The sequence below is a fragment of the Indicator indicator genome, chromosome 1, assembly GCF_027791375.1.
Source record: "Indicator indicator isolate 239-I01 chromosome 1, UM_Iind_1.1, whole genome shotgun sequence".
NCBI lineage: Eukaryota > Metazoa > Chordata > Aves > Piciformes > Indicatoridae > Indicator > Indicator indicator.
Window position 1 is genome coordinate 94209765 of NC_072010.1, and position 144179 is coordinate 94353943.

A 144179-nucleotide genomic window follows, 5' to 3' on the forward strand; every position below is an offset into this window, starting at 1 on the left:
GCAGCACAGGCTTACTGGTGTCCTAACCAGCCTACTGATCCCTCTCATAGATAAGTGGTGCAAGAGGTCTGTAAACAAGTATTTCATGTCTAACTTCAAGGCCTGTGCTTGGGACAAAGGATGAAAGATTGAGAATCTGGTGTGCTAAGGGCCCTAAACTAAACAGCCAGGATAACAGCATGTTCCCAATAAAGACGTTGCAGAATTTCCCAGACTTGAGCAGCAGTGTTATGGGAGCAAACGGATAGCATCTGAGGAAAATCAGTTGTCCTGAGACACCATCTTTCTTAAGAAAGAGAAAAATGCTCCCAGTTCTTGGGAATAAAAGGAATGTTAAAACTGGAAGTCTGCTACTTTTTTCCAAACCGCCCACTCCAGATGAAGAGTTCCTCATATCCCAACTCATGGAGTTAAGAACAACTGAAGCTGATGAGCTCAAACTCCACCTTTTGCACAAGACCATAACTCAAATGCTGGTCATCTTCCACCACGTGATGCATGGACAGCTGAGCTAATTAAGTGGAAGAGCCACTTCATCTTACTGAGGCCAGAAGCCACAGAGCACACAGCACCGGTGCTAAACCAGGATATTTAATAAACTTCTCCAGTCACCAAGATACACTAATTCCCTTGGGATGCTGGTAAGATTCCCAAGGCAGCACTAGATCTCTAGGGCATTCTTGTTTCTGATTAATAAAATACACTAAGAAGAAAAGACCAGGAGGCTTAATTTCTAATCCTGGGAAAACACTAGGTGTGAAACTAAAGGCATCAATGGTGCATGGAAATCATTCACTAGACTCCATATTTCTGGCTTTTCCCTATTTTTTTTTTTTGGTTTGTTTGTTTGTTTTAATTTCAAAGCATAAGAAATTTTTATTTTTCTACAGAATGCACAGAGTTGTACAGAAAGGAAGGGAAATGAACACTGTCAGGAAGATGACAGTGAAGTTTACACCAGGCTAATCAAATCAGTCTGTCTTCTTTCCATGGGGTGCTAATGGCTGCCCGAAAATCTGGTGGTATTTCTAAGATTGGGATGTAGTATTCATCTCACACACAGTTCATGAAGTCATTTTGAAATGCTGATTTTCCACAGACCTGCTCTCGCTGATGACCAGTGGCAATGGACTGTCCTAGGCAACCCTCATCTATACCTCTTCTCCTTTAGGCTTTGGAGGTAATGAAAGAACATTCGGAACACTGCCTTGAGAAGGACAGCCCCTATTCCACCTCTTGCACAACACTGACAAGCTAGTGAGTGTCTCCACTCTAGTATCTGAGATATGTTTGATTCATAGATTCACAGAATGGTTTAGGTTGAAAGGGACCTTAAAGATCACGTAGTTATAACCCCTCTGCCATGGACAGGGACACCTTCCACTAGACGAGGTCACTAAAGGCCTTATCCAACCTGGTGTTGAATACCCCAAGGTGTGGGCACTCATAACCTCCCTGGACAAACTGTTCCAGTGTCTCACCACCCTCACTGTAAAAAATCTCTTCCTAATATCTAGTCTAAATAATTGATTCTAGACACCATTCCAGACTATGCTTACTGTTTGCACAGATGGCAACTTCTCTTCATGTAACTGTGGAGCTCACGTAACTGTGGAGCTGTTTACTTGGAAAACAGCACTAGCAATCTGTATAGTTTAAAACCTGAGTAACATCCTGCATTATGTCCTACTCCAATAAGGAAGAAACAAACCTTTACAAGCTTGCAGACCACTGCTTTCTGGTCCTGTATAAGTAATTTTAAGAAGTAGAAGCTCTAGTCAATAAAAACAGCAGTACAGTAACAAAATAAAGAGAGTCAACAAAAGCCAGAATAGAAACAAGCTACACAGTTATGTATTTCTAAGTTACTTTAAACCAGAAATGAAGCCACCTCTGTAACCATGATGGTGAAAGCTATGTCAGTAGGTCAGCCCCCTGGTTTTGCAGTAAGAACACACATAGTTGTAGCTGTGACTGGATGAAATGGCACAAGGTATGCACCATTTTATGAGCTGCTAAAGGAACACAGCCCTCCATCTATCAGCTGAAGATCTATTTTTCATCATCACAGGAACAACAGCCTTGACTTTCAATGATCGGGTCAGCAAAAAAGGTTTCCTCTCCTGCTACCCACTCTGATTTTAAAAGATTTCTGACTCTGTACATTAACTTGGATTAAGAGAAACATGAAGTTTATCCTTAAAAAAAAACTTGCAAAGAGATTCACACACTGCATTCAGTTGGAATAGACTCTCAAAGGTCATCTTGTTCAACCACCCTGCAGTGAGCAGGCTGCCCACGGCTGCATCAAGTCTGATCTTGAATGACTCCAGGGACGGGGTCTCAACCGCATCCCTGGCAACCTGTTCCAGTATTTTACCGCTCTCACTGTTAAAGAACTTCTTCCTTAAGGTCCAACCTAAACCAGCCCTGCTCCAGTTTAAAACCACAGCCCCTCATCGTATCTACAAGCCCTTCTACACAGTGATTCCCCAGCCTTCCTGTATGTCCCCTTCAGATATTGCAATGTAGCTACAAGGTCTCCTCAGAGCCTTCTCCAGGCTGAACAGCCCCAATTCTTTCAGCCTGTCTGTGTAGAAGAGGCATTCCAGCCTTCTGATTATCTTTGTAGTCCTCCTCTGGACCCAATCCAGAAGGTCCAGGTCTCACCACAGCAGAGCAGAGCAAAGTGGATGAGGTCCTTCCAACCCTGACAATTCTGTGATTTTCAAGCAAGTGTGATGAGCCCAACTATATTCACTACTTCCAAGCAGTGGGAAAGACTCAGCAGACAGACAAGCCACTTGTAGGAGACCTAGACTCAGGGCAGGGTCATCAGTTGTGCTTTTTTTTTCAAATACCTTTACTTGCAGAAATAAAAGTTTGAACCAGGCAGAGCGGCAGGATCACCTCTTTCAATCTGCTGGCCACACCCATTTAAAGAGTCTTGAGTGCCTATACACTACAGAAGTCAACAACACACACCTCTTTCTATTTCTCCAAAGGAAATAAGCACATGCTTGAGAGGATTTCAGGAAGACCAAGTACAAGGTCCTGCATTTGGACTGGGGCAATCCCAAGCACTGATATAGGCTGGGCAGTGACTGGATTGAGAACAGCCCTGAAGAAAAGGACTTAGGGGTACTGGTGGATGAGAAGCTCAACATGAGCCAGCAGTGTGCACTTGCAGCCTGGAAAGCCAATTGTACCCTGGGCTGTATCAAGAGAAGTGCTGCCAGCAGGTTGAGGGAGGTGATTCTCCCCCTCTACTCCGCTCTGGTGAGACCCCACCTGGAGTACTGCATCCAGTTCTGGAGCCCCTATTACAGGAAGGATCTGGATGTGCTGGAACATGTCCAGAGAAGGGCCATGAGCAACCTGATCTAGTGTGAAATGTCCCTGCCCATGGCAGGAAGGTTGGAAGTGGATGAGGTCCTTCCAACCCTGACAATTCTGTGATTTTCAAGCAAGTGTGATGAGCCCACCTATATTCACTACTTCCAAGCAGTGGCTCAGCAGACGGGCAAGCCACTTGTAGGAGACCTAGACTCAGGGCAGGGTCATCAGTTGTGCTTTTTTTTCAAATGCCTTTACTTGCAGAAATAAAAGTTTGAACCAGGCAAAGGATGAAATTCTGGTATTTGTGGGGTCCATTATTTGATTCACATATGATAGCAAGCAACCTAGTAATTTTGTGACTGCCTTCATGGTAAAGTTGAAGCAGGACTCAATTGCAGCCTAAGCATGATCCCAGAATCGAGAGGGGTCCCCAAATAGACATTTTTCTTGCCTTTGTCTAGTACAGCGCACTGCTCATCTCAATGCCATTTACATACCATCACAAACCATCCCACTTCACAGACAGATCACAAGTAATTAAAGAGTAGCAAAGCCATTTTCTCCTTCCCCAAAGCATGACATGCAATTCCAGTTACTCACCTTCATGTTCCACTAAGTTCAACAGCAAGAGTCAAACAGCCTCTGATCCATGTGATTTGCCATCTACTGTAAGAGACATCCCTCTGCGCTCAGAGCAAACTAAATGAGAGTAATTCAACTTCTTAATACAACCCTTTGTAGACAAGCTGCAAATGCCCAAAGAAAGGATGTTTGAGATTTAGAAGTCTTCTTATGGGATCAGAAGTTTTTCCTATACAGATTTGTATAGATCTGCTTATTTGGCCTTATATTCAAATGAAAAATAGTGCTGTGTTGAGGTTGGAAGGGTTTTTTTAACATTTTTTTTCATAACAAACGTGAAGCTGGGCTGCTGCTGCAAAAAAAAAAAAACAAACAAACCCCATCTGCATATGTAACACATCCATTTCACAGGTCATTCTTCACAGCATCTGCTTAAGTGAAGAAGTTTTCTCATGACAGCTGAGCAAACATCTGGATGGATAAAGGAGGACAGTGATTAATTCTCATTACAGTCTCTAGTTTCTGCAGAAATACAATACAAGCTCAAATTTCAAGAGTATTGACACCAACTCTACACACACTGGCAGAAGTTTCTACCACACAAAGGCATAAAAGGAGAATTTCTCCCCAGAGTTCCACACCCAAACCCTGTAGAGAACAAATATTTTAGACACCTTTATTAGAGAGGTCAGGATTCGAGTACCAACTTTGAAAGCAAAATCGACTGTACTCAACACCTCATTAGTGGATGACCTCCTGTGGAAATCAGGTTACTGGCAACTGAGCCCACAGTTCTGAGCAGTATTTGCTTTCCATTATGAGGATAAACAATTATAATAATTTAACAGTTGAAGAAAAAACATGTTTTTTGCTTTTAGAATTGCAGCTAAACAATGAGAACAATCAGAGAGTGATAGAAGCACTCCAACTAAAGTTCTGCTTAGAGCAGTTGCAGTACCTTGGTGAAAAAAGAGGTGAAAAGAAAAAGTTTAGAATGTCCATACTTCAAGACCTCAAATATATATCTGCCTCACTCTAAAAAACAAACAAAAAGTGAGACTAAATGATCATGTTGCCTAAAAATAAAGGTCACCACGTAGTTAAAGTCTCCACTGGATGAACAACTATAAACCAGAGGATGCTGTGCAGATTTTTGCCAGATTCCATTTACATTCCTTCACTTTCACTCCCCACATACAGACAGATTTTAGTGATGTGAGAGTATAAACTCTGTTTCAGAGCTGTTACTGAATTCCAAACTATTTGCAGGATGGGGCCTGTACCTTTAAGGCTCTGTTCAAGTTCAGAGGTTCTCAAAGACAAAGTTTTAAGACTTAGTCTTAAGACTATTACTAAGTAATAAGTAATATTACTAAGTAATAAGTAATATTACTAAGCTGGCAACCAAGCAGACCTTGTAATTCATAAACCAATTAAGCCTTTGAAAAAAAATCAAGGTATAATTACAGCAATTCAGCTTTCCTCATATTTATCCACTTTTAAATGCTCCATTACTGAAAAGGTGTTGCATTAAAGCTTTCTAAATACAACACTAGGACCAGAATTGACAGGATCAGGTATACACAGCTACTTTCTCCATTCAAAGGCAATTTGCCTATAGAATTAATTTTAAAGGTTCAGACGGAGGGACAAAACAGGGTCACTGGACAGTTAATGGTCTCAATCTCATATGAGATGTATTTTCATCTCAAACCTGAAGTGGTTTTAAACTGACACCAAGTTCCCTATTTAGAGAAAAAAAAAAAATCCATAATTTGGTTGCCACAGACCAAAGGACAGAATGCAATAGATGCTACTTGTGGGAACAACAGCAAACCTGCACCCACACACAACCCTGAAACAATGCTGCTCATGTTGAGTAGTTCAGAACAATGCTGGCAGCTTCTGACTTTCAGGGATGCTGAACCTACATTTGCAATTTTGATTTCTTTTCAGATTTCAGATGATTATCTGCACAAACGTACCACGTTCACTGATAGTTTAGCAAGTTAGTTAGCAGTTCAGGGAGAGCCTTGTCCTCCCTGCTCTTTGCTGGTTTTTACTGTTTCTTCCCCTGCAGGACTGCTGAAGCTGTACAAGTTCAAGAAAGATGCCAGTTTCACATTCCATTTGAAAATTATTTTAATACTATAAAACTCATTTGTTTCACGTAGTTTGTACAAAAGATGAGTTGTTTTCTCTTGATTACAGGAAAATCATTTCAAACTTGAGGTTTCAGCTAAGTAGGTCCAAAACACAACAAGACTGGGTTCTACTGGTTCTGGAGGGTCTCAATACAGCTCACCCAAGACCTCTTTCCAGTTTGGCTCTCATGGTTATGGACCACCTTGATGGAAAATACCCCACATCATTGACTCTTCGGAGGCTTGTAGTGAATTCGGCAACGCTCATTAAATACCTGAGACACCAAAACAGAAGAGCAAAAGTGGATGAGCCCTCCTCTAGGAGACAAGCAGAACTTCAGACCTAGTTCACGTATCTATCTCTTCATGTAGCACCCATCTCAAGCTGCCCAGCCCTGCTGTACCAATAAATGGTACTTACCAAGGCACCTGTCTCCATTCACCTTCTTTCCTGGTTTTAGTGAATCCAAAGAACTAAAGCCTGGCACTGGGGGACTGCACACCACTATGTGTGTTCTCCCTCAGATAAGGCAGCTCAGTCCTGGTAGTCTGCCATCATCATAGGTGCTGATGCTTTTTTTTTTTTTTTTTTCTTTAATAAAGAGGGAGGGAAATTATCAGTGAAAGGCTCCTGAACAGCTGCGTTGTGTTAAACACAATCTGACATTCAAATTTGGACACTGTATTCTTCTCTTTCCTAAGCAAACACATTTGACATTGTTGTGACAGCTAAAAAGAGGTGCTAGGGCCCTTGGAAGCCATGTTCCTGTTTTTTAGTTATCTGACTGCAGGTGCAGATTCTGCCAGACCTCCTACTGCAAAGGGCACACTGCTCTCCCCTCACTTTCCTCTGGCACCCACTCTGGGTAAAATTTAGCACATGGAACTCGAGACTGAAGCAGGCTGGGGCCCTCACTACAAGACAGACATAGAAGTGCTGGAGTGGGTCAGAAAAGGGCAACAAAACTGGTGAAGGGTCTGGAGAATGGGTCACATGAGAAGCAGCTGAGGGAACTGGGGCTGTTCAGCCTGGGGAAAAGGAGGCTGAGGGGAAACCTTCTCATTCTCCACAACTAACTGAAAGGAGGCTGGAGCCAGGTGAGGTTGATCTCTTATGCCTAGTAACAAGTGATAAGAGAGGAAATGGCCTCAAGTTGCATCAGGGGAGGTTTAGGTTTGATATTAGAAGAAATGGTCACTGAAAACAGTTCCCAAAGGAGGTGGTTGAAGTCCTATCCCTAGAGGTGTTCAGAAGATGTAGAGAAGTGATGCTGAGGGACATGGTTTAGCATCAGACTTTGTAGAGTTAGATGATGGTTAGACTCAGTAGTCTCAGAGGTCTTTTTCAACTGAAATGATTATATGATTCTATGACTGCTTACCCTAAGAGGGTCAATAAATATGATTAATGTCAGGCAGTCTGAATCAAAAGCACAACATGCAGGGTCACATCAAAGTTACAAGTAGCCTTACAAGCAATACAGCTATTTAACATTTTGGCTCCAAACTTTGTCCTGAAGAGCAGCATGAGCACCACCTAGTACAAAGTTGAGGCAGTGCCAGTTCTGAGTTTCTTGTAAGATCACATTCTGCCAAGCTCTGTTCAGAGACTTTTCAGATTCAAATGCTTGTGATCCTTCAGGATGTCAGGTTTCATGAACTGACTGACCCATTGGCTTCACATGCAGATGAGTGGTCTGGTAATTTTTGGGAAGTTATGCATTACTTTTTACATAACTGTGTTCTTTTAAGCGGTATGGTCCTAGAATTTTCTATAGCCTGTGGCAACTTCAGAGAAAATAATGTCTGCAGCATGTTTCAGCATTGCTTCTTAACAATTTTTGAGTAATCTTCCACTCATTTTCAGATTTAATTTACTTTAAGAAACAGACACCTATTAGAAACTGCTTCATATAAGGGAATAGAGAAGTTGTCACAGAGTATCATTCTCACAGGCAGCCTGTCCCACATCACCAGTAATGCAATGGACACTTCTGAAAGAGTTAAGAGTATGTAAAGGTCTGAGAGCAGACTGAAGGAAAGTGTAGTAACAAAGAGCCAAAGAATTCTCAGAAACACTTTAATACTAAGTAAACTGTACCAGTTTTGTCTACTGTCAAAGATATTTTAAGGGCTTATATCACAGAATGGTCACAGAATCACAGACTGGTAGGGGTTAGAAGGGACCTCCAGAGACCATCTAGTCCAAGCCCACTGCTAAAGCAGGGTCTCCCAGAGTGGGTTGCACAGGAACATGTCCAAGTGGGCTTTGAAAGTCTCCACAGAAGCAGACTCCGTAACCTCTCAGGGTAGCCTGTTCCAGTGTTCTACCACCTTCACAGGAAGGAAGGTTTTTCTTTAAGTGAAACCTCTTGTGTTCTAGTTTGTTTCCACTGCTCCTTGTCCTGACACTGGGCAACACTGAAAAGAGCCCAAACCCATCCCCTTGACTTCCACTCTTCAGGGTTCTTTGAACTGAGCAGCACAGAACTGGACCCAGTGCTGCAGGTGAGGCTTCCCTAGAGCAAAACAGAGTGGGAGAACAATCTCCCTCAACCTGCTGGCCTCAACCTCTTCTGAATGCACCCCACAATAGCGTTGGCCTTCTTGGAGCTTACTGTCCACCAGCACTCCCAGCTCCTTCTCCACAAAGCTGCTTTCCAGCAGGTCAAGCCCTTCAGCTGTACTGGTGCGCTGTGTTGTAACTCCCCAGGTGCAGGACTCTACACTTGCCCTTGTTGAACTTCATCAGGTTTCTCCCCTCTGCCCAGCTCCCCAGCCTGTATAGGTCTCACTGAATGCAGCACAGCCTGACTGGGTGTCAGGCACCCCTCCCAGTTCTGTACCATCAGTAAATCTGCCTTGAGTACACTCTGCCCCTTCATCCAGGTAAGATGAAGATACTGAACAAGACTGGACTTTCCAGGGAACACTACTAGCTACAGGCCTCCAACTAGAACCTGCATCACTGATCACAACCCTGAGTTGTGTCCTTCAGCCAATTCTCAATCCACCTCACTGTCTGCTCATCTAATTCCCACTTCCCAAGTTTACCTACAACAATGTTACAGAAGATGGTGTCAAAAGGCTTGCTGAAGTTGAGGTCAACAACATATGTCTTAAAGGATACTGAAAATACACTCTAAGGGGCTTTTGCATTGAACATATCAAAAGACCTGCAGCTCCCAGCTTACTATGGTGCAGTCCTTAACAGCATCTTTAACAGTACCTCTGCAGCCTACAGAAGGAAGACCAATACTTCAGTCTTACTTCCTGCCTCCTATTTTTAGGATCATTGAGCCACAGTATGTTACTCAGGCCAACTAACTCCACTGGGCCACATGTGAAGTGCTGTTCTCATTCTTCAGACTGGAAAAACAGAGTCTAAGGAATCTCAACATTCATGCCACTGTGCAGAGGTGGATTTTGCTGTATTTTAGGTATTAGGCAAACACACAACAGACTTCAGTGTGGAGCTGCTGTGGAGAGGCTAATGCAAGGGTCTTGTTTTGGAAGTCAGTTCCTTGTCTGGTATCGACCTTCAGTGATGTACTTTTACAGACAGCTAAATGAGATATTTATGCCTATACTCAGTGTAGCAGAGCTGGAGATAAACCTCAGAAGTACTTTTCAAGCCCTACACTAAACACTAGCAGGCTAAAATATCCCTGTACCATGCATTCCCTGCTGTTTATAAACTCTCCAACCAGGAAAACTTCCACATTACCATCACTCCCCAAAGCTTAATGCAGATATAGGGAATCACTGGATCAGTGCTCAGATTGATGCCAGACACTGACCTGGACAGGCTGGATCAATAGACCAAGGCCAATGGTATGAGATTCAACAAGGCCAAGTGCCGGGTCTGGCACCCGAGTCACAACCACCCCATGGATGCCCCAGGTTTGCAGCAGAGTGCTGGCAAGCTGCTCTGCAAAAAGAACCTGGGGGTATCGGTCAACGGCTGGCTGAACATGGGCCAGTGTGTGTCCAACATCATCCTGGCCTGTATCAGGAATAGTGTGACATGCAGGACCAGGGCAGTGATTGTCGCCCTGGACTCAGCACTGGTGAGGCCACGCCTTGAGTCCTGGATTCAGTTTTGGGACCCTCACTACAAGAAAAATATTTTGGTGCTGGACAAAGTCCAGGAAAGGGCAACGAAGCTGGTGAATGGCCTGGGGAACAAGTTTTGTGAGGACTGATTGAGGAAACTGGAGTTGTTTAGTCTGGAGGAAAGGAGACTGAAAGGAGACCTTCTCACTTTCTACAATTACCTGAATGGAGGTTGGAGCCAGGTGAGGGTCAATCTCTTCTCCCTAGTAACAAGTGATAGGACAAGAAGAAATGGCTTCAAGTTGCAACCAACTTGAACTTCCCTCACAGGGGAAGTTTAGGTTGGATATTAGAAGAAACTCTGTCACTGAAAGGGATCATGCTCAAACATGGGAACAGGCTCCCTAGGGTGGCGGTTGAAGTCCCATCCCAGGAGATGTTTCAAAGGTGAAGAGATGCAGTGCTGAGGGACATGGTTTAGCACCAGACTTGCTAGACTTAGATAATGGTTGGACTTAATGACCTTAAAGGTCTTTTCCAAGCAAATGATTCTATGATTCTAACTCTGATCTTCAGAATGATGATGAGGGCAGGGGCTGTCCTCCTATAGCAGAGTTGTCATAAACTATTTGCAACTGGTGACCTGAGGGTGTTGCTTAGTTGTATCAGCTGTTTTAAAATTAATTAAGCTTAAGGGCATGATTAGATCTTTCAGACAGCACTAGGTGTAGTTTCTGAAAAAAGTTCTGAAAAGCAACAATAAACAAGGATGCTAGACATGAAATGCTGCAGTGACAGAATTAGCCACCTCAGAATTTAAGCTCAGTGTTAAGATCACTGTGTAACACCAATTTGGGCCTGTCAGTCCAGAGGGTGATCTGCCTTCTGCTGACCCAGGAGAACAATGAAAAGCCTTCTCTTCGCATCAGGGAGCATCAGACCCAGCCTGCAGAAGCTCCATTAGGAAAAGGTTCAAATTCTACAGCCTCACCTACCTCTGGCCTCTACCAAGAAGTGTGATCAGTACCAAACAGCCAATTCTGAAAGACTTATCCCTACAACACTGTTAGAGGCCCAGCTTTTCAGACAGGGCCATCACAGATTGTCCTTAGACACAAAGACAAAGGGAGTACTCCACAGTCCTTCCTCTCCCCTATATCAGACACTTTTCTTTCCTTTGCAGTGTAACTGAAAAGCTTTGATCTTTCAATCCAGAACAGGAAAAATGACCAACCTGAAACATTTTTCCCAGCATTACAGATTCAGTGATTCACAGATTGTATCAGGTTAGAAGGGACACTCAAAGGTCACCTTGTCCAAACCCCCAGCAGTGAGCAGGGACACCTCCAACTAGATCTGGGCCACATCAAGTCTGATCTTGAATGTCTCCAGGGACAGAGCCTATTACCCTCACCTATTTCTAGTTAATCTGCCTCATCAGGTACCAGCTCTACACTTCCAGCACAGAACTGTTTGTTGGGACAGAACATTGTGGCTACTTTAAGTGAGTACCTTCCAGCTTCTGTCGTTTACCACTTCTTCAACATTCAGCTCCGACTGCATCAATTTCAACTGCAGAAGCAACAGATAAAGAGGTTATTGGCAAACAGGCATCTCTGCAGCCTATCTACTACCATTGCGTCCTTCTAGATCACAGCCCTGAGTTGTCATTCTTCCACATGTGCTTTGTTAGAGTCATACAGGGAACTAGCAGCAAAGCCAGGATTTAAGACAGATCTGAGATTCTGGATTTAGGATTGAGATTATAAACAGATCTTCTCCACTTCCTTTCATGCCTACTCTGAGCACTGACCAGAAAAGGGTCTATAAGAACAGTTCACATATGTTTGTGCTATCTGACCCAGTTAATATCACAGAAGGACAAATCAGGTTCACACAAATGGAAAAGCTGAGGCAAGAACTACCATAATACACAGCTCTTGAGTACTTGCTTGACCCATCAGAAATATCAGAATCTCTCTGTTAGAAATTCCAGGGACAAGTGTGATTGCTGTTTTCAGGTGACCTGCTGTAATTTGACCCTGTCATATTGCCCTGAAGCAACATTAGGAGATGCAAGAACCATCCGCCATTTTTGCCTATATTTAGGACACATTTTTGTGGTTGGAGTCTTTAACACAACAGACTAAGGATCAAAGTTTATCTGTTTTAAATATATGGTTCCAGAGTTGGTAAACAAGTACAAGCCAGGACAGTAATCCCACCAAAACTCTTTCAAGGTGTCCCAACACACACAGAGCTAATGCAGATGCTGGATGGACTTTTCCTTACTCAATGGGATTTCAAACTGTTAGAAATTACAATCCAGCATCCATAGCGTGACTAGATGACCAGGATTAGTCTCTATAAAATCCTCACTGAAAAGATCATCAGCAGTTACAGAATCACAGAATGGTAGGGATCGGAAGGGACCTCTGGAGATCATCTAGTCCAACCCTCCTATTAAAGGAGGTTCATCTAGAGTAAATCACATAGGAACACATCCAGATGGGTTTTGAACATCTCCAAAGAAGGAGACTCCACAACTCCTTTGGGCAGCCTATTCTAGCACTCTGTCATCATCCACATAAGGTTTTCCTTATGTCAAAGCGAAACCTCCTGTGTTTTAATTTGTGCCTGTTGCCCCTTGGTCCTATCGCTGGGCACCACTGAGAAGATCCTGGCCCCATCCTCTTGACTCCACTCTTTAGACATTTATGAGCACTGAAAAGAGCACCTCTCAGTCTTCTTTTTTTCCAGCAGTTCCCTATCTTTCCAGACTGGACCCAGTATTCTAGATGTGGCCTCATAAGGACAGAGTATAGGGAGACAAGATCTTCCCTTGACCTTGCTGAATGTACCCCAGAATACCGTTGGCCCTCTCGGCCACAAGGGCACATTACTGGCTCATGTGGAATTTGTTGTCCACCAGCACTCCCAAGTCCTTCTTCACAGAGATGTTCTCCATCAGCTCAACCTCTAACCTATAGTAGGGCAGGGGGTTACTCCTCCCCATGTGCAAGACTCTACACTTGTTGAACTTCTGCCCAACTCTGCAGCCTATAGAGGTCTCACTGAATGGCAGCATGGCCTGCCAGGGTGCCAGCCACTTCTCCCAGTTTTGTTCCATCAGCAAACTTGCCTTGAGTACACTTTGTCCCTTCATCCAGGTCATTGATGAAGACATTGAACAAGCCCAGACCCCGTACTGACTCCTGGGGAACACTAGCTGCAGGCCTCCAACTAGAACCAGCCCCACTGACCACAAGCCTTTGTGCTCTGTCCTTCAGCCAGTTCTCAATCCACCTCACTATCCACTCATCTAACCCACACTTCCTAAGCTTACCTATGAGAATGCTATGGGAGACAATGTCAAAAGACTTGGCAAGGTCAAGGTAGACAACATCTATCTCATGCTTTCCCCTCATCTACCCAGCTGGTCACACCATTGCAGAAGGCTGCTGAATTGGATCTTCTCTTTGTGAATCCGTGCTTCTGGTAATTTGAAAAAAGGGTCCTGCTCGATGATGTGAGTAGGTTTACAGCCATCTGAACTTTTACATTAATTGCTTTTGACTCCAAAGCTAAGCAAAAGTACTGGTTTAGCCTTTTCCTTAAAACTGCAGTCAGGAACAGCAACATAATGTCAATCAGCACAGTGGAGTTTGTTGTGGTTGTTGTTTTTAAAACATACTCTGACATTTTAACAAGCTTGATAAAGCTAATACTCATTATGCTGTCTGTTCTGGATTTTCAAGACGATAACAAATTAATACAATAATCAAACGACGTTTTACTCTAAATAGATTAAATGAACTGGCTGCTAGACTGACACTACTCCAAGTTTTCTTATTCAGTGACCCAGAAGTAATAATCTTTGGCTAAAGTTCTCCAAATTGTAGCATTTAGCAGGCTGACAAAAATCACAAATGACAAAAGAGATCTGTATTGTAACTGAGTGAATATACATTTGAAACAGATCTTAAATGTAGGATGTGTTCTGTAAAAAGAGTATATTTGAGCTGTAGAAAAATACAACTGTCACAGAGAATCAAAAAAACCCAACCAAACCCAAAAAGAGATGGACTACACCTCATGAAGTCCAGGTGCAAATCTGAGGTCCTCTCATCAAAAGAACTCTGAGATGTTTCCAAATCATTAATTTCTTTTAACATTTTAAATCACCTCATTAATTAAATATTATTAGTGATTATTACCATTGCCATGACCCTCTTCATGGATCCAGGTACTGTTTTGGGGCTCAGTAATTAAAATGATTGAAAAAAAACAGCTCTGCAAACAAAATGTGTAGAAAATAACAAACTACCACTCTAGTTTTCCAAAAGATGGATGTTTGTTAACTGTTCCTTAAGTGAGGCTTTAAGAATGCTACCACATGCCTGATTATTTAAATCTGTGCTCAAGACAGACCACTTCTCTGGAGAGCACAGAAACAAACAGTTCACTCAATGCCTGGGAAAAATCAGATGCTTGAGCTCAAATCATCCCCTGAGGAAGGCTCCTTCACTACAACTGCATCAGCACCCAATCACTCTTTGAAACACTGGCTACAACAGGCTCCTCTTGAAAGCACTGGGACGAGTATCAGGAGGATGGAGCCAGACTCTTCACAGTGGTGTCCAGTGACAGGACAAGGGGCAACGGACACAAATTGGAACACAGGAGGTTTCATGTAAACATCAGGAAAAAAAAATCTTCCCTTTGAAGGTGGCAGAGCACTGGACCAGGCTGTCCAAAAATGGTGCTGAGTCTCTGTCTCTGGAGGCATTCCAAACCTGACTGGATGTCTTCCTGTGTGATTTACTCTAGGTGATCCTGCTCTAGCAGGAGGTTGGACTAGATGATCTTCAGACATCCCTACCATTCTGTGATTCTGTGAAGTGCATTGTGAAGCAGTTCAGTAAATGCAAAATTTCAAGACCCATCTCTTCAAGTCTTATAATATTATAGCAGACAAAACTGTACCCAGGATATAGGGCCATGTCTATGTATGTATGTGATTGTGGGATGTCTGGCTGTTACAAGAACACCACATCATTACACTGGAAACTCAAAAAAGTACCATTTTAGAAACCTTAGTTAAGGCAGGGCTCAACAGAGTTAGGCTCATGAAACTGCTGAACACAACAGACAACTAGTCAGTGTATGCAAAAAAGCAATAGGCAAGCAGTCTTATTTGGTATATGCTGCAAGCATATGATGTGGAAAAATAATTTAAAGTGAACACAAGACGTTCAGAACAGGTCCGGAAGAGAAATGAATGGAACATTTCACACATCCCTGCTCACCTCCATTCCTAAAGCTATATATGCAATGTCCTTCTCCCTGTAAAGGGAACCCTGGAATAGGGAGAAGAACTTCAGCAGTGGTCTCTTCTCCACTTCTGATACTCCTGTCTAGACCACCTCTGTTCACCTCTGGTAAAGTGCTCTATCCTTGCAGAGGCCAGAAAGTTGAAAAGGCATCCGCACATGAGAATTCCTTATGCAAACCCAGAAGTTTCTCTCACACCATCACAAGGTGCAAAGAAAAAAAAAATTACCTGAGGCACACTAAATAATAAAAAAGTTGCTTACATGGAATTCAAGATTGACTGGCAGCTTCTTGTAGAGGACAAAACCTCAAATTAATGCACTGAACAAGAGTGATGCTTCTGAGAGTAATGATGAAAAGTGACAGCTTTAAGGCCTTACAACTATGAGGTGCAAGAGACATGCACGAAAGTCCTATTTCATTACTTTATGGTGTTTCCATATTAGCAACCATACTAGCTGTTTGCACATACACTATTTTTACAAGATCTCAGAAAGGCAAAATGAACCATCACACCTTCTGAAGGCATTAAGCAAGCCCCAGGTGAGTTGTATGGTAAACGGTATTAGTCAGTGAAGGCTAGAGTCCACCACGGGGAAGTACATGTTTTTATACAGCCTTTGTGTAGTAGGGCCTCTTAAAAAATGCTTCACTTGCAGGGTAAAAGCAACTCTCTCCTGAGGGGTTGGAGAAATGGTTCTCACAAATCCAGCCAACAAGAACCTCGGAGAAGATTGCCTCAGTCAGGATCCACTTCACGTTCTCTCCATCACACTGGTCTTTCTGTTTGGGAAAGATACACTCTTGGTTCTCTCTTAGTGAGCTCTGGCAAGCCCCACCACTCACCTTTGTTTGCTCTTTCCTGAGTTGCTTTAATAATGCTACATCATCCTGAGCTTTTTCTCTCTCTTCTCTGAGAGTCTTCACTACACTGGATGTCTGAGCAATGCAGTTTTTGATGATTCTCTCTCTGCTGGTGTGAGCATCCATCAACTAAGTGGGGAGAGGAAAAAAGTCATAACTCAGTAGAGAATAAAAACCTTTGAGTTACAAGGTAAAAGGGAGACTTTCTAAGGTATTGCTTTGCCTACAGAAATTCCAATCATTCCATAATCCGCACGTTAGAAGCAATGCCTGCTGGGAACCACAGATATCAACCTGATCAAAAGTCAAAGACATATCTGAGCAAGGGGTTTACAACACAGCACAAAAAATCATGGTAGCACCCATTTTTAAAAGCAAAGTGGACTGAGCTAATGCCATCCACTGCAGTCTGAAGGGCATCTTGAAGGATTGGTATTGCACAACAAGTAAGTTCCCTGTGTGTTTTTAAAGCGGGGTAGCTGTAACATGCATGTGGTTTAGCCACATGGAGAAGTTGAATGTGCCAGTTACAGATACATAAAGCATGACATATGAATGCAGTGGCTTCCTTAAAAACTGAGGATGCTTTACTGGCCACTGTACCTAATAAAACACAGGAAGTGAGTTGAAAGCTGAAGGAGTGCATACTCACAGACTGATAGAGCTCTTTGCATGTCTGGCCGGCATCAATTTTCCCCACAAAAGAAGCTGTTGGGATTGTAGTGTTTAATTCGTGGACGATTCTGTCATCAATTGTCCTCATCACCCTGAGCAACTCCTGTATTAAAAGAGAAAAGTAAGAAAATTGCATAGATCTCTGTGAAGAATGTACTACAAAAATATTAATATGATTCTTTTAATGGAAAACTAAGCAGATTGCTTACTAACAGCAAAAAAAACCCAACCAAAACAAAACACAAAAACCTGCACCAAACATACAGTTTTGAGTACGTGCTACAAATCAGCAGCAAAGGTTTGAGGGGGGGTAGGGGGCAGCACTGGGGACCCTCGAAGCACCCTCCAGCCCTACCTGCCCCAGCAGCCGGGCCCTGCTAGCACTGGTTTCCCTCAGAAAAGCCTACCGTGCTACCCACAGGCCGGCGTGCCCCCTGGAAAAGGCCCCAGTAACGCTTCCAGGCGGGAAAATTCGGCACAACCTGCACTAAAGGTTTATTTCGATTAAAAAAAACCAAACAAAAATCACCTTTTGCAGGGTAAAGAAAAAAGAAACAAACCAGATTCCACCACCTCTGTCGATCCGCGCGTTTGCTTACGCCCGCTGGTCCTTCCCGCTCCATTAAACGACCTGAGGGCACTCACGGAGACTTACACACCGCGGGCTCTCCCCGTCCGAGAAGGGATCCCCCTGCCCTGCTCCCTGCCAGAGGGCACCATGGCTGCGGATGAAGCGAATGCCGGACCTCTCCCCTTTCCTTTCACCATCCCGATCGCTGTAGGAAGGGGTGACTTCCCTCGCCCGCCCTACACGGCTTACCTGGAACTCGGCGAAGTCCTCACAGCTCGCCGCCGTGCTGGGCGCCGCCATATTGGAGAGGCCGAGGGCAGTGGCGGTGGCCAATGCAGCGAGGCGGCGGGATGACGAGCGGGGCTGTGACCCCGCCAGCGTGGGGCCGTTTCCAGTTAAGGGGCGGGCTCTGGGGCCGGCACCGCCTTTGGGCGGTCCCCGGCGTCAGCGTGGCGGTCGTGGGCCCTGGCGCTGAGCGGTGACATTGAGGGGAATCTGTCAGGGCTGAGGTCGAGCTTGCCATGTGGGGCCGCGCTGGTGAGTGACTGCTCTGAGAAGGGGCCAAGAGGAAGGGGCTGGCTCGCCGGCCGGTGCAGCCTTTCCCCACCCTGAAGCGGCGTTGCTAGCCCCGGGACCCTGGCAGGTGGCGGGCCCGGTGAGGCGGAGAGCGCAGAGCGGGAGCCCTCTCCGGCAGCCCTGGCCTAGTTGTGGGTCGTGCGAACGCGTGAAGGAGCAGTTACTGTTCGTATTTGATGGGCACTAAAGCTTGAAGCCTCATGGCCTCCAAGCTGCTTTTGAAAACGGCTATGTTTGTGCCCTTTCTGCCTTCTCTGAAGACCTTGGAAAAGATGTGGTTTTGTTGAAGGGACATCATCCATAAGCGATAATACTGCTTTATTTATTATGACTGGAGTGTAAAAGGCAACTAACTTGTTCCTTATAGGAAAGATATTTTCAATCAGCTTAAAGGAGAAAAAATATTTATATTTACATTGTAAAAATTGCCCTTTACCTTTCAGAATTTGGGGATTTCCTTTCAGTTGTGGGTTTTCTTTTTGGTTTTGGTTGTTTTTTTTTTTTTTATCACTCTTGTCAAGGCTGTGTCTTGCTTTGTGGGATGTGACAAGATTGGTAGAATACTGGTGTGTGGTCCTGGAAATAGCACTGTCCAAAGTACGTCTGAAATATGTAAATAGATAAGTTCCTTGAAACTGTGATGTACATAATGGTTTAGAAATTGCTTGTAGCTGTAATATTGCATTCCTATTTTTCTAAATAAGGCTAATGGGTAAGATCAAGCCACAGTTTACAGACAAGATTTAATTTCTTTGGTGGACTTGATTACAACTAAGTTTGGTGTTTTTTGCATGTTAGATTTGTACCTATTGTCTTACCTAATGTGTTCAAAAAAAATCCAAACCAAATACTTTAATTTAAAAGCTACTATTCTCATCTTATACTATTCTGAGTTAGATTTGGCCCCTTTGTTTCCTCTGCTTTTTTTTCCAGGTGGGGGTGTTAAACTGCTGGGAAGAAATATTCCCTCAGTACTGAGGATGACTAAAGAAGTAGATCTGAAGATAAGCAGAAGGCTTTGCATTAAGCCCCAGGAAGAAAGTAATCTTCAGCCAAGAAGTAAGAGTTTTGATAATGCATACTGTGTTTTATGCTACAAAATACTTAAATCTAGGTTGCAATCATCTGAATAGGGATTTGGCTGACATACATGCTAATATCCATGATTTTGTGAGTGGGAATTCTGACCTTTAAACTGAAAAACTGACCATTAAATTTAGCAACAAAACCTTGGATTTTTAGCAAAGCCAGGGGTAACTTCTCTCATGACGGTTACACAGCTTTTGCCTTGTAACAGATCACTAGTTTCTTACCTGATGTGCAGTCCTATTTTGAGGCTCTTCAGCTGTGCCTTGAAGCCCACAGTTTAACCCCAAGTGTGAACTACTAATGTTTAGGAATGTCATGAGTTAAAATAGTTCTGCAGCTTTTCGGAGTACAACCACCTCCAGCTGTTCCCAAAACTAAACATGCCCTGTAAGAGTCAGCTTCCTAGTTGCCTCCCTACATCCTCTGACAACAGTCTTACACTCCTCCCAAGTGGCCAGCTCCTCCTTCCATGATCTGTAGACTCTCTTCTTCCACTTGAGTTTGCTCAGCAGTTCCCTACCATGCAGGTCTCCTGGCTCTCTTTCTCAGTTTCCTACTTGTTGGAATGGTCTGATCTTGAGCTTGGAAAAAGCAGTACTTGAATATTAACCAACTATCATGGGCCCCTTTGCCTTCTAGTTCCCTGTCCCATGAGATTTCCCCTAGCAATTGATTGACAAGGCCAAAGTTTGCCCCGCTGAAGTCCGAGATTGTGATCCTGCTTGATATTCTGTTCCCTCCACAACCTTTCTGGGCAGCCAGTTCCAGTGTTCTGCCATTCTGAAAAGGGAAAAAAAAAATTCTGATGTTTACATGAAACCAGTTTGTGTTCATTGCCCCTTGTCTTGTTTCTGGACACCACTGAGAGGAGTCTATGCCTGTTCTATTTCAGCTGTTCCTGTGAGAAAGGATCTGTGCTTTTCAAAATGCTGGAGTCACAGTTTTCTACAATGACACTTTTGTGCTAGTCTGTGTTCCTAATCATTGCTAGCAATGCTGTTTCTCTTTGTGACTTATTACTGTTTTGTCAAAAGCTCAGTGAAACCCCAAGGACTTAGACCTTGTCAATAATGGTTCGGTTAGAGTCTGTCATTTGTACAGGAAGTGGAATTGCTTCCTAGTTATATACACAGGCTTTCACTGGCCGGCTCATTAACTCAGGATTCTGAAGCCTGTGGCTTTTCATGCTTAGCCTTCTTCATGTTTTTGGTTTTTGAGTAATCTAGTGTTGTCAGCAAACTGTGTATCCACCTGACTTCTGGCTGTATAAATTCTGCTATTAGAAGAAACTTCTTTGCAGGAGGAGTTATCAAGCACTGGAACTTGCTCCCCAGGGAGGTGGTTGAACCCCCATCCCTGGAGCTGTTTAAAAGATGCAGAGATGGGGTGCTGATGTTTGCCACCTGACTTTGTAGAGACAGTAGAGTTAGGTAATGGATGGACTTGATGATCTTGAAGGTCTCTTCCAGCTGAAACAATTCCATTAATCTGTGATTCTGCTTCCACATGGCAGCACATATCCATACAGGATGCTTCCCATTGTGCTAGGTTGTAGTGGCACATTAAATATGGAAACCTTCCTATTACATACAGAAAATTTTGCATGTGGAGCTTGAAAGTCTGAGCTGAAAATGAAGGGTCTAATTTTTGCCTGTGGTCATTGGCTTACTTATACTTCCAGATAGGACAAAATCTTACCCTGCCTGAAAAAGGTAGCATTCTAAGATGTAATGGTGCAGCACATTGGTTTTTCTGTAGCAGTTGCATTTGATTTATTTTTATTTTTTTATACCACCAATTTAAACATAGTAGGAAGACCATACTATCACAGCATTTTAGGAAGCTTAGATGCTGGAGCAGGTTCTGCAAATTTAGAGCTAAATTTGTGACTCTAAAGTATTTGAATCACCCATCACTGAGGTGTTTAAAAGATGCAGATGTGGTAGTGAGGGAAGTGGTTTAGTATCAAACTTGATAAGATTTCGGTAATGGTTAGACTTGACAATCTTAAAAGTTTTTTCCATCCAAAACAATTCCGTAATTCTGCATAGAGCACATGACCACAAAAATGCTGAGCTTGGGCTTTTCCAAGCCCTGCTGGTGTCTCTGAGCACAAACTACAAAGTGGGATTAAAACCCTCCTGATATTCTAACCCCCCCTGATGATTGAAAATGCCACTGGCACTTTTTCCACTAGTTAGGATTGGTTTTTTTCACTTACACTGAGTAGTGTTGTTCTCTCGGTCTCAATTCGTCCAACAGTTCAATATTTGTCTCTGTCCTGACCAGAATGATTCCCTGATTCTATTCTATGATAAAATGCTGCATTGCTCACCCAAACCAGATTCATTCCAGCTGTGGTTTTTGGTGTTTGTGCTTTTTTTTTTTTTTTTTTTTTTTTTTTCTTCAGGTGGGTCTACTTTGAGGGTGCCTGGACACAAGCCGACAGACTGGGAGAAAAGATTTTTGTTGTGGGCAGGCAGTTTCAAAAAGCCAGAGGATATACCAGAGACAGTCTCGTAAGTGCCAGTTTTGAAGCTGTAAAAGAGATGTTGCCTGCACAGGATTAAGTTACTTGAATGCAACTCCAGTATAACTGCTCTTAAATGAGTTTTCATTCATAGCTGAAAAACTTTACACTGCGTTGTCTGTTGTCTTGTAGATGAGATGGCCCCAGCAGTTTTGTATTGCTGAGATATCTCTTTGAATTCTATGAGAGAAATGACCCTCTGAAACCCTTGTTTCATTCTAAAAACACCACTAATCAGTTAATTTTTGCTCTTATCCCCCACTCCAAAACCCTTCTTCTAGAAATCTTAAGTGTAAGGCTTTTTTAGTCTTTTTCTTCAGGTGCTGGTTTCCCATTCTGTGAAACTCGCCTGATATAGCTACAAAATAACTGCAACTCCTTTAAAATATTTATTAATGAATGTCTAGAAGGTGTGGGCCAACTTTCTTTACTCCTGGAATCTGAAGTAACAAACAGTGGAAAGCTCCCTGAAAAAAATTATATATTATATTATATATGTTCTAGTTTGCCTGTCTAAAAATCAAGATCAAATATAAGAACAACAGGCAATTACTAGTTTAGAAAACATTACTAGGTGTAGTATAGTTACCTTTTAAAACATGTTTGTAATGCTTTTAACTGTATGTATTTATTTGAATTAAAAAGATACAGTAAGTCTTGCACTACTTGGGTAAGCAAACTACAGACCTGATCTCTAAAGATATTCTATGAGAAGAAGCTGGTGAAGGGTCTGGAGCACAGGTCTTGTGAGGAACAGCTGAGGGAACTGGGGTTGTTTAATCTGGAGAAGAGGCAGAGGGGAGCCCTTGCTCTCTACAGCTTCCTGAATAGAGGCTGGAGCTAGGTGGAGATCAGTCTCTTCTCCCTAGTCACAAGAAAGAGAACGAGAAGAAATGGACTCAAGTTGCACCAGGGAAGGTTTAGGTTGGATACCAGAAGAAACTTCTTTACTGAAAGGGTTCTCAAACAGTGGAATAGGAGTGGAATAGGCTCCCCAGGGAGGTGGTTCAATCCCCATCCCTGGAGGTTCTTAAAAGGCAGAGATGGGGTGTTGAGGGACATGGTTTAGCACCACCCTTGGTAGAGTTAGAGAATGGTTGGACTTGATTATCTTAAAGGTCTTTTCCAACCACAGCGATTCTATGATTCTATTTGTTTGGATGCAGCAGATTGGAACTGAAAATCTTGTTCTGTATCTTTTTATTCTATCACAAGGTTACATTTGAAATCCACAAACGTGTAAATTATTAACACTTGCTAAATTGTCAGTTCGTATCTTTTGCATACCAAGCATTTGTTATGAGTGTTTTTAAGAAAACTGAACAGAGTGATTGATGTCAATGGCTCATTGAAAAGATAAAACCAACTTCTGGTAAAACTTGATTTGCCAGTGAAAAAAGCAGTTTTGCCAGTGCACAGGGCATTTTTGATTTTAATTAGGCAAGTAGTTCAGACAAAGCTGAGAAGATGATTAGGAACTAGAAAAGCACAAAAGTTTGTTTGCCTGTTCTGAGTTGAATTAAAGGTGGCTGGTAAGGGCTTTTGATAGAACTAAGCAATGTTGCAAGATGTGATGATCAGAAATAACTCATGTATTAAATAAATGTGAATTCTGTGCACTGAATTTATTTAAAGTGCAGATTGTGTCCTCTTGAATATTCTAACACATCTACAGTACTTCAAAAATGTACTAATAAAGTTTTAAACCCTTTGTTTTTAAAAACCCCAAAAGTTTTAAGAACTCTGCCTTTCAGCTTAACTGTATCCTGTGTCCAAGTTGTTTATCCCAGCTTATTAGCCCAAAACCAAACCAAAACAAACCACCAAAAAAAAACCCCCAAAACCCTGGAAGCTAAATTTATCTGGGAAACCTGGAAGAGCATGGAAACAAAGTTTCATGGTAGACAGGGCATGTTCCCTACCATCAAAACTCAAGTTCTTGGATCAATACAGTAATCAAAGCACCCTCTTCTTCAAAACGAAGAGCATAACTCTCCTCACTTCTCAAGTCCTGTGTGATTTACTACATTGAACTATTGTGGATCCTTCAGCATCATTTTTCCTTGAAGTATAAGGGTCAAAAAGTTGTAGAAGATTCTATATTTGTGCATGGATAATGTCTCAGTTCCATTTTTTCCAGTATCCATGTTATTACCTCGTTCAACACATCAGTTCTCTCATCTCATCTCATGATGTTGGTGCTTTTCTAGTTATTTATTTTCTGTAATTTTATAATGTGTCAGATTTAATCAGTGAGAATATTACACCTACTTAAGGGAGTCAACCGCTCTAAATTCTTCAAGGAGTGTTAAATACGTAGGGTATAGGTCTCTCTGTTGTTGATTGCACATCTAAAGCGTTATGCTTCATTGGCCCTTCTTACATCAGTGTCTCCAATGTGAACTTTTAATTTTGCTGTAACAGATACCTTTTGGGTTGAATCATCTGCAGAGTTCAACCCAGCTAAATTATTTTGTTTTAACTGAGCAAATGTACAGTTGGAAGGATTTAATAACTGATACTCTTCTTGTGGAAGATTTCTGGGTTTTAAAAGGTAACAGTGACCAGACAACAGGTTTCCCAAAGTCATACTAAAGCTACTGGTGGGGCTAGATAAGCCTCCTAAAAAAAAAAAAAAAAGATTTTAATGAGTCCCCTGTCTGAAGCTGATGTTGCTTACAATCCTCCATGCCTCCTTGGAAAACCAGATTACTTTAAGACTATTCGCCCCAGCAGGAGGTAAGTGGTAACCACTGGTCTTTTACCAAGCCCTGTTCAGAATTTCAGAGGAGCGTTACAGCCAGCTGCCAGTTTGTATTCTACAGCACTATGGAATCCTGCAGTAGAAGAAGCCTTCTTCCTAGAAAACAGATTGTGTCATAAATGAAACTGTCCTGAAGTTGAGGCAGAAAGAATTGCTAAGCTGTGACAGTGCTCCCCTCTGCCCAAGAAACTCCCACAGGATCACAGGGTGTTAGGCCTTGGAAGGGACCTCTGGAGATCTTCGAGTCCAACCCCCCTGTCAGAGCAGGACCATATAATCTAGTGCAGGTCACACAGGAACGCATCCAGACAGCTCTTGAAAGTCTCCAGAGAAGGAGACTCCACAACCTCTTTTGTTCCTGCTGACAAACAGTTTCTGCTATTGAGGGAAAACGCCTCTTTTGCAACGTGAAATAAACCACAGTTCTAATGTCAATGGAGTGCTGCCTGGCTTTGCAGACACTGGAAGGTGGTAGTGACTGCAGTGGGAGATAACATGAAGAGAAACATCCCATTAATAGAAACATTTCTTTTTCCTGAACTTTCCATAATGAACGTACTGCAGCCTTCCTCCTTTGTGTTGCAGTCAAGTGGTCTGGGAATGCAAGTCACAGAATCATGCAATTGTTTTGGTTGAAAAAGATCTTTAAGATCATCAAGTCCAACCATTATTGTCTCTTAACAATCAAATCACTGAAGTTTAAAAAGTTACTTTGTTTCCACCATTGAGAGGAACCACCTTTGTGACAAAGTAGGGCCTCAGCTGAGGATCAGCCTTCCCCATTCTTTCCAAACCTTTTTTTGAGCAGAGGCAAGCATTGTTGGTGTTAGATAAAACTACATAGATAGCATGCTAGGATAAATTAAACAATTAGCCAAATGACTGATTGGGGTCTCTGATAATAAATTTGTTCTTTTATTTCTTGAGGATTGAAACAATCAGAGCAGCGAAGACCACACTGCGGGTGAAGTTCAGCTACGTAATGATTGCCGTGACAATATTGGGATGCGTAGTCATGGTGATCAGAGGGAAGCAGGTAAGTGCAGATTTTTGGCTGGTAAGTGCAAATCCATCTTAATATAAACTCATCAGTTCCTCCTGTGGGCTGTCAGTACTGTCATGCTTGGGGTTTGGTTTTGTTTTTTCATTTTATCTCTGAGCAAAATCCCTTTTTGATTTATTCCCAAGCCAGAAAAGGGTGATGTCACTGCTGGTTGCCTCTGCCTCCTTTAAAAAGGAAAAATAAAATAGTTTTTCTCAATGCAATACTTCATTTTAGCTTATCCTGGTTTAACTCGTTAATTTTGATGATGGGGTGTGAGATGTTGAAAGGAAAACCCATCTTCTGTATGTGGCAGGCAGGTAAATGCTCTATGGGGCAGCAGGGCCCATATAGTGACTGCATGGAGTGATTACAAATCCTCCACCACGCTGCATCACTCACAGAATCAATACAATTGGAACAGATTTGTAGGTTTCTCCAGACAGACTTAATCATGGAATGAGAATAATTTTGTTTGGAAAAAACCTTTAAAAACATCAAGTCTGACCACCAACACACCACCACCAGGCCCACTAAACCATGCCCTAAAGTGCCATGTCTAGACATTTTTTGAAAACCTCCAGGGATCAGGATTCTACCACTTCTTTGGGGAGCCTGGTCCAATGCCTGAGCATTATTTTAGTAATTTTTCCTAATGTCCAAACTAAACCTCCCTGGCACAATTTCAGACTGTTTCTTCTTTTTCTATCACCTGATACTAGGGAGAAGAGACCAACACCCACCTCCCTCTAATCTCCTTACAAGCAGTTAGAGAGAGCAAGAAGGTCTCCACTCAACCTTCTTCAGACTAAACAAAGCCAGTTCCCTCAGCTGCTCCACAAAATACTTGCTCTCCAGACCCTTCAACAGCTTCCTTGCCCTTCTCTGGACATGCTCCAACACCTCAATGTCTTTCTTACAGTGAGGGCTCCAAAACTGAACCCACGACTCAAGATGCAGCCTCACCAGTGCTGGGTCCAGGAGAACAGTCCCTTCCCTGGTCCTGCTGGTCACACTGTTCCTGATACAGGCCAGGATGCTGTTGGCCTTCTTGACTACCTGGGCACACTGCTAGCTCATCTTTAGCTAGCTGTCAGTCAACACCCCCTGCTTTTTCTCTGTTGGGCAGCTTTCCTGCCACTCTTCCCCAAGTGTGGAGCTTGAGATTGTTGTGACTCAAGTGCAGGACCCGGCATTTGGTCTTGTTGAATCTCATACAGCTGGCCTTGGTCCACTGATCCAGCCTGTCATGGTTCCTTTGCAGAGCCTATCTCCCACAGATCAACATTCCCTTACAGCTTAGTGTCATCTGCAGAGTTTCTGGGGGAAGCACTTGGAGCACTCATCCAGAGTGCTCCATTTCACAGAATCACAGAATTGTTGAGGCTAGAATAGACCTCTGACATCATCAAATCCAGCCTATGACCCAACACCACCACACTGACTAGACCATGTCACTAAGTACCACATCCAATCTTCTCTTAAACACCTCCAGGGATGGCTACTCTACCACCTCCCTGGGCACTCCATTCCAGTGTCTAATTACCCTTTCCATGAGGAAGTGCTTCCTAACATTCAACCTAAACCTCCCCTGGTGCAGCTTCAGGCCATGCCCTCTTGTCACAAGTCACCTGGGAGAAGAGCCCGACCCCCACCTCACTACTACTTCCCTTCAGGTAGTTGTAGAGTGTGATAAGGTCCCCCCTGAGTCTCCTCCAGGCTAAACAACCCCAGCTCCCTCAGCCTCTCCTCATAAGACTTTCCCTCCATTCCTTCACCAGTCTCATCACTCTCTGGACCTGCTCCAGCACCTCAATATCTTTCTTGAAGTGAGGGTCCAGAACTGCACACAGTACTCAAGGTGAGGTCTCACCAGTGCCATGTACAGGGGCAGAATGACAAGCCTAGTCCTGCTGGCCACACTATTCCTGATGCAGGCTAAGATGCCATTGACCTTCCATGCCACCTGGGCACACTGCTGCCTCATGTTCAGCCACCAGCACTCCCAGGTCCCTCTCTGCCAGGCTGCTCTCCAGCCACTCATCCCCCAGTCTGTAGCGCTGCATGGGGTTATTGTGGCCAAAGTGCAGGACCCTGCACTTGAAGATATGAAACAAGACTGGCCTCCAAAACAGTGGAACACCACTTGTGACCATTCTCAATTCTTCAAACAGTGAGGAGATGGTCAGTAATACTTCATTACTCTTTAAGTGCATTAGAAAACAGTCTCTCTCTAGTGTAGATGTAAGAAATTTCATTGTTGAATCAGACAACTATTTTGTAGGAAAGCTCTTTCACTTGTCTAGAATTTGGCAAGGCAGCAAAGTGCAGCATGTGGCAGAATTAGGGCTGTGATTTGTATCATACGAAGAGACCAAGTGCAAAGTTCTAAGATTCCACGTGCAGCAAGTTTAGTCGTCCTTTAATCAAATGTGGTTTTTAACATTGTTGATTAACTATTAACTATGAGGTAAGGAAGCAAGGAGTGCATTTTTATGTGCTGAAGCCTCTCATTGCAGCATTGAAGTCAAGGAATGTGAATACAATCTGTGCAGTGGATTGTGATGTTACTTTGGATGGAAATTAGAGTAGTAACAGAAACACGGTTCACTATATTCTTCTAAGGATGACTGGAAGCAGAAAACCCTAAGCTTAAAGCACCTGCAGGAGCAGAACCTTATGCTACCTTTCTGCCAAGCAGTTCTGAGACCAATGTTCAGGTCTCATTCTATACAGTACTTTGTGTTCTAGAAAAACCTTAAAACGGTATTAGAAGTGTCACATGACATTTCTGTCAGCATTTGACTATCAAAATGAACTTGGCACTCAAAATCAAACTTAAATTTCAGAAATTAATCAAAATGAATCTCAAAATGAATTTCATCCCTCTGAAATCAAACAGTGGAAAGGTTTTTCCCTGTCTTTTAGCAAGAGAGACCAAACACTGACAATTCCCAGGATATGTTTTCCTCTTACACTGGAGTAGTATATATGCAAACACTAGAAAGAGGTGGACAGCTGCTTCATGACCATTGTTTTCACAGCAGCTGCAAGCTATTATCACAGAATCACAGACTGGTAGGGGTTAGAAAGGACCTCTGGAGATCATCTAGTCCAACTCTTTGCTAAGGCAGATTCACCTAGAGCAGGCTGCACAGGAATGCATCCAGGCAGGTTTTGAGTCTCCAGAGACCAAGACTCCACAACCTCTCTGGACACCCTCACCCTCAAAGGAAAGAATTTTTTCAGTAAGTTCTAGTGAAACACCCTGGGTTCCAGTTTGTGCCCATTGTCCCTTGTCTATCACTGGGCACCACTGAAAAGTGCCTGGCTACATCCTTTTGTCTTATCACAGAATATGTCTGGTTGGAGGAAACCTCAAAGATCATCCAGTCCAACCCTCAACCCAGCACTGAAGTGTCAACACCAAACCATGTCCCTAAGCACCAGGTCCACAAGCCACTTGAACACCCCCAGGGATGGTAACTCCACCACTGCTCTGGGCAGACCATTCCAGTGTTTGATAATCCTTTCAGTGAGGAAGTATTTCCTAATATCCAGCCTTTACCTTCCCTTGTGCAGCTTGTAACCATGTCCTTATATTTTACTTCATTTTTTTCCCAGTACCTGCCTTGTGAAGACCGATTAGTGATAAATATTGACCAGAAGCGCAGAATATTTCTTCCTAGTACCCTAAAAAAAGGGTTTAATTTATTCCCAGAAAAGTAATCAGTTTAAGCCAGTCACTGGATGTTTTATATTAACTCACTCTCTCTTCCTGGCATTAAAGCTTACAGAACTGTGCTTTGGTAAGGATAGACCAGATATGCTGATTATAGTTTCATCTCTCTGGTGCTTTGGGTGATCCTTGGCTTTCTCATTCTGTTGCAGGCTATGAAAAGGCACGAAACTCTTACCAGCATAAACTTGGAGAAGAAAGCTCACTGGAGAGAGGAAGTTACTGAGAGTACATCTGCTAAATGAAGAGATCAAGGACTGGGGAAGAAAAGCTGAGTCATCTTCAGGCTGGGAGGAGGATATAGTCACATCTTTTCTGTATGCCTGGTACCTTCTTGTTCAAGAGAAGAAAAAAAAAATGCAGATTTTCCTGTAATCAATAAAAGCAGAAATACCTATTTTCTTTTCCTAACAACCTCCCCTTTCCTCCAAACTCTCCTCTTCATGGTTAGTGGAACAGGACAAATGAGCAAACTAGACAGACACAATAGTTGTTTCCCACATGTGCTATGCACTAGACTAAGCATGTTTTAAATGAACGCAGTATCTGTACCTGTATTTTTGTTGCCAGTCTCCTTTATGAAGCCTTATGCTCTTACTTGCACTTAAAAAGGAGGCAGATCAACAGAGAAATGTCATTCCAGAGAACCACTGTGTTGCAGATGACAACCCTGTGGGTTTTCTTTTACCAGAGCTGGTAGTGAGATGAATGTCCAAGCTAAAGGAACAGAAATGACTAGAGGAATACTGAACAATTGCTTTCAACTATGTGATCACATTTGTTAGAGGCACACAAGTAGAAAAAAGTCTTATCAGGTGTGTCTGCTCTCTGCTGCTCAGCAATTTCTTCCAAACTAAGAACCTTAGAATCATTTTAGTTGGAAAAGACCTTTAAGATAGAGTCCAACTATTATCTAACAAGTCTGGTGCTAAACCATGTCCCTCAGCACCACATCTCTGCATCTTTCAAATGCCTGTGCAGGGATGGGGATTCAACCACCTCCGTGGAGAGCCTGTTCCAATGGTCGAGAACCCAATTCAGTGAACAAGTTTCTTCTAATAGCCAACCTAACCACTCCCTCCCCACCTGGTGCAATTTTATTGGTTTGACAGATTAATTTTTTAACTTCCTGAGAGTGGCAGGCAGATTCTCTTCCTGATTTTTTACCCTTTTGTTGTACTAGTAAAAACAAGCACTATTGCTGAATAAATTAAAAGCCCTACAAAAAACACAGGGTGTATCTTGTCTTTATGCCTAGAAAAGCAATGAGATACCCAATGCAGTCCACACTTCAGTGTTTCAGGTTATCATGAAGAGAAACTTGTGATTCAGTCTGTGCTTGGTGATGACAGAGCTTAAAACTATGTGTTTGGAAAGCATCCCCCTTTCACAGAATCACAGAATCAATAAGGTTGGAAACAAACAAGCAACTCTGGACTGTGAGCAAAAACTGGCAGGTACCTCATCTAGTTTTGGTATCACACAATAGTCGGGGTTAGAAAGCAACTCTGAAGATCATCTAGTCCAATATCCCTGCTAGAGCAGCATCACTCAGAGTAAAACACACAGGAACACATTCAGGCAGGTTTGGAATGCCTACAGAGAAGGAAACTCCACAACCTCTCTGGGCACAGCCTGGTCCAGTGTTCTGCCACCCTCAAGGTAAAAGTTTTTCCTTACCGTTTCAGGGAACTTCTGGGTTTGTGCCTGCTGCCCCTTGTCCTGTCCCTGGAAACCATTGAGAAGAGTCTGGCTCTATCCTCCTGACACTCACCCTTTGGATACTGATAATCATTAAGGGGATCTTAGTCTCCTCCAGAGTCCGCAGGTCTCTTACCCTTTCCTCATAACACAGATGTTCCAGTTCCTTCAGCAAGCGTTTTGGTTACTCTCTGCTCGACTCTCTCCAGTAGTTTTTTGAATTGAGGAACCCAGAACTGGACACAGCACTCCAGATGAGGCCTCAGCAGGTCAAAGTAGAGGGGGAAGGCAACCTCCCTTGACCTGCTGGTCATACTCTTCATAATGCATCCCAGGATGTCATTGGCCATCTTGGCCACAAGGGCACACTGCTGGATCCTGGGGCAACTTATTGTCCACCAGCACTCCTAGGTCCTCCACAGAGCTACTCTCCATCAGATCCACCTCTAACCTGTACTGGTGCAGGGGCTTATTCCTCCCCAGGTGCAGGACTCTACACTTGCCCTTGTTGAATTCCGCAAGTTTTCCCGCTGCCCAATTCTCCAGCCTATCTAGGTCTTCCTGAATGGCAGCACTGCCTGAGGGTGTGTCAGCCACTCCTCCCAGTTTTGTATCATAATGGATGAGGGTACACTCTGTCCCTTTGTCCAGGTCAGTCATTAATATCTTCAACAGGACTAGACCCAGTACTGACCCCTAGGGGACACCACTAGCCATGGGCCTACAACTAGATTACACCCCACTGATCACAACCTTCAGAGTTCTGTCCTTCAGCCAGCTTTCAATCCACCTCACTGGAAATAAAACTATTTCACAGAATCACAAAAACATTCCAGTTGGACATGACCCTCGGGATCACCAAGTCCAACCAATAACCCTACTCTACAAGGTTCACCCCTAAACCATATCCCCAAGTACCACATCCAAATGACTTTTAAACACATCCAGGGTTGGTGACTCAACCACCTCCCTGGACAGCACATTGACCACTCCTGCTGTGAACATTTTTTTCCTAATGTCCAGTCAGGACATTTTTTTCCCAATGTCAGTCGTAGCTTGAGGCCATCCCCTCTTGTTCTATCACCTGTGACAAGAGATCAGCACCAGCCTCTCCACAATGTCCTTTCAGGTAGTTGTAGACAGCAATGAGGACTTCCCTCAGCCTCCTCTTTTTCACACTAACCAGCCCCAACTCCTTCAGTCACTGTCCGTAAGATTTATTCTCCAGGCTCTTCACCAGCTTCATTGCCCTCCTCTGCGCTCCCTCCAGCACCTCCACATCTCTCTTTTATTGAGGTGCCCAAAACTGGACACAATATTTGAGGTGTGGCCTCACCAGCACCAAGCATAAGGGGACAATCACCTCCCTACTCCTGCTGGACACAGCACTTTGAATACAAGCCAGGATGCCATTGGCTTTCTTGCCCACCTGGGCACGCTGCTTGCTCATATTCAGTTGCTTGTTGATTAGAACCCCCAGGTCCCTTTCTGCCAGGGGCATTTGCCCTTGTTGAAGCTCATCCCATTAATGTTGGCCCATCGATCCAATCTATCCAAGACCCTCTACAGGGCCTCCCTACCCTCTGCAAACTTACTGATGACACACTCAATGTCTTCATCAATAAAGACATTAAACAGAAGTGGTCCCAACACTGAACCATGAGGAACACCACTTGTGACCCGCTGCCAGTTGGATTTAACTCCATTGACCACCACTCTTTGGGCCCTTTCACCCAGCCAGTGCTTTCTCCAGCAGAGTGTGTGCTCATCCAAGCCGTAAGCAGCCAGTTTGTCCACGAGAATTCTGTGGAAAACAGTGTCAAAAGCTTTTTGAAAAATCTAGGTAGACAATACCTACAGCCTTTCCCTCATCCAACAGTCAGGTCATCTCGTTATAGGAGATCGTTTGTCAGGACCTGCCCTTCATAAACCCATGCTGACTGGGCCCGATCCCCTGGTTGTCCTTTATATGGCATGTAACAGTGCATGAGATGACCTGCTCCATGACCTTCCCTGGTACCAAGGTCACACTGACGTGTCTATAGTTTCCCAGATCCTCCTTTCTTCCAAGACTGTTCTCTCCCTGCTGTATTGTATTTCCAGCAGACATCCGGGAAGTTGAAGTCTCCCACAAGAACAAGGGGTAGCAATTGTGAAACTTCTCTCAACTGCTTATAAAAAAAATTCATCTACCTCTCCATCCTGGTTGGGCAGTCTGTAACAGATTCCCACCTCAGTATCACTCTTGCTGGCCTTACTCCTGATTCTTACCTATAAGGACTCAACCCTATCGTCACCTTCATTAATTTGCATGGTTACGTATGTCTCTCTAACATATTTGGATTATTGCAGCTATTTAAAATAAAAATATGTAGAATACCACTTAGAAAGCAACACCTCAGAGCAGCAGTGGTCACCAGCACTTCATTTTACTTACATTTCTAGAAGCTTTATGTCCTTTACTCAGTAATTGAACTCTCGTCCTGCAGTTTGACAAAAGCTCTGTGGAGAAGTCACATATCCTTTCCTTCTGTCACTTTGGTATCTCCATTTCAGCATCTACTATCAAAACTGTGCATCACTACACACTTTTGTGCTTTCTTTCAGCTTCCATGTAGGCTTCAGGGTCACCAATAAAAGCCTGAGTCATTGGGCTTTGTGCTGTCTCCAGCTTGCTCCCAACCACTGCCCCATTTTCTTTGCAAGTAGCTGGTACTAGAAAAATAATGTAGATCTTTCTCAAAAGGAGCCATGAAAGGAACCACCTCATTCCTGGTGTGATGGCTGCCAAAAAAGCACTTTTAAACACAGGCAGTTGTTAAAAAAGAACTGGCCTAAGCAGTCAGTTGAGCTGACTGGAAAACTTAATATATGTAGGATCATCTGAGTAGCTCACAGCTTTAGCCTGCACCTGCAGCCTTTTATCAGTGCCTGAAGGAGAGAAACACAGAATCATAGAATCATTTTGGATGAGAAGGATGTTCAAGATCATTGAGTCCAACCACTAACTCTACCAAGCCCAGTGCTAAACCAGGTCCCTCAGACACCATATCTCTGCCTCTTCGAAATACCTCCAGCGACTGGGCTTCAATCACCTTCCCGGGGAGCCTGTTTCTGTATTCAAGAACCCTTTCAGTGAATAAGTTTCTTCTAATATCCAACCTAAGCCTCCCCTGGAGCAACTTGAGGCCATTTCCTGTTGTCCTCTCACTTGTTTCTAGGGTGAAGAGACTGACCCCACGTTGTTCCAACCTCCTTTAACGTAGCTGTAGAGAGCAAGAAGGTCTCCCCGTGTAATGATCCTCACACTCCTTTAGCATCACAAAACAGAGTCCTTCACCCATGGCCTGAATGTTATTTATTAGATGGGCAACGCTACACCACACGTTTGGCCGTTAAAATGCAAACGGTTCCCTCGCCCTTGTCTTACCAGGTTACCTCTGACCAGTCTGTGTCAGCGAGCTCTTCCTTCCATAATTCACAAGTCCGGTCTCCCTTCCGTACTTGTGTAACACGCAGCCATGGTTAGATTGAGTTTCTTTTCAACCTGTTAGTAAGGCTTAAAGGAAAGAGCAAGGCCAAAAACTGGTGGTTGGAAGATCCTGATGGAAATACACTCAACTAAGCACCATTTAAAATTAAACTGAGACCTATGAGTTAGCCACGATTTAATCCATTTAATGTGTGCCATGGTGATTTTTTCTTGTACTGTTTTAGTTTTCAGTCAAAGTATTACGCAGTATCAGTCAAATGCTTTACACAGCTTAAGGATATACGACAACAATATCACCCTGTGCCAACCTGTCACTTCAAACAAAGATACCGAGTGTAAAGATCTATACTTATCTGCTCTGAATTCACATTTCCACAGCAAAAGTAACAAACACTGGCCAGGCTCCTTACACAGGAAGGCACACCAGTCAGCTGAAATGGACTTGGGTTTTAATTCACTTATTTCGAGGCAACTGTCATTATTTTTCTTAAGGGGGGGGTGGAGGTGGGGGGCAGGGGAAGGAAATGCCAATGCACCACATTGTTTTCACTAGCCTGGAAGAGAAAACACATATATAGAGAGAGATATATAGATATATAGATATGTATATATATACACACACACACTTATGTGTGTGTATATATATAGGTGTGTGTGTGTATATATGTATATATACACCCTGGTGCATATATACACAGAATATACATATATGAATATACAGAATATATGCACACACACACTCCTGTCCAGATTTGTTTACAAAATATGTCGCCCTTTTTTTTTTATACCATTCAATAAGAGGTACGTGATGATTTTAAACAAATCTTATAGAAATGACATGTTATTGGAAATTTACATGTTAAAAAAAAAAAAAACCAAAAAAAACCCAAACCAAAAAGCACAAAAAAAAAAAAGGAAAAAAAAATTCCAAAAGCTAAACTAAGGTTTTGCTACTCATCAGTGCTTCTATCACCCTTCAAGAAAAAGAGAAACACAGTTATTTATATGTGATGTAAAGGCAACATTGAGGGGTGGGGGGTTTTTTGCCTTTTTTTTCCTTTTTCCTTTTTTTTAAATTAACCATCAAATTTAACCCCCTAAAATTACAAAGAATCAAAGTCCATTTACAGATCAAGTGCAGTAAACTAAATGTTCCTTCAGCACAAAGCAGCACTAGAGAAAATAACTGGGAGAGGGAAGGTGGAGGCCAGCTGGCTTAGCTAGGGAAGCAGCAGGTGGCTTTTGCAGTGGCCACGCAGGTCAGAGTCTCCATCCTGAAGCACGGACAGCACTGAAGACGGTTTCAGTAGCAGTCGCACAGAGCTGATGGTCAGGCCTTTGCCTAGCTTCTTCCAGCAGTCTGACAAGTGATTCCTGTATTTTTATGCTTTTGTACCCCATGGGCTGGTTTTGCTTTTGCAGTGGCTTGTCTCTGAGAGGAGTTGCAAAGAGGATCCTAAGTGCCATTAACACTTCCCACAGGTGTGTGACACTGTAGCGATCAGTGGCGATTTTGAAATGCTTACACGGGACAAATGTGTGTTCCAAACTTCCAAAGTGGCTGGAAAGAAAGTAGCCCGATGTGGGGGGAGTGGGCAGCCTGGAGAACCCAACGTGTTCACAGAAATGGAACTGCCACTTCCCATCACGTGGCACCTCCACAGTCATGTGAAGCGTTTGGTGTCGAACTCAGCTGAACTCGTCCAAGGAGTGGCTGGCCTTTGCATCAGACACCTGTGATCCAAGCGGGTTACAGAGCCAAGAACATGCTGCTAGCAGAAGAGCAGTCTACAGCTGCAGCTGACAGCTGTCATGCAGTCAGCAAGGCCTTACAGATGTCACCTGTAGGAACCATGCTTTCCATGCTAATTCACCTGAAGTCCCAATAATAGCAAAAAAGGAAGAATGAAATGGAAGGGCCGGGTGTTAATATTCCTATCCTTTGAACGTAGTGTCACTTTAATTGTTAAATAAGGAGCTTGACCAGCTTGACCATTTTATCAGGTGAGCTGGAGTGGAAGCTTTTGTCTGGTGAAAATAAAAAGGAGACCCAATGATCCTTGTGCTAACTTTTACAAATTATGATTTCTGTATTCAGAAGGGAATTTTTCCAGAAGACAAATCCATTTAAGTCACACTGCGTAAAAATGTAAAGAGGCAGAGAGGAAGTTTTCAGCCATAACTGTAATACCAAGGGACCAGACTTTGGAGAATGAAGCCAGAAAGGCCTTGATTTTCAAGGAAGGTCCAGTTGGATCACACTCTGCTGGCAAGCAGAAGTAGGGATAGTTTCTCCATTCTAGAAGCCGGTTTGGAAAGTCGTTTCTGGGGACGCAGGAAGAGTAACCGATTCCCAGGATTTTGTTTATATTGATGGATGGACAGGAAAGCCTGGGAAGGTTATACAAATCTCCACAGTGGTCTGCAATCCTGCTTGGGAGCTTGGTGTTGAGAAGGGATGGGGCCAGATGTGTTCAGTATTCTTAAGAACCAGAAAATATGTCCTTTGCAGCTTGTTGTTGCAGGGGACAGAGAACTTATTCCATTATTTGTAACATGTCCTGTATGCCAATAACTCCAGCTGGTGCATACAGCAAAGTGGATACGTTGCATGTGAAGATTTAACCCATCTCAAAGAGCCATCTGAAGAGGCATCCAGGGAAGGAAATGGGGACTGAATTCAGCTACGTTCTCACAAAGTCTGAATGTCTCCCTGGACTGCAGGTACACGCTGCAGCAAAGACAAGAGAAAGGCAGCCTCATCTTGGATGCCTGGAGTGTGGGGGATAGCAGAGGAGGGATTATTTTCCTCTAACAGGAACAGGGAATATCTCAAAGTATAGAAAGGTGTCTCAGCTCCACAAAGGTATCGGTGGAGAGGTTCAGAAGCTAGAGGAGAAGGGTGATTCTGGTGACCCTTTGCTAAGGAGGGGCATCCTGCCACGGAGAGCCAAAAGTTTTCCAGACGTATGTAAGAGCATGTGCACAAGGCAAGCAAATGAGCGCAAACAGGGTTATGGAAAACATTGAGAGAATCACTCCACAGGTGGCTTGTGGCTCGACAACAGGATTGGCTAGGTAGAGGAGCACACAGCAAAGAGGTATTTCAGAGCTGGAAGCCTTCCATGGGAGCCTCACACTGCTGGAAGATGTACTGTTGCTGGCTGAGATCCACCTGTGGGGCAATGCTGCTGTCTTCATCTTCTGTTCCAAAGTAGTGCTCAATCAGATCAAAGGCCTTCTGATAAATCTCTTGATTTTCATGGCTCTGCAGGAATTCAATCTTGTCCAGGCCTGCAGAGAAAAGAATACACAGAAATTACAACATGGTAAAAGCATATGATCATTTTCAGTCTGTTCTATCTCCCACCTTCCAAAAGAAAAGGTCCCTCATGGAGACCCTTACCCAACACATTCTCCACAACCAATGAAAATCAGGCTGAACTACAGATTTCCTTGTAATTGTGTGATGTGTTTCAATACTTTGTTTGACTCAACCATTTCACCCAAAAATTCAAAGCAACAAGACCAAATGTAAAACGAACATGCCCTCAAAGACTTTTTCCAAAGAGACTTTTAGGACTTTTCTTTAAACTGCCTTCACAGTGCTTCATTTAGAAGGACCATGACTACAAAAGCATGTAATTGCAAGTTGGAGAAGACTTTTGGTAATCTTGTAGTCTAACCCACAACCCAGCTCAGCACTACAACCAACACCAAATTACAGCAGCGTGTCTACACAACTCTTCAAAACTCCCAAGGATGTCGACTCCATTACCTAATCTGTATTGTGTATACATAAATTCATGCAACCATGTGGGTTTTTTTGGCAGACATTAAGCAGATGAGCCCGTATTAAGAAACCAGTGAAAATAATATGGGCAAGTGAAGCTATCTTTGATACCTAGGAATATAATAAAATGCAAGTCTTAGCCAATCTAGTAAATCTTTAATATTGGGAATTGAAGTGGCTTTCTTGTCTGCTTCTTTTACTATGTATGAAGACAATTCTCTGATGCTCTACAGACATTTCTGCATCACTGAGATGAAAAGGGAAGTTAAAACCTAGAACCAGGCAAGAAAGAAAATCCTCTTCTTATATAACTCTTCCCTAAAAGCCAAGGGAACCACGAAGGGAACCATGAATATTCAAGCAATCATGTTCAGTGACACCCTCAGTTAAGTCTGAAGATGACACTAAGCTAGGAGAGAGTGTTGATAACCTTAAGGGTACGAAGGCTCTACAGAGGGACCTGGACAAGCTGGATCAATAGGCTGAGGTCAGTTGTATAAGATTTAACAATGCTAAGTTCTGGGTCCTGAACGTGGGGTCACAACAACCCCATGAACACTCCAGGCTTGGGGAGGAGTGCCTGGAAACTGCCCAGCACAGAAAGCCCCAGGAGAGTTCATCAACAGATGGCTGAAGATGAGCCAGCATGTGCCCAGGTGGCCAAGAAAGCAAACAGCATCATGGCCTGCATCAGGAACAGTGTGACCAGCAGGACCAGGGAAGGGATTGTCCTCCTGGGCTCAGCACTGTTGAGGCCACGTTGAGTGGTGGTTCAGTCTTGGGGCCCTCACTACAAGAAAAAACATTGAGGTGCTGGAGCATGTCCAGAGAAGGGCAATGAAACTGGTCAAAGGTCTGGAGCACAGATCTAATTAAGAGTGCCTGAGCAAACTTGGGTTGTTTAATCTGGAGAAAAGGAAGCTGCTGGGAGACCTTTTCACTCTCTCTAACTCCCTGAAAGGAGGTTGGAGCAAGGTCTCTTCTGCACAGTAACAAGGATGAGAGGAAATGGCCTAAAGTTAGGCAAGGGGAGGCTTAGGTTGGCTACTAGAAGAAACTTCTTGATGGAAAGGTTCTCAAAGACTGGAACAGGCTCCCCAGAGCAGTGGCTGAATCCCCATGCCTGGAGATGTTAAAAAGTCACCGAGATGTGGTGCTGAGGGACATGGTTTAACAGCAGACTTGATAGAGTTAGAGAATGTTTGGACTCGATGATCATACAGGTCTTTTCCAACTGAAATGATCCTATGATTCTATTCTCTACTGCTCTTGATAACCATTTTAATTTTTCTTAGTAGATATTTGTCTATTGACAAGGAAACAAACCTTAAAAGCAGCAATACCTCAGGACCGGGATGAAATTGTGTCAGTACATGCAAGAACCTCAGCACAGCAAATACAAACAAGGAGATTGCTAGTTCTGCCATAATTCTGCAAGGCAGCAGAAAGGGAAAGATGTGAAATCTGAGTGAGACAGCAGCACACTTGAAATTTCATCTGCTGTGGAGGGAAGAGACTAAGTCTGAATGACACCCAGAAGGATCTCTCAGTGTCAAAAGAAATTAAGAGAGTATCTACAAACACTGTGTCATATCTACATGCAGATAATGTAAAAAATGGGAGTATACTGGTAAATGGAGACTTGTCAAAGAACAGCTGATTTTCAGATAATAGTGATGAATAAATTAATAGAATTTGGTCTACTGAAACTCTAAAGGGTTTGGTTTGTAATCACTGCTGTAACTCCTGACAACCACAGATGTTTTGCTCATACCATAGGCCTCTTCAATAAGAGCGCAGTAAGGATTAATGCCAGTGCCGCTGCGTTTGGACTCCTGCTCTCCAAGCCTCAGGATGTTCTCCAGCCCATTCAGTGCTACTTGCACAATCTTTGAGTCCATTACTGTAAGGAGGTCACAGAGTGGTTTGATGCATCCCAGTTCTACTAAATACCTGAAAAACACCACATGGAACCCAGTAAACCGACTGCAAAATTATCATGGCAGTAGACATTTAAGCACTTGGCATGAATGGCTAAGAACAAAACCAATCATATAAAATATCAACTTGACTGGAGAATCTGAAGAAATTATAGACATCTATTTGTATTCAGTAATTTCTGCTGAAGCAAAGAAAACATTGTTAACATACTTCTTCTCTTGGTACAATAACATAATTTTGTAACATATATTTTTATTTTATAAAATTCTATTAATAAAAATCTGTATTAATTTAACAATCTTATTATTTTATACAAAATTTGTTACAAGCATAATGTGTGCAAGTTAAACAGGAAAAACAATGCACACAAATGCCCTCGTCTGAGGGGCTGAGCTGTAACTCCCTAAACTGCAATGTGCTTTGTTACACTTTAGAGCAACCACTGAGAAATTAGTTGAAAAGTTGCATTTAGTTTTTTCAGAGAAGAGAAACAGTTCAATTAATTAAGTATTAAAGTTTAAATAGTTCTGTGATTTCTCCCTGGAGGAAAGACTAGTTCATTCACAGCTCTACACAAAGACATGGTCCCTCTGGATACAATGCTGGAAGCACAGAGAAATGTTTTCCAGTTTCTAGGTTATCTGCTTGGTTTCTTGCACAAACACTAATTCATCACTCAGTTGCATGGAAAGATTTAAACTATTTCATACTTGATCTGTTCAGCAGAGCCTCCAGATGTTGCATTTGTGATTGCCCAAGCAGCTTCCTTCCTTGTTCGAAACTCAGCGGTTTGTAAAATATTTATAAGAGCCGGAAAGATGTGGGCATCTATGACTGTCTGCAAAAACAAATTACACGGCAGGTTATGACAAAAATTAAAAATAATTTCGTCCTCCTGAGCTAGTTAGTGCCTAAAGCTCAGCACAACACATTAAACTGTGAAATGTCATTATCACAGAATCACATAGAACAGTAGGAGTTGGAAGGGACCCCTGAAGATCATCTAGTCCAATCCCCTGCTAGAGCATCATCTTCTATAGTAAGTAACACAGGAACATGCCCAGGGTTTGGAATGCCTCCAGAGATGGAGATTAAGGGGCTAAACACCAGTTTTCAGTTTTACATTCAAAACTCTATTTATCACCAGGATCTATGCTTATCCCAAAAGAATTCAAAACACATTAGGACTGCAGTGATTGCCACAGCTCTTACTTAATCACACTTTGACAGTGGAAGAATGACACACTTTCCTTATTTTTCTAAGTAGTGACCCACTCAGCTATTAAATCAGTAAACCACCACTTCATTATGATCTCCTTAAGAAAAAATAAATAAATTCTGAAACCTGTATGTCACACTACATTTCCACTCAGTAACACAGCAAAGAAAGAATGTATTGTAAACACTCCTCAAAACAAGCAAGCACCAATATATTCTTTCCTGTTAAAAGGACAAAGCAACAGATGGTTCAGTAGCACAGTTAACTGCTTAGCTCACTAAAATGAAGTAAATCAAATGAGTCAGCAACTCAAAGTTTCTACTAACTTTCTCTGTACAGAGCCTTTTGCAACAAGACACAAAGAAAACCAGTTCAGTTACACACATATGATATGGACCTGAAATGCTGTCAAAAAGATCATCTGAAGAAAGCAAGAGCTCAGGATTACATTTTTTTAATGACATTTTGCAAATACATGTCGTCTCAGAAACGATAAAGGCAAATTCAAAGAAAGCCAAAGAGATACATCTCTGCAGAAGAAAACAGATTACATACAGCTGGCTAAAAGTGAGGCAGCATGTACTCCTCCTCTGGAAACTATCAAAACCCACCTGGACATGCTCCTGTGTCATTTATTCTAGGTGAACCTGCTTTATCAGGGGTTTGGACTACACAGTCTCTGGAGGTCCGTTGCAGTCCCTACCATTCTGTGACTTAATGAAAAAAGGATCTTTGACATGAGCCCTGGCAATGGGAGTATCATGCCAGGTATGACCACTGTTGATCTTCAAGCATCAGAACAACTACTGAGCTGGAAAAATAATCCTGTCAGAAAACACCAGATAGCAAATAAGGTGTGGGTCAGATAGGAAGTTGTGTCTACTGCTCTAGATGAGAATCACAGAATTGCTTCAGTTGGAAAAGACCTTTAAGATCATTGGGTCTGTCTGTTGACCCAACATCACCATGCCCAGTGCTCTTAATTGACTTAGAGTATTCACTTGACAAAAAACTTGCATCCCCAAAGAGGGCAGTGAGTCACTATTTACAACAGTGGATAAGGGAAATACAGTGGTTCTCTAGGAACTGTCCAGAGCCCATTACTAAAATTCCAGCAGGGCCTTGGGGAGCTTGCATAAGTTTTGTAACAGGCGAGTGGAAATGTCTGCAATCAGTGGTAAAATAACTGAGGGACCCGGATGCAAAATCCAGACACCACAAAGTGCAACAAGAGGGAGTTGATGGAATCACAAACGAGTGCCCCACTGCAAAAATCACGTTATGTCTTGTGGGGGAAGAAGGTTAATCTATGCCCAGCTAAGAGTTGGTGCCACAGGTATCCCTGTACTGTGGTTATCCATGGGGGTTCCCTGTCTCTTGGAAACATTCTATTCTTCTTATTTATTTTAATCAATCTTCACTATATAGTATTTGATTTTTAAAGAGTGAATTTTCCGTGTTGTATTACATCTGTGCTGATGTTGAATATAGATACACTGTAGTCACTGTTAGGGAGCAGATCTTCAGCAGCAGTATTTTAAATTAGTATTTTGAGCTGGTAAATAGCAAGTGAATTTGCAAATCCTTCTTTCGGTTCCCACCATAAAAATAAATAAATACATCAGCTGTGGTGTGCAAAGATACACATACACATTTGCTATTGGCACCACGCCTCCACATGACTCATCACACAAATGCGAAAGCAACCAAGTCTTACAGCATGAGTGTTTTTCTGCTCCTGCAAGCTCTTTCATTATCTTTAACAAATCAAGATTACAGCCACCACCTCAGCTGGCAGCTGTGAATACAGCCCTGCTGCTAAGATCTCCTCCTCCTGGCTGAAAATTTCAGTTTAGAGGCACCCCAGTAGTTGTGTTCCAGTTACATTGTTCATTGATTCACTTTACAACTGCTTTTTAAATAATAAAGCATATATTTCTAAGTCAAAGCTACTTAACATGATGACAGGCACTGTCATCCAAGAGCAAGGAAAGCTTCAGATCATAGTTCTAATCGACTTTTATGTTGTTGACACGGACACCTAACTCTACATACTCTGATTTGTGAATAAACTTCCAGCACTTTATACAAGGTTGCTACTGCTTCCAGGAAGAACCTGCACCATAATGAACAGAAACTTTCAGATATCTCCAGTTTTCGAGGTCTGCCCTATAAAGAAGACACCAAGATAGAATTCTATTATAGAATTGGTTCAGTCAGAAAAGACTTTTGAGTCCAACCATTCTCTAATTCTACCAAATCTGGTGCTAAACCATGTCCCTCAGTACCATATCTCTGCATCTTTTAAACACCTCCAGAGATGAGGATTCAACCACCTCCCTGGGGAACCTATTCCAGTGTTTCAATTACTCAGTAAAAGTTTCTTCTAACAGCCAACCTAAACTTGTAGCAGTGCAACTTGAAGCCATTTCTCCTTGTCCTATCACTTGCTACTAGGGAGAAGAGACTGACTCTCAGCTCACAGAATGGTAGGGGTTGGAAGAGATCTCTGGAGATCATTTAGTCCAACTCCCCTGTTAGAGCAGGATCACCTAGAGTAAATCACACAGAAGCACATCTGTTTGGAATGCCTTCAGAGAAGGAGACTCCACAACCTCTCTGGGCAGCCTGGTCCAGTGCTCTGCCACCCTCAAAGGAAAGAAGCATTTCCTTACATAGAAGCTCCTGTGTTCCAGTTTTTCCCTTTTGCCCCTTGTCGGGTCACTGGGCACCACTGAGACGAGTCTGGCTCTATCCTCCTGACACTTGCCCTTTAGATATTGATAAGCATTAATAAGATTCCCCCTCAGTCTGCTCTTCTGCATGATAAAAAGTCCCAGCTCTTTCAGCCTCTCCTTGTCTGGTAGATGTTCCAGTCCCCTTAGCATCTCTGTGGTTCACTGCTGAGGTTTTTCACAGAAAAAGTGGTCAGGCATTGGAATGGACTGCCCAGGGAGGTGGTTGACTCACCAACTCTGGATGTGTTTAAAGGTCGTTTGGATGTAGTGCTTGGGGATATGGTTTAGGGGTAAACCTTGTAGAGTAGGGTTATTGGTTGGACTTGGTGATGTTGAGGGTCTTTTCCAACCTAAATGCTTCTGTGATTCTGTTTTCAGGAACATAAAATGCATTCTAGCTCTGGTGCCCTCAGCGTGGCATGATGTACAAGATGTTCAACATGCAGAAGTCTGAAAACAGATTCTGCACTTGAACACAAACTTATAACCTGAAAGAGATTAATACTTGACTGTTACTGGTCCTCAAACAAATATGACCTTGCCAGCAATACTATTTTGCGCCTAATTGAGATATTTTTGAAGTCTTGCCACCATAAACATCATGGAAAGATTTTAGACCTCAAGCAAATTACAGCATAAAGCAAACTCACTTCTATTTAAGTAATCTTATCCACAGTTGGTCTGTGTAAACCATAACAGTGAGAATCATGTCAATCCTTTCCCATATTCCCAGCATTACTGTGGGTTTTTTGGAGATCAGCTTCTGACAATTTTCAGCTTATATCTTTCCCACGATTCATAAGAATGTATTTCAATCCAGGGTTTTTAAAACTGACAGGCAATCTATCATTTGCTGCACTTGCCCATATTATATTTCAGCAAGGATAGGAAACCCTAAAGGAGGAAAAACATGACACGGATCCTTTTGCTACCATGCCTAGCCGTACTCAGGTTTCCAGATGTTCTTAAGGTATATTAGAAAAGAAGCGATAAGTTTCTTAACCTGTCAACAGGAGAGAACTCCTATGATGTCTTCACTGTCAGACATGGAAGAGTGTGTCTGATGCACTGCCTTTCATAGCTTTTCAACGGCTTGCGATGAGAAGTTAGACACACAACATGTTCTGAGGTATGTGATTGCCTTTCATACCCTTCAGAAGGGTCGACAGTCAGGATTTAGCTCCAGTTGTGCAGTTCTCCTTCTGACTCCCAGGAAGATGTAGTTCCCCTTCTCCCTGACTGGGGAAGCTATCCACTGAAGTACAGCAAAGCTGTATACAAACTAGGAATTAACAAACAGAAACTATACTTAGTGACAATCACGACTGCATCAGGATATACACATCCAACCCACATCTTAAAAGCACAGAAAAAAAGAGGGGAAGACTACTGGTTCCACCACACTTTTCTATTGCCTAGGCACTGCTGAGAACACACTCTGAAAGGCTTTCATTTCCACCTTTGGTAGGGGGAAAGAAAAATCCCCAAACCTCCTGTGCTTTAATAGGAGCTACATAAGAAAATTCAGCTCTGACTTTCACACATATTACACGTTAAAATAGTGTCTTAACAGTAGAGTAGACTTGGTTGTGTTTGAGTGCAATTCTAACGGTGATAGACAGGCTGCTGCCTTATGTTTTAGGAAGGGCAGAGAAAGCCTTTGGAGTGTGCTATCAAACAGCATTGCAGGCAGTATGAAAGTGGAAATGAACAGAGAAGTCCTTCCCGCTAACTTTACATTTCTATACTTAAGAGTGGGTGGATGGAGCGAGTGTAACCCAATGCAATCTTTGACAACACTAAATATAGCTCTGTCTGTTAATATTGGTTAGGCAAAATACCTCTTCAATTCACCAAAATACTTCATTTTCTTCTTGGTGTGCAGAAGGAATTGCTAGATTATGGTTTGAACACTACCCAAGCCCATGAGTACTGTGTTCAACTTTTGGGCCCTCATTACAAGAAAGACATTGAGGTGCTGGAGCACATCCAGAGAAGAGTAATGAAGCTGGTGAAGTGTCTGAAGAACAGGTCTTGTGAGGAGTGGCTGAGGGAACTGGGGTTGTTTAGTTTAGAGAAGAGGAGGCTAAGGGGAGACCTTCTTGCTCTCCACAGCTCCCTAAAAGGAGGCTGGAGCTAGGTGGGAGTAGCTCTCTTCTCACTAGTAGCAAGTGATTGGATGAGAGGGAATGGCCTCAAGCTGCACCAGGGGAGTTTAGGTTGCATATTAGAAGAAACTTCTTGTCTGAAAGGTTCTCAAACACTGGAACAGGCTCCCCAGGGAGGTAGCTGAATCCCCCTCCCTGGAGGTGTTTCAAAGATGCAGAGATGTGGTGCTGAGGGACATGGTTTTGCACCAGACTTGGTGGAGTTAGGTAACAGACCTTAAAGGTCTTTTCCAACTGAAACAATTCTATGATTCTATACTATTGTAGCATCCCAACTGCTCTGGAACAACAACTCACTAGTTAGACCAGCTGCTAACCTGCAGTAACGTTTTTATTATGCCAGGCAGACATCTGCTTTCCAGCTAAAGATTGTGCATGTTGAAAATCCAGTTAATATCACAAAGACTAGCATAGATCTTGCTACAGTCTGTGGCCTCTAGAAGGAATTACTGTGTAGCTTTGAGGGACTGGGAAGAAAGGAAAAACAATATACTTTAGAACTGCATCTAGTACTTAAGAGAAACAAAAAACTGAAACCCTTCAATTCACAGATGAATTAAGTTCATACATGAACTTAGATAAAACAGATATTTCTCCCAGATGGGAGTTATCCTTGGTCCTCAGAGCAGGTTGTTTTGTTTTTTTTTTTTCCCCTCAATTTCAGCATATGACCATCTTCACGAAAAACTTTACCAAACAGCATTTTCCAACTTCAAGCATTATTTTAAGGTGTTTTCCAGCTCAAACATTTACAATGATTTTTGACACTGAGTAGAGTCAACTGAAGTAACACCTCAGAGAAGGCATTTTCTGAGAAAGCAGACCTATCAGCTCTGGAGCTGAAAGGAGGTTTCATCACACCTTGTATCTCGTGACATTCTCTAGGTTGAGATTAGAAACTAAAGAATTAGAGCATTTCTGAAATTTGTTAAATGCGTAATGAGACTTTCCTATCAATGTGAGATAATCATTGCAACTAACACCTGCAATTGACAATTTTACTTCCAAGAAACGATTGCTTTGAGATCTCTCATCAAGCAGACTGTAAATATTCTCCAATGTACTTTACACCACAACTTTCCTCTAAAGAGCCTCCTTCTGTGGTTCTAAGCCTCATGACAGACACAATTTGCAAAATGTCATTAGCTGGATAGTTAACTCCTGCTCAGAATCAGAAACACGATTTTTTAAATCTCATTTTTGTAACTCCCAGTGCACGTTAAACTGGACATGCATTTAGGGCAGTCTGTGTTTCACTATGTAGCATGTGTATGCTCCGAGTTTGAAGGCAGCTCACTTACTATGAACAGGGCCTGATTCTTAAAGGAACTAGAGCTGTCACTTTTGAGAAGCTACTTCTCACATTTTTTTCCTTTGACTTGAGTAATGTATCAACACGCTTCCAACTTTGTCTGTGACATAGCATGAGGCAGCTGCCTTAAGCTGGATTCTTTTACTGCAAATATTTTGGTGGTTTGGTTGACACTGTTTTCTTCCTGGAGCAGAAATCCTGAGAAAGCAAGCTTCTACCCACTCAAACACAAGTATTTTTCCATGTTGTTTTTTGTACTTCTAAAGAATCACCTGCTAGAACTGAAGGTGCGATATTAATGGATCATAGCATTAATTTCCCTCTCCCTGCATTCTCACTTCACCTCTCCATATCACAAAGCAATTCTGAGCTGTTCTCAGTAGAATGGTAGTTGATCTAAAACTGGTGAAAAGACACTCCAAAATCTTTAAAAACTATTAAACACACATATGAGTTTATGTACCTAATGATTTTGTTTAGCTACAGTAGGCAAATTCTGCTTTAACAAAGGAGAGATTATTTTATCCTTGTTTTCAAATAAAGATGTGACAACCATCTAGAGGACAGAGGAATAGCAAGGATACCGTTGTAACTGTGCACCTAAGGCCTTTTCCATGTCTGTGTAGTGGCTATCAGGTGCAAGAACACTCTACAAACAAGGATAGATACTCCTTCACTTAACAGGACAACAAGGCACAGTGACCACCTATGCAGAAGTCACAGAAGTGAATACATTATTGAAATAGCTTTAGGTGTACTAGAGTTTAAGTTACCTCTAGGACTTCTGACAATAGTATCTTCAGTAGGTCAAGATATGAAAATAGAGACCCTGAAGTTTTGAAAAAGTACTCTAATAAATTTTACTTTCCGTTGTCACTTCTGATCATTATTTCTTTATAGAATGACTTTTAGGGATATCTGATTTTCTCAAGCTCTTATCTTTCTTAAGTCTGCAACACTCCTGTACATCCTGAAGCAACTCCGTGACAGACATGGTGAAAACTAACAAAGTTAAGAAAATGAGTTGGGCTGAATTGTTCCCCAGAAAGTAAGTTTGGGACTTCCCAGGAAATGCAGCAATGGCTTTCTGGAAAGAAAATACTGCTCATCCCTGTAGTAGCAGCATGGATAAAGCACCCAAAAGATTCCTCAAGGCAAGAAAAACAAAGGCAAAACCATTTTTACCTTAGTACAAAGCAGCAGGAACTCTCTCTGCTACATTGCTAACTGTAAATCAATTACACTCGCTGATGCAGGAAAATCAGTGGTACAGTGCTGGTTTTACACACCACTTTGTTCAAAATTCACATAATCCACCAGTTGAACACACAAGCCACAACATAAAGGTGGAATCAAAATTCTCAAAGCTCTACCAAGGTTAGATAAAGTAACTGTATCTTTCACTGTATCAGACACAAAGCTGATCTTCAGTGATAAAAGTAAAATACTGATGGAGAAGGCCAGAGCAAATATAACTGGAGAAAGTTTTTTTGATAGCAGCTACACTTCTAACTTAGTTGTATCCTTACACCTGACAGGAAGGTGTAAGGATACAACTTTCCACCTTTGGAGCCTTTTTACAAGCTCCTTCAATCTTTCTGCTGAAAGAAAAGTAATTCCAGTCCTTGGGGCAAGAGTGTTGACCACTTCAGGGTAGTTCTGATCATACAGAAGGAATAATCCAGAGAATTAAGATTTAATACTAGCAAGTACCAGGCTGCCCTCCAAGAAGAAAGGTATGGAAGAAAAGATGTATTACAGCATTTGGTCTACTTTCTTTGAGGCATTGTTTCTGCCTCATTACTAATGTCTAACATCTCTGCTATTTAGACAGATACTTTTGCTATTGCTTAAAGAACATGTATCTCCAATATCTTCCATGCATCCTTTGCCATCTCACAACATTCTGTATCTGGTGAGGGAGAAATATAACTTCAGAAGAACAACATTCTCATCTGTCTTAGTGACTGTCAAAGGCATGAAGCAAATTATTAAAGACAACTTTTTGTGAACTTGGGCTCATTTTGTCATTCTCTAGTATGACCACCTCCCTCCCCTTATAATCTACAGATGACTATAAAATCAAAGAGTTAGAATATGAGACTTGGCCACTGAAACATTCTAATTACACATAGAATCTATGACAAACTTCTGCTGATATATAATTATGTATCTGTAAATATGTATACATACAAATATGTCCTTTATCCACAAAACCCACTGTACCTCTGATTTATATTTCTTCTAGTTTGCAAGATACAGATTTGTATCACAGTTGAAAAGGTTACCTGGATCTGTGCTCTATTTCCAGCTGTTATGTTTGATATTGTCCAGCACGCTTCCTTTTTGATAGATTCTTTTGGGCTGCTTAGCAAGTGCAGTAAACTCTGCAGGGCTGAACAGTTCAGAATTACCTGAATACGAAAGAAAAAAAAAAAATCAAAAAACCATACAACCAAACAACCCCCAAAAACCGACAAACAATACACAAAAAAACCCCAAACAACTGAAAACCCAAAGAAACCACATCTTAGAGGAAATTTAGGATAAAGTATCACAGGAACAAGGAATATAATGTCTTCAGAAGCTAAAAAGCAGAACAGAATCCCTACAGTTGGAAAACACCTTGGTGATCATTGAGTCCAACCATTATCCAACTCTACCAAATCTGGTGTTAAACCAAGTCCCATTTCTCTGCCTCTTCTAAGCATCTCCACGAATGGGGATTCAACCACCTACCTGGACAGTCTATTCCAGTCTTTGAGAACTTTTCAGTCACAAAGTTTCTTCTAACAGCCAACCTAAACCTCCCCTGGCAAAATTTGAGGTCACTCCCTCTCATCCCACCATTTATTACTAGGGAGAAAATACCAGTTCCCACCTGGCTCCAAGCTCCTTTCAGGGAAGTGTACAGAGTGAGGTGGTCTCCCCTCAGCCTCCTTTTCTCCAGATTAAACACTCCTCACAAGACCTGCTCTCCAGACCCTTCACCAGCTTTGTTGCCTTTCTCTGGACAAGCTCCAGCACCTCAATGTCTTTCTTGTAGTAAGCGGCCCAAAACTGAACACATTACTCAAGGCGTGGCCTCACAGGTGCTGAGTCCAAGGGGACAATCACCTCCCTGGTCCTGCAGGTCACACTATTGCTGATACAGGCCAGTATGATGTTGGCTTTCTATGCAGTCCAAGCGTCAGTGAAGTTTTCAAAGCAGTAGACTTTTCTGTACTTTTCTTCTTCCTATTACCAACTGATCTTCACAAAATGTTATCAGAATACACAAAGAAGTTGGAAAAAATTTTGACATAAGGTACAACAGTCTGTAACTGGAGCTTCTGCTCTACATGTAAAAAGAGATTCCCACCAGCCAGTAGATTATAAGTAACACACTTATCCAAGGTATGGAATCTCTGCTCCAAGATTTTAAAATTCAGAGGCAACTGCTGTCTCTTGAAAATCTACTAAGCAGAAGGGCCTCGGGGTGGTAACTAATCCCCATCCCAGGAGGTGTTTCAAAGACGCAGAAATGTGGCACTGAGGGACATGGTTTAGCACCAGACTTGGTAGAGGTACTGCAGAGCTATATACAAATCCGAGATACAGCAGTTCACCAGCAGTTCAGGACTGAACAGTAGAACTATGAAAACACCTACATGTTTTGAGCCAACTGATGTCATCAACTCTTTACTTTCAAACATCGTAAGAACAAGAGGAGGTGCTTGAGAATAGGTTACCACAGCTAACTGAAAGATGAAGTACAGCCCAACACAAGAGAAAATGAATCCATACCTGGGTCTGAACATCATCGCCTGTGACAATGTTCCCAACAGCTCGTAAGGCAGGAGATACAACTTTGTAGTCATTGTGCCTAAAATTAACAAGGAAAGGCCTAAGTTTTAACCATCTTGAAGCACCTTCATCTTCACATCCTCAAGAGAGGAACATCCCTCAGCCAGTGGACAACTTCCCTGCTAAACCTGACTTATCTGAATCAAAGCTCTCTTTGCTTTTAAACTAATGGTGAGTCTTTCAAGGGTTTCTAAATATTTATGCCTTCAGAGAGCATTCATGAGCATAAAAATAAAATACAAGATTAAAAAAATATAAGTACTTCAGAATATAGATATAATTGGGAGGGAAAATTAATCAGCTTTAACTATGGAACATGCTACTTCAGGTAGCAGGCACAAAGAGATTGAGCCAAAGGTGTACAGACTGGAACTGTGTGTTAACCTCAAATTAAAATACTGCCTTAATAGCCTTTTTTTTTTTTTTTTTTAATTTACATCACTGAAAAACATTATTTGTTCTACTTAGGTAACTGAATGCTCCACATTGTTCCTTTAGACTTGAAGAAACGTTTCTAAAAAAGGCCAGTCCCCCTGACCCCAACTCCCACAGCTACACTTTACTGCCCAAAGTACTCTTTTACAGTCCATGTACTATCAATTTCACTATTTACCAAACTTTACAATTTCTTACATTTCTATCTTCGGTAACCTTCAATGATTTCATTGTTAGGTAATTATAACATTGACTTCAATGGCACAGAGAAAATTAAAAACAGCATGGTTTGGGTTGGAAGGTACCTTAAAAGTCATCTACTTCGATTTCCAACACATCCCCTCCTCCCCCACAGGGACGGTTCTACCTTCCACTACATCAGGTTGCTCAAAGCTCCCTGCAACCTGGCCTCAAACACTTCAAGGAGCACAGCATTCATAACCTCTCTGGGCAACCTGCTATGGTTTTCTAATTCTACCCTCTTTAAATTTGAAGCCATCATCTCTTGTCCTATCATTACATGCCATCAAAGAAGTCCCTCTCCAGCTTCCCTGTAGCCTCCTTCAAATACCAGAAGGCTGCTATGAGGTGTTCCTGGATCCTTCTTCTCTCCAGGCTGGACAACCCCAACTCTCTCAGCCTATGTTCATAAGAGTGGTGCTCCAGCTGTCTGATTATGGCCCTCCTCTGGACTTGCTTCAACAGTCTCATACCCTTCTTATGTTGAGGGCCCCAGAGCTGAATGCAGTACTCTAGGTGGGGTCTCACAGGAGTGGAGAAGAGAGGGAGAATCACCTCCCCCGATCTGTTGGACATCCTTCTTTTGATGCAGCTCAGGATGTGGTTGGCTCTCTGGGCTCCAAGCATACACTCTCAATTCATGCTGAGCTTCTTGCCAGCCAGCAACCCAAATCTTTCTCCTCAGGACTGCTCTCAATCCACTCACTGCCCAGCATGTGTTTGTGCTTAGGATTGCCCTGACCTCTGCCTTTGCCTTCTACAGCTTGGGCAGGTTGGCTGGATCACTTGATGGCAAACCCTGAGGCAAAAAAGTCATGGAGTACCTTAGTCTTCTCCATGTTCTAGGTAATTGGTCTTCCTGTTTTCTTCCAGAGAGGTCCCACCCTTTCTCTAGTCTTCCTTTTATAGCTAGTATTCTATAGGTATAGAAACTTTCTTTGCTGCCCTTGGCATGGCTGGCCAGATCTGATACTATCAGGGCTCTAGCTTTCCTAAGTCAATCTCTGGATGCTTGGACAATTCCTCTGTATTCCTCTCAGGCTATCTGTCCTCACTTTTACCCTCTGGAGGCTTCCTTTTTGTGTGACTTTTGTCCAGAAGCTCCTTGTTCATCCATGCAGGCCTCCTGATTTGGAAGTGGTGATCCTTGAACATTAATCAGCTTTCATAGGCCTCTCTTCCCTCCAGAGCTTTATCCCATGGTACTCTAACAAGCACATCCCTGAAGAGGCCAAAGTCAGCTTTCCTGAAGTCTAGGGTAGTGAGCTTGCCGTGCATGGTATATGTGTGTGTGTATGTATATATATATATATATATGTGTGTATATATATATACACACACACACATATATATACACACACACCCCACACACATAATATATACTACACATAACATATGTTGGAACATATATTATGGATTTTATAATAAAGCAGATGTTAGGTGCAGGAAAAAAATTTCTTAAGAAATGGCAAAACTGGAAGAAGAAAAATTCCATTGTTTCTGTTACCCATGGCAAACAGAGAAGACTGACCACAAACAGGTAACATTAAAACTCAAATCCTGTTTTTTTGGAAATTACTACATTTCAAGACATATCTAACTAAATTTCATATTGCTGGAACCTTGATTTTACAGAAAACAGTAAGCTTGCTCAGGAAGCATTTCTTACATCAGTAATTCCACAAGTCTTCTGCAGACTCCTGCATCAATCACAGCCTGGATTTTATCATTGGGGCCATCAGACAAATAGGACAAAGCCCAGCAGGCATCAGCTAATACATCTGTGTCATTGACAAAAAGCAGCCAGGAAAGCACATTTAAACAAGGTGAAACCTGTAAGACATTAAGAGAAGATACACACATTGTATGATTAAAAGAGCCAGAAGATCTATTAACATGTCAGTTAATTTTGTTATGTGACATTATAGGACTAGGCAATAACAAGGATTAGACAAAACATCTCACAAGTTGAATACTCAGAAAACTTAAGACCTAGGTAGAACTTCTGTGCAGGGCTCTGTAGCTATACAAGAGGAGCACATCAGCAGAAGAGCACTGAGAGAAGTCTTCAGCCTCTACAGTACAATGCCTGGCAACTTGAAGTCATACTTGTCTGCTAAGATGTGCCACACTTTGCACTACAGCAGCCAAAATGTGCAGAGCTTTGTTCTGCTGCAAGACTGTCATCTTCAGTACAAGAAAAGCAACAAAACTGGAGAGCAGCCATGTTAAAACGGCGGTTGTGGATCCCTGCCTGAAGAACTAAATACATTCAAAACCTTCACCTGTAAAAAGCCCATATGATGTTTCAGAAAAAAATCTGAATTATTTCTGCTATTTAATTTAAGCTTCACCCCTCTTACTGCTTATTCATCTACTATCACATTTCCTTCCCAACATCTCTTACCTTGGCAAAATCTGGAGGAGGATTTTTCCCTCTGCAGAGGTTGGATAGAGCCCATACAGCGTTTCGGGTCATAGTGAGACGGTTCTGTTTTGAAAGCAATCTAAAACAACAAACAAAACATTTCCAACTTTTGCTTTTGAAAAATTTCTACTCCATAAGACATAGGCAGCCTAATGATACGATGAAGTGTAATAGTGACACCTTCATGAGATCTGCATACCAAAACTGCCCTCTCGTATTGGCATTATCACACCAACTAAAGCTGTGTCAGCTGTGGGATCAATCCTAGCACTGGCAAAGTTGTCTGTGCAGTTGGTTAATTAAGTCAAACACAATGTGGAGCCTCTAAACAAAGCTTTTTTTCTGACAACTTAGAAATCACAGACTGGTAGGAGTTGGAAGGGACCTCTGAAGACCACTGAGTCCAACCCCTCTGTAAAAGCAAGTTCACCTAGATAAGGCTGCATAGAAACATGTCTAGACTGGTTTTGAAAGTCTCCACAAAAGAAAACTCCACAACCTTTCTGGGCAGCCTGTTCCAGGGCTGCAGCACACTCATAGGAATAAAGCTTCTCCTTAAGTTCAAATGACACATCCTGTGTTGTAGTTTGTGCCTGTTGCCCATTACCCTATCACTGGACACCACTGAAAATAGCTTGGTCCCATCCTCTTGGTCTCCACCCTTTATATATTGATAAGCATAAAGAAGATCCCCTCTCATTCTGCTCTTCTCCAGGCTAAAGAACTCCAGATCTCTCAGCTTCTCCTCATGCTCCAGTCCCCTGAGCATCTTCGTGGTCCTCCATTGGACTCTCCAGTAGTTCTCAGTTTCTCTTGAACTGGGGAGCCCAGAACTGGACACAGTACTCTCGATGTGGTCTCAGCTGTGCAGAGCAGCAGGGGAGGAGAACCTGTCAGCTTAGACAGTGTCAAAAGCCTTGCTGAAGCTGAGGCAGACAACATCTATTGCTCTTTCCTCATCTACCCACACCATCATAGAAGGCTATCGGATTGGTCAGACATGATTTCCCCTTCGTGAATCCACGCTGACTACTCCTCATAATCTAGGACTAGCCTAGACTAGGCCTTGGAGGAATGCAGTACAGTACAACATCTCTAACAACTCAGTTTCTTTTTCTCACAGCCACCCCACACACTCTGACAATGTTTTTTCAGAGCACTGAAGAACTTAATTGCTGCCAGCAGTTTGTGAAGGACAGACTAACTAATCCTAATTTGGATATGACAGATGGTGTCACTGTTTCAGCAATAATGGTCCTTCAGCAGAGGACCATCAAGATCATTAGCAGACTAGAGAAATGACACACAATGGGAGAATTAGAGACATGGATTTGCTCAGCCTTAGAAGGAGACTATGTAAAGGGAGACAAAACTACTGTCTACAACAGTTTAATAGGTGGCTATAGAAAAGAGAAAGCCAGATCTTTCTCAAACATATGTAGTAACAGGATAAGAAGCAATTGTCACAAGGTAAAACACAGAAAATACTGACTAGGTATTAGAACGCTGTATTTCACCATGCTAGGGTCAAATACTGCAACAGGTTGCACCAGGTGGTTACAGCAACCTCTGATGCTCCAAATTTGACTGTTTAAGTAGTTGAGCAATCTAATCTGACCTTACCTGCTATGAAGAAAGGCTTTGGCTAGATGACCTCCAGAGGTGCCTTTCAACTTAAATTATTCTATGACTCTATAATAGGCCCAGACAACCACCCACTTTGAGGAATAAAATAGTTCAGCTTAGCAGCTCCTAAAACACGTTTCCATTTTAGCTTCAGCACAAAAGTAGTTCAGGAGCTCCCATGAAAATGTCCGATTAGTCCGCAATAAAACAAACAAAATCACTGTTACTCTTCAATGCAGGAAAACTTTGGTTTTACCATAAACTCAAGTAAAATTCTGTAAAACACATTAAAATCAGACTTACTGCAATAAAGGGGGCAGGATATTACAGTCCAATACATAGTCTCTGCACATAGTGCTGTCTCCAGCAATGTTGCCAAGAGCCCATACTGCCTGCAATGAAAAAGAGGAGAATGGCAATAGCTTTTATTCTCACAACTGACCCAGTTTAGCCTGTGTAATAGAGTGTGAGATACCCTCTTCTCACTGTCAGGTACCAGACAACATACAGAAGGGGAACGCATTCTGGTTGAGTATTACATTTGTACACTCAAAATCAATGTATGGTTCAGGAATACTTACACAGCCTCAAACGGAATACCAAAAGAGCCAAGAAGTATGTCTCCAAAGACTGCAGGCAGACATAACCTTACTCTGTCCACAATATAAGAGATGAGCTTATCTCCTCAGCCTTAGTAACATGCTAATACTGCTCTCCTTGTCACAACTAGTTCAAGTCTAGATGTTCAAAAGCAAGTTTTCACCTAGCCCAAAAGGTTTGTGTGGAACAGCCTATAATAGTGTTTCCCAAGAAGCCATAAAAGCATGTGTTGTTCACATAGTTGTATAAAGAAAGCTGATGCCAAATAAAATGAAAATGAGAATCTATAGGCAACATAATTCTTTATTCAAATCAAAGAGTTCAGAAGGACAATGGAATACATTCTTTAAGAGAAACTATAGGAGGACAACCAATAGTAGTGCAAGGACAGATATTTTCTCACTTGGACATATACAACTACTGTAACCTTCTGTTTTGAGAACGAAAGATCCAAAAATGGCCAAAGATAATTAAAGAAATGTGAAATCCATCTTCTGTAATAGGATGGCAATAGAAGAATTATTTATTTATTGGTTTGTGTCAAGTGATGTTTTTGAGATCCCTGGCCAATGGTCTGACAGCTATAACTGAAAAAAATAGAAGTAGCCTATATGAAGTACAACAGCTATTTTATGAATTCCAGGTGATTTACAGAGAATAAAGCATATGAAGCTTATTTGGCAGCCACTGGAAATATTTCCAAGTAATACACACAGGACAAAAGAAATAACAGAATCACAGAAAAGCAGGGGTTGGAAGAGACCTCCAGAGATCATCTAGTCCAACCCCTTCTGCTAAAGCAGGTTCACATAGAGCAGGTTGCACAAGAACGCATGCAGGTGGGTTTTGAAATCTACAGAGGAGATTCCACAATCTTTCTGGGCAACCTGGTCCAGTGCTCAGGCACCCTCACTTCCAAGAAGGTTTTGCTTATGTTTGAGTGAAACCTCCTGTGTTCTGCTTTGTGTCTGTTGGCCCTTGTCCTATCACCAGCTAGCAATGAAGGAGGTATGGCCCCATCCTGTTCACCTCAGGCCTTTAGCTTTTGATAAGCATTGATAAGATCCCCTCTCAGTTTGTTCTTCTCCAAGCTAAACAGCCCCAGGTCTTTCAGCATCTCCTTAAAAGAGAGATGGCTCCAGTTCCCTCAGGAGCTTCATGGTCCTCCACTGGACTCTCTCCAGTAGTTCACTGTCACTCTTGAACTGGAGAGCCCAGAACTGGACACAATACTCCAAGTGAGGCCTCAGCAGGGCTAGTAGAGGGGAAGGAGGACTTCCCTCAACCTTTTGGTTACAGTCGTCTTAATGCATCCCCGAATACTGCTCACTGAATGGCAGCACAGCCTGACGGGGTACCAGTCACTCCTCCCAGCTTTGTATCTGGATTTGTCTTCAGTTGAAGACTATGTATTTATTTGCAGAACAACGTGTTATAACTATTCCTCTAACTGAACGTAAATAAGTTCCCCACACAAAAAAACCATAGAAACATAAAATCTTTTTTGGTTGGAAAACAAGCCCAACAATTATCCAGCATGTTTTTCTTTCTGTATCTCTCCTTGAAATAAATTACTTCTGTAGAAGAAAAAAAAATTGACAGAATAAGCCAAGTTAGTTTAAGGAAATTCTCAGATAATTGGAAATGAACTTCCTTGTTCACTATTGATGTGTCAATTGATTTCTTGCATTAGATTTCTGCTGTAACATTTTTAAAAAGTGACAGGATGCTACTTTAAAATCTAGAGGACCAAAACCACTAGAAAATCCTGCAGAATTAGTAGGAGCTAAACTCAGATGTGTATACAAAATGTAGCTACAGCTGTCAGCTAGCTGGATATAAAATAAAAACGCTCCTCTTCTTTACCAGTAACACCATAAATAGATCGACCGGAAGTCTCTAAACTGCAAGTTGTTAAAGAGACTAAAATACTATTCCGGGGAAAGATTTTTTTCCCTCCTGATTTCCAGGCTTCTGCTACCAGACACAGTCAGGACAGGGCAGCAGGCTGCACTGATATTTGCTGTGAAACAGCACAGCCATTACTATGTGATATTTACCCCCAAAACTGATCTTAAGCATGAAAACTTATTTTTCATTCCAGCTCTTTATTATTTTATCACTGTTGCGACAACAGTCTGCCTGAAATAAATGCATTGGGTCTGGCAGCCTCATGGACTCAGAAATGAGAAGACAGCTACTGGAAAAGTTTAGCTGAAGAGACTGAACACCTCCTACAAAATGCCATTTGTGTTGTAAGTGGAAGAAGCCACACTCCTTGCTCATTGCCTGAGAAAGGAACCAAAGATTTCAGATGGTTCTAAGTAAAGTTGTGGATTTAAAAAAATATGTCTAGAGGTAAAAAAGGTCAGAATTTGCAATAATGTTCTTTGAACATGGGCATACCTTTGTCTGAAGATACAAACTCCCTGTCTGGACGTTCTTGCACACATTAAAACATCCCTGGAAGCCATATTTAACTTGTCTGCGGACTTAGCTCCTGCCATTACAGCAGTATCTATTTTTAGAGTTGACAACAATGATAATCACTTAATCCAAGAACCCATTCTGACCCTGAATGACTGGCTGGTTTTGCAACAGCAAATCTCAGAAAGTCTGACCAGAGAAGTCCAACAGCACATCTATATTGCTATTCCCACTCTTTGATTTCTTACAGCAAAAGGAGTCTGTCAGAGCACTCTAACATCACAGAACCTTGTAGGAGAGGATGCTGCAAGAAATCCTTGCAATGCTAATGAATGATAACACATGAGGTGCAAAGATGCTGAAATATTGTTAGCAAAATATGCAAGAAAGACATCTTCCCTTAAGCAATTACCTTAGCTTTTCAGTGAAGAACATGAGTCAAGCTTATTTAAGCTCTGCTCATCAGATATTGCTATAAATACAAAGCTCTGTCATGGTTCCCACAGATGACACATGAACAATGACAGGTGTCTTCAGGGTCTGTTTGTCTGAATAATGCCCAATGATTTACATTGCTTTTTTTAAGCACTCCTCAAGATGTAAATGGCTTGCTTATCCTTTTAGCTTCATTCTACATATCATAAATGTTTTATGTTCTTTTCTGGATAGGTGAAAAGGCAAAAGGATATTTAATTCCATTAAATTTCAGTTTATTACATCCAAAAAATATATGGCTTTAAAAAAAAAATCCATTTCAGTACTTTCCAGTATCTCCATCCAGTCCTGAAGGTAAAAACCTGTAAATTTTAAGAATGTTAGTCTAATAGTCAGTAGGAACTGCCACAGGTCTCCTGTTTATTTTACTCATTATTACGCTCCAGTGTTTTTTCATGCTGTTCTATACAACTACAGTATTCAATAACAATAAAGTGCAAGTTTTGTAAAGTACTGTTGAGCCATACCATGTCTTCTGTGAATAACCCACATGCATTCTGACAACTCTTCACTTATCCCTGGATTCTGAGGGCTCTCAGCCATTACTTCATTAGGCTTGTGGACACTACAACCAAGTTCTAAACCAATCACCAACAGTGTATAGAGTCTGTGCCATTTAATGAAGAAATACTATACAGCAGGAATCAATGGTTTCTCTACTTTTGGCTGCTGACTTGGGAAATGGACCTAAGGCAGGGATGAAGACAGTGAGGATTAGCTTGCGTACCAGTGTGACTGGGTAAGTGGACACAAGAAGACCAAATTCCTAGGAGATGACTTCTACTTATGCTCTAGTACACAAAATACTTTTCCTTCAGTGGCTGGAGTACCTTATTTCTCACATCTCATTCACCTAAATAGAGAAAGTAGCTCATACCCATGTCTCAAGTGTTTTTCCTGATTTTGGTTACTAAAACCTAATTAATAGGACCTCTAATACAAAGGCCAAACAAAGCTTGGACACCAGACACACAGGTTATGACCTCTGCCAAACAATGGTGTACCAAAAGAAACAGCAATACAAGTAGAAATGGTAAAATAAAAAAACATAGTGGTTGCTTTAGCTGAAAACACAGACATCCCCAAAGGAGAACAGGACAGCTAGGGATGCTCCCTCCACTGACTGTCCAGTGGAGAATGATGATATATTTTTGTCAATGCGAGGCAATCACAGTCATCCCAAGACAGGGAGTGTAACGCCTTCCATAGTTTTGGAAGGAAAGTCAATGTTCATCAAGGAAACCCAAGTTGACATCTGGGATTTAAATACCTCAGCAAAGGAACTCAGGAAAAGAACCGCAGCTAAAACCCTGCTGAAGCTAGATCGTCCTTAAGCATGTCAAAGCAGCTTTGATAGAGTTCTTCAATTAAAATAATTTCAGGCTGGCAATCCTAAATTTCTATATGCCCTGTGGATAAAAAGAAATCTGGTAACCGGAAGAAGACTAGGATATATGCTACTGACAAAACCAAAGAATCAGCACACCAAAAATGAAACAAAGAGAGGTGGGGAGATACAGCCACAATGTTTTTAATAAATAATGGAGATAGAATTATTCTGGTTGGAAAAGACCTTTAAGATCGAGTTCAACTGTCAACCTAACACATCCATGGCCATTAAACCATGTCCCAAAGTACCATGTCTACATGTTTTTTGAACACTTCCAAGGACAGTGACTCCACCACTTCCTGAGCAGCCTGTTCCAATGCCTGGCCACCTTTTCAGTAAATACATTTTTCATAATATCCAGTCTAAACCTCCCCTGTTGCAAACTAAGGGCATTTCCTCTCCTCCTAGCACTTGATACTAGGGAGAAGAGACCAACACCTACCTCACTACAACCTCTTTTCACAGAGTTGTGGAGAGCAATGAGGTCTCCCTTCAGCTCCTGTCCTTCAGACTCAACAATCCCAGTGCCCTCTGCTGCTCCTCATAAGACCTGTTCTCTAGACCCTTCACCAGCTGTACTGCCCTTCTTTGGACACACTCCAGCAACAAAATGTTCTTGTAGTAAGGGGCCTAAAACTGAGCACAGTATTCGAGGTGTAGCCTCATCAGTGCTGAGTACAGGGGCACAATCACTTCCCTGCTCTTGATGGAACCTTCCTCAACCTGCTGGCCACAGTCTTAGTGCAGCCCAAGGTGCCACTGGCCTTCTTGGCCACGAGGGCACATTGCTGGCTCATGGGAAGCTTGTCCACCAACACTCTCGGGTCCTTCTCCACAAAGAGGGTCAACCTCTAACCCGTACTGGTGCACAAGGTTATTCCTTCCCCAGGTGCAGGACTTTACACTTGCCCTTTTTGAACTTCATGAGGTTCCCCTCTGCCCAACTCTCCAGTCCATCCATGTCTCCCCAAATGGCAGCACAGCCTGAGGGTGTGTAGGCACTTCTCCCAGTTTTGCTAACAATGTAAGACTGGGACGAGTGGTTGACACACCCTCAGGCTATGCTGTCATTCAAGAAGACCTGGACAGACTGGAGTGCTACGCAGAAGAGAATCTTAAGTACAGGTGGTACGCTGAGCTAGCTTAAGAAAGAAAGGCAAGTTACACAAAGCAATTCAACAGCCAAAAGCAAGGACAGACATCTAAGAACAGAGAGGAGAGGTCCCAGTTACAGGATGGACAACTGCACCCTGGAAGTCAATGACTCTGAAAAGATCATGTTGGACAATCAGCATATCCTGAGCTTGTAGCCAGCTTCTGTGGCAAAGAGATTCTAAGGGCATCTTGGAATTTACACATTAAAGTATCAAGGAGAAACTAAAATTAGGTACTATCTCTGCAAACAGCCTTGCTGGAAGAGTGATACTGGAATACTCAATCCTTTTAATTTCACCACCACAAAAAGATATTGAAACAAAGAAACGTTCAGAAAAGGGTCACCAAAAACCCAAACCAACCATCACAGAAGTACTCTCATAATGAGAATTTAGAGCTTATTTTCATTTTCTCTAGGAAAGCTTAAGCTATGGCCTGTTAAGTAGCTAAAGGAAAAAAAACAAGAGAGCTTGCTGAGTAAACAGTGAAACAAAAGCAAATACCTAGAGCAAAAGCTAGTCAAATTTGTACAGTAAAGGTACATACTTTTTAGTTAAGTATTAAGGCTAACTGAAACTCTGTTTGTTAGCACAATTAATATTTCATCACCTCAAGTCTTCAAAGCAAAATTATATGCCTGAAATACATCATTGTTTAAACAAGTTATGGACCCCATGAGAATTTCCGAGTCAACTGTTTGATCTGTGCTTTACACTGATCCCTTTGGGCCTTGAAGAACATTCACCTGCTCTGTAAGGAACATTGAGAACAAAATATAATCTTCTCTGTAGAGAATAAACTCTAATTTACACTCATGTTTTATCTGCAGGAGAAACAAGCATGAACTTTCCGTCTCTCAAGCAATTTTTTTAACAAGGCCAATACAATGTAGAGAAAAACATTGACCCAGCATTACCCCATCAGATGTGGTTAAATATATTAATTTACAGAAACCTGCCTGGATATCTTAACATGTATTAGGTGGAAAAACCTGTTGTGCAAAACTGTCAAACACTGTATTATCAGCTTTCTTACATGATAGCCTTGTTCCTAGCTAGGGAAGTTAAAAAAAAAAAAAAAACAAAAACAACTCACAGCAAACCAAAACAAACTAATCCAAACAATCCTTAAAACCTCAACCCCAAAACCAACACAAACACAAAAAACCCAACACCATTCTTAATCTTTACCTGTTCCTGTACATCTTCAAACTCTGAACTAAGCAGCTCTATGAAGATGGGGACAGCTCCTGCTTGGATCACTATTCGAGTCTGAAGGGAATTTCCAGAGGCAATGTTTGTCAGCACCCACGCAGCTTCAAACTGGAAAAGAAAATGCAAAAACAGTTTAGTAGGGAACTTTCTCTGCCACACCAAAAGAGAAGAAAAAATGTCTTTTAGAGGCAGAAATAACCAGTGTAGGGAAAGTGTGAAATATCACTAACTAATGTAGATGATTTACAAAGTAAGAATCATACTCACAGAACTAAAAATTATCAACATCACATGAAATTAAAATTTGCAGAAGTTCCTTATGAGAACAAGATCCACATAGGTGTTTAAAAGACACAGAGATGGGGTGCTGAGGGACAAGATTTAGCACCAGGGTTGGCAGACTTACATAACAGTTGGACTTGATGATCTTAAAGGTCTTTTGCAAATAAAATGATTCTGTGATTATGTAAGCTCAGGCCTGCTGTTGCTTCTTAATTATTATTTTTTGCTATGCAGTTGGACTACCTTTGGTCTGTCCCCCTGCTTTTCCTTACTGGCTAAGAACCTACACACACAAAACCCAAGTCTTCCTGCAAGGCATCTGATACCTGCATTGACTGAACAACGATTTTATTGAAGACGTGAAGGAAAACTGAGGTAATGAGTTAACACTTTGCATATTTTGATGCAATTTATTTTTATTAATGCGATTTATTTTTATTTTAATCTCAACTCACAAAAGCATTAACCTTTTATGCTGAAATACAAATTTTAACACTGCTTGATACAGATCTCAGATTCTAGACATCTAGATTTTGCTAGACTTCTGCATGTTTTCCAGTCCCAAAATAATGACATTATACTAGAAAATTTTAATCCTATTAGATATGTTTCAAATCTAGATAGCTAAAAAAGTGCTACAAGTTGAATGAAAAGACAAAAATCAATGAGCAATAAAAATGGAAAGTTGTATGCTATACATTACTCATTTCAACATTACTCATTTCAACATTACTCATTTATTAAACTCCCTCAGTATTCCAGGAAAAATCCTGACAGACTGTCTAATATTAGCTGTCTCTGGATTAGCAGCAAGAATTTACAAATAAGATTTAATCATAAAAGATGAAAAGGAGACACAGAGAATCTTGAAGTGGGCCTAGGCTTGCAAGGCTTCTAATGTTTGTTATTAAGAAAGACTTCAGTTTAAAAAAACCACAGCTAATCCTGCCCTCATGACCAACTGAACAAGAAATTATCTTGTGATGTGATCAGAATAAACAATTCCAAAATACACTGTTGTAATACACAAAGGATCTGGCCTGCAGTAAAGCAGAAAAACACGCCAGAACTGCAAGACTCACCATTAATGAACTAGAAGCAAAATGGTCAGGACTGAGCTTAAGACCAACAGATCACATAATTGCTTTCCTGTCACACTACTTTCTTTGAAGTGGGACATCTAGTGTTCTGTGACACAGCGTTACAGGATTACTAATCATCTTTCAACCACAGAAGTCTCTTACTCATAATTTAGAACTTGACCTCTGGCTTCCTAATGGATGCCTCAAAGACTCACACTCTCTCCAGTCATATAACGAGTAAGAAACAGTACAGAATAATCAAGACCAAACAGCAGGAACTTCTTGCTCAAATCTGTACTTCAAATATTTAAAAAATAACTTTCGATTATAAGCTAATCATAATCAATCCCTACTTTTTGCGGAAAGAATTTCTGTTCTAGCAGGGGAGGTTGGACTAGGTGATATTCAGAGGTCCCCCCCCTTCAACCCTTACTATTATGTGATTCTGAAAACTGAGCTCTTCCCAGCATGTAACAAGAATCAAGGGTGACTTAGACGACGCCATTGTGTGAACGTCACTTAACATTTCAGAAGATCTAAGTTACAGCAAGTTTAGCTGACAGTTTCTCTCCTCCCTATATGCTGTGGATATTGATGCCCTAGGAAGTATAAATTATGGAAAAGCCACATGCAAATTGCAAAAGAGAGAAACCCAAAATATTTTATGATAATTAGAGTTAATTTCCAGGGAGAAAAATCTCATCCAAGGGATGATCTTGGTACCTGTGTGGTTCTTGGATTTGATAAGATTTCTCTTGCATCGCAGTAAGATTTTGCACATAAGATAAATGTACTTGTTCACATAAGGATCAACTGATCATGGAGAAGAGGGAAGCTTTTGTAAGTCTTGAAATTGCTTGAGTGAAAACTGGAGAGAGGAATTCCAAACAAATTCAGCTTTCCTACCACCAATAACAGAAGCATCATTTTTACTAGATATGCCACTGGCAACACAGAAGAAGAAAGGAGCATAAAATCATAGAGTTCCATGTTCATCAACATGGAAGAGCTTACATATTCTATACAAGAGACAATGGATGAATCATACAATAGAATCATAGAATCATTTTGGTTGAAAAGTATCTTTAAGATCATCCAGTCCATCTACATCTACCAAGTCTGGTTCTAAACCATGTCCATCAGCACCACAACTTTTAAACACCTAGAGATAGGGATTCAACCACCTTCCCTTTCAGTGAAGAGGTTTGTACTAATAGCTAACCTAAACCTCCCATGTTTCTTCTTGAAGCCATTTCTTCTCATCCTCTTAGTTATTCCTAGGGAGAAGAGACCAACACCCACCTGGCTGCAACCTCCTTTCAGGGAGCAAGAAGGTCTCCCCTCAGCCTCCTCCTCTCCGGGCTAAACGATCCCAGTTTCCTCAGCTGTTCTCACAAGACCTGTTCTCCAGACCCTTCACCAGCTTTGCTGCTGCCTTTGGACCCACTGCAGCACCTCAATGTCTTTCTGCTTGTGAGGGCCCCAAATCTGAACCCAAAACTCTGGGTATGCTTTTGCAAACATTGACAGATTAAACCAAATATTAAACAGTGAGATGAAGAGGAATTTCCTAACTGATCACAGCAAAACATTCAGCCTGTAGACTCTGAACTGCCAAAGAGGCAGAAAGAATTTGCAAAATGAAGGAAAATTAACCATCTGAAATGGAATATCAAGAGCAATGTGCTCAGGTTTGTATTTTCAATGTTTTGTTACACACTCTCTTGGACAAGCTCAGAAGTTTCATCTTTAACCAATTTTTGTTCTTTCAGTGTACAAATCAATACAATACATGTTACACCAGTAAGATCCTGAGAATTTTACTCTACCACTACTTTTGAAGCTTTTTAACATAGAAACATAAATGCATTTGATGAAGTGTCCACTACTCTTAATTCCCCTTTTCTATTCAAACATGTCCTTCAAATATTAGGAGTTTGCTTCCCTTTATCCTGCTTGTCTCAGCTTCCATGCTAGAGCCCTGTAAGGCATTATTTTTTATTTTTCTTTTCTAGTAGATCACTTGCAAACTTTAAAATGGAGTTGTAAATGAACTGGCTTACATCTGATACATACTCTTAGTAACTACCCACAGATTCCTCAAAGGTAGTTTACAGACCTTTGGAATTTTGTGGACATGAAACTGAAAAGTAATCATATAGAGAATATATATTCTTTTCTCTAATGTGCAAGGAAAAACATGTCCAATTTTTGCCACTCTCCACCTACCAAAATTTGGATTTCACATGGTGTTAACAAACTGGTTGCCATATGCATTCTGACAGAATACTGATTCTTTATATGTGTATATATATATATATAAATATCTTGTATATAATGGTTACTTGTTAACAATTTTTTTCTTTTACCAGATGATTTAGGGTTTTTTTATTTTCTACTAGTCCAGAGAATGAACTTTGACCAGAAAAAAGGACATCTGGCAACGAGATATTTCCAGGAAGGAAGTCCAAGACAAATTAACCACCACTGTAGCAGATACAATTTAGTTTTTTGAACCAAAGCAAGTACATTGCAATGTTTCTATGTTTACCATCATGGATTGAAATTCTAAATTATTTTAATCAAAAAATTAAATTGTGATCCTAAAAACTTTAAATTGTCTACAATTAGTACAAAAAACCCATCCCAAACCATTAACAGATTTTCATTTCTTGAGGTCCAAATTTCAAACTCTGTTTTTGTTACATGACAAAGTGTAAAAATGTCATCATAGCAGTTATATAATGAAACTCAAAACATCTCTCTCTCCTGTCCCCAGAGGTTTAGCTAGAAATCCTAAAGATAAAATGGCTTTTTTAAACCTAGTGAATTAAATAAATCACTAATTATTTTATCCTACCTAAGTTGTATCATCACATGCCTTCACACTTTAGGAAGATAGATATATTGATATTTGCATACCTGTAATGTGCAGTTTTCTTTCCGTTTGAGGAACTCCACAAACCTGGCCACCACTCCTGGTGTGCTTATGACTTCATCTATTGGAGGATTTGGTTCTAATGAAAAGCAAAGTTAAGATACATTAATTTCTTTTTAGGGAAATCTGCAAGTTACTGCATCCTATGATAGAATGACTCCTCTTTTCTGTATATTCTTTTTCTACAATACTGCTTTACCTTTACCAAAAGGCAATAATTCCTATTCACCACCACAACAAGGCTCCAGCCTGAATGTTGTGGTAATGAGATACCCTGATTTGAGCCAGCAATATGCCCTCATGGCTAAAAAGGCCAACAATATTCTGGGGTGCATTCAGAAGAATGTGGCTAGCATGTCAAGGGGAGGTTCTCTTTCACCTCTACTCCACTCTCCTGACGCCACACCTGCAATATTGTGTCCAGTTCTGGGCTCCCCAGTTTGAGACAGCGAACTACTACAGAGAATCCAATGGAGTGCCACAAAGATGCTGAGAGGACTGGAACAGCTCTCTTACAAGGAGAGGCTGAGAATCCTGTGACTGTTTAGACTGTAGAAGAGCTGACTGAGGGGATGTTCTCAATGTTTACAAATGTCTAAAGGGAGGAGGTCAAGAGAATGGGGCTAGGCTCTTCTCAGTGGTGCCCAGTGATAGGACAAGGGGCAACAAGCAGAAACTAGAACACAGAAGGTTTCACTTACATGATTCAAAACATCAATGCACTCAGTAGTTTAGGCAGACCAACCTCACAGTAGCAGTTCTATGAAGTCACTCTGGCATGCACACATGCAGAGAAACTTTAGCAGATCAGCATATATGAGCCATAGAGACATTGCCTACAATATTTGAACTTGCACTCAAGAGTTGACATCACAACTGCATCACTTAGTAGTTGTCACACAGATTTCTAAAAATAAGTGACTATTAAATACATCTAGCTGATATTTTGCAAAATAAGATCTACATCCAGATGTTTCTGTATGAAACTCAATCTTCATTGCTATCATACCAAAACTGTACGTCAGGGATGCTTCTACACTTTTCTCCTTGTCATTTCAGCCCTTACCTTTAGAAAGAAGCTTTCGGAACTTCTGGGTTGCTGAAAGCTGCTGTTCTGGACTATTGGAGAAAATCATCTCAATCATATCAGAGGTGATGACTGCACTCTAGATTCAGGCATGGTTGAAAGGAAAAGAAAAAACATAATTAGTGGTAAACTGATATCAAGTTTATCTCTTATTGAATAAGAACCAAGATAAGACCATTATGGTCAACAAATGAGTCACCATATGTGTGCATCTGCGTAAGCAGGATCATTCTTAAGTGTAGCTTTTCTTTTCTGAAAGCCAAAATTCAGATTTTACTTAAGATGTGGCAAGAAAATCCCTCTTCAGAATCTCTTATTGGTATGCTCTCCCTTTCTTGTCTATCTCACCTACTCTGAAATAAACACAAAACTGCCAGTTTCAAAACAAGGTAGTTTAAATTGGAATAGCAATTAATTGGGCAAGATCACCACCTTAATGATGCTACTGTTTAGGTTTCTGTAACATGTACATTTTGATTCATTCTCTTAAATCTAATGCTTGTCTTCATCATCAAGCCTGATTTCTATGAAAACATCATTTGCACGCTCTGAATACAGACACAAGTGTGAAGATCAGTGGTCAGAGTTAAGCGAAGACTGCACTTTCCTTAAACCTCTCAGTTACAGCCTGAATCCCTTACCAGTCTTCTCTCCAGGGAGAGGACTCTGGTAAAAGAAACAGGGAGGAAGCAGAAAAGTCTGTTTCCACTACAAATTTTATTTCTGTAGGATGATACTCTAGCATGAAAAGGAATTAAGGACACATGTAGATAGGTAAGTTCTAGCTGTTTTCTCAACACCCTGGTTGCCACAAGTCAGGAACGAAGGATTTCAACTAGCCCATTTTTGCTTTGCAACTGCAGTAACACATAGTCTGCTTTCCATTTTCATGTTGCAAGAATTACGAAATTTCAGATTAAAAAAATCCAACAACTCCAGCCAACAGCTGATAGAATTGTGATAAAAATCAAAGCCAGGAACCAGTCAGCTTGCCTGGAACAATGACAATTTATTTACTTTTCTGGAAAGCATCTCCACCGAGCAACTAGTCACTCTATCACATAACACTTTTCTCTCACGTCATCTGTTTCAGGGCAGTTCACTGACACAGTTGCTTAAGAGCTGCTCACAAGCTCTTCAAATACCATTTTTCACATCCTTCTGGAATTTCATTCCCCTCAGGTTACTGCACAATAGACTTGTTCAGTTTCAACAAACACCGTTCCTTTCAATTCACTTACAGAAGTCATCTCCATGTTGTTCATCTGAGCCTCATGGAAGCCACCATCAGACATGACTTCTTCCTCCGCTTCTTCCTCAGCTGTTGCAACATTTCGGCGCTTAAACAACTGAAAAGAGAAAGAATTTAATATATCCTGTATAGCAAATATATACATAGGCTACAATAAAAATTACATGTTATCACCTGAAATAAGCGATTATACTGGCTACAGAACTCCTCCTGACAGTGAAAGGAGAAAATTTAGTCCTGGAGTAAATTAAAACAGTGATACATTAAAATAATGGTTCCTAACATTTCTGAAAAATTCTCACTGATACTCCTTTCTCTTCACTGTCCTTCTCTATCTACAAGCTATCTCCAGCTTCCAAGTAATTGATTTCTTGAAAAGAAAGCTGGGGCTCAAAGACCTGAAAGATTAATGTCTATAGCAATTTGGACCTTCAGGAAAAGACATTAAGGTTCTGGAGCAAGCCCAGAGAAGGGCAATGAAGCTCATGAAGGGTCTGGAGAACAGGTCTTGCGAGAAGTGGGTGAGGGAACTGGGGTTGTTTATTCTGGAGAAAAGGAGGCTGTAGTGGGCTGTAGTGAGGTGGGTGTTGGTCTCTTCTCCCTAGGAGAAACTAAGAGGATGAGAGGAAAGTACTTCAAGTTGCAACAGGAGAGGTTCATGTTGGCTGTCAGAAGAAACTTCTTCACTGAAAGAGTTCTCAAACACTGGAACAGGTTCCCCAAGGAGGTTGTTGAATCCCCATTCCTGGAGGTGTTTATAAGTGATGGAGATATGGTGCTGAATGCCATGGTTTAAGGGGCTTGCTAGAATTAGGTAACGGTTGGACAAACAAAATGATTCTTTGTAGAACACCTGCAGAAGCTAGGATAAATGAGTTACAACGGCAAAGAGGTTTTGGAGGATGATCACATGGGATTGAAATCATACTGGGATGAACTGAATTTGGTTGCTACCATTTAGAAAAGGTTCCCAGTTTGAGATGCCGTAAGTAGAGCCAGAGAGGCTGCAGAACCTCTCCTTAATATAGGTGTCTCATTGGAAGAAACACCAGCAATGCCAAGGTGACTTCAAGGGTGTCGCTCAGCCTGGTTCTGTTCAGGAGGCATGACTCCAACACTACAGACATGCAAGACAGAGCCCAGACACAGACCTGTTGCTACTCTTTGCTCCACGGATTGAGAGGAAACAAAACTTCTAAGTCAATAGCAACCCTAGGCTGCATCCTTACAGAATGCTATTCCTTCTAAGATACTGCAGGATGTACTCACTCAAGCTCAACTACAATCTTAAACCAAAATTTATACTTTGCCATGCTATTTGAAAATTCAAGAAGTGAGGTGATGTAGTTAATCTTAAGAAAACTAAACAAACAACGAACACACAAAACACAAAACCCCAAAACTGGACAATTTAAACAAACTTCAACGAGCTATGAAAAGTAGCTGTACAAGGTCTGAAACTGTAGAGAAGCAGAATCTGTGTGCCACTCCACTTCTGCTCTACTGTTAGGCCAGTTAGGACTAACTATTTCTCATAACAGAAGGAAATACTGCCACACATCAGCTTATCTGTGGTAGTGAGGCCAAAGGGTGCTCAAAGACACAGGTAAGACAGAAGATGGCACCTTCTTTTCCTGATTTAGTAATGGTTTTACAAATACAACAGATGGCGTTCTGCTACCAGTAGTCTGAGAAAGCTACCTGCAAATACTGAGCAAATGAAAAAATACTGCAATTCCCTTTCAGAACTCTCCCCTGCCTTTCCTTGAAGCATCTGGTATTGACTCTGACTCTACAGACTTGACCTACCATTCCAAACAGAAGAATATTACTGTTTTCATTCTAACTCAAGAAACCTCAAGGCTGATGAAAGCTTCATAATAACTTTGTTTGAAATTGAATCAGTCCCTTAATGCTTCCAATGAACATAACGAAGAACAAAAGGAAAAACTGCTCAGTGCTGTTTTTATCAGATGATGTTTTTTCTTACGTCTTGTCACTGCTGCTCTTTCTTGAGTAAACCTGCAGAGCACCTGCCACCTTGCAACGCAAACCTACTAAGAACTAGCAAGACAAGAGCAGGTAGAGCAGCTTTGTTTCCTAGCTTTTATCCCAAATCATTTTACTTATAAAATATACTAAATCTACTACTCAAGGTACCTGCCTTAGAGGCATAAACATAGCATGAACTTCTCTAAATTCATAAATGAACTGAAACTTAAGGACAGAAAATTAAGAAGAATCAGGCCAAAAAAATCATTTCTTCCCTCAAGAAAATCATTATGGAAACATAGAAGGACTTGATCAGAGTTTCTCCTCCTCCTGTTCTAGCTGCAATTTTTCTTTTCATTTCACCCCAGCTTCCCAGTCTTTGAACAGACACTAGAGCCACCATAAATCAGATAGCAAAAAATCCCAGTTCAAACCATAAACACAAAAAAAACAGGTTGCCTTCAGTGCAAGGTCAGACAGTATTTTTAAAAGTTCTTTAAGCTGCTCTGGCAAATCTTACAGTCAAGTCAATGAGTAGCACTCATTAAGTTTTGCAGAGACTACAGAAAAGGAAGCAAAGCCTGCAAGTGACTCTGATTTCACACTGTGTATGAATATGGCAGGGCACAAACAACTAAGAAGGGGCTTGGGAGTAGCAAAGAACCAGAAACAGTGCAAGACAAGACTTTTCAAGGAGAGGTTTACAGTTATTACAACCGTAGTACAGTACCTGTTCCTCTCTCTTTTGCTTCCGGAGCTGAAGACCCTCTTCCTCCCGTCTGCGACGCATCTCATCAGGGTTTAGAGACTTGTTCTTGTAGCTCTTCAGTCGGAAATTCTCTTTTCCTGAGGTCGTCATGATTCCTTCATAATGCAATGAAAAACAGAAGTTGGAAAGTAATTACTCTGCAACAACACATCATTCCACAGTCTGTCTCCATCTCCTAATCTCTGTAGCCATGCACTTCCTGCCATGCCAACACATAACTTCCACTAACAGAAGGTGGAAAGCAAAATTTCACAGAATTGTCACTTCAGTGTGCAGGGCCAGCCCAACAAACTTTTATTTTACTCTCTGAGGTCACAAGGCATGAAATAAGTGAAATATTTTACTAATAAAGAACTGATATCTGTAAGCAGAGCATAGAGCCTAGGCTAAAATGAAAATTGCACTAAGCAATACTGACTTTTCTCCACACAGAGAATTAGCCCAGCTAATTATATTCCCTTATATTCAGTCGAAGATGAAAGAGTCTTAGCTGTTTTTTAGCTTAATTCACTCTGCAAGTCAGTAGAGGATCTTTCTCACACTACAGATCCACACTTTAAGTTAACTCAACACAACTCTTGTGTTTTCTATCCAGACAAAGCCTACAGGAAAAATGGAAAGGATAAAGAAGTCGTAAGTGAGGAAGGTTTAACCACGGAAAATGCTCACTCCTGCAAAGAAAGCAGTGCTGTTCTTTCCCTTCTTCCTATGCCCAGCCTCTAATGCTGACATTCTTCATGGAGAAGGACCTTTTCCAGTCTCTGATTTTGAGGTATTGCCCTGCCTTATGTAATGCCTTGGATCAGCACTTAAGAGCTATCCATGATTGTCATATAAACGATGTTGCACTTTAGTGTTACTTAGCACAAAATAAAGGCTATGAAACATGTGGAAAGGCCACCCCCCCCTTACATCAATGCTCTGTGGATCTACTCTTAGCACTCTATTCTGCTGCTTCTTCCCATACCTCCCCTGCTTTAAATACAAAACAGGTTGGAAACCAAATTCTAAACATAATTGCATTTCCATGCATCTTCATACAGATGCAGAATCACAGAATAGTTCTGGTCATTGAGTTCAACCATTATCTAACTCTACCAAGGCTGGTGCTAAACCATGCCCCTCAGCACCACATCTCTGTCTCTTAAACACCTACAGAGAAAAGGATTTAACCACCTGCCTGGGGAACTTATTCCACAGTTTGAGAGCCCTTTCAATGAAGAAGTTTCTTCAAATATCTAAAATCTAAACCTCCTCTGGTCCAACTTGAAGCCATTTCCTCTCATCCCTTGTTTCTAGGGAAAAGAGACCAACATCCACTTTACTACAACTGCCTTTCAGAGAGTTGGAGAGAGCAAGGTATGTGTTCAGCCTCCTCCTCTCCATGCTAATCACAGAATCGCAGAATCAATAAGGTTGGAAAAGATCTCAAGGATCATCGAAGTCCAACCTGTCACCCAAGACCTCATGACTACTAAACCATGGCACCAAGTGCCATGTCCAACCCCCTCTTGAACACCTCCAGGGATGGTGACTCCACCACCTCCCTGGGCAGCACATTCCAATGGCTAAAAACTCTCTCTGTGAAGAACTTTCTCCTCACCTCCAGCCTAAACTTGCCCTGGCACAGCTTGAGACTGTGTCCTCTTGTTCTGGTGCTGGTTGCCTGGGAGAAGAGACCAACTCCCTCCTGGCTACAACCTCCCTTCAGGTAGTTGTAGACAGCAATGAGGTCACCCCTGAGCTTCCTCTTCTCCAGGCTAAACAATCCCAGCTCCCTCAGCCGCTCCTTGTAGGGTTTGTGTTCGAGGCCTCTCCCCAGCCTCACTGCCCTTCTCTGGACACGTTCAAGTATCTCAATGTCCTTCTTAAATTGAGGAGCCCCGAACTGGACACAGTACTCGAGGTGTGGCCTAACTAGTGCTGAGTACAGGGGCACGATGACTTCCCTGTTCCTGCTGGCCACACTATTCACACATTGGCCTTCTTGGCCACCTGGGCACACTTCTGGCTCATGTTCAGCTGGCTGTCAATCAGTACCCCCAGGTCCCTTTCTCTCTGGCTGCTCTCCAGCCACTCCGACCTGAGCCTGTAGCTCTGCATGGGGTTGTTGTGGCCAAAGTGCAGCACCCGGCACTTGGACTTGTTGAATGCCATCATGTTGGACTCTGCCCATCTGTAATCAACCCCAGTTCCCTCACATGCTCCTCACAAGACCTGTTCTCCAGACTTCACCAGCTTCACTGCCTTTCTCTGGACATGCTCCAGCACCTCAATGCTTTTCTGATAGTGAGGGCCCCAAAACTGAACACAGGACTCAAAGTGTGGCCTCACAAGTGCTGACTACAGGGGGACAATCACTTCTCTGGCTCTGCTGGTCACACCATTCCTGACATATGCCAGGATGCTTTTGGCCTTCTTGGCCACCCAGGCACACAATGGCTCATCTTAAGTCAGCTGTTGATCAACACCCCCACAGCTGTCTCTGCTGAGCAGCTTTCCAGCCACTCTGCCCCAAGCCTGAAGCATAGATGAGGTTGTTGTGAACCCTGCAGGTGCAGGCCTTGTCAAATCTCATCTCACTGGCCTTGGCCCATTAACCCAGCCTTTCCATGTCCCTCTGCAGAGCCTTCCTACCTTCAAGCAGTGCAACACTCCCTCCCACCTTAGTGTCACCTGCAATTCCCAACAGGTTGCAAATATCTGCAACTTTGTAATACAAAATCTAGAAACCTAAGGCACATAAAGAGTAACACTATAGAGCTTCTAAAGGTCTCTTTCAAATGCCCTAATGTTTTTTATTAAATATGCTACCTACCTCAATTCCATAAGCACAGAGTCATAAGGTGATAAATGATCTCCTGGGCACTTTAAAATGGAGCAACATGAGTGTATACAGTCTCTCTAGAGCTTAAGTTTCCTATTTAAAATACATCAAAAGTATAACTGAGTCTACTCTAACCTTGTCGTCTTTCAGTTAGCACAAAGAGTTTAAAGATACTAAAAAAATCAAAAGGATACCCAAATGTGATTCTTACTAGAGCCTCTTTTAAGTTGCTGCCACCTGACAACCATGTAAGAATTCTGATGAGCTAAACTCACTTTCACAGAAGACATTTCAGTCATCACTTCAAGTGTTATTGTGTTGTCCCAGATGAAATTAAAAAAATTAAGAGACATAAAGCTACTGTATTCAATACCAGCTGATCACAGATTGCAGTGAATGCAACTACAACAACAAAACCCCTGAGCATGTAGGTTAAGTAATTCAGCAGTTTAATTCTGCTGAAAAGGCTCTTCCTGAAACGGCTTTTTAAAAATAAAGGCTCTACAAAAAGAGCTTGGAATGCCAGAAGATTATTCTTAACAGTTTAGAGACCTCTTTTGTCCTGTGTTTAGGTGTCTGAAGCGTTCATGTTTCTTGCAACACGCTTGGCAATAACATTTTCTTCCGCTTTTTAGAGTAATTGACTACTACCTGTGTACTAAACATATAATCCAGGGCTGCCCCAAACAGTTTGCAACACATCTCTGCATCTCTCCAACACCTCCAGGGATGGGAATGCAACCACCTCCTCGGGGAGCCTATTCAATGGTTGAGAACCCTTTCAGAGAAGAGGTTTCTTCTAACAGTCAACCTAAACCTCCACTGGTGGAACCTGAAGCCATTTCCTCTCATCAACATAGCTCATCTTGCTGACTAACCCCTTATTCTATTTTCTGAATAATCTGTACAGCCAAAACCTCTGTGTGTCTACTGCGTTTTACCTGGGAGTAAAGCCTTCCTACAAATTCCTACTGCTAAATGAATGGGAAGCAGTTTCTTCTATTAAAGGTGAAAAAACAAGCTCCCTTCACCACTCAGAAATTACCAAATGAACAAGTAATGAGTTCAACAATTTATTTCATAGTAGTCCCCCACTGGTAGTAAAAAAGTAAATCCCAATGCATAGCCACATATCCATTGTAAAAGACCTGCCTGTAAAGACCTGCCTACCTAACCCGTGTAACTACTACCAAAGTTATTTTCTAAAAGTAGCTTTTGCAGTATCATCAGAAGCTCATAAAATCAATTCTTCCTTCATCGTTCTTTTACTAGATCCCAAATTACTTCTGACTATTATCAAAACTATGATGAAAACTAGGACTTCATATAGCCTGAACCTACTGCTAGCATCTTTAGATTTATTCAGTGTGGGCAAACTATTTATTTAGGATTGGAAACATAACAATCCTATGCTAGTTGTTCCAGTCATCCAAGGATTGTTTGCTATAAATTTCAGAGAATGGTAAGGGTTAGAATGGACCTCTGATGATCTATCTAGCCCATCCTCTCTGATAAGAGATGGATCGCCTAGAATAAATCACACAGGAACACATCCAGGCAGGGTTGAAATGTCTCCAGAGACAGAGACTCCATAAACTCTCAAGGAAGCCTGGTCCAGTGCTCTGCCACCTTCAAAAGGAAGAAGTTTTTTTCTTCATATTTAGGTGGAACATCCCTGTGTTCCAGTTTGTCTGTTTCCCCATGATGGTCACTGGGCATCACTGAGAAGAATCTGGCTCCACCCTCCTGACATTCACCCTTTCGATACTGATAAGCATTAATGAGACACCCCCTCAGTCTGTTCTTCTCCAGGCTAAGCAGGTCCAGCTCTCAGCCCTTCCTAATAAGGTAGATGCTCCAGCCCCCTTATCTTAGTGATTTCCACTGGACTCTCTTCAGTAGTTCCTTCTCCTGGGGAGCCCAAAACTGGACACTACCCCATGTGTGGCCTCAGGAGAGCAGAGAAGGGGAGGAGAACCTCCCTCAACCTGTTTGCCACACTCTTATGAATGTATCCCAGGATGCCATTGGCCTTCTTGGCTGCAAGGGCACATTGTGGGCTGATGGTCAACCTGTTGTCCACCAGAATTCCCAGGTCCTCTTCCCCAGAACTGCTCTTTAGCAGGTCAGACCCAAACCTGTACTGATACCTGGGACACACATTCTTCCCTAGGTGCAGGATGCTACACTTGCTGTTATTGAAGTCCGTGAGGTTCCCCTGTGCCCAACTCCCCAGACTGCCCAGGTCTCACTGAATGGCAGCACGGCCTGACAGCGTGTCAGCCACTCCTCCCAGTTTTGCATCATCAGCAGACTTGCTTTGAGCACACTGTTCCTTCATCCAGGTTATTGATGAGGATGCCAAAGAAGCCTGGATCCAGTACTGATCCCTGGGGAACACCAGTAGCGAAGGGCCTCCAACTAGACTCTACCCCACTGACCACAACTCTATGAGCTCTGTCATTCAGAAAGTTTCCAATTCACCTCACTGTCTAATCATCCAATTCACACTTCTTAAACTGGGCTGTGATCTCCTCTCTCATTTTTCAAGATGCAGCCTTTTCCCTAGACAAAGCCACACAGGCAAAACAAGTCTGAATTGCCTCACTCATCTTCAGTAACTTGGTTGTGGCTTAACTGAAAATCTTTCAACAGTCACTTTAAATTCCCCATTGCAATTTCTTCAAAGCAAACAGCGAACTCTGGATCTTCTCCACACTATCAAAATTAATGATAAAACCCGGTGATGGTTGTCATGGAAACACTCTACCCATTTTTTCTTTCCTAAAGATAGCATAGTATTTTCTACATTTTTGGCACACTTCCATCTACAGATAAAACATGCTGGCAAGAATTTTTCATGGTGTAGCCTTTGCTATTTAGTGCAGCACAACTCAAAACTCTATACAGCACTTTCCCCTCACTTTGGCTGCCATGAAAAAAATTATTTTTAGAAAAATAAAACCAATGCCTACTCCTTAATGTTTGCCCTTCCCTAAGGAAATTACGATGCTCCTGATTTTCACTGATCAAGACAAGCACACTACAAATGAGGGGATGTTCTAAGCATACATTTCTAGGAGAAAAGGACTGTATTTATCCTTGCTCATCAAGCCAAAGAAATTCAGAGCCTTTGAGAAACTGAGACAGTTACTACAATGGCCTACCTCTTCCCAAGCAATCATCAAAAATTAACTCTTTGCCATCTTAAATCAGATATAATAGACTTAAGGGCTTTTCCAGAAGGAATGCCATGTGGCTAATACTCTTGGATATTCCATCCATCAGATGTATCCAGATGTAAAAATAAAGGCCTTACAAATCAAGACCTGCAGAGTGGTGTACGTACCACCACGTACGTACCAATGTAGATGACTGACACTAAGATTACCAGGCATACCGCTGAGACTAAGGACTGTCAGAGACAAATTTCCCTTCTTTGGAATTAGGGGTGGCAGTTAAAAAAAAGAAGCAGATCGCTACAATATATTATAACAGGAAGATTTGAAAATGAAAGCAGACAAGGGGGCTGAAGAGGAAAAAAGTTATCTTGAAGATTCATGATCTGACATACAACTAGTTTACGATTCCTAAGTAACAGAGGCAGTTGTCAGAAGGAAAGTACTCACTAAGGACATACTTTCGAGTTCACTTGTACTGTCAAACTGCTGTCTTTCCTGACAGAGAGACATTGAGAAGATACAAGAGGCACTGTCAGCCCTGAGAGGACAATTCATGTTGAAAACACTGTCAAGATGAACTCCAAGCAGTGAGAGAAGCTGGAATTAGATGAGAAATGGTTCAGCTCTGCTACAAAACCTTTACTTCCATGAAGAGTTTTGTTTACTGGCTCTGCCATAAATGGAATCTGGACCTTCTAGAGAATTAAAGTTCCCTCACAATCATGCTTCTTGACATTAAGCCAAATACCTCCAGAATAGCCTGGACAGATGTTTAAGCAATTCACTGATTACAGGATCCATCATCTTCAGATACTCTTAGTGAGAAATGAGAAAACCTATAGATTGAAGGACTACCCTGAAAGCAGCACCTGGTCATTCAATTACTCTCATCAACACACACCCTACAAATTCCACATTTTGGTCAGAAATCTGTGGGGCTGTTTTTTCTCCCCGTGAACTATAGATTTTGTAAAGCCTTTCTAATTTGCTTTTTGGCAATTCTAATGCAATGGGTTTGGGATGCCAACAGACGTATTTAAATCTGGTGGAAGTAAACAGTCAGCTTTCTTGGAGGTAACAGATAACATAAGTTCTTCATGATAAAACCATGAATAGTATAGGGCACAGAATAATTATAATTATCACCTGTGATTAATGTTCTTCCCTGGAAAAACCTCTAGAGAAACACGCTACATTTGTCATGGTCCTAGAGAGATGAAACTACATCCACCAAGTGTCTATGCTGTTGCCAACATTATCTGAGGAGAAAACACAATATAAAGGAAGTCAGCAGACTGATTTCTCTCTTCACTGTCACCTCCTGTTGTTTGAAAAACTGGCTCAATCAGATAAACATTTTGATGAGGCTTTATAAGCTTCTTTTGCAAAAGCACTTGAGAAAGCATATTGGATTACAGGGGTCTATGGGAATGTCTGTCGGCAGAAACATCCATATCATCTGAAGTGAAAGTGAAGGTGTCTTCAGACTTTTGTGAAGTTCAGGCTCTCTAGATGAAAGGATATGTATTCAACTACAAAAAGTTATTGGTTAACACAGCCAATTTCTAAATACCTTGCTTAACTTTCTCAGGTTGTAAAATGGTATTGGGACATGTCTCATAGGCGCTATAAAATTAATTTACAGTAAAGATTTGCAAAGTAAGTTTTGCCTATGACATATCAAAACTTAGCACTAACTAGGAAACGGAATGATTATGAGAATTTCATTCCCTATGGCTTTAGAAAGCCACAGTATCAGGTATGAATGCTGGTCACCACCAGCAGGGATGACTGACCTCAGTTTATGCAGAGGAGCAGGGATCCACACTCCTAGGGTAACCAACACACACAAAGATGAAAGAGAAATAGACCCACAACCTTATGCTATCCAAAAGGTCAGAAGATACAATCATAGAAACATTCCAGTTGGAAAAAACTTCTAAGATCGAGCCCAACCATTATCTTACTCTACCAAGACTGGTGCTAAACCACCTCCGTCAGTACCACATCCCTGCAGCTTTTAAACACCTCCACAGATGGGGATTCAACCACCTCCTTGGGAAGACTATTCCAGGGTTTGAGAGCTCTTTCAGTGAAGTTTCTTCTAACAGCCAAGCTAAACCACCCCTGGAGCAACTTGAAGCCATTTACTCCCATTCTCTCAGTTATTCCTAGGGAGAAGAAACCCATCTCACTACAACCTCCTTTTAGGGAGTTGTTGAGATCAAGAAGGTCTCCCACCAGCCTCCTTTTCTCCAGACTAAACAACCCCAGTTCCTTTAGATGCTCCTCACTACACCTGTTTCCAGACCCTTCACCAGCTTCAATGCCTTTCTCTGGACCTGCCAATTTTCAATCTACACCCCCAGGGCTTTCTCTGCTGGGCAGCTTTCCAGACACTCTTCCCCAGTCCTGGAGCACCCATTGGATTACTGTAACCAAAGTACAGGACCTGGCACTCGGCCTTGTAGAAACTCATAAATTGGCCTTAGCCCATTGACCCAGCCTGTCCAGGTCACTCCGTAGAGCATTCCTACCCTCAAGCAGATCAACACTCCCTCCTACCTTAATGTCAACTGCAAACTTACTCAATCCCATTACCCAGTTCATTGATAAAGATATTAAAGGGAACTGTCCCCAGTAGTGGGCCCTGGGGAATACTACTTGTAACCAGCTGCCAACTGGGTTTAAGTCCCTTCACCACCACTCTTTGTGTCCAGCCATCCAGCTATGTGATGTGTCCACACCCAAGCCAAGATTAATGTATCTTCAAATACAATGTTAGAGTTATAGCTAAACATGGGCAGACTATATAGCCTTAAAAGCAGGGTTGAGACTTTCAGGACTTTCTGCCAAAAACTGGAATAAGAAGGTGACTTCTTAGTGGGGTTGCTGCACACCTCCATATTGCTGCAAACCTGTCTTATTTCACTGGCTTCCCTATCCTACTAGGTTTTCTCCGTGTCCAGTAGTAGGCCTTAATTCACAATTGTTTCTGTTCCAGCATCTTTATAAACCTGTAAAATAGGAAACCAAGTAGGAATCCATCCAATCCCTGGAAAATTTTTGTTCTAGTTGCAGGCATGTTCTAGTTCTAGGCCACTTGGCAAGTTGGACTGGTACTTGTTTAACAATGAGAAAAATCAATTAATGCAAGGCCTGCAAAAACAGACAACAGAAACTCTTCCAGTATTGACTGTTGCTCAAAAACAAACAAAAAAGAGAAAGGAAAATACTGTTATCTGAACAATGATGAGGACACCTGATGTCAAGTTTGTAAGGACACTACATTTGAACAATGTGATTTCCTCATCCTCCACAAAATGGAAGGAAGTTAAAAAGATGGTTAAAATAAAAATAATCATAAAATAAACACAAAATGACAGATCTTGAAGGGTCAGTTGTGTATACCCCCATGGAACATTCAGAAAGATCTTCTGTGCTTAAAAAAAAAAAGGGGATTTTTAAGAGACATGCCTCAAAGCAGGTCAACAGCAGTTTGCAAGGCCCCTGATCTTCCCTTTTTTACCCTGAAAAACACACAGAAAGAAACAAAATATCACGGAAGCATGTTTCTGTTTGCAGTAAAAAACCACTAACAGAATTACTTGACATTTGGTAGAGTCTCAGAAACTGATCTGACACACCAGCCTCTACTGCTAGTTAAGTGCACTGACAGCCTCACAAGTGGGCACTTTAGAAAATTTTTAAAACTTTAAGGCTTCTGTATTTTTGTTGTTGTTTTGGGTTTTGTTTGTTTTTTTAAGAGGTTAAGTAGTCACGCATTTACACGGTTTATTGAAAAAGTTATACCGAGGGGCAGGGTCATTATATGCAGTGTATCTAGCATTTCACTATACATGTACTACCATAGAGATATTTTCAAGACATTTGAAGTTCCATGTTTTTAAAAGGTCCATTTTGACCTAACAAGGCAGCATTTACGGCTTTCAAAGTTGCAAAAAGCTTTTACCTTGAGTAAGAGGGCAAAACACCTGACTCTCAAAGTCAGGTTAAACTAAAAGGAAAACATCTTTAAATCTTTTTACCAAACCTTTCTGATTTGAGTTGCAAACACAAAATTCCTTTATTCCAAAGTCATTGCGGTGTGGTAAACCTGTTCAAACAAACAAACAAAACCAGCCCTCACCCTGATTTCTATAACCCCACAGTTTATAATTAACCTGAAACCAAAAAAGTTCCCACAAATCATAAAACAAAGCAGCTAGTGATGGGGAATTAAACTTTCCAGTTGACCAGGATTATACTAACATTTAAAAAAATAACTTCATGTTAATATGCCCATCTACACAAAACAACAGACGTGATTATCTGTGTGCCAAACTAAAACGTAATCTGATTTTCTTTTGAATCACAGATTCCTTTGTATTTCGACTAAGTTTACAGAACAGCCTCCCTGCACTTACAGAACAAGCTGATGCACAATGTATTTTCTGAAATACATTGAAAAAAAAAAGACTGTTGGAAAAACAAGTCATATCTATCTTTTAACAGTCAACAACCATCAGAAAAAAAAAATATAATTTTAACATTTCTAACACTGTAACATGCCCTACACATTATTTATAAGGGAATAAAAGCACACTTTTCAATATTTCTTATCATTAAGAAATCCCAGACATTAACCTAACAAATTACGTTACAAATAAACCAAAATATTAATTAAGTTGATTTTGTAGTTTCAAGCAACTATTTGCGATTGTCAGTATCAGAGGGCATTGAACCCAAACCTACCGCACACTTTCCAAAGAATGACAAATGTACCTTCAACAAACTAATTGGTTGCTATGACTCAGCATTATGGAAGATATTGTGCAAAAGCACAAAACAACAGTACATCAAAATTCTAATGGTTTCACTAGCTTTGGCTATCAGCAACTAACAGAATTGTATAAAACAAGTGTATTGGCTGCATCAGGCTGAAACCGACAAGAACTTTAAAGCTTGATGACACTCATTCTGCCTCCATCAACTCCTTTACACCTAGCACCCTACTCCTTCCAAAAGCTCTGGAATCCAACATACAGCACATTAACTGAGACATCTCTTTTCCTCTCCGATCATTTCTCAGTATAAGACAAGGTAAACCAAGAACACATAGGCAGTTAAAGAGGTGATCGCCTAACTCTACGAAGTCTGGGGTGCCTCAGCACCACATCTCTGCGTCTTTAAAACACTCAAGATGGGGGATTCAACCACCTGTCTGAGAAGCCTATTCCAGGGTTTGAGAACCCTTTCAGTGAAGAAGCTTATTTTAACAGTCAACCTTCCTCCAGTGCAACTTAAGGCGATTTCCTCTCATTCTATTACAACAATCTAACACTACTCACAAGGTTATTACTTGACTTTACTTAAAGGTTAAGTTGTGGTTTGTGTGTCACCAAAAGTTGGCTTCTTTGCCAAAACAATCTTTTCATACATCAACAGGTCAATTTGCTTTGAAGTATAACCTTAGCACTAGATTTGGAAGGTTTGCAATGCCTTTTTTTGGAGATAAGTACATTGAGGCTATTTAGCCAGACAGCATCTATTTCTAAAATCAGCTCTATACAGAGATTATACACTTCTGTATAATCTCAACTTTATGCCTGGACTGTAAAAACAAACAAACAAACAAAAAATACTGTGTGCCTGTCAGACCAGTTAGTTTCTCACAGAATGCAGGCTCTTCCTGAGCCTGGCAAGTAGTGTGAACTATGAAATCAAAACAGAAGAAGGTAAAATAATTACTCTTGATCATAAGGAAGCTTTCAGCAGCTGGTGACCAGCTACATCTTAAGTCTTACTCTTAAAACTCAGTCTACTATTCTATATATCCAAAAACACATCTGTCACTGAACTCCATTTACTCCTGTCTTACACGAATGGATCAAAGAAGTGACAATGCAATGTCCAATGTACCATGATGTTCTACCACTTTTTCAGACCCTCCTAGTACTAACGCCCTCTTAAATCAGTTCTGATAAAATGAAATTTACTGTCATCTGCCTTAGATGACCTCTACCTTTCATCCTCAAAATGAATTATAAAGCCTGCACAGCATTTAATGTGGTTCAAGACATTCATGAGGTGGCATAATAGAATTTCCAATCTTACTTTTGTACAGAGTTTATATTTAGCAGAGGTTTGCAGTGACTGTTTCGTTTAACCTTACCTCTGCTCTTTTTTCTAGAGTTTCGCTATTTCTTCAAAATAATTTAAAATGTACAGGTATTTCTACAGTTCTTGCATCCTTCTGCTGGCATTTTGTATCTTCAAAACCCCACACTGAATTTTGGAAATAATATAGAGCAATTTAAGCCATTACTTGCTTCATAGATCCCAGAAACTGTGTCGGTGTGAGCTGAAATTCCCCCCCCCCCCCAACAATAACCAGGCTAGCTCAGTCTGGAAGCAAATGAAAAGCTGTATTTACAAGCAGAGAAATGCAATGAATATGTAGAAAAACACAAAATTCACAACATTTACAAATATATACAATCAACAGAAAAGCACAACCGATCTCCCTTTGCTTTCCCCCAAGGGGACCCTCCCAAAGGGGCCTCTCTCTCTCTCCCAGGAGCTTCCCCCAGACCCCCCTGGACAGAGAAGCAGAGTTAGTTAAGCAGAAAGTTGTTAACTTAGCTGCCAAGGTCAGTGTGTGTTATCTTCAGCCAGAAGAGAAGAAGAAACAGCAGCCAGACAGCTCAGCAACTGCCCCCACTGCAGAACACAGAATGTGCAGAGTGCCTACTTTGTTTTGGGTAATAGTTCTTAAACATTTCTATCTATCCAATGGAAGTGTTTAGAACAATCGTTATTTTGCTTTCTTACACCCAATAGTGACTTATTTACACTCTTTCACTTTCTCTGTTCTGAACTTTGCAAGGAAAAATTAAAAAGACAGTTTCAAACCATCACAGAAACTAGCAAAGAATCGATTTTTTTCCTTCAGAGCAGGAAAAACTGAGCTCCTATCACATCCCATATCTCTGTGATTTACATCAGTATTTTTTCATTTAGCATTATTATATTATTTAATCATGAATTCCATACAGCTTTAGCCCCTTAATCTGAAGTAGGACAACTTTCATATCAGTTCAGCTTTCACTCTTTTATTGTCTGAGGATTTAAAAAAAAAAAAGTAACCTTTTTTCTTCTTTTTAAACATGCAATGTTTTATTCTTTTTCACAGAGACTTGATTTTATTTTTTTCCTGGATGACACTGTATTACATCCATTAACCTCTCACCTCTTGTACAAGGTTAAATTTTCCAACCTAACTAATTCTTTATTGCTATTTTTGAGTTTTATGAGTTAAACACCACCAGTCTGCCCCCTCCAGGGCTTGTGAAACATCAAAAGAAAAAATTCCACAATCTTGTGGCGAGACAAACCAAAAGCTATCAGAGCAAGCCTGCCAGATACAGGACAGTCTAAACAAAACATACATTCTGTTCACTTCAGCTTATTCAACAGAAGGGAATGGTGGGCTACAGTGGGGGGAAGAAGAAAATAAAAGAACACTGTATTGAAACACTGAAGTTGAAATAAGACTATCAAAAAATCTGGTTAAATAAACATTTACACTTAAAAGTCTCTATAAAGAACCTTTCAGAAACTGCTATGTCTGACTGTAGTACTTTCACTTCTCAAAGTATCCTGCTGCGCTGTTGCTGCCTTTCCATTTCTAACTGGACTAAACTGTGACTTATTTAGGAACTAGCACTCAGTTGAATATACAGGACCACATAAACAAGCCAGGTCTGAAGACATCAACACACAGAATGTAGCATCAGGGGAAAAAATAATCAGCGGATGGCACACTGACAGCAAAAGGTAAACACTCTGGTACAGTGCTGGAATCAGAGACAGCGTGTAATAAAATGACTCTGTGTAGTTTTATTAAAGGGAGAAGTGAAAGCAATGTGAGCCAGCAATGTGCCCTTGTGGCCAAGGTGGCAAATTATATTCTCAAGTATATCAAGAAGAGTGTGGCCAAATGGGTCAGGGGAGGTTCCCCTGCCCCTCTAACAGGGGCCACACCTGGAATACTGTGTCCAGTTCTGGGCTCCTCAGTTCAAGAGAGATTCAGAACTACTGGAGAGAATCCAATGGAAGGCCACAAAGACAATGACAGGACTGTACCATCTTTACTATGAAGAGAGGCTGAGGAACCCAGGGTCTTTAGCCTGCATAAGACTGAGAGAAGATCTTATCAGTGTTGGAGGTCAAGAGGATGGTGCTGTGCTCTTTTCAGTGGCCCCCAGTGACAGCGCAAGGGGCAACAGGTGCCAACTTGAACAGAGGAGGTTCCGCTTAAACATAAGGAAAAACTTCTCTCCTGTGAGGGTGCTGGAGCACTGGACCAGGCTGCCCAGAGAGGCTGGAGTGTCTCAGTCTTGAAGTCATTCAAAACCCACCCAGACACACTCCTGTGTGATTTACTGCAGGTGATACTGCTCTAGCAGGGCGGGTGAACTAGATGATCTCCAGAAGTCCCTTCCAACCCCTACATTTCTGTGAGCTTCTGTAAAATTTCAAGCCCCGAAACAACTATGTTTCTTGCAAGTGAAGTGTCATTGCACCGGTGTGACAGGTTATGACAAGGTAATTCATTCTGAGGAAAACCTCTACCTTGCATGTCATCTTATGTTACCATGCCTCAAGCTACTACTCTTCATTCTCCCTGTGCCTTTGGGTACGTTTGAAGGATAATTAAAAGGTCACAGTTTAAGTAGAAAAAAAGCTTGTTTTGAACAAGCATGTTCACATGTCAATGCACATGGTCACGTTGCAGGGAGAACAATATAATGAAGTTACAATAAAAACAAAGACAGATACACCAAGGATTACTTTGATTCAAACTATTAATTTACACAGTGTTCTGTTAACTATGCTATTCTAATTATTAATTGCCACAGTTAAATGCATAATAGCTTTAATACAAACAGTTTGTGAAGATCCCACTTCCAAATAGCTAATAAATATACCTCTACTTTATTAAATTTTACACTAACATGAAGTACTTGGAACAGAAAATACACCAATAAACAACAAAGAAAATCCAGAGAAACAGCAGCTTGAATAATGGATAAAGAGATTATTACACATAACCACTCAGCACTAGTTGGGAATTCTGCAAAAATAGCAGCACGGTATTTTCACAGCTCAGGCCACAACTTTTCCGCCTGGAGTTTCACTTTTCATGAAACGCCCTCATGAGGCAAAGCTCAGTATCATCACTCCATGTACGAGCAATACAAATTTCAAGATTAGAAACGAGACGAGTTTCTGCTACTTATGAGGCCTCCAGAGACACGACAATTTGAAATGCCCATAAAGAAGATGCAAACCCTTCATCACATATAGGTAGGTGCTTGAATTTAAGGAAAAACGTCTTGCCAAAGCACTGGACCAGGCTGCCCAGAGAGGCTGTGGAGTCTCCTTCTCTGGAGACTTTCAAAACCTGCCTGGACATTTTCTTGTACAACCTGCTCTTGGTGACCCTGTTTTAGCAGGGTGAGTGGACTAGATGATCTCCAGAGGTCCTTTCCAACCCCTACCATCCTGTGATTCTGCATTAGATATCCCATGGTGGTTGGAATAATGTGGGAATATGAAATGGTGCTTGCGGGGATAAGGTATAGCGCTTGTAAGAGCAGCGAAGTTCAACGGGGCAGGGAGAGGGCGGGAAGCGTACAAGCTTGACAGACCCAGGAGAAAGTTTCCCTTTCCTCCTCGTCTACCAGAGCCACTGCCTCTCATATACAGAATCATGTAATCTTTTCGGTTGGAAAAGATCTTTAAGATCATCTCATCCAAACATTATCTAAAACTTAACAATACCCACGCCCCGTCCCGTCCCGTCCCAAGACAGCACGGCTGGCCGCGCGGCGTGCAGCAACACCGGAACAGCCCGTCCTTGCGGCACCGAGTTCTCCGACCTCCCCGCAGCACCCCGGAGGATTCCCAAAGCCAGAGCGCGGCACTTCCGTGGTCCACCACCGGCACAAGCCCCGCCGCCCCACCAACCACGCGGGAGCGCGAGGGCAAGATCAGCCCAGCCCCGCGCTCTCTCGCTCCCCGGGAGCACTCCTTCCTCCCGCTCCCCAGGATGGCGGCGAAGAGCCGGCGGAATGCGAGCGGCCCCAGCCCCCGCTCGCAGCTCCCGCCGCGCCGGCTGGCCCCGCCCCGTCCCTTACCGCGCCTGTTGCACGCGTATAGGCCGGGGTGGCGGGGTCTCCCACAACCAGCCACACTCCCCAAGTCTCTCATGCACCATTCCATCCCGGGCCTGACGTGCCCCAACACTGACCCTCCGTGGGGGACCTGTCCCTCTTCCCGCGCACGGTGGCCCGCCTGCAGTTATCCACCCCAAAGCCGCCTCGTTACGACGCGGACCCGAGACTGAGGCTCTCCCCGCTTCCGACGGCGCGGTCTCGGCGGCATCCTCCCCACTCGGCTTCCCTCCTCCCCGGTACCTGCTGCCGGAGCGGCCCGGCCCCGTCGCTCCCTTCCCTCCGTACCCGCCTGCCCAGTGCTGGCTTGGCGACGGCAGCGCGCACGCGCCCCAGTCAGCTGGGTCACTTCCGCTTCGCACCGCAGGGCCCTCTGGGAGGGAGAGCGCTTCCGGTAGAACCCAGCCCCGCGAGAAGAATCCGGCGGAGGAAGAGAAGAAAGCGGCGGTGGCAACCCCTCGCCAAGTAGCGAGCGCCCTCCTCAGGATAGCGAACACTGGATGGAGGCAGCGGTCCCGGTGAAGACTACAACTCCCAGCATGCAGCAGGACCCAAAGCTCCCCCGGACTGCCAGGAGCGCCGCGGCCGGGAGTGTCTGAGGTGGTTGCAGCGGGAGGGCAGGCAGGCGTCTCATAGACCTGGAGACGGAGGAGATGGCGACCGGGCGCTGCCCCTCAGGAACTCGGCGGCGGCAATGGCTCAGGGCGGTGATAGGTCGCTGGTGCGTACCCTGACGCCTGTCAGCGTGCCGCTGCCTTCTGTTCTGCCCTGCTGAAGCCGCACCCGGAATACTGCGTCTAATTCTGGGCTCCCCAGTAAAAGAAGGTCAAGGAACTACTGGAGAGAGTCCAGCAGAAAGCCACTAAGTTGATGAAGGGACTGGAACATCTGCCTTACGAGGAAAGGCTAAAATACCTGGGGCTGTTTTGCCTGGAGGAGACTGAGGGGAGATCTCATTAATGCTCATCAATATCTAAAGGACAAGGATGGAGCCAGACATTTATCAGGGGTGTCCAGTGACACGACAGGGGGAAATGGACACAAACTGGAGCAGAGGAGGTTCTACATAAACAGAAGGGGGAAAGTTTTCCCTTTGGGGATGGCAGGCATTGGAGTAGGCTTTCCAGAGAAGTTGTGGAGTCTCCCTCTTTGGAGGCATTCCAAACCCATCTGCGCATATTCCTGTGTGATTTACTATGGGCAACCTTGCTCTAGCAGGGGTTTGGACTAGATGATCTGCAGAGTTCCCTTCCAGCCCCCACACTTCTGCAACTCTGTGTGAACCATGTCACTGCAAGTGAAGCACAGCACCTTCTGTGTATGCCGTGGAGCACAGGTGAAAAGATATGTCATTTCTCAGTTTCACTGGCAATAGGTAGTACAGTACCAAGATTACCAATACAGTACCAAGACTGAATGCAGCAGAGCAGCAAAGTAGGTAAAGCAGTAGCTCTGGGTGTATAGCTAGCAGGAAAAGCCACAACAGAATAGAATCATAGATTGTTTTGCTTGGAAAAGAGCTTTGAGATCATTGAGTCTAACCATTCTCTAACTACACATAGTCTGGTGCTAAACCATGCTTCACCCTAGCTTTTCCTCTTTGAAACACCTCCCTGCCGAGCCTGGTCAGAGAAGAACTTTCCTCTAATAGTCAACCTAAACCTCCCCTGGGGCAACTTGAGCCCATTTACTCTTGTCCTATCACTTGTTACTAGGGAAAAGAGACCAATGCCCACCTTCCTCCAACCTCCTTTCAGGGACTTACAGAGAGTGAGAAGGTCTCAGCTTCCTTTTCTCCAGGCTAAACAACCGCAGTTTTCTCAGATGCTCCTCACTAGACCTGTTTCCAGACCCTTCACCAGATTGGTTGCCTTTCTCAGGACATGCTCCAGCACATCAATGTCTTTCCTGTAGTGAGGGGCCTGAAACTGAATCCAGTACTCAAGATGTGGCCTCACCAGTGCTGAGTCCAGGGGGAAAATCACTTCCCTGGTCCTGCTGGTCACACTATTCCTGATACAGGCCTGATGCTGTTGGCCTTCTTGGCCACCTGGACACATGGTGGCTCATGTTCAGCCAGCTATTGATCAGCACCCACGGGTCTTTCTCTGTTGGGCCGCTTTCCAGACATTTTTCCCCAAGCCTGGTGTATTCACAGGGCTGTTGTGACTTAAGTGCAGAATCCAGCAGTTGTCCTTGTTGAATTTCATATCATTGGCCTTGGCCCATCAAGTCCAGCCTGTCCAGGTCCTTCTGTAGAACATTTGTACCCTCAAGCAGATCAACATTCTCTCCCAACTTAGTGTCATCTGCAAACTTACTGAGAGAGCACTTGATCCCATTGCCCAGATCATTGATAAAGGTTAAAGAGAAGTGGCAGCACTTCTGGCCAGCCACCAACTGGATTTAACAGCATTCAGTACCGCTTTCTGGGCCAGGCCAGTCAGCCAGTTTTTCACCCAGTGAATATACACTTGGTATATTCACTGGGTATATTTCATAGGGTTCCTTTATAGCATAGCACCTCTGTCAAATAATTGAGGGAAGAGGTTAAAGCAGAGAGGCAACAGCTTTCTCCTGAAGCACGAAAAAAAATAAGGAACAGTCACACTTCTCTATCAGAGATTTCACCTTCTTCATACGCTACCAGTAAGCACATCTGTACTGGAGCTAGACATCTGGTTAGGGTATTGTCTGGCATTCCTGAAATACTTTCAGTCAAATGTGCACAGGTAGGGATGGAGGAAGAGATCTTCAAGTTCTGGTTTTGCCTAGAATCTGATTTCAGGTGCAGCCGAGCTAACACAATGGTGTGCTGCAGGTACAAGGATGAGTTACCATTTCCCATCACCTTTGCTCTTCTGCTTCCTTCTCTTCATTACATACACATTTTCAGGCATGATGAAGTGTGTTCATTCTGCACATCTTGTCATACCTTGCCCTGAAACGCCACCACAGATTATTCTTTTTAAGAGTGCAGCCATCACCTTCAGGCAAGGATTTGCACAATTTAGGGGCTTGTGTTACATGAGGCTGGGAGACAGAGCACTGAATATAGTGAGGCAGGCCCAGGGCAGGTCTGTGTCATCACTGAGCAACACAGTAAAAAGCACCACCAGACTTCAGACTGTCTAGAAACATGGAGATCTGAAATTAGGCTGACATCAGGTGCTGTTAAAATTAAGACAGAAGGTAGCTTCAGTTCTGACAACAGCTATTTCTCAAGTGCTAAGTATTTTAGAAGCTTAATTCAGCTGAAGGAAGTTTAACCCTAAGCTGCTAATACAGAATTTTGAACATAATTTTTCACTTCATGTAAAAGTGATGGAGGCAAGCATCATATTTTTAAACAGAGTCTAAAAAGACAACAACAGTGAATGACCCTGAGCTGGGGAAGTGAGTGGTGGAAGTGGATGAACTGAACATATCATGTTGCAATTGTGTGAAATCTGGGTTTAGGTGTGTTACCACTGGCCCCCACTTTCCCCAGTGCAATGGGATGACAGAAAATGGTATCACAATAGTACAGCCCTTTCTAAAAAAGGCCATGGAGCCTGACTGCTAACCATATTTAGCACGACTAAATTACAATTGGCAACAGCAAGCCTTGGTTGTCACTTACTGACATTTTGTCCAGCCCTAAAAATGAAAACACAATTGTCTGTACTGTTTCAAATGAGGAAAGTCACTGTGGCCTTGCAGTTAGAGAAAGAGAAAGATAAAGAAACAAGTTCATCAAGATTTAGGATGTCAGAGCTGCCATTGCCACAGCCAAAACATGTTGTGATGTGTTCCCAAGGTGGTGAAAAGTGGTCATGCACGATGGCAGGGTCACAAGAGGTGTCTTTGCAGTCAGATGGGGTGAGCACCCACCAAGGAGAAGCAGCATGTGCCCTATCTGCACCCCTGACCCTCACTGATAGAGGACTGCCTGTATATCTGTATTCACCATGAATATGACATACTCACCATGAAAATCAGCAAATCAGGTTTTCTCCCAGTGGCTGGTAGGACCCTTTTGATGTGCAGTGAAGGGGCTGGAGCTGGGCTGTCTTCTGGGAGTCACTGGGAAGAGCGCAGGAAGATCTGCCCAACTGCTCATCTCTGGGCCGTTCCGTCTATCTGCCCTCTCCTGCCCAGGCAGATCAGAAACCCATTGCAGTCTGCATCAGCTCCACCATTGTTGGTGACAATGGAAGCCAGGGGCACAGTGACCATTCCATCATGAGAAACCACAAAATGGTGTGGGTTAAGTCATAAAGGGCAAATCTCCATCGGAGAACAGCAGGGTGTTAATACAGGACTCTGGGCAGGGTTTTCCTGTAATTCAGAGGGCACAGAGTATTACTGGTTCTGCCTGTCTCATCTTCTTTGTGGAGTATCACTCCAGAAATGACAGTGTTAACAAATACAGTGGAAGAGACTGCTCTGTAAGCTGAGCTACATGGTCACATGCACGGGTTTTATTTTTAACATCCCTAAACTACTTGATGTTTCTGTCTGGGCTTGCTCTGTGTCCTCCCATTCTCTCCTGTTTCTTTCCTTGCAGTCCTCCCTTACCTCATTTCAAGCCAGTTGAGCACAAACAGCAGAGCAAGCATTTGGCACATGAACAGGGACTCTATGATTAAGGTAAGGCTTTGCAAATAGAACTGGAGTTTGTCTAAACTTTTGCAGTGTAATGGTTGCTGTATCAAGCTGTGAAAATCAAAACATCTTCAAAACGTCCTTAGTAATCTTGTGGAAAAAATGCCAAGATGTAGATTCAGACTGAAAACTTTATGTTGCTAATGCAGGTTGAGTGAATGATTATGAAGTAAGAATTACAAGGGTTACAGATACTACTGTACAATTTATAGCTGTGGCTGTGTAGCAGTTTTTATTCAGGAATCTTATCTGTTTTGGGTTTTATGGTTTAGTCCTTAACTGATAGCTCTGAAATTGTCTATACTGGGCACCTGCCTTGGGCTAGATTTCTTTTGCTTTGCTCACAACCATTCACTTGATCATCTCAAGAAGTTTTCTGAAAAGTATGTTAATGAGATTGTTACTACAGCATAAAATATAACATGGCCCCAAAGAGAAAAAAAAAAAACAAACAATTTGAACTATTTTTTTACTCAAACTGCAACTGCACTGAAACTTACAGCACTTGCTGAACTCATACCAAAATCAAAACCATTTCCTAGTTATCAATGCAAAGTGAGACGTTGTGTCTCTACCAAGGGACCCCTCACATGGCACTTTACTGCCTGTGTGCAGCACAGATTTACCAGGCAAGGAGAAGTGTGATAGCTTCTCTTGAGATCCATGGTCCTGCATGGCATGTTTAGGGAGCTGAAGAGAAGATGATGTGCTGCTGTGAGAACCTGAGCAGCAGCTGTGCTCTGGAAGAAAAGCAAGGAAGGTGGATTGAAGCCTTTGCCAGGCTGATGCACTATACCGTGGACATACTCAACCTCTGTCATTTCAAAGCTTTATTTTATTTTTCAGTGTAAAACAATTCCAACCTGTTCAGTGACTGACTTGTGATTATTGGCATGTAGCACCACAGTCTCGGCCAACTGATTCCCAGCTAGAAAATACAGGGACTAGCTCCTTAATTGTCACAGCATCATCCTTCAAGCTGTGTGGTTATCTAAGAGGTGCCACAGAAAACCTTTTCACTTTGTAATGTCTTACACTGAGGATTTGAGGTTCACCAGAAGGATTGTCCTGGAATCAAAGTGCCCCTATAAAATCCATATGAACTTTTTCAGGGTCTGAGCCTCACAGAAACTGTATCTTGCACATGCTCAGTCGAAAGTTTTTAGTTTAATTGATTAATTGATGATTGATCTTTATCTTTTATTTTCCCTTTCCACCCGCCTTGAGCGTACCATGTTTTCTGCCTGACTCACTTAAAGCTTGGCTGGCAACGAACATGCAAGCTCAGTCTGAATGGCTACTGCAGAGCAGGTGTGCCATAAAGGACAGTAACCTGCTATGCTATGTAATACAATCAGTCACATAGGTCTTCTGAGGAGTGGCTGAGCGTGGTTGTTTAACCTGGAGAAAAGGAGGCCCTCTACAACCTGAAAGGAGGTCTCTTGGGGGGGTTGGTCTCTTCTCACTAGTAACGAGTGACAGAACAAGAGGAAATGGCCTCAAGCTGTCCCAGGGGAGGCTGAGGTTCAATATTAGAAGAAGCTACATCACTGAAAACATTCTCAAACACTGGAACAGGCTTCTCAAGAAGGTGGTTGAATCCCTGTCCCTGGACATGTTTCAAAGACACAGAGATGTGGTGCTGAGAGGGATGGTTTAGCACCAGCCTTAGTAGAGTTAGAGAATGGTTGGAGTCAATGATCTTAAATATCTTTTCCAACAGAAACAGTTTTACAATTCTACAGTATAGCAAATACCAAATAAGAAAACAGTTGTATTGTTTTAGCTCATTGACTGCAACTGAATTAAATATATATTTACTGAAACTATTTGATTTACAAACTGCAAGTTACTGTCACTGGACAGATCTTCTCCAGACACAGACATATCTGCAGTTAAAATAGCAGCTGTGTATTTTTAAACCTTGCTTGATTTGCTGTCATGACAGTCTAAAAATAATAATTTACCAAAGTGGACAGACTGTGGACTGTAATTTTCATCCTTTCTTTCCACAGTAACTTGAATATGATTCAGAGAAGATTTGACTTTTGTTTTCTAATCCAGCTCTTAGGAAGCTTTGCAAGTTTCAGGGACACAAGAAGGCTTAGAGAAGTGGTTCATCACCTGTCTTACCTCTGTGTCACCTGCCTCTGGAGGTTACGTATCCAAGGCAAGAATTTATAAACTTTCTGCTCAGGGTTTTGAAAGTTGTTATTTGTGTCCTGACAGTAATACCACCAACTAAACCACAGAGCTAACTAGATCATCAGTTAAAACACAGAGCTCCTGACATGTTAGATTAGGAGAACCATTCAAACCATGATGAACAGCAGAAAAAATCTCTATTCTATATTCTTCCTCTCCTCTAGCTTCACACATTTGTCAATGAGAAGACAGGCAGAATAACCATTTGTCTGAAAAGAACAGCATAGACAAGTTAGAGATGTGGTAAACTCAACTGAAAAATGCCTGAATAATGATGAAGACTCTGGCTCTGAATGCTCCACTATGGTCACTTTTAATAAACAAAACATTCTCTGCATGTGCTTCAGAGGGCATTCATTTCACTATAGAGCAGTGTGAAAGCAGACTCCTCTCCAGAAACTTTGCAGTCATTCCTTTCTGTGTTTTGGAGAACCATGGGGCCTGTGTCTCTGATATATTTGTATTTATCAGTTATTTCTTCCTTAGTGATACTTTTGGAGTGGAAAGTATTGTTCACATCTTCATGTTTTTATTGCAGTGTAATGTACCCAGCCTTCCTCTGACCTTATGCAAGTCATAGCTGGGACTATTTTTAGACATTATATTTGCAGCAAAATGTTTTAAGAATGAGAGCAGCAAGGATACTGCCAATGTGAAATAAACCCATCTGTATCTCTGAGCCACGTAAGAGCAAATGCAACTGAACAGCTTAAAGCAGGAGAGACGCCACCCTAAACCACATGTATTTAAGGGCTGGCTGGGGCCAGACTGGCCAGTATTCTGGTGTCACCCCTGTGCAGAAGTCAAAAACAAGATAGGGTATGTAATAACAGGCAATAACGAAATACTCTTTTTCTGCATTGCTGTCTCAAGCTCTTTCAATGCAAACAAAGCAGAATGTATTTGAGATTTATTCATCAGTGGTAAGTTTGTCCATGGGTAAACGGACCATCAAGGATGTATTCCTTTACTCTGCAAGACCAAGTGGGGAATGGCATTAATTGACTGGGAGGTGTAAACAGGTATTGGTCAGCACTGGAAGTTGCAAAGGATGGAACAAAGATGTAGTGAGCATAACAACCTGAAAGGAGGTTGTAATGAGGTGGGGGTCGGTCTCTTCTCCCAAGTAACTAGCAATAAGACAAGAGGAAATGGCCTCAAATTGCACCAGAGGAGGTTTAGATTGAATAATAGGAAAAATTTATTTATGAAAAGACAGGTCAGGGATTGGAACAGGCTCCCCGGGGAGGTAGTGCAGTCACCATTCCTGGAGATGTTCAAAAAACATGTAGACATGGCACCTGGGGGCATGGTTTACTGGGCATGGTGTTGAGTTGATGGTTGGACTTGATGATCTTAGAGGTCTTTTCAAACCTTAACGATGCTATGATTCTATAATTAATGCAAATCAGATTCAGACATGAGTGTGTGGTCTTTAGTGATGATAGGAACCCACAAGCATTGCCTTTCCCAACATTTTTCTTTCTCCAGTGTTGTTTGTGACTTCCAACACTGGCGTTGTAAAAGCGCTTACACTTAGATTAATGTCACTCCTGTGTTTTCTTTAACCTTAGCAGGAAAAAAAAACATTATTTTACTAACAATGTCTATTTTTTTCTGAGAGACAAACAAGTGTCTTCTGGTCCTATGATAGTCCCTGCTGCAAAAAAATGTGATAGGATGACTTGCCAGAAATATTTTTCTCATTTTTGCAGACACATACACCTCCCCAGAAAAAAAAAGAAAAAAGTTCCCTGGGTCCTGTTTGGAAACAGAGCTCCAGTTCCTTTCAAAGAGAAGGCTCTAGGGAGACCTTTTGCAAGTCTTTCAACCCTTAAGGGGGGCCTATAAGAAAGATGGGGACAATCTTTTTGACAGGGCTTGTTGTGGCAGGACAAGGGGTGATGGTTTTCAACTAAAAGAGGGGAAATTCAAACTGCAAAAAAGAAATAAATTATTTACAGTGAGGGTCGTGAAACACTGGCACAGGTTGCCCAGAGAGGTGTCAGAAGCCCCACACCTGGAAACATTCAAGGTCAGGTTGAACCCAGCTCTGAGCAATCTGATCTAGCTGATGTCCCTGCCCATGGCTGGCAGTTGGACTCACTAACCTTTAAAAGTCCCTTCCAACTCAAAGCATTCTATGACTCTATGATTGTCCTTATCATTTGCTTTTACTCTTCCACTAAGATTCACAGTAGGTTGAACCAAGCTGGAATGCATCCCCTTCAGCAAGTAGGAGAAAGTCAGAAGTTGCAAGTTTCCTACTTGCAGCAGCCTTTGGGCTAAGTTATTGATACCAGCTGAAGGTATTTAGGGAAGTAGCTCCAAATAGTAACTGAGCACCCTCTAGTTCTCCAATCTAACAACTGTCTATGAGGGGCAAGGACCACAGGAGGTCCTACCTGTTCACACTAAAGAACATCTCTTATGAACATCTTGAAGAAAACTGCTGGGATGGGTAAACCAGTGGTCTGATTCAGAACGTAACTTCTTACATTCTTAGATTTTTTTTTTTTGCAACAGAAGGCATGCCTCATACTAATCACCTTCTCCATTTACTTGCTGTCAGACTTTATACTTATGGGTGTTTTTCAGTTTTTAGTAAGGATTAGCATCTCTTGCCAGGAATTATTGCAAAAGCAGAGACATTTTAAGCAAGGAGAACTGAGAACTTTTGGAAGCAGGTCTCATCAGTGCATTATTTAGATTAAACTGGTTTAATTGACTTGCTGAGAAAGAATGAAAAACCAGCAGTTTGTTGTGACACAAAGCTAGTCACCTGGTAGTGATAACTTTTCATATAACGATCTTCATACATCAGGCTCTGGTACTTCTGCCTTTTGTTCTTGGGCCTCAGGTAAATTGTATGCCCTTTTTATATCAATTTTTTTAAGAGGAAGAGAGGAAAAAATTGATATATATTCCAAAAACACATTAATGTGGAAGTGTGAGAACAGAATTGCAGTCTTCCTTAAGAAGACATTTAATCTGGTTATATACTAAGGGTGGTTGACATTTCTGAAGCATTTGGTTTGGCAGCCCCAACTTACTCTTTTAATAGTCTGTTGGTTGCAAAATGTTAAATTCAAGGAGCTGCCTGGTGGCAGCTGAATTTGTGAAACAGACTGGTATTGTTTATTACTTGCTTCCTGGGACCTCTTTGTCTGCTTTCTGGCCCCTTGTGGTGTCATTAACACCTTCATGAGCCAAATCTAAAATCTGATCAGCTCAGGATCACGTGTTCAGTTCTGGCCACTAAACTGTCAGAAGTATGTAGGGTGCAGTGAAAAAGTAGAGCAGTGATGAGCAGTTTTTGCAAGATCATGCTCTAAAACAAATCCTAAAGGAAGAAAAATGGATTCTTTCTCAGAGAGACACCATGTAAAAGGCATGCTCAGGTTTATTTCTCTCCTGCCAGTCACAGGAAGGGAAAAGCTCTGTTGAGGTTAGACATTTGTCACTCGCCTTCTGCTTAAACTGCATACCATGGTGCTAAGCAGAACATGAGGTAAGCCGTACCTTCCCCCTTTTCTCATTTCCTATCTACTCAGCATTCGCTGATAACAGCAAGGGGAAGAATGGTGAAAGGCAGTTTGTAAGAAAAAGTGAAAGAAAATAGCTTTAGCTGTGAATTTAGCAGGATTTAACTCTCATACAATCTTGCAACAAGCCTCCACTGCACTTTGGAGCTTCTTTCCAAAATGCAGGCTGAGGCATGGCCTTATTCTGGGTTTTGACATCTGAAAGCAGAAGTAGAAACAATCTGGCTGAAGTCCCCTGCAGCCTCTGTTCCACAATGTCTAGGCATTAGGAGTGTAAGGGTAAATGAGGCCAGATGAGTTATCTGTTTTCCACTCTGGGAACAGGGATCGTGAAGATAATCGTTACTCTCAGCCTTGCTGGTGTTAGAGCAAAGGAAGGTTGATTTGCACATTTGTGTCTTTATGGGGAGATGAGAAGACATGTAGGCCAAATGACCAGCTAATTTTTCTAGAGATTAAAAAGAAACATCATCTTTCCTACTCAAAGAGCATTGTGGAAATAGGGAGCTCTAATATAATACAAGTGCAGCAGAAGTTCAGCTCTATATTGAAGGTGCAATTCTCACTAAGAAAGGTGTCTTAGGTAGGAGAAAAGGAGCATACCCTTTCAACCATCCTCTTCTCTGTTTTCTTTTTTTTAACTCCTTCACAGCTGCTGCTGCTGCAACTGGTGGGGGTGCTGATGCTGGCCATGCTGCACCTCCCTTACTGGCTCTGGTACTGGTATCAGCAGCGCACAGAGATGTGGGTTTTATAGCCTAGCCCAGGTTTATACCCTACCCTGCATTCTGGGTGATATTCAATGTGATTTGGGAGGAAAGCTGAGTTACAGTCTTATAAGAGAAGGGCCATGAGGATTATCAGACGACTGGAGCACCTCTCCTATGAAGACAGGCTGAGAGAATTAGCGTTGTTCAGTCTGGAGAAGAGAAGGCTCCGAGGGGACTTTATTGTGGCCTTCCAGTATCTGAAGGGGGCCTACAAGAAAGCTGGTGAGGGACTTTTTAGGATGTTGGGTAGTGATAGGACTAGGGGGAATGGATCCAAGCTAGAGGAGGGTAGATTTAGATTAGACATTAGGAAGAAGTTCTTCACCATAAGGGTGTGAAACGCTGGAACAGGTTGCTCAAAAAGGTGATGGAAGCCACATCCCTGGAAGTTTTTAAGGCCAGGCTGGATGTGGCTCTGAGCAACCTGATCTAACGTGAGGTGTCCCTGCCCATGGCAGGGGGGTTGGAACTAGATGATCCTTGAGGTCCCTTCCAACCCTGACAATTCTATGATTCTGTAAGTTTGGCATGTACTTAATTTTCCTCATTGGAAGAGATGGGCATCAACTTTAATATTAAAATTGTAGTTAACTAAGCAAAGTCTTTGCTTAGGCACCCCAGCCATCAGAATCTGCTTTGAAGTTGGCTATTTATATTATTTGAGCCCTGCTTCATCAATTTTAGCTAAAACAGGGCCATCTTATCTTCACAAGACTCCACCCTTCAGCTCTTTGGCAGGCCAGCTTCCAGATATTCATTTAACACAAACACCTGCTTCACTGTAAATGACCTCAGTCCAGAAATGTGCTAAACCACCTTGCCTTTCCATCCCATGGCAAGGTAGGCAGCCTTACTACAGCACTTCACCTGTAGAAACCAAGCGTGGGCATGAGTGTCTGTAGCCATCCTTGCTCCTTTAGGCAATAACTCTTGTCTTCTTGTCTTTGCTACACACAGCACCGGCCTCAGAAAGCTCCCCCTGGGCAGCACAGGCACTGTGAGAGATGTTTCAACCGGCACTGCCACGCACCAATTGAACTCTCTGTCTCCTGCATGGTGATCAGCTGCCGCTTACACTGTGGGGCCACCTTCCACATGTGCAAGGAAGAGGAGCACCAGTTGCTCTGTCCCTTGGAACAGGTCTCCTGCCTCAACTCAGCCTACGGTTGCCCTTTTTCCATGGCTCGCTTTAAGCTGGCAAAGCACCTCCAGGCCTGTCCAGCCAGTGTTGTCTGCTGTTCAATGGAGTGGAATCGCTGGCCAAATGTGGATTCAGACACAACTCTCCACAAAAATATTATGAAGGAGACCTTGAATGAAGAGTGTCTGGACACAGCCTTGGCACTCAGGGACCAGAAGATACTTTTCAGGACTTTGAAAGTAGCCAACTTCTTTCCAGAGTGGAGGAAAAAAGATGAAGTTGAAGAGCTAATGGACGAAGCCATGGGTGGGCAAGAAGGAGCTGTGGGAGGAGTAGCCTGTGGTTCACAAGGAGATGAAAACCAGTTATCTGAGCTCAGTCAACGTGAGCGTGAAGACTTGGCAAAGGACAAAGAGGGAATGGATCTGGGTAGTTACAAAACCTGGGAGAACATTTTCAGCAAAGAGCTCCAGGCTTGCAAGGTAACAGGCTCAGCAGCCAATGCAGAACAAAAAACAGAGCAGGCTTCCAGCATATCAGCATCAGCCCATCACTCTGCCAACTCCACAGAGAGGGCAAAGGGAGTACCTGATGGTGCAGAAAAGGCAAAAGACCAAAAGCCTGAACAAGTAACGCCGAGTACAGAAATGACAGGACTGGCTCCCTGGCAAGAAGGAGTCCTGGAGAGGCTGAAAAAGGAAGTTGGTGTAGGTGATTACAACATGTATCTGGTACATCATGGGGGAATGCTCATCCGCTTTGGCCAGCTAGCTGCTTGCACTCCAAAAGAAAAAGACTTTGTCTATGGGAACTTGGAAGCTCAGGAGGTGAAGACTGTCTACACCTTCAAAGTGCCAGTTAGTTACTGTGGCAAAAGAGCACGACTGGGAGATGCACTGGGCCACAGGATACCAACTTCAGACAAGTTAGTGGATACCTCAGAACTGGGAATAAACCTAGAAGAGCTACCTAAGGCAAATATAGTTAAAGCCACGCTGCTGTGTGCACTGGAAAAAGAGCTGAAAGGCCATGAGATCTCTGAAGCAAGGGGTATTGATGGACTCTTTGTGGATTTCGCAACACAGACGTACAGCTTTCCTCTGGAGCCCTTCTCCTCCAATGCTGTTCTAGCAGATATACTGGATGAAGAAAGCCCTCCGGAACTCCACATGGAGCTCTATACTGAATGCGTAACCAGAAGACACAACAAAAGCAGTTCAGCTTTCACGTTTACTTGCAGTCATTTCTTCAGGAGGGATGAGTTCCCATCACACTTCAAGAATGTGCATGCTGATATCCAGTCATGTCTGGATGGATGGTTCCAGCATCGCTGCCCACTGGCCTACTTGGGATGTACTTTTGTTCAAAATCACTTCCGCCCCGATGGACTGAAGGCCAAGGTTATATACAGCAAGCATCTCAAGACCTTTGCTATCAAGCCAGAAGTGGACACCCTCCTTGCTGAATCAGGGAAGTGCAATTTCACATTGACTAAACGAGGGAGAAGTAAGGACTTGCTGAGCAGCCTCCCAGTGGAAGTGCTCAAGTACATTGCAGGGTTCCTGGACAGCTTCAGTTTATCTCAGCTGTCACAAGTGTCAGTGCTGATGAGGGACATCTGTGCCACTCTTCTTCAAGAGAGGGGAATGGTCCTGCTGGTCTGGGAGAAAAAAAGATATTCCCATGGTGGTTCCTCATGGAGAGCTCGCAAAAAGGCAAGTCGCTGTGACACTGGCAAAAAAGAGAGTAAATTGGTTCTCTCCATGAAAAATACAAGCATAGCAAGGGATGCTGCCTAGGAGCATGTAGATATGGGGAACGTTCATGACACTCTCAATTTGGACTGCAATTGCTGGGGGTCATGGCATTAAAATGCAGTACATCTAGCAAAGGTAGGAAAGTTAAATGGACAGCTTCTAACTAGCTCAAAGTTCCCACCCAAGCTTATCTTGAGTAACCTGTTTGCATGTGCATCATTTTTTCAGGCACTGGAAACTGAGAATTCCTGGTATTTAAGAGTTATACATGGATTTTTAACGAACTAAAACAAAGTTGAAACATGCTATAGAACACCAAAAAAGGTGAAGGGGGAAAAAAAAAGTCACGAAAGGCATTGTGAAAAGAGCTCAGGCATTCTGATCAACCCTAAAGGGCTTTCATAAAGAGTGATCACATCCAGGGAAGAGATTGTTCCCCAGTACTCAGCACAGGCAAGGCCACACCTTTAGCACTGGGTTCAGTTTTGGGGCCCTCCCTACAAGACAGACAGAGGTGCTGGAGCAGGTCCAGAGGAGGGCAGCAAAGCTGGTGAAGGGTCTGGAGAACAGGTCTTGTGAGGAGTGGCTGTGGGAACTGAGGTTGTTTAGTCTGGAGAAGACAAGGCTGAGGGGAGACCTTCTGGCTTTCTACAACTCCCTGAAAGGAGGTTGTAGCACAGTGGGTGTTGGTCTCTTCTCTCTAGTAACAAGTGATAGGATGAGAGAAAATGGTCTCAGGTTGCACCAGAGGAGGGTTAAGTTTGCTCTTAAAAGAACCTTCTTCACCGAAAGGGTTCTCAAACACTGGAAATAGCTCCTGAGGGAGTTGGTTGAATCCTTGTTGCTAGTGGAGTTTCAAAGAAGCAGAGATGCGGTGCTGAGGAATATGGTATAGCCCCAGACTTTGTAGAGTTAGGTAGTGGTTGGACTCTATCTTAAAGGTCTTTTCCAACCAAAACAATTCCATAATTCTGTGATTAACAGTTTACAGGATTGTCATGAGTGTCTGACTCAGGTTGTAAGCACCTGAGGGAGCAGCATGGAGATAGGAAGCCCTCATCTGCAAAGCTGGTCTTTCACTGTTTGTGCTGGAAAATTGCCACCCTTATTGGCTCTTTACAAAATCTGGAAGAAAAATGTAAACACAGGTTTTTTCCTAGCTGATAGCCTTGCTGCTGCTCTGACATAAAACTGTTTGAAAGAATAACAAAAAGACTCCAACATGACCAAGAAAACAAGACAGATCTAGGAACAAACAATTTAGGGATCTGGGGAAAGGTGCCCAGAAATAATTTAAGGATTTGGCTTTCAGTCAAACCACTGAAGATCTCCACCTATTGATTATCAAATGGAAGCTGAGCAGTTTGTGACTATTAAGAGAAAACATCAGCTGTGATTTGGTGGCTGCAGGTTGAATTATCTCAATCCAAAACAGGAAATAGCTACTGAAATAACTTACTGGAGGACAAAGTAAAAGGAAGAAATTCCAACTGAGCAATGATTTTGCAATTAGCTTGTAACTGTGGCAAAATTTTAAACCAGCAGCATTGAATTTAAGGACTAACAAACTCTTTTTGTGTTAGCTTTCTGTAGTGACCACACAGTAATCTCATTTCCAGTCCACAAACTCTGCTTGAAAACATTCTGGTTGTAATTAGTATGGATTTCTTAACTACTGTGTTTAATAGCTGTGAATACTTGGGAATAGAATAAGGTCAGGTAATCTTAAGCATAGTGCACCCACATACTGTCCACAGCAAGAAATTTTAAGGAGAAGAAATCTACTATGACTTAATTATTTTTAAAAAATTATTTAATGGCATACAGCAAGTATTAAAGTGACTTTAATCACAGTCATAGCACTCCATGCCAGTATATCCCTTAAGAGTACACAGTATCACTGCAAACAGACTCAGAATATTTTAACTGCACATTTCTATTTTTTCTGTGTCTTCTAGGAATAAAATTAACCTTAGATTCCCCAGGCTTGTACTAGGCTGGCACAAATTATATGTTCATTACTTTAAGTTGCTGATAGATGTTTTGGGAGGTCTTTATGAAGTCAGGTTTCTTTGAGATATGTATCACACAAGCATGCTCGAGTCACTTTGCTTTATAAACACCTTGGCTCATACTGAATAGGTGCTGGAGTTTTCCATAGAGATGTCTGATCAGGTGTCCTATATTTCCTCATGCCCTGCTGTTTGTAGGGCTAAACCACAGCAGTTTCTTTCCAATGACCCCTCCCCAGCAGAGAAGGGGGAATCAGGAAAAGGAGAGAAGGTTGAAATGAAAATGGGTTTAATGAAATAACCAAACTGATGCCAATGCCAACACAAACTATATAAATTTATACTTAGCCCAACAAAAGTGCAGCAGTTACACTATTCAGGAAGGCAGTCCCCAAATGCAGGAAAGGAGCAATGAGACAAACCATGAGACCTAAACAGGAGACTTTTAGCAGGAAAATCCCCTCTCCCCTAGCAAACTGCCTCCTTTATCCTGTGTGTGGTGCTCGTGGTTTGGGCTACACCTGTAGCCAGCTCAAGTCAACTGTCCTGCCTGACTCAGAACCGCTAATGGTCTGCAACTCATGGCTGGCCTGGGATTCTGTCCCAGCAAAACCAGGACACCTGCATTGGATTGACACTGAAACCAGAAGGATACTTTCCTGTTAAAAATGGCAGGTGAAGACTAAAGCAGCAAAACCAGCAAACGTGAGGCATGTAACAATGTTGATCCTATTTTTCACTTGCTATGCCAGCACTGCACATTCACTTGCTCACTACCCTAGTACAGTACAAGTAACATACACCCTCTATAAGCATATACAGATTTTTTAATCGTCTATCTTTACCAATGTGCCTGTTTTCTCTGCCCAATTTCTCTCCCCTTTCCCATATTAGATCTGGCAGTTCAGCAGCCTGTTCTCCAGCGTTAACAAATGGCAGCACAACAATGTCATGTGCATGTCGGAGCACCTGAAGCATTGTCCCTTCTACCAAGTGGAGCACAAGACAGACCCCGTGCTGCTCACAGGAATGTGTGAATCTCGAGAGCAAACTCAAAAGACTTTGGTTTCTACTTTCAAGCATAGAGTCTGAACAACGTTCTTCCCCTCTGCCACACTCCTGTCAGCGCCCTTGAAAAGAAGATTTGGGAATTCAGGTGTAGAGATTGTTGCTTCCAACTCTCCTTTGGACATACAAAACTGGCTTCTCCCCAGCTGCATTTGAAACATCCTGCATCTTTTGTTTCCACACACACATTAATTTAATTTTTAAAACTTCATCCTCTGCTCACTGATAACATGTGTTTTATGTTTATGTTCCTTGCTTAATACAGCATCTCAAAGAAAGCAATAAGGACCTTGTTTGAAAACAGCATCATTGCAACCTAGAAGGTACTGTACTGCTCCTGTACCATGTCTGTGAGAGAAGGAAGAGGAGTTAAAGTACCTAGCTTGACTAGGTCTGGAACACCTTAGTTTTAGTTGGAAAGGCATGTTCTAGGAGCACAGCCAGATCACAGAATCAAAGAATGGTAGTGGTTGGAAGGGACCTCCCAGAGATCATCTAGTCTAGCCTCCCTGCTACAGCAGGACCACCCAGAGTAAATCACAGAGGAACATGTCCAGGTGGGTTTGGAATGACTCCATAGCTCTTTGGAAACTTTCCACAGAGACTCCACAACCTCTCTGGGTAGCCTGGTCCAGTGCTTTGCCACCCTCAAAGGGAAGACGTTTTTCTTTATCTTTACAGGGACTTCCTATGTTTCAGTTTGTGCCCATTGCCCCTTGTCTTCTCACTGAACACCCCTAAGAGGAGTCTGGTTCCATCCTCCTGATATTCACATTTTAGATATGGATAAGCATTAGTGAGATCCCCACTCAGTCTCCTCCAGGCTAAACAGCCCCAGGTCTCTTAGCAGATGTTCCAGTCCCCTCATAATCTTAGTGGCTCTCCACTGCACTCTCTCCAGTAGTTCCTTGGCCTTCTTGAATGGGGGAAGCCCAGAACTGGATTCAGTAGCCCAGATGAGGCCTTACCAATGTAGAGTAGACCTACTGGACACTGTCTTCTGAATGCACCCCAGGATGCCATTGGACTTCTTGGCTGTAAGGACACATTGCTGGCTGACAGTCAACCTGTTGCCCACCAGCACTCCCACATCCTTTTCTCCAGAACTGCTTTCCAACAGGTCAGCCCCAACCTGTACTGATACACAGGGTTCTTCTTCCCCAGATGCCATCCTGCCTGGCTGACATAGGGACTGACAATCTGTTCTGAGGTGTGGGGAAAAGAAAATGACTCCACAAAATTAAGTGAATTAATTGTAACTCCAGTGAGGACTCAGGAATTCACTGCACGGAATTCACTGCACAGACACAGTTGTTTAGGATTCAAACTCAGGCAAGCATGCCTAGTGGAGCACGGAACTAAAGCTGAGCTCAGGGAACATTCAAACCAAAGCAACCAAACTTACTCTTTGTTAGAAATAACAAAGTAGCAACAGCTTTACAGCCTTAATTGGCTTTCTATATTTTTCTGTTAATAACTTTCTCTGTTTTATTTAAAAATTTGTTAAAGCCACGTTAAAGAATATTTAAAGTAATTTTTAGAATGCCTTACCTACTCTGTTTTGCAATTGTTAATTGCAAGTTTTCAGAGTATCAGACTGGTAAGGATTAGAAGGGACTTTCAGAGACCATCTAGTCAATCCCCCATGCTAAGGCAGGTTCACCTAGACCAGGTTGCACAGATTCGTGTCCAGGTGGGCTTTGAAAGACTTCAGAGAATGAGACTCCACAACCTCTCTGGGCAGCCTAGTTCAATGTTCTGGCACTCTCAAAGGAAAAGCTTTTCCTTATGCTGTAGTGAAACCTCCCGTGTTCTACTTTGTCCTATCACTTGGCACCACTAAAAAGAGCCTGGCCTCATCCTCTTGATCTCTGCCGTTTAGATACTGATAAGCATTGCTAAGATCCCCTCTCTGTCTACCCTTCTCCAGGCTAAAGAACTCCAGGTCTCTCAGCCTTTCCTCATAATTTTCTGCCAACAGGCTTCCTGCATAAATGCCTGCCCTTCAGGAAGGGGCTGGAAATTCCCAATCGGTAACATAGGGCAGATGACAGTTCTTAAGCAGAGAAAAAGTAGGTAACCTACTGGCAAGTATCATAAGTCCAGGCTGGAGGAAACAATTACTTGCCAGGCCTCCAACTCCCAAAACTGAGTGAGTTCAGATAAGGTGAAGTTTGTCTGAACAGTTTTTGTTATTTTGCAAAACCCTGTAACTCCTTGTTGCTTTCTTAAGAATAAAAGTTGTTGTGGTGTAAAAAATCCAGTAAAATCCATCTTAGCTTGTGTTCTTAGTTTCATCACATTAGTATTTGCTTTACTTTCAAATCAGGTGTAGTAGTTCCTGAACACTCATATCCATTATGCTCCTTTCAATTGCTCCACTCTGCACTGCAATTTACCTGCTTATATAATCATAGAATCATTAAGGTTGGAAAAAACCCTCAAAGATCAGTAAGTCCAACCATCAGCCCAACACCACTATGTCCATTAAATCATGTCCCAAAGGGCCATGTCCACACATCTTTTTAAACACCTCCATGATGGTGAATCCGTCACTTCCCTGGGCAGCCTGTTCCAAAGCTTGACCATAAGATGGAAGACTATTATTTTTTTCTATTTATCTAATTTTAACAAGTATTTTTATTTCTGACCCCATCATCTTTGAACAACCTCTTTCTCCTTCTTGATTCAGTTTTTATAAGAAAAACTTTCTCCTCTTCTAAAAATCCATTTTCCATGTTGACATTACATTACATCTCAAGACAAGTTTTCTTTGCCTATCTCCTGTGTCTGTCCTTGCTCTTTACCTTGTAGCTGTTGGTCCAGGTAGCTGCAAAGGGGGTTTTCTTCTTTTTCACTTGGGATTCAAATTCCACAGTCACTGTGCACTTCTGTCAGAAATTCTGAGCATCTTTCACATCCCTTTTCCTTACCACAACAGTCCATGGTAAAGAGTCTTCTTAATGCCTTGGGATTTAATTTCTTTTGAAACAAAAACTGCATGTTCAGTATGGGCCCATTCTTATTTACCTTCCCACTACAAGAAAACACTGAGTTGCTGGAGCAGGTCCAGATAAGGGTAACAAAGCTGGTAAAGGGTTTGGAGAACAAGTCTTCTGAAGAGCAGTTTAGGGAACTGGAGTTGTTTAGTCTGGAGAAAAGGAGGCTGAGGTAAGACATTCTCACACTCTACAACTTCCTAAAAGGAGATTGTAGCAAGTTTCTCCCTAGTAACAAGTGACAGGATGAGAAAAAATGGCCTCAAATTGCACCAGCGGAAGTTTAGGCTGGATATTAGAGAAAAAAAAATTGTTTACTGAAAGAGTTGTAAAGCCTTTGAACAAGCTGCCCAGCAAAATAGTGGAGTCACCATCCATCTAGGTATTCAAAAAACATGTAGACATGACACTTAGAGACATGATTTAGTGGGCTATGGTGGTGTTGGGTTGATGGTTGGACTTGGTAATCTTAGAGGTCTCCTCCAACCTTTATGATTCTATGATTCATTTATTTGTAATGAAATTATGATCCCATGCTCCAAATTTATTTTTGATGGCCACCTGCTGTATGACTTAATTTCTATTTACAACTAACAAATCTTTTATTGGTTCAGTGATGGTTTTGTGAAGGAATTTGTCATCTGTCATACTGAGAATTATAGGCCTAAGGCCCATGATTATCGTAAGAATATTAGGAATGACTCTTATTCTAACATATTTCTGTTATTTACGTGATAGCTCGTTTACACTTTATATTAGTTGCTCATATTTCTTTCTTACCAACTCTGGAAGGTAGGTAGAAAGATAGTTGAGCCAAAGTCTTTTCAGTAGTAGCAGGCATTATAACAAGGAACAATGGCAAAAACTTGGCAGGTTTCAGCTGAACTTCGGGAACAGTGTTTTTACCAGAAGGGTAATGCAGCACTAGAATAGGTACACAGAGAGGTGGCAATATCTCCACCCTTGGGCAGTTTTCAGACTGGCTTGGCAAAATCATGGTGATGTGATTAAGCCAGATATTGGATCAGAGACCACCAAATGTGTCCTTTTCTCTGATTTTATAGCATCACCAAAGATTACCTGTAGTACCCAGGCATCTGCCTCCCTGGCCTCACCTCTTTTCCTTAGCTGAACTCGATAGTCCTTTGGCTACCAGTGTTGTCTGCTACTGCTTCTCTCATCACCAGTAGTATATTCTTTCCCCTTGTTGTCTAAGTCTCTGCCCATCAATACCTCCTCACTGTCATCACATAGCTATTTTACAGGGTTTCATCTCCCTGCACAGAAAAACAGCAGCTGCAGCAACACTGAATGGCTCTCATGAATGTGATGCCTACACAGTAAAGTTCTATCTACTAGCTGGCTTGATAAGTTGCATAACTTTTTACCAGAGCTGTTCCTTTTAGCCAGGCTGATTCAGCATGCAACAGGTTGCAGCTCTGGAGAATAGAAGGGAGTCCCAGAGTTAACAGACACCTGGAGGGACTTGCTTACAGAGAATAGTCAAGTGTGGCTTACTGTTCTGCAAAACAAAATCTTTCACAACTGCTGCACTGAAACCTTTCTACAAGTGATAACACATAACTCATTTCGCAGCCACGGCATGGGCTGCAGACCTCCCTCAGCTCCTCTGCATATATAGGTAATGGATAAGTCTACTGAAATGCAGTTTGGGCTTCTCTGGAGCAGATAGATAAACAGATCAGAGAAAAGAGCCTTGCCTTAGCAGATACCACTGCTGCTGTTGCCTGGGGTAAAGGAGTTACACAGATGCTTGTGCTTTGCTTCACTGGTTGATGGGAATATGTGGGTGTCCTCCGAAAGCACAGATAATGCTGGATAATAACATGTAGAGTCAGGGAAGCAGAGATGAATGCACAGAATCACAGAATCATTTTGACTGGAAGAGACCTTTAAGATCATCAAGTCCATCCATTCCCAAACTCTACAAAGTCTGGTGATAAACCATGTCCCTCAGCATCACATCTGTGTGTCTTTAAACACCTCCAGGAATGGGAATTCAACCACCTCTCTGGGGAGCCTGTTACAGCATTTTAGATTGAAGGGGGATGTAGGGATTCACAGTGAGGTGTGCCTGGTGAGGCAGTGGGAGAGCCAGTCAGAGCAGCTGATGAACCTCAGGGCTCCTAAGCAGAACTTCATCAGGAAGAATCAATATTTCCTATTAGGCTTCTCCAAAAACAACTGGGGTGGTGAGGATGAGTTGGCATACAAGGAGTGAGTCTATATCAAGAACCCGTGGCTGGCCACCATAAAGTGCTTCCTGGGCTGGTTGTCAGGAAGTTGTACAGGAAGAGCTGTAGCTAGGGCTTATCATAGAATCATTTCAGTTGGAAAAGACCTTTCAGATCATCAAGTCCAACCACTAAATCATGGTTCCAGGCAGGACTGTGTACAAGATCACAGCAGGCCACAGCAAGGTTGAGTTGTTTTATTGCAGGGCTAGCAAAACTGTGAAGATAGGAACAGACCAGCAGAGAAGCAGCCAGCTCCTCTCCATCAATGTGAAAGATGGGGGGGAAAGGCAGTAGTTAAAATACCAGCAGAGCTCATCCCTCTTGAAGCTTGATTAATTTCCCATGATGTAGTTGCATGCAAAGCAAAGGCTGAATTGGCAGCTGGTGGTGGCACCACATGCTGCTGTACTCAGGGCTGGCTCACAGCACTGCAAAGTAAACTGGCATCTAGGCAGTTAAAGAAACAAATGAAAAAACCCAAAAACCCAGCCCCCGAAAAACCTGACAAAACATGTCTTTCACAAAGATGGTCTTCTGAAAAGAAAGCAGAGATATGGCTGCTTTTTGAGGATGCCCAGCAGTGCTGGAGATGAGCTTTCCTGCAGAAGCACAGTGGGAAAGACTGACATAATCACAGAATTATAGAATAGTTTTGGTTGGAAAAGATATTTAAGATCCTCAACTATTCTCAACTCTGCAAAGTCTGCTTCTAGATCATGTCCCTCAGCCACACATCTCTGCCTCTTTTAAACATCTCCAGGGAGGGGGATTCAACCACCTCTTGGGGGAGACTGTTCCAGTGTTTGAGAATTCTTACAGTACAGAAAGAAAATTTCTTCTAATAACTAACCAATAACATCCCTGGTGCAACTCGAGGTTGTTTCCTCTCATACTGCCTTAAAGATGGACCTGACAAAGGCAGCCCACCTGCAGGCTTGGGGAGGGTCCAGATCATGCCCCACTTCCCTGCTGCTTCAGGTTTCCCGTGCGCGGTAAAACAGGAGTTAACTTATTTAACCGTTGGGTTCGGGTTTTCCTTCCTTGTCCTTTGTCAGAGCGAAAGTGAAAGTACGTGCAGATCTGTTGCCGGAGCCAGCCGGGGCAGGGTTCGCTTCCCGGCAGAATTCGCAGGTTTGGAGGCTGCTGCACTGCGGGGCAGGATGGCGGAGGGGCTGTTGCGCTGTGGGACAGTGGTGCTGTGCGGGACACTGGCGCTGTGTGGGACACTGGCGCTGTGTGAAACCCGGCCGGCTTTGGCAGCAGGTGAGTGACAGAGTGACTGGGACTCTGGCCGGGGCTCCTGGGTTCATGCATCTCCACCCCATTCAGTGAAAACCGGGGTCTCCCTGTGAAATATAAGGTCCTAAAGTTAATGCTGTTGCCAGAAGAGGCATGGCTAGAGAGGTCTGCTGACAGCTGGGCTGGGATAATCCCAAAGTGGCAGCTAAATTCTCTTTAATATTTTTATCAATAGTCTGGATGAGGGGATCAAGACACCTCAGTAAATTTGCAGTTCACACTAAGCTGTGAGGGAGTGTGGATCTGATTGAGGACAGGAAGGCTCTACAGAGGGACCTGGACAGGATGGATTGATGGGCAGTTGAGGCCAACTGTATGAGATTCAGCAAGGCCAAGTACTGTGTCCTGATGTACAGGAGTGAAACTGAAATTAGGTCCAGGACCCTGGCAGAAATATAAGTGCAATTTTTTATGTGTTAAAGAAAGCTCTGTGGAGTAAATCGGTATCGATTCTTTTCATCTTTCATACAGTCAGGACTATTAAGAAAAAAGGGAAGAACAGCAAAAACTAGAGAAAGTGAATGTGTATGAAATGTAGAGTATGCAGATCCTGCTTTCCCTTTCCCAGACTGAATAAGGAGTGTTCAAGTGCACTAACCAAAAAGATCTGAGGGGTGTCAGATCAGACTTTGACAACTGAAATTGCTATGACAACCAAGAGAATTTTAGTATCCTGTAGTGGCTTACCACTAGCTGGGTGTGAGGTGCCCACCAGAGGTGCCCTATCACTCCCCTTCTTCAGTTGGACGGGGGAGAGAAAAGATAGTGAAAGGCTCATGGGTTGAGATAAGGACAGGGAGATCGCTCAGCAAATACCATTACAGTCAAAACAGACTCAAATCAGAGAGGCACTCCTCTGGAGAATTTCAAACCCCACCTGTACATGGTCCTTTGCAATATGCTCTAAGTGAACCTGCATTAGCAGAGAGGTTGGACAAGATGATCTCTGGAGGTACCTTCCAACCCCCACCAGTCTCTGATTCTGTGAATGCTCCAGGCTTAAGGAAGTGGCTGGAAGGCTGCCCATTAGAGAACTGTCCCCAGACTTCCCATTTTAGGACAAGAGAAAATGGCTTCAAGTTGCACCAGGGGAGGTTTGAGTTGACTATTAGAAGACACTTCTTCACTGAAAGGATTGTCTAAGACTGGAGCAGGTTCCCCAGGGAGGTGGTTGAATCCCCACCCCTGGAGACTTTTCAAAAATGCAGAGATGTGGTGCTGAGAGACATAGTTTAGCACCAGACTCGGTAGATTTAGAGAATGGTTTGACTTGATTATCTTAAAGGTCTCTTCCAGCTGAAGCAGTTCTGTGATTCTATGATTATTTATTTCTCATCCCAGAGAAACTCATCTGATCTTCTTTGCAGTGAGGTTCATGCATCCAACCAGTTATTCTCCTTCCCTACAGGGACAGTTGAATTTCCCACACCAGTGCCTCCATCTCGCAGAGTGGATATTGCTTTGCTCTGCTCCTATGTGGGAGAAGATGTCAGAGACTTACAGCTTGCCTTTGGCAGCTCATCCTCTGAGCATTCTGCTACTTTGGTGCTGAGGGGCATCAGCGTCAGAGATGATGGAAACTTGGATGATGTAACTGAGTACAAAGTCTCACAGGAAGATTCTGGCTCCCCTTCTTCTATTGTCTTTGAAGCCTCAGGTAAGTGGGAGAGCTGCATTGGGAAAGCTGCCACCAGGGTTTTGACCACTTACATGCACCTGGCTTCCACAAGATTTTTCTTTTGAGTTTAGGCAACTAATTTTTGAATGGCCACTAAACTTTGATGTATGATTTCTGGAATTCAGCAATTGGAACTTCAAGGAAGGAGATTTGTGGAAGGTGTTAGCAAACCCTGTTGAGGAACCTCCCTCCTCCTGGAGCCATGCTGGATTTCCTATTTCTTGGGAAATGCTTTTTCAAAAAACAATATGGGAGCTATTCCACTCTATAAAATTATTGCACATGTAAAGAGTGTCACAGTTTAGTCACGGAATCATAGAATTGTTAGGGTTGGAAGGGACCTCAAGGGTCATCTAGTTCCAAGCCCCCTGCCATGGGCAGGGACACCTCACACTAGATCAGGTTGCTCAGAGCCACATCCAGCCTGGCCTTAAAAACTTCTAGGGATGGGACTTCTACCACCTCCCTGGGCAACCTGTTCCAGTGTCTCATCACCCTCATGGTGAAGAACTTCTTCCTAACATCCAATCTAAATCTACTAATTTCTATTTTGTTTCCCATTCCCTTTCATTGCCTGCCACCCTAAAAAGTCCCTCACCAGCTTTCTTGTATCCTCAAGTCCTTGTATCATCAAGTCCAACCATTGACTAACTCTACCAAGTCTGGGGCTGAACCTTGTCACTCAGCACCACAGCTCTATAGCTTTTAACCCTCCAGGGGCAGGGATTCAACTGCTTCCCTGAGGAGCCTATTCCAGATTTTGAGAACCCTTTCCATGAAGAAGGTGCTTTTAATATCCAACCTAAAACTCCCCTGGTGCAAATTGAGGCCATTTTCTCTCATCTTATCACTTGTTGTTAGGGAAAGAGACCAATATCCACCTTGTTACAGCCTCCTTTGAGGGAGTTGTAGGGAGCAAGAAGGTCTGCACTCAGCCTGTTTTTCTACAAGCTAAACAACCCCAGTTCACTCAGCCTCTACTCACAAGACCTGTTCTCCAGACCCTTCACCAGATTCATTGCCCTTCTCTGGTCCTGCTGCAGCACTTAAATGTCTTTGTTGAATGGAGGGCCCCCAAACTGAACCCAGTACTAAAGGTCTGGCCCCACCAGTGCTGAGTACAGGGGGACAATCACTTCTCTGGTCCTGCTGGGCACACTCTTCCTGATACAGGCCAGGATGCTGTTGGCATTCTTGGCCACCTGGGCACACATTGACTCATGTTCAGCCAACTGTCAATCAACACCCCCATGTTTTTCCATGCTGGGCAGCTTTCCAGCCACTCTTTTTTCGAGTCTGGAGCATTGCATGGGGTTGTTGTGACGCAAGTACAGGAGGACCAGGCAGATGTCCTTGTGATTGAGCTAGCTGTCCTGTTTATTCCCCTTTCTTAACAGTTTTATTTGCCTAGCATGAACTGTGTTTAATCTGGCAGGACAAAATACATCCAACAGACCGAGGGATGTAAGACAGTCATGACAAATCTCTCCGCTATGATTGTTTCTGAAGAAGCTTAGCCTGGCATTTCTGGGCTCTGACTCACCCCTACAGTGCTTCTCCAAAACATATATCTCATTATCTTGCACAATTTTTTCCCTGAAGCATTCAGATGGTTCAACCTTTTCTTCTATCTCCACAGTCCAGCCAGTGTCCATCCCACATGCAGAGTCCCTGCTGCATGCAGACTGTGATGGGGAGGAGGTGAATTGCGAGATCTCGCCATACAGCTCCCAGCAGGCTAGTGAAGGAACATGCCATACCTCCTGGTTCATGGTCACCCTGCAGCTCTCTGGCAGGATCAGCATTGCCCTGATACTCAGAGCACCCCACTGTGACAACCAGCAGGAGGAGAAGGAGCACTATGCAATGCTGCACCCAGTGTTGAGGATTCCTGTGAGCAAGGAGGGGACACTGCTGACCACAGGTGACTCCTGAGTGCCAAGAGACATGAGGGGAACCTGCCTCCCAAAGAGTTCCATGCCCCACCTCATACCAGGGCCTGAGGGCTGCCAGGAGCTGGTGCCCAGGGAAAAAGGAGTTGTACAGATTGGCTCCCATCCTACCTTAGAATCATAAAATTGTTTCTGCTGGGAAAAGCCTTTAAGATCATTGAGCCCAACCATTATCTAACTCTGACAAATTTGGTGCTAATGTCTCTCAGCACCATATCTCTGCCTCTTTTAAACACTTCCAGGGATGGGGATTCAACCACCTCCCTGGGCAACCTGGTCCAATGTTTGAGAATCCTGTCAGTGAAGAAGTTTCACCTAATACCCAACCTAGATCTCCCCTTGTCCATCTTGAGGCCATTTCCTCTTGCCCTGTCACTGTAATTAGAGAGAAGAGGCTAACGCCCGCCTGGCTCCAACCTCCTTTCATAGAGTTGTAGAGTGTGAGAAGGTCTCCTTTCAGCCCCCTTTTCTCCAGATTAAACACTGCCAGTTCCCTTCTCTCAGGGTTTCCTATGTCCCAGTCCCTGCAGATGACAAGCACCTTCAAGATCATGACATGCACTGGGTGTTCCCTTGTCTCCCCGTTCCCCTAACTAGCTTCCTCCAGCTCTTCACTCCACATGGCCCTTTGGGCATTATATACAGTGCCTGTGCTTCCTTCCTTCCCTGTTCAGGTATGGAGTCCACTGCCTGCCCTTCCCCAGGAGGATGGCTTCTCTAACCACATCAGTCTAACTCTCTGCTTGCCTGTGTTTCTGTTTCTAGTTGTTTCAGTCGTCGTCACAAAACACTTCCCTGCGTGCACATCTTGGCAGCTCAGTCACCCTCGATTGCCACTTTGCCTTGGCTCCCAGCTCCCCTCTGTCCTCCCTGGGGTGGAGGAAACACCACCGAGGCAGTGGACAAAGCCTTTTCTGGTACCAGGTGGGGAGCCCAGGTCCAGCAGTGCAGCCAAAAGTCCACGTGGATGTGGTGGAGCTGCTGGGGAGTGGAGATGCATCACTTAGCCTGCAAGAAGTGAGTGTGGGAGATGAGGGGATGTACATCTGTTCTGTGTCCACCCTGCTGCACCAGGCCCAGCACATCATCCAGCTGCAAGTGGTCGGTGAGGAAGTGAAATGCCTGGGGGGGCACAGGATTCCCATTTTCCCAGACATTGAAACTTTGCTTTTCACACTTACCCATTGCTGCCAACACTCATCATCACAGGCAGATCATCTTCTGTCCCTTGTGGACAGGGACTTTTGTACTCTGCTAACAATAAGTCAATTCCCTGTTTGTCTCCTACAGAGCCTCCAAGAGTTAATGTCATTCCAGCAGTGGTGTCATTTGACAGAGATGTGACAACTACTCTGACCTGCATCATTGCTGGCTATTACCCCCTGGATGTCTCAGTGAGATGGACACAGAAGATTTCTGAAAATGATCATGTGGAAATCCCTCTCTCAAGCACAGCTTTCTCTAGCCACTGTCAAAATCAAGATGGCACCTACAGCATCACCTCTTACCTCAGCATCAGCTCAGATACAGCACAGGCACCAGCCACCTACAGCTGCCATGTTTCACACGTGGCTCTGGCAAAGCCCATCTCTGTGAGCAGCCATCTTAAGGCACCAGGTAGGTGTCAGGGACAGAGCAAGTTCTTATCCAGCCCAGACATCCTCCCACCTCATCTATGCACCCCAGAGATCGAAACATCTGAGTCACACCACTTTTGCCTTTTTCTCCCTGCTTTTTTTTCTTAAGGCTGTTTCCTCCTGTCTTGCCACTTGGTACTTTGGAGAACAGACAAACACCCACCTGGATACAACCTCCTTTCAGAGAATTGTAGAGAGAAGGTCTTCCCTCAGCCTCCTTTTCTCTGGACTAAACAACCCCTGTTCCCTCATCCGCTCTTACAAGACCTTTTCTCCAGACCCTTTAGCTTCATTGTCCTTCTCTGGACCCATTCCAGCACCTCAATATTCTGGTAGTGAGGACCCCAGAACTGAACCCAGTACTGAAGGGTGGCCTCAGCAGTGCTGAGTCCAGGGGGGTGATCACTCCCCTGGCCCTGCTGGCCACACTGTTCCTGATACAGCCCAGAATGCTGTTGGCCTTCTTGGCCACCTGGGCACATGCTGGCTTATGTTCAGATAGATGTTGATCAGCATCCTCAGCTGGGCAGTTTTGCAGCCTCACTCATCCAGCTTTCCAGTTCTCACTCTCCTTGCTGATGGTAGATTGCTCCTCTGTCCTGTCCTTTCCTAGCAGGGAGAAGCAAGCCATACTGCAGTTTAGGAAGTTAAAACACATCAGTCCAGCCAGTAAAACTGGCTCTGAGCCTGAGTTTTGTGTCACATCTGTGCACCTGATAGGAGCATGCACATGATCAGGTGCTGGGGAAGCTCGTGTGGCAATCTGTTGTCTGTACAGCACTCCAGCCAGCCTAGCATCACTCATCCTCCTCTTCCTCTGCAGAGAAAGAAGGACCAGAAGAACTCTTGGGGTGTTTCATTGCTACTGTCATTTTTGTCATTGTCCTCTTCATTGTGCTCAGGAGAAGAGCAGGTAGGAGTTTAAAATACTGAGCTACTTCCCTTGTGGGAGAGATGTGGAAAGGAGCATCCTCCTCTCTGCAATCCCACTGAGGAGAGATGGAAGTCAGAATATCTCAGGATCCTGGAGGGAGAGGTCGGGAGTGGATGAGTTGGAGATTCATTTCTAGTGCAAGGCAGCATGAGATGATGTTTTACACCACTCCAGTCTTCCTGCATCTTACTTCTGCTTGTTTCTTTTTCATTTTCCTTTTCAGCTAAACCAAAGTCTGACCGACTTCTAAGGAATTCAAAATAGAGGAAACCCTTATCAAACCCACCTGCAGTTCTTTGTCTCCTGTCCCTTAAATGTATAGAACAATTTCAGTCATAAAAGACCTCCAAGATCATTGAGTCCAACCGTTATCTGCCTCTACCAAGTCTAGTGCCATGTCCCTCAGCACCACATCTCTGCCTCTTATAAACACTTTCAGGGATGGGGATTCAACCACCTTCCTGGGAAGTCCAGTGTTGAAAACCCTTTCAATGAAGAAGTTTCTTCTAATATCCAACCTAAACCTCCTCTAGTGCAACTTGATGCCATTTCTTCCCCTTCAAAACATAACACTTCTCTCCTTTCCTGCAGCTTCTTTCCTTCCTCAGGATCCTTGGAAAAACTGAAGAACTGAAAGACATGAAAGCACTTGTGAAAGATTGGGTTTGAAAATGTGTAGCTTTCATTGTAGGTTAGGACATTTTTTCATTTTTGCCCAGTCTCTGTTTTGTTGCCTAGACAAGGCTATGGACAGGTTTATCTGAATTTTCTGATTGTCCAGCTTTGAATGGTGGAGAGGAAAGAGGTGGTATCAGACTTGAAACCTGAAGGATTGCCTCTGAGCAGCTCTGTGATGCCATGAACCACTCTGAGGTGGTGGTCCACATTGAGATTTGGGTGCTTGCTGCTTGCGTCTGCTTCTCCCCTGCTTCAAACAAGACGAAGATTTCTTGTCTCTGCTACCAAATGCAACATGGTGTCATCGTTGGTTGTTCGTTTAAATATTTCCATGGAATATCTGCTGTAAAAGTTAGGCAAATGTACTGGTCACAATGCTTTGATGCCAAGCTTGCCCTCCCTGGAAAAAAAAGGTTTGCAATCCAAGAAAAAGAGGGAACTATGGAATATTCCAGTAACAGTCACAGGAGGACAGCACTATCCAGACAGTGTGGCTAAGGAGCTGAGCTTCTTGCTGTGAAAACTAAGCATTTCAGAAATGGGTTAGGGCTTAAGGATTAGAGTTAGGGCTAGTCAGTGGTTAAGGTTAAAGGATAGGATCGTAGGATTAGGGTTAAGGTTAGGAGGTATTTTTAGCATTGGCGTTAGTTAGGTTTTGGTCTTGCATTAGCATTAGCATAACCCTCAGGGTTAAGGAAACTATAGGTGGAGATATTTGTGATCTCCAATAACCTGTATGGACACTGAGCCAGGGGAGTACTTTTGTGGGAGGGCTGTACTGTTGCCCTTCTTGCTGTATTGTTTACACCGGGGGAACAGAGGCACCAGGATCAGTCTGCAGCAGGAGAAGCAGCAGCCATACATTTGGAATTTAATCCTACAGCAGCAGCTTTGGACACTACAGTTCTTATACACGACTAGCATGGCCACCAACCCCATCAACAGCAGCAGTCACAAAGTCAGGAAAGCAAAGACCACTGGCCTCCTTATGGAAGATGAGGCAGAGGCTTCTGGGGCAAATGAAACACCCATTCAGCAACAAAACCAGCAGCTCTCCTCACAGTGCAATGGTATGACGTGCTCTGACAACACCAGTTCATCTTTATCCCTTCTGCAGAGAATTTTTTTTCTTACTGCAGTTTTTGTTATCACCATTCTGAATTCCCTGGAGTCATTTTGAGAAAATAGCTCTTTAGTTTCTGAAATATTTATTGACGGAAGCTCTACTGTTTCAGAATAAAACTTCTCATGAGACAGATTAGATTTTGCAGTTCCCACCATCCATGAATAATTTCTAAGACTGCTCCACATTGGAAAGCAAAAAAGAATTACAATCCAGTTTTGGATAATTACTTCTGGAACCTGTGTCTGGAATTTCTAAATGATAGTAATGTTTGAATATTAAACTGCATCTTTCTTCAGACTCTCCAAATTTCAATTGTCATTCAATGTCCAATCAGGAATACTGTTCTCTAGAATTTTACAGCTGACTATCCCCATAAGATATTTTCTTTAATGTAAGAATAGAATTATAGAATTGTTTTGGTAGAAAAAGGCCTTTAAGATCATTGCATCCAATCATTCTCCAACTCTATCAAGTCTATTGCTAAACCATGCCTTTCATCACCACATCTATGATTCTTGTAAACGCCTCTAAGGATGGGGTTTTGACCACCTTCCTGGGGAGCCTGTTCCAGTGTTGGAGATCCCTTTCAGTGAAGAAGTTTCATGTATGCATTTTTCCTTTTTAAAAAAATGCATAAACATTTTTATATCTACTCTGGACTCTGCAGGTTAACTGAAAAGTAGTACACACGAAAAGTACTACACACAAAAAGTACTTTTACTGGAGTCCATTATAAGAACCTCTGTGGAATTAACCTTTTGCTAGGTGAGAAGAAACACCTGCCACTGCCCTATGGAGGGGAAACAATTCCTCTCATTTGGAGATAACTGCTTCCTCCTGTCACCCCATTGCTGGGAAAAGCGTGCTGCTCTTCACATGTCACACAGGACAATGACACTCTCAGAGAGGAGTGGAAACTACTGGGCCATTGGCAGAGAGGTTGAAAGCAATGGCACAGCTTGGATTTTGCAGGCCTCAGAGTCAGTATCCATCCTCCCCTCCTCCACTCCAATCTTGCCCGAAAGCTAGGAAAAATACCTTGTGATTAAGCAAATATGGATTATGGTTCCCTTTGAAGACATATATTTCAGTGCAGTTCTTTAACACACCTCATTACAGGTGAAACTTAAGTACAGGTGCTCCTCTATCTGTTTCTCTTACCTGGTGATCTTGTGCCACACACCTTAAGACCAGGAAAAGAGAGAACTAAATCACTGTGAGACAGCTTACCGTTGGTTTCTCTTCAGATTTTCACCTCTAAGATTCTCTTAACCATTTGATTCTCCTAATATACTGCAAATATCTTAAATGTCCCATGACTACCTGGAAAAAAGTTGGAGCAAGGTGGGGGAAATGGCTTCAGTCGCGGCAGGACTTTCAAAAAATGGAACAGGCTCCCCAGAGAGGTGGTTGAACTCCCATCCCTGTGTTTCAAAGGCAGAGAGGTGTGGTGCTGAAGGACATGGTTTAGCACCAGGCTTGGTAGAGTTAGATAATGGTTGGACTTGATGATCTTAAAGGTCTTTTCCAGTCAAAGTGATCTATGATTACAGCAGGTGACTGTAGCATTTGGCATCCTGATGACCATTAAGGAATTCCTGCTTGGTTTATAAATTCCCCGCGGTATCAATATTTATTTCAGTGTCATTTACATCAGCAACATGCAGTTTGTGCTGCCACTGAGACCATTTCCCAATGCCTTAGGGATGTGTTTCTGTTCCATGTATTGTCTCTGAGGCTTAAAGAGATGAATGTTTCTTTCCCTTTGTCTCCACTGCAAGCCATTTCTGAAACCTGTTAGTAGAACAAGATGGAAAGATGAGGGTATTGTAGCTGTTCCTTGAGTCAAAGTGCTTCATGACCAGAGTTGCTATGAAACCCTGCAACGAACGAGCTGTGAACCTAAATGATAAGCAGGAAAAGTGGGGTGAAATGAGTAACAGTCACTGTCAGAAAGCAGCTTTTCCTGCCTTCCCAGGGTCTCCAGTGGGGTTATGCCCAACGGGAAGATCCCACAGGAAGGCCTGTCCGTGTGCTCTTTACCCGAAAGAAAGGAAGTCAGAGTGCTCAGGCTGGATCAGGAACCCAAGGGCTCTCTGAGAGTCATGGAAAGAATGATGTGGGAGACAACAGCCACTGGCCTTTGCATGGGCAGGCAGCTGTGGGAACTGGAGTTGGTGTCTGTGGTGAGTGCAAATGAATACTTTCCTGCCCTCCCCATTCATGAAGGGCAAACACAGCTGGAGTGCAGGGCACTGGTTCTCTGTCCCGTGTTCCCCTTTGGAAATCCCCGCAAAGGAACCTCGAGGGCACTTTGCTCTTCAAGAAATATTCACCCTCAACACCCCTCACAGCCTGCAACCGTCCTTTTGGATCAGATCTCTTCTTCCCCTCTCAGCTGCATTCAGACCAACTGCAAACCCAAGCTGGAGAAAGAGTTGCGCTCCAGGCAGTTTGCCACCTTCCGCTGCAAGGCTTGGACTCAATAATCTTAAAGGGACTTTTCCAACCAAAATGATTCTGTGATTCTCTACAGTCTCCCTTTGCAGAGCTTCCTGCCTGTGTCCATCTGTGTGCCCTTGTCCAGCCAGGAGACACTACCCCAACACATGACACAAAAAGCCCAATATCACATATGGAGTTGCAAAATCTTTTTTATTGTTCCCCTAGCCCATAGGGCTGGATTTGGCAAGAGCCTTGCCCACGTGGCAGCCCTTGCCTTGCCTTGCCAGCGTGGGTCTCTTCTCACTTGACCGCAGCTCTGGCATGACCAGGTGCAGCTCTTTGCCCAGGGCATCTCTTGTTCCTGCTGGCTGTCTTCTTTCTGGAGGGTGAGGCCACACGCCGGCTCTTGGGGACAGCCCTCCCATGGCTCCCGAAGATGTCTGCGTGCAGGAGCTTGTGGAGTTGAGAGCTCTTCTGCGCCGCCAGCTGCAAGTGTGCTGGAGCAATGCGCTGCTGCTTGCTCCGCTTGGCAATCTTGCCAGCCACGTCCAGGGCCTTGTGCGTCACACACTGCAGCACCGCAGCCAGATAGACAGGGGCCCTGGCTGCCAAGCGCCCGGCAAAGCGTCCCCTGCGCAGCTGCCCATCTACGCGACTCACAGGGAAGAGCAGCCCTGCCCGGGAGGACCGGGAGAAGCGGCTCCTTTTGGCTCTCGCTTCGCTGCCTCCAGGAAGGCTCCCAGAAAGTGTCACCTCGGGCTCACTCTCCTCCTCAGACACCGTGGTGTCCTCCTCTGCTCTGAACATGCTGCTCATAACTGGCTTTGTGCTGTGCCTTCCTCAGCCCTGCCTGCCTTGCACACCTGTGCTGGTTTTCCTTGCTGACCGTGCACTGGTGGGTCCTGTGTCTGGGCTTGGCTTGCTTCCACCTGTCCTTGCTGGCCTGGCCAAGTGTTGTCTGGGGCAGGAAGGCCACAACTGAAGGCTCAGGTCCTCTCCTGGGCAGGTTCTGGTCCTGGGCAACAGGAGTAAGCTCTCTCATTGGGTGGCAGGGACCAATCGGAAAGGACTTCCTTTGTGTCCTCACCTGCCATTGATGACATCGCCCTCACTGGCATCATCCTCACTGCCATCATCCTCACTGCCATCGTCCTTTGCGAATGAGCTCTCCACTTTTCTCCACTGGAAATTATATCTGAAACATGTTAGTTGGACAAGGTTGAATGAAGAAAGTGTCTTATCTGTTCATGGATTCATAGAATCCTTAAGGTTGGAAAAGACCTCTCAGATCATCAAGTCCAACTGTCAACCCAACACCACCATGCCCATTAAACCATGTCTCAGAGTGCTATGTCTGTATTTGTTTTGAATACCTCCAGGGACTGTTACTCCACCACTTCACTGGGCAGCCTCTCCCAATGCCTTACCACTTACCATACAGCTAACATGGAGGGTGGACTTGTAACAGGTACTCTCTGAGAGCTCTTTCAGGATTTCTTTCCTCCTGTGTAGGAAATTGTTCCAATTTTGAGCTCTGAAGTACTAATAAACGATGGTACACTCCTTTACTCTTGGGCAGACATTCTTCAGCACTCTCCTCCAATAACCTTACTTGCCTTTAACTAGGAAGGACAAAAAATCCAAGGTGATTTGGCCTCCTGAATTATGCCAGAAACTATATCTGAGTGTTTTTACAGATAGCCCTTCTCTCCATTTATTTAAAACATATCATATCTTTCTTAAAGTTTGGTGGTGAGGACAATGCTACCAAGTGTTCTGGATGTGTGTTACCTCTGCTTTATGTATCAACACTTGAAAGTCACTACCTTTACTCTAGTTACTTCCTCTGATGTAACCGCTGGGACATCTTTGCAATCCTGATTTATTCATAATTCCTCCTCACACTCACAGGAAGTGTCAGTATACTCAGGTTCTTTTTTTTTGGTGCCCTTTCTGAATCTGAAGGCTCTGGTTACCAACTCCCATATATGTGGCCTTGCCATTTGCATTAGTGAACTTCACAACATTTTGATTTTTTCCTGTTCCTTAAGATTTTCAGGAGAGTCACTGCAGGCACTTGCTAACAACAAAATAGAAACACTCCGTGGTTTATTTCAGTCAAGAAATCTTTTTACTCTTTACCATCAGTACTGCCAACTAGTAAAAGATGTTTGTAACATTCCAGATCTTCATACACATTTTGAGACGCAGCTCAAGAAATTATGTATCAACTGAAACAGCAAGAGCTTCTTCCTGGAATTCCAGATGTTTGTGGAGTCAACTGTCTTGATCAAACAAATGCTGAAATTCTCATATTTATGCCAATTTTGGATACTTCAAACAGCTGTAAGTTTTCTGAGTCTGTAGACAGGTCAGTTAAGAAAGGGAAAAGAGGCTGCATTTCTAAGTTGGCAAGTAGTCATAATGCATTACGGTGGTCAAGAAGGCAAACAGCATCCTGGCCTCTATCAGGAATAGTGAGACCAGTAGGACTAGGGAAGTAAATGTCCCCCTAGACTCATCACTGGGAAGGTCACACCTGGAGTACTCGGTTTGGTTTTCCTTACTGCCATTCCATGTTACAGAGTCTTCTTAATTCCTTGGCATTTGTTTTCTTGTGAAACCTGCATGTACAGGCCATACGGAGTATGGGCCTCTTCTTATTTAGCTTTACACTACAACAAAAATCATTGAGTTGCTGAAGCATGTCCAGACAAGGGCAACCAAGCTGATGAAGGGTCTGGAGAACAGGTCTTGTGAAGAGCAGCTAAGAGAACTGGGTTCATTTAGCCTGGAGAAAAGTAGGCTAAGGGGAGACATTCTTGCTCTCTACAACTCTCTGAAAGAAGTTTGGAGTGACTTGGGTGTCAGTCTCTTCTCCTTAGTAGCAAGTGATAGGATGAGAAGAAATGGCCTCAAGTTGCAACAGGGCAGGTTTAGAATGGATATTGAGAAAAATTTCTGTAGTGAAGGAGTGGTCAGGCATTGGAACAGGCTGCTCAGGGAGGTGGTGGAGTCACTGTCTCTGGACGTGTTCATAAAACATGTAGACATGCCACTTGGGGACATGGTTTAGTGGGCAGGGTATGTTGTGCCCTGCTGTAATAAATGAGCACTATCAAAATGAAAAAAAAAAATCTGTAGAAAGGTGAAATTTATCTACTGCTGAAGTAAATGGAAAAAATATTTGGAGTAAATATAAGCTTCAGAAAAAATATTATCTATGATGATAAACATCAGTGTACAAGATTCCATTATGATTATTGAGTTTTGCCATTTCTGTGACCTTTTATACAAAGATATACAATTAAATTTAGGAGGATTAAAAACATGAACAGCAGATTTAAGGTATATCTTAATTTATATAGAAAAGCTATATACAGCACTGTCTGCTTCAATGCAAATGGCTGGAGCTTTAAAGGCACAGCATTTGTTGCTCCTCCAGCATATAGGAGTGATAACCAAAGTTGAGGGCCATAAATTTAAAGTGGTGTAGCCTTCCTTATCCTCCATCTCCAGCTCATCATGCTTCTTTCCCTTGGCAGCAGTATTTTGGCATTAGGGCCACACAGCAGCAAGACCGACACCATGAGAAGGGTTCCTGTTTCAGTATTTCTAATGAAACCACATAGGAAAGTGGCTCTGTGCTAATTACTGTGTTGTAGCAAGTATAACATATCAAAAGCATGTTAAGGAGTTAAAGTGTCACTGTCAAAGATGAGTATTTTCTTCCTGAACATGAAGATGGGGAGTCTTGGTTCCTGTCTGGGACCTAAGACTGTTTCATTTAACTCCCCACCTGATCTGACCATGTAAATACAGCAAACATCAGGGTTTTCTACCTCCTTATTTTTTTTTTTTCCCAAGAAGAAGTAGAAGTAGAAACAATGCTATTTTGAGTTAAGGTATGAAAGATGTCTGTTCATGCATCAGGGCACAAATAAAACAACAATGACATGGAAAGCAAGAGGCCGCATTTCTGGACACTGTTAGGAAATAAAGGAAAACCAAAATTATTCTACAAAAATTCACTGAAATAAGTGCTAAAAGGGGAAAAGAAAGATGTGCTAAAAGGGTGGTGCAGCCAGGAGCTAGGCAGATTCACTCAACTGCTCATCTTGTGTCAGAGAATCGTAGAATTATAGAATTGTTTTGGTTGCAAAAGACCTTTAACATCAAATATAACAGCACCATAAACCATGTCTTAAAGTGCCATGTCTGGATGTTTTCTGAACACCTTGAGGGATGGTGACTCAACAACCTCTCTGGGCAACCTGTTCCAATCCTGACCTCTCTTTCAATAAAGAAATTTTTCTTAATATCCAATCTAAACCTCCTGTGGCACAATTTGAAGCCCTTTCCTCTCATTGTATCACTTGTTCCTAGGGAGAAGAGACGAACACCCCACCCACATCACTCCAAACTACTTTCAGTGAGTTGTAGAGAGCAAGAAGGTCTCCCCTCGGCATCCCTTTCTCCAGACTAAACAACCCCAGTTCCCTCAGCTGCTCCCCACAAGGCCTGTTCTCCAGACCCTTCACCAGTTTCATTGTCCTTCTCTGGACATGCTCCAGCAATAGATGACACAGAAGTGACTATGCAGTGATGGCTTATCCATCCTTACTCTCCATCTCTAGCTCTCTGCAGTGACTTGTTCCACGGCTGAGCTGCAGTTCCTAAATATCTACAGTGACCAACTCTCCTTGACAGAGCACTTGCCCAGACATGATGAGTCACATTGTTGTGATAGGGTGAGTCAGCAGGAAGTTGCAAGATGTATCTGTGGTAGCTGTTCCTTCTCGTGTGTTAAGTTCTGAGAATCCCATTTTGCAAAATAGTAAATACACTGTTCTGACTGGGCTACCCTGCCTGCCTTACCATGCAAGGTGCTAGAGCTTTTTCAGGGCAGAAATATCTCTGGCTGCAGGTATTTCTTGTATTATATCTTACTTGTAGAGAAGGCATGATGAAAAGTTGGGAGCAAATGGTGCTTACAAACAGTTTTGTTTTATAGAGTGGTGTATGAGGAGTAGCAGTCACTGTGAATTCATGGTGTACCCGTGATAATCCCATAAAAACCTCATGCCAAAGATGGTGCAAAAAAACTTGTTTATCAGACCTGCAAACTCATGTTGGCACCTTTCTGCAGAAAACTAGGAGTCAGGTGTGTCTAAGCTACTCAATGTTGTTGCAGGTTTTCCTGACAGTAACCTCTTTAGCCTTAGCAACAGCCACCCAAGCATGTAATGAACCACCTTTGGGGAAAATGTTCTCCAACCTTATTTTACTCCTGGAGAGAAAACATGAGATATTTTCTTGTATTATTTTGATAGTTCTGAGTTGCTTTAGCATCCTGTTAATTATGCAAATTTGGTTTTTTTTTTGGAATAACTTTTTAAATCAGATCCTACTGCACGAATGGAAGTAACAAAAGTGGTGTTTTATCCCTTCCCCCTTTCCCCTTCTCTTTCTCGCTTTCCCCTTCCCTTCCCTTCCCTTCCCTTCCCTTCCCTTCCCTTCCCTTCCCTTCCCTTCCCTTCCCTTCCCTTCCCTTCCCTTCCCTTCCCTTCCCTTCCCTTCCCTTCCCTTCCCTTCCCTTCCCTTCCCTTCCCTTCCCTTCCCTTCCCTTCCCTTCCCTTCCCTTCCCTTCCCTTCCCTTCTTTTTTTTCCTGTTTTTTTTTGTCTGATTAAGTCAGTTTTTGAGGAGAAGCAGCTAGCTACTTCATAATGCAGAGCTACCTTTACAGTACAGTACACAAATACAGTGTCTGCACCAGAAGTTGCTGTTGGACTGGCAGTAAATTGGCCAAAAGAACAAGGTCACAGCAAGAGATGATGTAGCCTTGTGGCTGCCTATCAAGCATGTGGAGCTGTGAATCTCAGCTCATGTTTGTCTTCAACAAACTGCAGAAGCACCTAGGATTTGGGATTGGGGTATTTTCTCAATGGTTATCTTTGTAGATCCTTGCTTGGCACATTAAGTTAGTGGTATGGCATTCCAGAAAAAAATCTAAAGAAGTTCTGTTCATGCCTGAGTGAGGTCTAGCATACCTCTTGCACTACATCAAAAAAGTAGAAAAGAGGAATACGATTACTGCTAAGGAAAAAAAATGAAAAAGAAAAGGAAAAAAAAGAAAAAAAGAAAAAAGAAAAAGAAAAAGAAGAAAAAAGAAAAAGGGAAAGGGAAAAAGAAAAAGAAAAAGGAAAAGGGAAAAAGAAAAAGAAAGAAAAAGAAAAAAAAGAAAAAGAAAAAGAAAAAGAAAAAGAGAAAAAGAAAAAGAAAAAGAAAAAGAAAAAGAAAAAGAAAAAGAAAAAGAAAAAGAAAAAGAAAAAGAAAAAGAAAAAGAAAAAGAAAAAGAAAAAGAAAAAGAAAAAAAAAGAAAAAGAAAAAAGAAAAAGAAAAAGAAAAAGAAAAAGAAAAAAAAAGAAAAAGAAAAAGAAAAAGAAAAAGAAAAAGAAAAAGAAAAAGAAAAAGAAAAAGGAAAAGGAAAAGGAAAAGGAAAAGGAAAAGGAAAAGGAAAAAGGAAAAGAAAAAGAAAAAGGAAAAGAAAAAGGAAAAATGAAAAAGACAACCAACAGTGCCATAGCACTGCAGAAAGCCAGACATTCAATTCTCCTATGAGACATTCACAAGTCCTATTGAGGGCTATGAATCCCTGTTCTCCAGAGGAAATATGATTATTAATGCAGTTCAGGAGGCTAACTGGGTTTGTATGTTGTATACTGCAACATACTAGTATATTAAAGTGGTCAGATCAAGAGGACATCAGAAGTATTTCCTGAATGGAAGCATTTAATGTTCATTGCCTGTGTTGTGTTACAGCTGTACAGTTATGAACTGACAAGTGGTCATACTGCTTCTATCAGTGGATGCTGGGAGAGAAGCAGTATTTTTGCATATTTGCCTTCTCACTGTGTTTCTTTTTCTGGCGATCACTTTGAGTCATTTTGTCCATCACTTGTGTTGCTTAAAACTGAGTAATAATTTGGCAGTTTTGGATTTGGAGTGACAGACTTGGGTCACTCCTGGAGCCCATCACCATGCCCATTTCTCTCTAAAAGAGAATGAAAACAGGGAAATGTAATAGGTCTGATCACACATATTTAAATTTTCCTTTGACAGTTCACAAAAACAAACGAAAAAATTCTAACCTTGCAGAGTATCTTCTAGCTTGTCATCATTTTGGTCTGACAAACTAGTTCTGCCAATGGTTGTTACCTCGCTGTAGCTGGACAGTGGGCTTTTCACAGATACAGTGATTTTCGTGTGCACATGGTGCAACATACAGGGTTCTATAATAAATAGATACACAGTTTTCGGAGGATTTTTCAAGCTTTATCCTGGAACAGAAGAATCTTTGTTACATCTCACCTCATCCAAACAGCACATCCTTGCCCCTTGCAAAAAGAGTGATCTTTGCAAGAATTACTTCTGTGGCTTCCACAAAGAATATATACCCGCAGCAAAGAAATAAAACATTTAATGACATTATGCACCAGTTCCTAGGAGGCTGACCTTGTCCTGAATATGCCAACATGCACCTTCAGCAGACTCTAAGGGCAGATCTGTGCTGGTTTAACCCAATCTGCTCTCACAAACAAGCCCCACTCCCCACAGATAAGGAGGGCAAATAACACAAAAAGCTCTGAGCTAAGGAGATGTGGTAGTTTTAGACTATGCCTTTAAAAACTTTCACAGCTCTTGAACAGAAAACTAGTAAAATGTAAATGAATCACTATTGGGTGTAAAAAGGAAAATAATGGTAATTCTAAACAATCCCATTGGAAGAGATAAAGGACTTAAAGTAGTTGTACCAAAACAATCTCTCTCCTCACTTCTTCAGGCTGGCAGATACTAACTGGCTTTACTGACCTTGGCTGCATCACCTTTGTTGTGACTGGTATTAACTTCTCTGCTCTGTCTCTTGTCCCTTGGGTAAGGGGGAGGCAGGGAGGGAGAAGCTGTTGCTGTTTATTTATTTTAAATACCTGTAAATACTGTAAATACTTTGTACATGTTCATTGCATTTCATTGTAGATTGTAGTTTTGCCCATAAATACAGCTTTCATTTGCTTCCAACTGAGCTGGTCTGGCAAATTTAATGTTGGGGGGGAATTTTCAACCCACCACAGGAGAGTTTAATGAAAATAATACAATGTAGGCCTTAGCCTATTTCACAGAAAAACACGTCAAAAAGCAGAAGCAGCAGCAGAAGCCAGTGAAAAAAGGACCCCCTAAGCCCGCAACCAGCACAGGGCAAAAAAGCAACACCCCAAAACTGGAAAGCAGAAGCAGCAAGTGGAAACAGGAAGCCTCTCAGGTTACAATCTGAACTTCAGGTCCCATGATACTTTGCTCTGGCCGGCACTTTAGTTTTAAAGCTGGCATGATGTCAGCATGGTATGGAATATTTATCAGCACATTCAATTGGCTACACCCATGACAGGATCCTAGACTTCAAAGTGAGAAACACGAAGTCCCAGATACCAACTGGAGGGTGTCAATGGATGTTTCAACAGAAATATTAAGAGCAGATAGCCCAAGTAATAAAAAGGAAAATTTGCAAAGGAGGTGTCAGAGCAAGAAGGAAAATATATTGTGTTTCTGAAATAACATGTTAAACCAAAGTAAAATGATTCTAGGGAATAAATAGTGACAAATATAAAAGAGTATAAAATCAAAAACATTAATTCAAACACCTTTACCTTGGAGACATTTTCCTTGTATCCTCGCTGAAACAAGATCTCAAACATAAGAGAAACATATGACATTCATGGTCAATCTGAAACCAAGCAGCTGAATTCACAGAATCATAGAATCATTAACGTTGGAAAAGACCTCTAAAATTATCAAGTCTACCTGTCAAAAGTGTGGAAATCAACTTTCTGGGCACTTTTTTTTTTTTTTTTACCAGTAATTGTGCCCAGATCACTCTCAAAGTGACAAGCTGCTCTCCATCATTTACCACCAGTCCTGGCTGACTGGAGAGGTCCCAGATGACTGGAAGCTGGCCAATGGAAGGGCTGGAAGGAGGAGCCATGGAATTCCAGGCCTGTCAGCTTGACCTCAGTGCCAGGCAAGGTTATGGAACAGGTCATCTTGAGTGCAATCACATAGCACCTACCGGATGGTCAAGGGATCAGGTGCAGCCAGCATGGATTTAGGAGAGGCAGGTCCTGCCTGACCAACCTGATCTCCTTTTATAACCAGGTGACCCACCTGCTGGATGTGGGGAAGGCTGTGGATGTAGTCTGCCTGGACTTCAGCAAGGCCTTTGACACTGTCCCCCACAGCAAACTCCTGGCCAAGCTGTCAGCCTATGGCTCAGACAGCAGCACTCTGTGCTGAGTTAAGAACTGGCTGGAGGGCTGGGCCCAAAGAGTGGTGGTGAATGGTGCCACATCCAGCTGGCAGCCTGTCACTAGTGGTGTCCCCCAGGGATCAGTGTTGGGCCCCATCCTGTTCAATATCTTTATTGATGATCTGGACAAGGGCATTGAGTCCATCATCAGTAAATTTGCAGATGACACCAAGCTGGGAGCAGGTGTTGATCTGTTAGAGGGTAGGAGGGCTCTGCAGAGGGACCTTGACAGGCTGGACAAATGGGCAAGAGTCCAACGGAATGAGATTTAACACATCTAAGTGCCAGGTTCTACACATTGGCCACAACAACCCCATGCAGTGCTACAGGCTGGGGACAGAATGGCTGGAGAGCAGCCAGGCAGAAAGGGACCTGGGGGTACTGGTTGACAGTAGGCTGAGCATGAGCCAGCAGCGTGCCCAGGTGGCCAAGAAGGCAAATGCCATCCTGGCCTGTGTCAAGAATAGTGTGGCCAGCAGGAGCAGGGAAGTCATTGTGCCCCCGTACTGGTTAGGCCACACTTGAGTACTGAGTCCAGTTCTGGGCCCCTCAGTTTAGGAAAGATGTTGAATTGCTGGAGCATGTCCAGAGAAGGGCAACAAAGCTGGTGAGGAGTTAGGAGCACAAGCCCTATGAGGAGAGGCTGAGGGAGCTGGGGTTGTTTAGCCTGGAGAAGAGGAGGCTCAGGGGAGACTTTACTGCCCTCTATAACTACAGGGCAGATGTAGCCAGGTGGGGATTGGTCTCTTCTCCCAGGCAAGCAGCAACAGAACAAGAGGACACAGTCTCAAGCTGTGCAGGTGGAAGTTTAGGCTTGATCTTAGAAAGAAGTTCTTCACAGAAAGAGAGACTGCCCACTGGAATGGGCTGCCCAGGGAGGTGGTGAAGCATTTAAAATAAGACTGGATGAGGCACTTAGTACCATAGTTTAGTTGATTAGATGGTGTTGGGTGATAGGTGGACTTGATGATCTCAAAGGTCTTTTCCAACTAGTTGATTCTGTGAATTCTGTGATTCTGATCACACACCAGTTTCAGGTAAGGCTAAGAAAAATTAGAAATGGATAAGTGAGAATCAAGAGTACAGGCAAAACTGCTTACAAGTTTCGTGTTCATTGTGCTCTTTATGCCAGAGAAACTGGGAGTTGCATGTGAGCGAGGACCAACTTTAGTACTGTGAGAAAGCTGCCCACTTACCAAGACTTCTGGTCTTCTGTAATAGCTGTGTTGTCTGTCCAGTACCAGTCTTTCTGTTCATCTCTAAATCTTAATCCAGTCCAGTATGTTCTTACAGGAAATGTTTTTATCAATTCCTATGCAGAGTAAGGACAATTCAAAACAGATATTTAGGAAGATATTAATTATTTAGACCAAGAAGTTGAAAGTATTGATGGAAATTGCTTAAAGAACATAAACAATACCACAACTTGTTAACCTGTTAAGTTCTGCACTCAGAGGAAAAAGCCTGATATGAAAGGAGAAATGACAGCAGAGCTGGTTTTAATCGGAAAGATGTGTCACCTTCATCATGATTTAAATGCTATGGGTGAAACATGGGATTGCTTTCCCCCCCTTCAGTCATGAATCATTCCTACTCATTTACTCTGTCCTTAGCATTTGTCAGCACTGAAAACGAGCTATTTGGTCTGATTTCTTGAATCTTTGCATTTGACTCTAGCATTATTTACTCATTGACAAAGGCTGGACCATGACAAGTCTTGGAGTTAAGCATTTTGTGGTATTCTGTTGTTTTAAAATGCCCTGATAAGAATAGATAAGAATGCAAACTTGAATAATGCTTTCTCACTACTGGTACAGGGAAATCTCTGAAGATTTGAATTAAATTCTGATGTTTTTTTCCTTTGCAGTGTCGCTCCCAGTTTCCCTTTTTTTTCTCATACCTCTCTAACACCACAGTTAAGATGGATAAACAGACTGCACCTCACAATCTTTGCTGTCATCAGTTTGGGAGAGTGAGAATAAAGCTGCTCTGCTTTACTTCTGGGAGAAACCTTGTAGCCTGCAACTCACTGAGAGGGTAGCTAGCATTTGTTGATTGCTGGAGAGCAGGTGGGCCCTGCTTTGGCAGGGGGGTTGGACCCAATGATCTCTGGAGGTCCCTTCCAACCTCTAATGTACTGTGATACTGGTATTGTGATACTGTGATTGCAAGCTTCCAGAACATCTTTACTGTCTGGTCTTCCAATACATCTGTTGGCATCCAGAGGCAAAAATATTATTTCCTAAGGATTGGAAGGGACCTCTGAAGATCAGCTAGTCCAAATCCCCTGCTAGACTAGTATCACCCAGAGTAAATCACACAGAACACATCTGGGCTTGTTTTGAAAGTCTCCAGAGATTAAGACTCCACAACCTCTCTGGTGGGCAGCTTGTTCCAGTACTCTGCCACCCTCAAAGGAAAGAAGTTTTTCCTTATATTTACGTTCAACCTCCTGTGTTCTAGTTTGTGTCCCTTGGTCCATTGACCTTGTCTTGTCACTGGACACTGGCTTCACCCTCCTCCAAACACTCACCCTTTAGATATTTCAGAAATTCCACAAAATGAGGGGTCTATGGTTTGCTCATCGGGAGACCAGGTTGAAGAAGATTTTCACACTAGTGTCTTACCAAATCCTTGTATGAATCTTGTACATTAGTGAAATCATTGCCCACAACAAAAGAGTCATGAACCTGTTTTCATCAGTCATCCCAGTAAGTAGCCAGCTGTGGGAAGCCAAGGCAAGATGAGCTGTCTCTGACTTCCAGCAATGCTCTGTGCAGTGATGACCTGCCCTATGCCTAAGGACAACCTGTAGAAATCCTCCTGTTCACAGTACCATTTAAGAAAATTGTGTGTGAGCTGAGTAATTGATAGGGTGCATGAACTTCATGCTAAACAGAATGAGAAACAAGTCCATACCAATTTTGAAGACTCTTTTATCAGAAGAAGAGTAGAGTTTCGCGAGGAACAAAAGCGGTGGCCCTGTTCCCACGTCTTCTTTTTCTCAGAGTGGTAGTAACAAGTATTGCCACCTTCCCACTTCCAGTTTACAGGGCAGAGTAAACAGTTCAAGCCTGGAAAAGGAAAAACTTCACCGTTTCTGCTCCTATGCTGTCCCTCAAAGAACATCACAGCTGGAATGACAGTCTTCATTTGGTCAAAATCCCACTGTGATCCCTGAAGGTTCAGGTAAAGATGGACGTGAAAATTGAACCAGTGTCCTATTTCTCCCATTCTTCCAGCACTGGGAGGAGATTCAGGTATTGCAAATTGGATTCATTTTGCCTAGTTTTAGGAGTCTACAAAGGTGATTCCTTCCTGCCTTCCCATTTTAGTCAATGCACAGAAGTAGGTCACCTAGAGCAGGTTGAACAGGAACGCATTCAGGTGGGTTTTCAGTCTCCAGAGAAGAAGACTCCACAACACCTCTGGGCAGCCTGGTCCAGTGCCCTAGTACCCTCATAGGAAAGAATTTTCTCCTCAAGTTCAAGTGAAACCTCCTGTTCTAGTTTGTACCTGTTGCCCCTTTACCTATCACAGGGCACCACTGAAAAGAGCCCAGTCCCATTCTCATGACCTCCACTCTTTAGGTATTTATATGCCTCTCAGTCTGATTTTTCTCAGGATAAAGAGTCCCAGGTCTCTCAGCCTCTCCTCATTAGAGAGATGCTGCAGTACCCTCATCATCTTTGTGGCCCTCCATTGGACTCTCTCCAGTGGTTCCTTGACCTTCTTGAACTGGGGACCCTAGAATTGGATGCAGTACTCCAGGTGTATCCTCAGCAGGGCAGAGCAGAGGGGTAGGAGAGCCAATAGGATCCCTTTCCTTCTACTCCTCAGAGTATAATTTCTGAAAAGAACTTTTTAATCTGGCTGGCTTGTTGTTAAGTAACAGCTGGGCCAAACTGATTTCAGAAACAGCCCTGCACTGTACATGGTCAGGACATAGGAAATCAACTCACATGCTGGTTTAGCTATGATTCCATTGCACATGAGTTCTGACTAAATTACCTAGGTCTTACCTATGGCCTTACCTAGGTAAATTGTTTAATTCTTAGGCACCACTGTAAAACTGCCTACAAGATACAGGTGAGCCTGTTGTGGAGCTCTCATAAACTAGTGCTGACAGGAACTAGCGTGTCCAGAAGGAACTCCGGAGAACCTTTGTTATATGGAAACTAAATCCTGAAACCCTGATACCACTGCCAGGTCCCAGGCTGGGCACATCTCTCCAGGCACTGAAAGAAACAGATATGTTCACTGACTGATTTCTAGGTGGTCATATCAGAAAAGACACAGGTTCACATGAGCACACAGGCCTGAGAAGACACATGTCCTTCCCTGACATGTTGAAAAATAAGACCTCACCAAAATATGCTGATTTACCATTATTATTACTAAGGTCATCTTCTCCTTCCAAGCACAGTTGATTTCCAATTTGTTGCAGTGTGTTTGACAAATTTGCATGCAGCTCATTGTTTGTCACATTGAGGTTTCTAAGTTGTGTCCTGTAGTCCTTGGGAATCTGGAAAACTGAAATTCACAATGCTGTCATTCAGAAAGGGACATAGACAGGAAATATTTTAGCAGGTCACATAAATAAAGCATTTGGGGTAAATGTTACATTTGCATGTAAGGGCTGCTGAGATGAAGAACATAGAATCATAGAATTATTGGGGTTAGAAAAGTGTTCTAAGACCATCAAATCCAATTGTCAACCCAACACTACATGACCACTAAACCATGTCCTGAAGTGCCATGACTACGTGTTTCTTGAACATCTCCAGGGATGGTACCCTGTTCCAGTGTTTGAGAACCCATTCAGTCAAGAAGTTGCTTCTAACAGCCAAACTAATCCTCTCCTGGTGCAACTTGAATCCATTTCCTCTTGTCCTACTACTTGTTACTAGGGAGAAGAGACCAACACCCACCCTACTCCAGCTTCCTTTCAGGGAGTTTTTGAGGATGAGCCTCATCTTTTACAGGCCAAACAACCCCTGTTCCCTTAGCTTTTCCCTTCCTTCGGATCCAGTGTTATCAGAGAAGAATTCACTTGATGTGTAGTCAGTACAGAAGAACTGTGGATAGTTTTTGGGAGACCAGACAATGGCAACCAGAGGAAGCAGTGAATCAACTATTCTACTCCTTACCAACTCCCCTCCATGTTGCTCATTTCTAGCCTCATCACATTGAGAAGAAGACAAAGATGCTGTGGTAAGAAAAAATATCTCTTTTGCCCAGTTGCCTGTTCTTAGCTGAACCAGAAATTGCACCTGGAGGAGATGTAAGGCTGATGTTATTCAGTAGCTTGACCCCCCACCAGCAAAGAGAAATGCATTAGTACTTACGTAAAACTGCCAGGGCCACCAGAACTGTCAACAATACCAGGCACAGCGTGAACAAAATCCAGATTACCGGCCCGTAAGAGTGAGACGAAGGGGGAAGCCCTGGGAAGAATTTAGTGATGAAACGGAGACACAATAGTAGGAGGCTTGTGAATGCTTCATCCCCATTCAACTACAGCCATCTCTGGTGGATTGTTCAATAACCGCTTTTACTTTACAGTTCTATTTTCCTGTTGCAGAGTTTCTGCACACAGCATAAGATGCCCAAAGGGAGTGAGAGATCACAGTGGCTCAGTGGAGAATGTGGACAGCTGTAGTCCTTTTAAAGGGCATAGGTGGTGGCAAGAAAGATACTGAGAAAGAAAGATATTGCAAAACCTGGAAAGCTGATTACTCAAACCCAAAACCAAATATGCACTGTGTGGTTATGGTAGTTTGTGATGTTTGGCCTGTATCTCTGGTAGTCTGGTTAATTTGGGTATTACAGTAAATTCTTCTGCTTCTTCATGGTAGTTTGAAATTTCTAGATAAGAATTTACTGAGAATTTTCCTGTGAGTAGGGTTATAGCCTGCAGAAGTGAGATCTCAATGAGGAGAGGAAGAAGGAGCAATCTTTTCCTGAGCAAAAGAAATTTTAAGTGTGTGGCTCACCCAAAAGAAACCCTGTTTGTAGAAGCTGGAAGACGTAATATGTTAATATCATAGAATCACAAAATGGTTTGGGTTGGAAGGGGCCTTAAAGATCATCTAGTTCAAACCCCCTTGTGCAGGGGCCCCTTCCCTTAGATTGTGTTGCTCAAGGCCCCATCCAACCTGACATTTAACATTTTCAGGGATGGGGCATCCACACTTTCTGGGGAACCTGTTTCAGTGTCTTGCCATCCTCACAGTAAAGAACTTCTTAATTACTTTGAATCTAAATCTACCTGCTTTCAGTTTAAAGCCATTATCCTTTGCCCAACCACTATGTGCCCATGTAAAAAGTCCATCTCCAAGGAACTTCTAAGATCATAGAATCATAAAATTGTTTTGGTTGGAAAAGACCTTCAAGAGTTTATTGAGTCCAGCTGTTGACCTAACACCTTCATGACCATTAAACCATGTCCCCAAATACCATGTCTATACTGCAGGAGAGAGAAAAAGCATTCAGTTTTTCAGGGAAGCACTAAATCAAAAGCAAATATTAAAGTTGTCACTGTATGGACTTTATGGAGAAATTTAGTGTGTCAGGCTGAAGGAACAGGAATGGAAACTACACAGTGTGCCTCTCTGAGAAGTAACTTGTGGTCAGCTTCTGTGGTGAAGCAATCATGGGCTGATGGACTGCTTGTACAAGACTTTGCTCTGTCAAACTCAGTGTGATGAATGTTCAGGTGAAAGAAGACTGGCAGTGAATGTTGTCTTGAACTGGGGCACAGTCACTACTAACTTACATTCAACCTCCCATTCACCATAAACAGCAGGTCCCTTCCAGCTTCCACGGCCAGCTTGCTTCCCATCTGTACTATTGCCTAGTATTAGTCCAGCCTCTGTGCACAACAACTTGTGGGGCTTCATGGAGTTTCTGCTCAGCCAGTCCTCATGTTTCTCATTGTTCTTCTGTTTCACAGGTCTACCACTTGGTAGCATCAGTCACTGTTCCTAGTTTAGGATCAAGCTGGGGCTGTTTAGCCCAGAAGAGTCTGAGGGGGTATCTCATTAATGCTTGTCAGTATCTAAAGGACAAATGTCAGGAGGATAGAGCCAGACTCTTTTCAGTGGTGTCCAGTAACAGGACAAGAAGCAATGGACATAAACTGGAACACAGGAAGTTCCATCTGAATGTGAGGAAAAATGTCTTCACTTTAAGAGTGCCCAGGCTGCCAGAGATATTGTGGAGTCTCCATTTCTGGGGACATTCCAAACCTGCCTATATGTGTTCCTGTGAGATTTACTCTAGGTTATTATGCTCTAGCACAATGGTTGGACTGGATGATCTCCAGAAGTCCCTTCAAACCCCTACCATTCTGTAAATTTGCTGAAGACACTCTGTGTCAATTTTCAGGTCATTGATTAAGACACTAAATAACATGGGCTCAGTATCAACCTCTAAGGGATCCTTGAGGGACTCTGCCACCAAAGAGATGTTGAGCCATTAGTTGCTCACCTTTGAGCCTGGTTGTCCAGCTAGTCTTCAATCTACCTAACAGTCTGCCCTCCAGCTCATAACTTCCTTAGCTTAAAAATGACAATACCATGAGACACTTACAAAAGCCTTGCTGAACACCTTCCACTGTCCCTGCAATTGCATTTCACCATAAAATGCAACCCCAGCCTACAGAAGGGCTCTAACTGCTTGGTATGGCACAACACAGAAATACACAGACCCTTCATGAAGAGAAAGAACATCTCCCTTCTGTGTTATTTTCTGAAGTCTGATGTTATAGGCATATGACAGATACAATCAGAGATGAAGCCTGCAGAGGAGAATCACATACCTTATATATCTTAATAAGATCGAAGGACACATTGACTGCTGGGACATATGGATATTTTTAAGGTCAAAGTGCTTCTGTACATGCTCAAAGCTGAATATTAAGTGCCTGGAGAACTTCAGTAATAGAAATTTGACTCCCTAAGGCAGACTGCAAAGTAGACTTATATGAATTTGAGCTAAAGGGCAGAAATAAATTGTTCCTACCCCTACAAAGTCTACCTGAAGCTGAAGATTGGAAGAATTGTAGTCCACATTTCCTGGAGCTTTTAGATGAGACAAAGATTTTGTAGTTTTGAGAGTGAGATTCCATGAGCAAAACATATTTCCTGGGCAGCTGTATGAATAAAGACCAAATGGTAGTTTTAACTTTGGCTGTTTTAATTAAAGTATTGACTAAAGAGTTTCTTTTGTTAACCTCACACTGCTTCTGCTACATCTAGCATAGCTGAAGGGACCTTGGGATCAGTCCTCTGTCCTCTACCAGTACTTCTATTGTCCTAGAATGGATATATTTATTCACTGTGGCTGTTTCAATTTGATGTTTGTGAAATAATCCACAGACTATGCTGTACCCTCTCAGAATGGTGCCTTCTTGTCATAAAATAAGTGTTGTCTACCAAGGGACATAGAAGCAGGACAGCTGAAGTTGTATGAGGATACTGGTGTCACTGAATGTTAAAGGAAAAGAAGCCCAGAGGTCAACACAAAGACAATTCAGATTTTTGCTTTGTGTTTTTTGAGGGGTTTGTTTTTGTTTTTATCCCCTGAACCACACAAGCAAATTGTCTCTTGTTTGCAAACCTCTGCTCCAGAGCCTAACCCTGCAAACATGGAGTGTTTCTGTGTTCTTTTATCCTATGAGTTACACTCAAATCTAGAGATCATTTTACCAATTTAACACTAATCAAACAAAATTACTTTAAAGTCAATATTTAAAATAGGGTGTCTAAAATGCATTCAGCCCTTTAACAGAGAGAGCTATTTCAAAGACCAGTGCCTTAATTCAGGCCAAAACTTCAGAAGGAAATGAGTCAGCTAAAGCTAATTTAGTTCTAAGCTTGAATGTGAATAGATAAATTAAGTGGAACAAATCCACTTTAAAAATTTGTTCAAGTTAACCCGAACACGAAATTTAGACAATGAGAATTATTTTGGTCCTTAGTTTAATAGTTAGTAATACGCTTTTCTGTGAAATCGTAAGATCACTTTTTCAGTCCAAAGTCTAAGAAGTGCAGGCAGAAATGACAGGAGCAAAATCCAAGATACATTTATAACTAGTATAACTTTTCTGATAGCAAGAAAGCTAACAGAGACCCCTTGAGCAGACAATCAAAAGTCTTTCCAGTCCCATCTATTTTAGCAAGAAAAAAATAACGAATACTTCATATATACTATACCTTTCCCCTTAGTATCTTTACTCTTTGTGATATTATCCAGTTCATAGCTGTTTTCGAACTTCAGATTAGCATATGTGATTTCTTCTGTCATAGCTGATAAACAGGAAAAGCGTCAGAAAAATAAGGTAGAAAATGATTGAGCATTTGCAGCTAGCACGCTAAGAAGCAAATCTATCCCTTTGAGGGATTTCCTTGGATTGGAAGAGACAACCGAAGCAGCAGAGATACAAAGACACGTCCAAGCTTCCTCAGTCACAATGCTGCTAAGAAATTGTTCCTCTTTCTCTTGTTGCTGTATTCTCTTTCTTCCTCTTTATCTCAAATCCACACTTCCTCAGTCATGCCTATTCACATTTGCAGCCACTTTCATAAAGCTCTTCTCTTTTCATTAGAACTCTTATCCACTTGGATAGACAGCACTTAATTCTTGATTACATCAAGTTCAGGCTTGAAACACAGAACTGAATGAAATGCGTCCTACAGTTTTGAAGCTGTCTTTTAGTCTGGACAGCTGTGTTCAGCAGCACATTTGTGATCATGCTTTAGTTTCCGGCTTCAAATGTCACCATGGAAGATTTAGATTGAATATTAGGAAAAAATTTACTGAAAGAGTGAAGGAGTCATGATTCCTGGAGGTGTTCAAAAAATGTGTAGACATGGTACTTTGGGACATGGTTTAGTAGGCATGGTTGTGTTGAGTTGATGGTTGGACTTGATCTTAATGCTCTTCTCACAGCAAAATGATTCTATGATTCTATGAAAAGAGAATCAGGAGAACAGATTATCCAAGGACTTTTACAGCCTTCTGCCTGATGATTTTGGATATTTCCACAGTTGTCAAGCCTGAAACATGTATGACAAAAGCAAGAAGTCTGGAGATAAAAGAACAATTTTTGCAATATAGGAAAAATGAGAAATGGAACATAAATAGATCATGTGTACACATTACCATATGTGTTATTAGTGTGGGGCTTACACTATTCTATCTAGGAATGTAAAAAAGTGATCAGAAAGTGTACTTTGGGAGCTGCACAACTGAGACTTAGGTGTCCATTTTTCACTTTAATGAGAATTTACCCAAACACAATTCTTTATATCAACACTAAAATAAAAATGGTCAGTCTAAATGCACAAAAGAAATGTAGATCATTAAAATAGTACATCAGCTATGTAGATGGAGCATAAGAAAACAAAACATTTAATACAAAATTCTAAAAAAACACACAAAGTTTCCAGAAACCAAACTCTACTTACAATCAGCATGGGTTTTATTATGGTTGGTTGGTTTGTTTCTTTTCCTTACAAATGTGTTTGGTTAGAAAACTGTCATTGGTAAAACATATTTATTTGTATTTGTAAATATCTAAAATTATCCATGAACTTCGTGCTCTAAATTAATTCATGGACTTTTTGAGAGTTCCATTCTACAGCCTCTCTTATACACTGAAATAAAGGATTTAGAATTTAAGACAAATGAGGAGAGAAAGAGAGCACAAGAAGAAATTACCTCAAGTGGCAGTAGGGGAGGTTTAGATTGGGTATTAAGAAACACTTCTGCATGGTAAGTGGTAAGGCATTGGGAGAGGATGCCCAGGGAAGTGGTGGAGTAACAGTCCCTGGAGGTGTTCAAAACAAATACAGACATAGCACTTTTGGACATGGTTTAGTGGGCATGGTGGTGTTGGGTTGACAGTTGGACTTGATGATCTGAGAGGTCTTTTCCAACCTTAAGGATTCTATGAATCCATGAACAGATAAGACACTTTCTTCATTCAACCTTGTCCAACTAACATGTTTCAGATATAATTTCCAGTGGAGAAAAGTGGAGAGCTCATTCGCAAAGGACGATGGCAGTGAGGATGATGCCAGTGAGGATGATGCCAGTGAGGGCGATGTCAGCAATGGCAGGTGAGGACACAAAGGAAGTCCTTTCCGATTGGTCCCTGCCACCCAATGAGAGAGCTTACTCCTGTTGCCCAGGACCAGAACCTGCCCAGGAGAGGACCTGAGCCTTCAGTTGTGGCCTTCCTGCCCCAGACAACACTTGGCCAGGCCAGCAAGGACAGGTGGAAGCAAGCCAAGCCCAGACACAGGACCCACCAGTGCACGGTCAGCAAGGAAAACCAGCACAGGTGTGCAAGGCAGGCAGGGCTGAGGAAGGCACAGCACAAAGCCAGTTATGAGCAGCATGTTCAGAGCAGAGGAGGACACCACGGTGTCTGAGGAGGAGAGTGAGCCCGAGGTGACACTTTCTGGGAGCCTTCCTGGAG

At 42.7% G+C, this 144179-nt stretch overlaps 7 protein-coding genes across 7 annotated transcripts in view; 4 read left to right on the top strand and 3 right to left on the bottom strand.

The window, feature by feature from the left end:
* Positions 1–6089: 6089 nt before the first annotated feature.
* On the bottom strand, positions 6090–17865 carry MIX23 (mitochondrial matrix import factor 23). The gene is made up of 5 exons (XM_054386206.1): positions 17815–17865; positions 16972–17097; positions 16302–16448; positions 11634–11693; positions 6090–6340 (listed from the first exon to the last, which is right to left on the bottom strand). Exons 1-5 carry the CDS (start codon positions 17863–17865, stop codon positions 6290–6292), a joined length of 435 nt encoding a protein of 144 aa, XP_054242181.1. The 3' UTR covers positions 6090–6289.
* Positions 17866–18034: 169 nt separating this feature from the next.
* Positions 18035–30198, top strand: FAM162A (family with sequence similarity 162 member A). The gene is made up of 5 exons (XM_054385966.1): positions 18035–18102; positions 19075–19200; positions 21641–21749; positions 25452–25560; positions 29458–30198. Exons 1-5 carry the CDS (start codon positions 18087–18089, stop codon positions 29548–29550), a joined length of 453 nt encoding a protein of 150 aa, XP_054241941.1. The 5' UTR covers positions 18035–18086; the 3' UTR covers positions 29551–30198.
* Positions 30199–37259: 7061 nt separating this feature from the next.
* On the bottom strand, positions 37260–89453 carry KPNA1 (karyopherin subunit alpha 1). The gene is made up of 14 exons (XM_054388249.1): positions 89422–89453; positions 72890–73023; positions 70157–70264; positions 68895–68994; positions 67813–67907; positions 63503–63634; positions 56549–56637; positions 54599–54698; positions 53861–54024; positions 51457–51535; positions 49959–50084; positions 40944–41071; positions 40067–40245; positions 37260–37793 (listed from the first exon to the last, which is right to left on the bottom strand). The coding sequence occupies exons 2-14, from the start codon at positions 73016–73018 to the stop codon at positions 37606–37608; spliced, it is 1617 nt and encodes a 538-aa protein (XP_054244224.1). The 5' UTR covers positions 73019–73023; positions 89422–89453; the 3' UTR covers positions 37260–37605.
* A 378-nt stretch (positions 89454–89831) lies between these two features.
* On the top strand, positions 89832–106347 carry FBXO40 (F-box protein 40). The gene is made up of 3 exons (XM_054389169.1): positions 89832–89903; positions 101303–103201; positions 106150–106347. Exons 1-3 carry the CDS (start codon positions 89832–89834, stop codon positions 106345–106347), a joined length of 2169 nt encoding a protein of 722 aa, XP_054245144.1.
* Positions 106348–112533: 6186 nt separating this feature from the next.
* LOC128973065 (tapasin-related protein-like) lies at positions 112534–119344 on the top strand. Its single transcript, XM_054389292.1, is given in 7 exon segments — positions 112534–112843; positions 114288–114536; positions 116197–116492; positions 117275–117614; positions 117800–118126; positions 118970–119059; positions 119304–119344. Coding segments are annotated over 7 exon segments (1653 nt in total).
* Positions 119345–123629: 4285 nt separating this feature from the next.
* Positions 123630–124136, bottom strand: LOC128973153 (histone H2A-beta, sperm-like). The gene has a single exon (XM_054389414.1). It carries the CDS (start codon positions 124134–124136, stop codon positions 123630–123632), a length of 507 nt encoding a protein of 168 aa, XP_054245389.1.
* A 19961-nt stretch (positions 124137–144097) lies between these two features.
* LOC128973240 (histone H2A-beta, sperm-like) overlaps positions 144098–144179 on the top strand; it is a 507-nt gene continuing 425 nt past the window's right edge. Inside the window, exon 1 of the mRNA XM_054389535.1 lies at positions 144098–144179. This exon is cut by the window's right edge and continues 425 nt beyond it. Within this exon, the coding sequence (XP_054245510.1) occupies positions 144098–144179 (82 nt within the window).

Excerpts from the sequence above, each read along its gene's own strand:
- KPNA1 (XM_054388249.1), bottom strand. The coding sequence starts at position 73,018 with ATGACGACCTCAGGAAAAGAGAATTTCCGACTGAAGAGCTACAAGAAC. Across the intron at positions 56,638-63,502 it reads TTGAAGATGTACAGGAACAG|GCAGTATGGGCTCTTGGCAA; the intron begins GTAAAGATTAAG and ends TTTTCATTGCAG. Across the intron at positions 41,072-49,958 it reads GAAATAGAGCACAGATCCAG|ACAGTCATAGATGCCCACAT; the intron begins GTAACCTTTTCA and ends TTGTTTTTGCAG.
- FAM162A (XM_054385966.1), top strand. Across the intron at positions 19,201-21,640 it reads AAGTAATCTTCAGCCAAGAA|GTGGGTCTACTTTGAGGGTG; the intron begins GTAAGAGTTTTG and ends TTTTTTCTTCAG. Across the intron at positions 25,561-29,457 it reads TGGTGATCAGAGGGAAGCAG|GCTATGAAAAGGCACGAAAC; the intron begins GTAAGTGCAGAT and ends ATTCTGTTGCAG.
- LOC128973153 (XM_054389414.1), bottom strand. The coding sequence starts at position 124,136 with ATGTTCAGAGCAGAGGAGGACACCACGGTGTCTGAGGAGGAGAGTGAG.
- FBXO40 (XM_054389169.1), top strand. The coding sequence starts at position 89,832 with ATGGCGACCGGGCGCTGCCCCTCAGGAACTCGGCGGCGGCAATGGCTC. Across the intron at positions 89,904-101,302 it reads CGGTGATAGGTCGCTGGTGC|CACCGGCCTCAGAAAGCTCC; the intron begins GTACCCTGACGC and ends TGCTACACACAG. Across the intron at positions 103,202-106,149 it reads CATGGAGAGCTCGCAAAAAG|ATCTGGCAGTTCAGCAGCCT; the intron begins GCAAGTCGCTGT and ends TTCCCATATTAG.
- MIX23 (XM_054386206.1), bottom strand. The coding sequence starts at position 17,865 with ATGGCGGCGCCCAGCACGGCGGCGAGCTGTGAGGACTTCGCCGAGTTC. Across the intron at positions 17,098-17,814 it reads AGGACTTCGCCGAGTTCCAG|GAGTTGCTCAGGGTGATGAG; the intron begins GTAAGCCGTGTA and ends CTTTTAATACAG. Across the intron at positions 16,449-16,971 it reads GCAAAGAGCTCTATCAGTCT|TTGATGGATGCTCACACCAG; the intron begins GTGAGTATGCAC and ends CTCCCCACTTAG.